This window comes from Mastacembelus armatus, chromosome 19 (assembly GCF_900324485.2).
Source record: "Mastacembelus armatus chromosome 19, fMasArm1.2, whole genome shotgun sequence".
NCBI classification, from domain to species: Eukaryota; Metazoa; Chordata; class Actinopteri; order Synbranchiformes; family Mastacembelidae; genus Mastacembelus; species Mastacembelus armatus.
The window spans coordinates 855,363-999,541 of NC_046651.1; the positions used below are offsets into that span (position 1 = coordinate 855,363).

At 40.9% G+C, this 144,179-nt stretch overlaps 6 protein-coding genes, 1 non-coding gene and 1 pseudogene across 10 annotated transcripts; 2 read left to right on the forward strand and 6 right to left on the reverse strand.

Moving 5' to 3' along the window:
- The first annotated feature begins 8,343 nt into the window (after window positions 1–8,343).
- Window positions 8,344–20,213, forward strand: foxk2a (forkhead box K2a). The gene is made up of 9 exons (XM_026314796.2): window positions 8,344–8,847; window positions 10,155–10,349; window positions 10,467–10,608; window positions 10,933–11,079; window positions 11,508–11,701; window positions 11,808–12,010; window positions 12,223–12,480; window positions 12,580–12,777; window positions 19,637–20,213. Exons 1-9 carry the CDS (start codon window positions 8,552–8,554, stop codon window positions 19,852–19,854), a joined length of 1,851 nt encoding a protein of 616 aa, XP_026170581.1. The 5' UTR covers window positions 8,344–8,551; the 3' UTR covers window positions 19,855–20,213.
- A 1,421-nt stretch (window positions 20,214–21,634) lies between these two features.
- wdr45b (WD repeat domain 45B) lies at window positions 21,635–36,121 on the reverse strand. The gene is made up of 10 exons (XM_026314797.2): window positions 35,781–36,121; window positions 33,835–33,909; window positions 28,655–28,756; window positions 28,087–28,174; window positions 26,567–26,661; window positions 26,118–26,308; window positions 25,883–25,968; window positions 25,119–25,220; window positions 24,490–24,611; window positions 21,635–23,441 (listed from the first exon to the last, which is right to left on the reverse strand). The coding sequence occupies exons 1-10, from the start codon at window positions 35,845–35,847 to the stop codon at window positions 23,335–23,337; spliced, it is 1,035 nt and encodes a 344-aa protein (XP_026170582.1). The 5' UTR covers window positions 35,848–36,121; the 3' UTR covers window positions 21,635–23,334.
- Window positions 36,122–36,475: 354 nt separating this feature from the next.
- trnar-ccu (transfer RNA arginine (anticodon CCU)) lies at window positions 36,476–36,548 on the forward strand. Its single transcript has one exon. It is a non-coding gene; the product is annotated as a tRNA-Arg (tRNA).
- A 1,184-nt stretch (window positions 36,549–37,732) lies between these two features.
- LOC113135888 (zinc finger protein 345-like) lies at window positions 37,733–42,769 on the reverse strand. 3 transcript variants are annotated; one of them, XM_026316217.1, is made up of 7 exons: window positions 42,609–42,769; window positions 41,495–41,697; window positions 41,187–41,288; window positions 40,922–41,017; window positions 40,617–40,727; window positions 40,395–40,518; window positions 37,733–40,168 (listed from the first exon to the last, which is right to left on the reverse strand). In XM_026316217.1, exons 1-7 carry the CDS (start codon window positions 42,634–42,636, stop codon window positions 38,100–38,102), a joined length of 2,733 nt encoding a protein of 910 aa, XP_026172002.1. In that variant the 5' UTR covers window positions 42,637–42,769; the 3' UTR covers window positions 37,733–38,099. The 3 variants fall into 3 exon arrangements, with proteins under 3 accessions (XP_026172002.1, XP_026172001.1, XP_026172003.1); XM_026316216.1 differs by having other exon boundaries at window positions 42,603–42,769; XM_026316218.1 differs by lacking the exons at window positions 41,495–41,697; window positions 42,609–42,769 and having other exon boundaries at window positions 40,922–41,042.
- Window positions 42,770–43,414: 645 nt separating this feature from the next.
- LOC113135721 (zinc finger protein 16-like) lies at window positions 43,415–46,008 on the reverse strand (annotated as a pseudogene).
- Window positions 46,009–47,831: 1,823 nt separating this feature from the next.
- Window positions 47,832–52,528, reverse strand: LOC113135992 (ER lumen protein-retaining receptor 2). The gene is made up of 5 exons (XM_026316408.2): window positions 52,271–52,528; window positions 50,762–50,862; window positions 50,365–50,523; window positions 49,227–49,479; window positions 47,832–48,869 (listed from the first exon to the last, which is right to left on the reverse strand). Exons 1-5 carry the CDS (start codon window positions 52,359–52,361, stop codon window positions 48,835–48,837), a joined length of 639 nt encoding a protein of 212 aa, XP_026172193.1. The 5' UTR covers window positions 52,362–52,528; the 3' UTR covers window positions 47,832–48,834.
- A 603-nt stretch (window positions 52,529–53,131) lies between these two features.
- mettl9 (methyltransferase 9, His-X-His N1-histidine) lies at window positions 53,132–57,040 on the reverse strand. 2 transcript variants are annotated; one of them, XM_026316419.1, is made up of 6 exons: window positions 56,870–57,040; window positions 56,547–56,708; window positions 55,232–55,422; window positions 54,946–55,155; window positions 54,541–54,725; window positions 53,132–54,443 (listed from the first exon to the last, which is right to left on the reverse strand). In XM_026316419.1, the coding sequence occupies exons 2-6, from the start codon at window positions 56,640–56,642 to the stop codon at window positions 54,214–54,216; spliced, it is 912 nt and encodes a 303-aa protein (XP_026172204.1). In that variant the 5' UTR covers window positions 56,643–56,708; window positions 56,870–57,040; the 3' UTR covers window positions 53,132–54,213. The 2 variants fall into 2 exon arrangements, with proteins under 2 accessions (XP_026172204.1, XP_026172203.1); XM_026316418.1 differs by lacking the exon at window positions 56,870–57,040 and having other exon boundaries at window positions 56,547–56,738.
- A 3,654-nt stretch (window positions 57,041–60,694) lies between these two features.
- nme2a (NME/NM23 nucleoside diphosphate kinase 2a) lies at window positions 60,695–64,296 on the reverse strand. The gene is made up of 5 exons (XM_026316215.1): window positions 64,226–64,296; window positions 62,409–62,541; window positions 61,605–61,706; window positions 61,284–61,396; window positions 60,695–61,180 (listed from the first exon to the last, which is right to left on the reverse strand). The coding sequence occupies exons 2-5, from the start codon at window positions 62,535–62,537 to the stop codon at window positions 61,066–61,068; spliced, it is 459 nt and encodes a 152-aa protein (XP_026172000.1). The 5' UTR covers window positions 62,538–62,541; window positions 64,226–64,296; the 3' UTR covers window positions 60,695–61,065.
- Window positions 64,297–144,179: the final 79,883 nt, after the last annotated feature.

A 144,179-nucleotide genomic window follows, 5' to 3' on the forward strand; every position in this document is an offset into this window, starting at 1 on the left:
GCTGTTATTTTCAACATCTACATGAATGTTAAAATCTCCCACTATAATGACTTTATCTGATCTAAGCACTAGATCAGACAGGAAGTCAGGGAATTCAGTTAAAAACTCTGAGTAAGGGACAGGTGGACGGTACAAAATGACAAGTAGAACTGGTTTTTGTGTTTTCCAGTTTGTATGTGAGAGACTAAGAGTGAGGCTCTCAAATGAGTTATAACTGTTCTGAGGATGAAAGTTTAATAATAAGTTTGACTGGAAGATTGCAGCTACTCCTCCACCTCGACCTGTGCTTCGAGGAACATGATAATTTTTATGACTGAGGGGGGTTGATTCATTCAGACTGACATATTCATCCTGCTGTAACCAGGTTTCAGTAAGATAAATTAGGTCAATTTGGTGATCAGTTATCAAATCATTTACTAACAGAGATTTAGAAGAAAGGGACCTAATATTTAATAATCCACATTTGACAGTTCTGTTTTTCTGTTCAATAAGAGGAGTGGTCTTAATTTATATTAAGTTTTTATGAATAACTCCTCTTCTGTTAACTTCTGATTTATTTGATTTATATTTTCATGCATTCACATAATCCACATGGGGTAATATATACCCTTCCTGAATAGCACAGAGCATAGGAACAGCAGCCAGCAGCAGCACCTTGCAAATGATATCTTCAAATCTCAGCCTTTAAGTTTGACAGAAATAGTGATTTTATATATATCTTGATATATTTATATCAACTGATATAAAAAAAAATTATTGTGATGACATTTTTTTTTTGCCTGGTGCCTGCATGCCCACCTAATATCACTGAGTGTCTGGAGCACTCTGGGTATTCTGCAGTGTTCTTCACACCATGACATAAAACAGCAGCACAGGCTGCAACTCTACAGCAGGCCAAAAAATACCACTTTTTAAGCCATACTGTGAGGACACTGCTTTCATTATATGATCCAAACAGCCATGATGACTTTAGAAAGTGACTATTAAGTCGTTTCCTACTGTTACAGTTTGAGAAGTTTTAATCTTAGATACAAGATGGCATCCAGATGTTTCATGTGTGAGCTAATGCTGCCATCTGCTGGAATTCAAAATAGCCATGTTCTTGGATACAAGAAGCTGTGAATGTGTGGCACACATTTATGAATACTGCTTGATGATATTAAAACAGATGTTAAGCAGAACAGTGTGACAAGGAGACAAATTATGACTTTTGCTAAAGAACCAGATATGGACACATACCATTTCTGAAACAGTGAAAAGAAACACTGACCCTCAAAGTTGCTTTCACTATAACTATAACAAACTTTTTAATGAACTCTATTAAGATAAAGTTAGGGGTCAAATACTGTGTGGTGCAGACAGGGATGGGATGAATGTGGAGTCTCCTGTGTCGCTGTCACTGTATCTTCAGCTGCAACATCGAAACTCTTGTTGGTCCAAATGTTTGGGGTGTGTCAGGTCCCCACAGTGGAATATTCCAGTAGTGCATCACCCAGTTATTGATTACTGTTTGCTTTGTTCTTTATGTTTAGGCAACAAAATAAAGTCAGCAGAACTGGGCACAACTAGCTTTGCTTGTTGGATCTTGAGCTGCGCATGACGGAGGTTCATCATTATCATCTCCAGGTTCATCACTAGTAAAGGTTCTATAGTTCAGGTTCTATAGGTTCTATAGACATAAATTTTATAGACATATCTGAGGACAAATGAATGCGATAGAAGAACTGCTTCAATAACGTCCTGGGATTGGATTGAAGCTGCTGGCTAAGGATGATCGTAAATATGGTAAGATTGTTATTCACATCGGCAGCAATGACACCCGATTACACCAATCAGAGGTCACTAAAGTTGAGTTGGTGTCTAACTTTGTCAAAACAATGGCATAATTTTCTCTGGGCCTCTCCCCAATCTGACCAGTGATGACATGCATGTCGTCGTTCCATCACTGGCTGTCCAGGTGGTGTCCAGCAAACGATGTGGGCTTCATAGACAATTGGGCCACTTTCTGGGGAAAACCCGGTCTGATAGCGAGAGACGGCATCCATCCCACTTTGAATGGTGCAGCTCTCATCTCTAGAAATTTGGCCAAGTTTATTAGCCGACCTAAAGCCTGACAATCCAGGGTGGGGACCGGGACGCAGAGACTCAGTCTAAAACGCTTCTCTGCAGTTTCCTTAGAGCCGCCGCCCCCCTCAAACCACATAGAGACTGTGTCTGCCCCTCGAACATATAAATCAAATAAATCAGAAGTTAACAGAAGAGGAGTTATTCATAAAAACCTAATAAAAATTAAGACCACTCCTCTTACTGAACAGAAAAACAGAACAGTCAGATGTGGATTATTAAATATTAGGTCTCTTTCATCTAAATCTTTGTTAGTAAATGATTTGATAACTGATCACCAAATTGACCTACTTTATCTTACTGAAACCTGGTTACAGCAGGATGAATATGTCAGTCTGAATGAATCAACCCCCCTCAGTCATAAAAATAAAGCCAGTTCTACTTGTCATTGTGTACCGTCCACCTGTCCCTTACTCAGAGTTTTTAACTGAATTCCCTGACTTCCTGTCTGATTTAGTGCTTAGATCAGATAAAGTCATTATAGTGGGAGATTTTAACATTCATGTAGATGTTGAAAATAATAATCACAGCATTGCATTTAATTCAATATTAGATTCAATTGGTTTCATTCAAAATGTTAATAAACCCACCCACTGTTTCAATCACACCCTTGATCTTGTTCTGACCTATGGCATCGAAATTGAACATCTAATAGTTTTTCCCCCAAATCCTATTTTGTCAGATCATTCTTTAATAACTTTTGAATTTAAGATGATGGATCATGCAGCGTTTGGAAGAAAATTCCACTACAGCAGATGTTTATCCGACAACGCTGTTAATAAATTTAAGAAAATGATTCCATCTTTATTTACGTCTATGCCAAGTATAAACACGGTGGAGGGCAGCTGCCTTAATCCCACTCCCTACCAAATTGATCACTCTCTGTACTTTTAAGGCTAGACTTAAAACCTTCCTCTTTGACAAAGCATATAGTTAGGGCTGGCTTCAGGCAACCCTGAACCATCCCTTAGTTAGTTATGCTGCTATAGGCCTAGACTGCCCGAGGACCATCGGTGCACTGAGCTCCCCTACCCTAACCCCCCCTCCCCCTCTTCTCTCCCACCTCATGTATATTCCACCATTGAATGTTACTAACCTTGTGCTCTCTCTCTCCCCTAGTTTGTGCTCTCTCCCTCCCTCTCTCTCTCTCTGTTCTCTCTGTACCTTCTGCAGGTGTCCCTGGTCCTGGAGCTGTTTATCGCTGATGTGCAGTTACTGGCCCCACCAACTTGCAGTGTCTATTTGTTGTTTATTGTTGCTGTTCTTTTCTCTCTGCTCTATCCACTCACCCCAACCGGTCGAGGCAGATGGCCGCCCAAACTGAGCCCGGTTCTGCTGGAGGTTTTTTCTTCCATTAAAGGGAGTTTTTCCTCTCCACTGTCACCAAGTGCTGCTCATAAGGGAATTGTTGGGTTTTTAGTTTTAGTTTTTGTAAAGTGCCTTGAGATGATTTGTATTGTGATTTGGCGCTATACAAATAAAATTGAATTGAATTGAGTATGTAAAAAAAAAGGATCTATAACTAACATGCATAATAAAAATATTGTTGAAAAAAAAAGTCATAGATGTTAATCCTCAAAAGTAAATTCAAGTAAACATTTCAAAACTCAGAACTCAAAACTATTTTCAGTATTTAGACAACTTTCATGAATAATGCAATTTATGCTTATATTCTGGAAATGTGGCAATATATTCTGGTCAAAATCTTAGGAGATCTGCAGAACATTCAGCGGACACTGAGGACTGCTGTTCTTTCTGCTGGGAAGAAGTTCTCAGCATTTTTAGACCTTTTCATTGATCCTATTGATGTTCTCTGTTGTGAAGTATTCATGGAAAATAAAAACATTTCAGTCCAAGCAGGTTTACAACCATTTCTAAGTTACAATTTTGACTGGCAGTGTGCAATATATGCAAGTTAATGTCGTCAAAATCAGTAACTGGAAACATCTATTTGGAGAAAAAAAATTCATTTTATGTGGTTAATCTTATGAATGTTTGGCTAGTTTTATAATGTCTACCTTTCACTTTACTGTTCCCAGGCAGTTGGTGGTGGTAGTGCACTAAATCATTGTTTGCCAACTGCCAATAAACACCAAGAAGAAGAACCACCTCACATTCACAAATATCCATCCATCCACCCATCCATCCATTATCTATACCCACTTATTCCTTATTAGGGTCCCAGGGATCTGCTGGAGCCTATCCCAGCTCTCTTTGGGTGAAAGGCAGGGGTCCACCCTGGACAGGTCCCCAGTCCATCACAGGGCCACATAGAGACAAACAACCTCACACACTCACACTCACTCCTATGGGCAATTTAGAGTCACCAATCAACCTGACATACATGTTTTTGGACTGTGGGAGGAAACCAGAGTACCTGGAGAAAACCCACACAAGCACAGGGAGAACATGCAGACTCCACACAGAAAAGGCCCTTGACGGTTTGCCCTTCTTGCTGTGAGGCAACACTGCTACACACTCACAGAGTGAAATGCACTGTCACTCACATCTACTTTCATATCAAGTATAGGTGTGTATGAATGTGCATATGTGCAATTGAAGTATTCCCTTTTTGCCTTAACACCTTCTCATACATAAGAGTCCATATATTGGGCTGCATCAAGCAAACAAGATAACAAATGAGAATCCTGAGACTGCTGGAACTGTCCGATGCATCATTAAAACGTGCAAGGACGGTGGTGAACTGTTAACTTAGTGGCAAAATGTCTTGAAAAATCTTGAGCTGTAGAAAAAGTTCATGTGGTCTAATGATTCCAGATTGAACCTATTCAAGCGTAATGGGCATATGTGGACAAGAAGGGAAGCGAATGACCCAATGCACCAACCGTGCCTAGTGCCCACTGTACAAGCTTCTGAAGGTAGTGTTGCAGGTATAGATAATGGATGGATGGATAGATTCTGTGTGCATAGAGACTAGAAGGTTATACACTGACTGGTAGTACAAAGCACATTACAAGCTCTTGTCAAAGCAAGAGGGAAAATTCACACATCCTTGCATGGCAAGACAAAACCAACAGGTGGCAGCACTGGACTGGTGTACTGCAGATCAATATGATTATTCATGTCAGCAATATCCAACAATAAAAAAAATTTAAAAATACCTTTGAAATTTATAAACCAAATATTATATTAATTAAACCACAACCAATGTTTTAAAGGCCTACTAAATGTTTTTAATCTGGTTTTACTTATTGTACCTGATGCAGCAGAAATACAGTGTATTCAGTGTTGAGACCTTCTCACTTTTTTCATTTTTTTTATGTTGCAGCCTGATACTACAATTGTTTAAAATTAAATTCATTTGTTTTTCTCATTACTCTACATTCTGTGTCACATAATGACAAAGTGAAAACAGAATGTGAGGAATGTTTGTTAATGTATTAAAAAAGAAAAACTGAAATATCACATTTTTTAATAAGTATTCAGACCCTTTGCAACAACACGTGATGATGAACTCAGGTACCTCCCATTTCCCTGAGATGTTTCTACACCTTGATTGGAGTTCACATGGATGTGACTTGTGTAGCATTACATCGACATAAGAGTTTGTTCCAATGTAAGCTGGAACTGTGTGTCGCTTATGATCACTTAAGTAGAACATGTGTGGAAGTGATGGGGCATTGCCCTCTAGGCTGATGAAAAGATAATGAAAATGGCGTTAAAGGAAATCTCATTCTGTAGGTCATTAAGTCACAATGTCATCTATAACTTAAAACAGTGACTTCACCAATAATGTAACCAATCAAGTGTTTGTGTCGTGAAAGATGGGGCAAATAGCGACTTACCAAAGTATTAATATCTTCTCTTAATAGCTCAGCTTTTTCTGTGACCAGGATGCTTAGTGAATAAGCAGCCAATCACGTTTCTTGGCCCACCCCGTCTGCTTGACTGACATTGCGTCATTCTGCTAAAAAACATTTTGAAATAAATTGCGCACTAGAAAAAACAACAAAAAAGACATTTTGAAATGAAAACAGGTGGAATTAAATAAATAAGCAGCATAAAATAATAATCATTATGAATAATTCGTTTTTACAGCAGAATTAAAACATTTGGACTTGGATTTTATGGTCTATTATTATCATTTTGTTTGTATTTATTTGAAGAACTATGTATTATAAGTTATTATAAGTGTTGTAATCAAATACATTTTTAAAATTCAGTTCATTATTTTGATTTTTTTTTAAATTTTATTCTGCTTTAAAAATCTGCTTTATTGCAGCATTTTATTTGCTATAGCTCCTTTATATAGGTTACTTTTATTTTACACACTGCTGGGTAGCTTGAATTGATTTTACCAGCAGAGATCAATTAAATATTGGGATTATACTATATGTTGTATTATTAATCTAGAAAATGGAAAATACTCAAATACAACACAATTGTACGTAAGTAAAGTACTTGAGTCACCAAAACCTTCACATATTTTGGTCCTAACATGCAGTGTGAATGGTGGGACCTAAAGTGAAGGGGTTTGAACACACACACAGACTCAATAAATAGTAGGCTTTGTGGTCTTTGACTTAAGATTTACTTAGTTTCATCCAAGTTCTCCCTCAGTCCATAATAAGCAAAATCACTATTTGTTTCCGTTTACAAGGTGTGGAGGTCTGAATTCATAACCTTCATGTACACTCATGGATGGTGTAGAGCCATTAGACACAGCCATTAGACTTTTTAATAGTAATTGTTGATATGCTATTTATGTTATATGTTATTGACTGGGTGCCTTTATCTATTTATTATATTTTATAGTGACATTTCTATGTTAAAGTTAATATAAGAGCTGCAGGACAATCTGAATTTCCCCCATGGGGGGATGAATAAAGTATCTACCTATCTATCTATCTATCTATCTATCTACCTATCTATCTATCTATCTGTCTATCTACCTATCTATCTACAGTAGATATTCTACAGTCATTGTGTACACTGCCTTACTCCTGAATGGTGCTCATGCTGATCTGATTACGTCATTGTGTGAGAACACGTGTGGCATGGCGCATGGTTTTCCTCGGTGCAGCACTTCTTGTTCCCTGTTGATGCAGTGCTGCAAACGTGCAGCTATGGCACCGGGAGTCCGCCTGTATGGCGATGTCAGACCAGTCTGCCTGATTTTCAGCGCATTACTTAACACGACCTCCACGCACAGACACTGCGCTCACAGCGTGCTGGCTACTGTACTATAGTTAGTAAACTAATCCGCTGCATGGAAGCCCTGGCTGGATGGAGCTCTGCACCGGACCGGATTCAGGTCCAATCTGTGGCTCCTACATGCAGAATTCATTTTTCGATTATTTTAAATTTTAAAATCTATTGCCATCTAAACCTTAAAAATATTTGTTAAACGGCCTATTTGGGCATATTTTGATATAGATTATTAGGTTCGTGTGAGCCTTGATACAGCCCACAAACTCTAAAATCCTCTGACAAAAACAGTCAGTCTCATGGTCCTCATTAGCAAATAAGGTTTGCTCAGTTATCACCAGCTGTGGGACTTTGGTCATGTGATAATATGATAATAAAAAAGTGAGAAAGGCAATGAGATGTTGCTGAATTTGAAAAACATATTAATGTGCTCCAAAACGTTATATGTTTGAGGGCTTTGGCTTTGGCTTCCTTTCAGGAATTATTAGTAGCCTAATAGTTTTAGTGTCGACCTTATTCTTTAAAAATAAATAATAAAATACAATAAGAAAGGGACACCGACTATTCACAAATTAAAATAGTACTTTGTTAAGGTAATAATGTGTTTACAAGTGGCCAAAAATAGGTCCCTGCTGGTTTAAGGAACTGAGTATTGTAAATTAATTATTCCTAATATATGTAGAGCTTTCTGACAAGACAGGTCAGCTGGATGGATGCCGTATTACACAATAATTATTATTATAATACAAAACAAGTCTGTCTATCGGGTTAGTGAGGGATGAGTGAAGACATGTCTTTGGTTGGAGGTGTGGACACTCCAGGATGTGTACCTTTATCACTGCACCGCTTTTTGCATCTCTCCATCCATCTGCGTGTCAGCCTGCAGTGCAACCGACCTCCCTTTCCTACGGTTATTTTTATTATTGTTGTCATTGGTAAACACCGCATGTTTGCCTACCCAAGCCGATTTCCCATTGGTTAAACAGACTGTCTGTCTCAGTACTTCCGCCCGTTTGGCCGCTTTTGATTGGCTGACGCTTCTCTTTTTTTTTCCCCTCTTCTTCGCGGCGGTGGGTCGGAGCCGCTGTGTCCCCGGTCTGGCACGTTCCTAGCCAAATTCTCCACGGTGTAAAATTGGATCCCCCACCACCCCCTTTTTTCCACAAAACCCCAAAATACCCTCTCTTCGATTCCCTTTCCCCGCTTACACGTTTACGCTTCAGACACCTTTTCAGATCCCCAGCAGATACCTCAGAAGATGGCGGTGGTAAGCGGGATGTCGGGGTTGGCGGTAGCCCGGCTGGAGGGCCGAGAATTCGAGTATCTGATGAAGAAAAGGTCGGTGACCATCGGCCGGAACTCCTCGCAGGGCTCGGTGGACGTTAGTATGGGACACTCCAGCTTCATCTCTCGGCGGCACCTCGAAATATTCACCGCGGGAGAGGACGGCACTGGCACGGGGGAATTCTATCTCCGATGCCTGGGAAAAAACGGGGTGTTTGTTGATGGTGTGTTCCAGAGAAGAGGGGCTCCACCTCTCCAGCTTCCACGAATGTAAGATTGATCTGACCCGTTTGTTGGAGCCAAAGCCAAAAATCTGAGTCTCTATGGGCTCGTGTGTTATTGTTTTGTTATCCCGCAGAGGTGCTGCACGTGTTGTGTCAAGCAGCATGTAGCTGATACGTGCTAACGCTGCTCGTTTGTATGGCGATAACGTCACATGAACTCTCATTGCCAGACACCTAAATGTAATCATGCTCATGGCCAGTGCCAACGATGGAGCACGTCCATGCGTTGACTGACGACATGGTAATGGTTCGGGTGTTGCGGTTCATTCGGCGTACATATAGTGTACCAAGCAGACGTCATTGAGGTGTCACACAGTTATAGCTAGGGCTACAGAGTGCACTGTGGCCTAGTATTCAGCACTGTGTTATGTAGTAGCGAGGGTTTTACTTTTAAGCCTTTTACTGTTTTCTTGCTTGATATATACCGAATTGCAGAGTGGCCCCAGCAACTGAAAACTGTCTTAGGGCCAGTTCTCTAGTATATGTCTTCACCAACAACCAAGTAAGAAACATTCAAATATCCGAGTTGTAGTAGAGTTTCCCTTTAAGTTCTCAAAACGAGAACTTGTGTTTTGTGCTGACACTCGACGGCTGCAGTTCCACCTGACATGTTAGCACCTCGGGCTAAGTTGAACCTAAGCTTGCGTCGTTAGTGTGACCTGCTGCAGGATGAGGCTGCTGATGTTCTGTGATGCACCTGGTACAACAGAATATTTCCAGGTGGCATAGTGTTACAGAGGTGTTACAAAGGCAGCTGTCTAGCTGAGCTCAGTGTCAGTGGCTAACTTGATCTGGCTCAGTGTCAACCTGGTCTCATGTTCCCTGTTGCAGTGTTTACACTACTCATTTTGTTTCTCAGTCGTTTTCTCCAAAATCTCATATTCAGCAGTTTTCTTACGACTCATTTTACATGTAAACATCTGAAATGTTTGGGTGTGATAACGTTGTCAACATGCCCCAGTAGACAGTAAATTTTAAGGTGGAAGCAGCTGGTCCAAATATACCGTATTAATAATAAATTGGACATGATGGATGGATGATCTGTTACATAACAGTCATGTTGGATGTCCATATTTAAACTGTGTAAGGGTGAACGTCAGGGCTCCTCTCTGGGCTTCAGTTGGACCTTGGCCTGCTTGTTGCCAGGCAGAAGGGATCTATCTGTATCATTACTAATGTGAAAAGTATTGCACAGATAAATATACACTGTACACAATCATTTAAACAGGTATGTGTCAACACTGAAGAGCTGTACTGATGTTGTTTTTGTCTGTGCTCATCTTTTGTTGTCAGGTGTTGTTTCCGGTTCCCCAGCACAAGTATAAAAATCACATTTACAGCCCTGTCCAATGACAAGAAGGAGCCAAGGAACGTGCCGGAATCACCGGTCAAACCCGTCCAGCCCCAAATTTCCCCACTGACCATAAACATTCCTGACAACATTGCCCACCTCATGAGCCCACTGCCTTCACCCACTGGCACCATTAGGTGAGCATCACCTGTAAAATAGCATTTACTAGTACAGTGGTAGTGTTGTTTCAGTAGTTGTTTTATCCCCGATCTAGAAATTTAGAATGCAATCCTGTTTTCTTACTTGTTTCACAGTGCAGCAAACTCCTGTCCATCAAGTCCACGGGGGGCGGGACTCTCTAGCTACAGGGCAGGCCGTGTCTTGGCCTCTGACCTTATAGGAGACAATTCCCAATCAGAAAACGACAAGGAGGCCTCAGGTGAAGACAGCCCAAAGGTGAGTCCAGGGCAGGCAGAGAAGTGGGTAAAATTATGAACAAACACTCAGACCAGGAGTTACAGGATGAAGGCAGCAGGCATCAGACATTTCAGTGGATTCAAGTACTGTGATCATATTTAGTTACTCATTGCAATCTAAAAATTGCCCAACGCTTGCAACAACATAGACTTTGGAGTACAGATCCTGGTTGAACCTTGCTAAGTCTAAATCTGTGTGTTCATGCCCATGAAAACACTAGAAAGAGAAAACATGAGCTTTTCACTACCAAAAAAAAATTACTCCCAGTATCAATTGAATTCAACTTACTTTCATCTTCCACAGGATGACTCCAAACCTCCATATTCATATGCACAGCTAATAGTCCAAGCTATCACCATGGCCCCGGATAAACAGCTGACACTGAATGGAATATACACCCACATCACCAAGAACTATCCCTACTACAGAACAGCTGATAAAGGCTGGCAGGTCAGTGCTTTATGTGACGTACTTCTGGTTGAATGGTAATGCAGACACAGTTCAGTGAGTCTCTGTCAGGATAGCAGGCTCATTTGTCACTCCAGTCATATGTCACTGGAAATGTTTTAATTGCAGAATGCTGAGACAGGTCATCTGACATAAAATAATTGACATATTTGAGTTATTTCTCAAGCAAAAACATGCTAAACATTTGCCAGTTCCAGCTCCTCAATGAACAAAACACTGGAAAACAGTACACTAGTGCCTGCAGAATGTATTATCAAAACATGCATTTATCTGAAGTAATGAAACATGCAAAGGCCCCTTAACAGTACTTAGAAATCTAACTGCACCATATACGTAACCAAAAAACACTGGGCAGCAACAGGGGACTATTGAACACTCTATAATGTGTCTTGTATTTAATGGGGTGTTAGAACTCGATCCGCCACAACCTGTCCCTGAACCGGTACTTCATCAAAGTAGCCCGCTCTCAGGAGGAGCCAGGCAAAGGCTCATTCTGGAGGATTGACCCCGCCTCTGAAGGCAAGCTGATAGAACAAGCCTTCAGGAAGCGCAGGCCCAGGGGGGTGCCTTGCTTCAGGACCCCTGTGGGACCCCTCTCTTCCAGGTAAAGCCCTTAATCCAGGCATAACTTCTACATTAATGACAAGTTTTCAGTTTGTTACTTGCGAAGTATGGCAGTGACCAACCCCATGTCTCCTTTTCTTGCCCAGGAGTGCTCCAGCTTCTCCTAACCACACTGGGGCACTGTCTGCCCATTCCAGTGGGGTCCAGACCCCAGACAGCCTGTCGAGAGAGGGGTCCCCGGTCCCCATGGAGCCAGAGGCAACCCCTCCACCAGCCCCCAGCCAAACCACTACAGTCCAGCCCAAACTCGCTGTCATCCAAGAGGCTCGCTTTGCACAGAACTCCCCTGGTAAAACATTCTGCAAGTTTTTGGTCCATGTTGATTAACAAATTAAATTGCCCCTAAGGGACAAATAAAGTTCTTGATTGATTGATTGATTGATTGAGATTTCATGGGCAAGGTGATGACTGGTGCACATATGATAGCATGGTGTTTTTGTATGTGTTTATGTGCAGCGTGACCATTCTAACAGTATAACTTTTACCCCTATTTTCTGATAGGCTCCCCTCTCAACAACCAGCCAGTATTGATTGCTGTGCAGCATCAGATGCCTCAAACGACCATGAAGCCTGTGACCTACACCATGGCAACACCAGCCATTGTAACAACAACAGTTAGCTCCACCCCTGTCATGCAGACAGTGCATGTTGTCCATCAGATCCCAGCAGTCACCATGGCAACTGTTGGTGGACAGTCTGCTGCTACAGTGAGCCCAGATCGTCAGGAGAACGGAGGTGGAGAGCATAAAGAGATTAAAGGTGACACCCGATTCATGTTGTTATTTACATCAATTTAAGTATAATGTTGCACATTTACGAGAATATTGAGTTTGACAAAAGTGTCTCTCCCTTTTATAGTGAAAGTGGAGCCAGTGCCATCCATCACAGCCTCATCCATAGGTGGAGTCAGTCGTATCATCCAGAGCTCTCAGGCTGCTCCACTGACAACGGTTACTATCGTGCAACAAGCACCGCTGGGTCAGCACCAGCTTCCAATAAAGGCAATCACACAGAACGGAACCCATCTGGTTCCTGTCAGTACTGCTGCTAGCACAGGTAACACACTCACACTGTCTCACACACACACACTCACACATACAAAATAACAGCTGAAAATTAAGGTATTGTATTTTCTGAACTATAAGCATCACATTATTTGGTGCTCTGCCTTGTCCTGCGACTTATATGTGTATATTTACAGTAATGTTGTCGAGTAGTTACTAATATTATATGGCACTCTTGATACTGTTAAGTGCGCTCGAAAAACGCTTATGTTCACGTTGAACTCTTTAACTCCCAGTGTAACACAAGTGAAAATGCTGCCCAAAAGAAAGAGCTGTACTACAGACTTCAAAGTGCAGATAATAGTCTGCAGCTGAAACACAGTTTGGAGTGAGTGTCGGCATTCAGACAACCTGAGAGAGGACGAGGACATGCGGCTTCACCTTCTCCCTGAAATTGGCGCAGTTGCTTAATGTTACTTGACACGGATGAATTAATCCAGTGATACACTTCTCGTTGTTGTTATGCCAAGGCTACGTTCTTCATAGGCTAATTTAGACTATAATTAGAAATGCAACTTACCTATGTTTTTAATTTAATTAATTTATTTATTTTTTTACGGTGGCCGGAAAACGCAAACGCTGCAAATACAGAAATTGATGCAAAACCAAAAACATAAAAACACATTAAATAAATGCAGAAGAAAAACACTGCAATCACATAAACAAACAAATGCAAAAGAAAAATGCTGCCCCCTACCTCAGTTCGGGGTCCCCCTTAGAAGCCTGGTGCTCTTTTGTTCCATGAATATGCAGCATTTGTCTCTTGCATATGTTTTCGGTATTTGCAGTGTTTCTGTATTTGTGGTGTCCGGGTGCTTGGCCGTTGCAGCGCATTTGCCCTTGTTGGCTACCAAAATTTTTGCTAAAAGTGACTAACTTCCGGTGCGACTCATAGTCTGGATAATATGGTACTTGTAAATGTAAAACGTACAATTCCATTTTGAGGCATTCTCCCAGAAGCCACATGTCTTAGGCAGACCTAATTAGTGTGAGTGCTGAAAGCAATCACACTCTTTTCTTACATCTTTATTATTATTTTTCTATTTTCTTCTTTGATGTGCTTCTCCTCCTACATGGTTCCAACTGTTAAGTATGTTTTACATATGCTGGTATTACTCTATGCGTTTGTATCTCATTTCTGTGATTTTATATGAATTTTTAAAAATTAAAAAATTCCTATTCAAATGAATGGGAGAAATGATTTGACTTTACTGAAACAGGTCGATTTTCATGAGCCTATATCTTTGGCATACATGCAGCTAGAGACTCCATTTAAAATTTTAAAATGCTTCAATATTTTTAATCTGTTAGGGTTGTGCTCCGTATTGTTATATCCTCTATAGTTTTTTTTATTCATTTAAGTCTAAAGTGAGGGATGTTACAGCCTTTTGCTGAGTTTAATAGCATGTGACGTCAACAGATAGAGTGGAGAACAGCAGAAAAAATTCTCTCAACTGCTCTCTCGGCGTCAGTATTAACTGTACAAACACAAAACTCACCTCAGAAGTAGCCACATGCCTTGTTTCGCCTCTTCAAGACATATAATTCACAAGAGTTGTAGTTTTTGCCATCGGACCCTTAATTGACAGGCAAGTCGCGTTTCTGTCTCATTGACTCCAATAGAAATTAGGTGCCAGCAGCTCATCTCTGAGGCTATCAATCTAACCTGTTCTCACGCTGTCATTTTAACTCCAATCTGGACAAACTGCACATGGTCTTGTTGTAGAAGATGTTAGGAATCTAGCCAGTCAAAAATTTCTCCTGGAGAATGAGTATTTTATGAGAAAATTGCGAGTTTGTGGTGCGTTAGCGTCTCACTGTGTTCATGCTTGATAGAATATGGATCCTTCTTATGGGCTAAAGGCAGCTGAGCTCACCTGTCATGATATAGCTCACTGGATAGGGTGCGTGTCTGTCACGCAGGACACGCAGGTTCAATTTTGAGATGAGATTCAATCTCCCAACTTCTGAAGTGATCAACATGTATTGCAACCGCCAATAAAGGCGTGCTTTCAGCAATCACACGCATTTTCCTCAGGAAATGCATTCTAGTATAGTTTTGTTGTACACAACAAAATCTGAGTCACCTGTCTTAGACTTTGTAGTAATTGTCTATAAAATGAATGAAATTGACTTGTTTGTCTAAAGTTACTCATTCAATATATTGACATTTGAGAACCTGCCATTTTGGCTTAAAAAGTAGCAGAAATTATAGTAGTTCCTGATTCATTTTTTTTGTTGGAATAATTTAACTTAATTAAGCTTTATTGATGTGTCTGTATATCTATTACTTTGGACTTTACTATTTCATTGTAGTGAACATTTGTGTTTAAAGAAACTTTAGATGTGCACCACCTTTAAATGTGACATCCAGCCCAGAGAACAGCAAAACAAGCTGTTATTGGCTAGCTGTCATGTCTGGTGTCAAGCCAGTCAGAAGTCCATAAATCTCCAGGGGAACACAATGAATTAGATTAATCACAATTTTTGTTTTTGAGTGATCCAAAGAGATTAGAGGTGGACTCCCAGATCAAGGTACATCAGTGTCAGAAGATGACACCACCCATCACTGTTGGAGCCAAAGTGGACCTGAAAACAATACAATCATGCTGTAATATGAAAGGCTTTAGTACAGTCAACCTCACTGAGAATCGAGCCCCACTGAGAATTATCCATCCATACATCCATTTTCTCTACCTGCTTATTCCTTAACCAGAGTCACAGGATCTGGAAAACGACCGAGGAAGACTCTACTGTTGAAAGCAAATCATAAAAAAGCGAGACTGGAATTTGCTAAAATGCATAGTAACAAGCCACAAAGCTTCTGGGAGAATGTCCTTTGGACAATTCAGTTCAATTCTGTTTTATTTGCATAGCGTCAAATCACAATTCAATCATCTCAAGGCACTTTACAAAAAAGAAGAAAACCAACAAATTCCTTATGAGCAAGCACTTGGTGACAGTGGAAAGGAAAAACTCCCTTTAACGGAAGAAAAAACCTCCAGCAGAACCGGGGTCAGTTTGGGCGGCCATCTGCCTCAGCTGGTTGGGGTGAGTGGATAGAGCAGAGAGAAAAGAACAGCAACAATAAACAACAAATAGACACTGCAAGTTGGTGGGGCCAGTAACTGCACATCAGCAATACATAGCTCCAGGACCAGGAACACCTGCAGAAGGTACAGAGAGAGGGAGAGAGCACAAACTAGGGGAGAGAGAGAGAGAGCACAAAGTTAGTGACATTCAATGGTGGAATATACATGTGAGGGGGAGGGGAAGGGCAGGGCAGGGTTTGGGTTGGGTAGCTCAGTGCACCGATTGAGAGTCCTCAGGCAGTCTAGGCCTATAGCAGAATAACTAAGGGGTGGTTTAGGCTTACCTAAACCAGACCTAGCTATAAGCTTTGTCAAAAAGGAAGGTTTTAAGTCTAGCCTTAAAAGTACAGAGTGTCTGCCTCCTGAACCCAGACTGAGAGCTGGTTCCACAGGAGAGGAGCTTGATAGCTGAAGGCTCTTCCTCCCATTCTGCTTTTGGAAACTCTGGGAACCACAAGTAGACCTGCACTCTGAGAGCGAAGTGGTCTATTGGGATAATATGGTACTATGAGGTCTTTAAGGTATGAAGGAGCTTGATCATGAAGGGATTTGTAGGTGAGGAGAAGGATTTTAAATTCTATTCTGGATTTTACAGGGAGCCAGTGAAGAGAAGCTAGTACAGGAGAACTATAATTTCTCTTGCTAGTTCCTGTCAGGAATCTGGCTGCAGCATTTTGGATTAACTGGATGCTTTTTATGGAGATACTGGGACATCCAGATAGTAATGAGTTACAGTAATCTAGCCTTGAGATAACAAATGCATGGACTAGTTTTTCTGCATCATTTTGAGACAGGATGCTCCCACTTTTGGCAATATTGCAAAAGTGGGAATTAAAGGACATGTCCTGGTCAAAAATAACTCCAAGGTTTTTCACAGTAGTTCTGGAGGCCAGGGCTATGCCATCTGAAGTAGCTATATTTTTAGAAAAACTGTTTCTGAGGTTTTGCCCAAACACAGTAACTTTTGTTTTCAGTTTAAAAGTGAAAAGTTACTGGTCATCCAGGCCTTTATGTCCTTTAGACACGCCTGAAGTCTGGCTAACTGGTTTGTGTTATCAGGTTTCATAGATAGATAAAATTGAGTGTCATCTGCATAGCAGTAGTAATTAATAGAGTGCTTCTGTTACGACCTCCACTAAACAAAAAAAGAGGCCATCATTAAGCACATCACAAATAACTCAAAACCACAATTTATTGATTAAATAAATGAATAAACAGAAAAACACATAAATGTAGATCCACCTAGCTATTAAGTTACAAAAACAGAAAACAAAAAGGCGGTGATGGGTCGGCCAAACCAAACAAAAGAAGGAAACAAGCCAAGCCAGCCCGCCTTAGGACCGTTGCACCAGACTTGTCTCCTCTGTCCCTACCTAACATAATCTGACCCCTAACAGAAATTAATAAACGTAGAAAAACAAGCCACCGCGCCCAACGCCTAACAGATCTAACTAAACAAATACAGAAAGGAGCCAAAACACAGGACTGCTACATCGTAACAGGAATCTAGACAAACAGGAGGCGGAGCCAAGTTCTTCCTTGGATCCCGTGCGGACTGCCGTCTAAGACGACCCCGAGCTAAGGTCCCACTCTCCTTTTTAAAGGCACCAATCCACCAAGGGTTGACCAGCAGACACACCACCTCTTCCTGCAAATAAAGTCACACACAATCAATACATGGCACATGTAACAGCTTCCTAATAACATTGCCTAAAGGAAGCATGTATAAGGTGAACAGAATCGGTCCTAGCATAGAACCTTGTGGAACTCCATAACTAACTTTTGTGCCTGTGGAAGGTTCATTATGGACATGAACAATTTGGAATCTGTCTGATAAATAAGACTGGAACCATTTTAATATTATTCCTTTAATTCCAGTCACATACTCCAGTCTCTGTAATAAAATGTTGTGGTCGATGGTGTCAAATGCAGCACTGAGGTCTAGGAGGACAAGTATAGAAACAAGTCCATTATCTGAGGCTAAGAGAAGATCGTTGGTAACTTTCAACAGTGCTGTTTCTGTACTATGATGTGCTCTAAATCCTGATTGGAAATCTTCAAATAGTTCATTCCTGTGTAAGTGGTCTGATAGCTGCTTAGCAACAGCTTTTTCTAGGATTTTAGAAATAAATGGCAGGTTTCTCTCTGCTCTATCCACTCACCCCAACCGGTCGAGGCAGATGGCCGCCCAAACTGAGCCCGGTTCTGCTGGAGGTTTTTTTCTTCCGTTAAAGGGAGTTTTTTCCTCTCCACTGTCGCCAAGTGCTGCTCATAAGGGAATTGTTGGGTTTTTATTTTTAGTTTTCGTAAAGTGCCTTGAGATGATTTGTATTGTGATTTGGCGCTATACAAATAAAATTGAATTGAATTGAATTGAATCAAGACTAGGCTTTTTGAGTAGGGGTTTGATTACTGAAGTCTTAAAGGTACGTAGCCTGATACTAGAGATAAATTTACCTAATAAGTCTAATAAAGATGAGCCAACTAAAGAGCTACTGTAAAGTTTCATTTTTGGTAGCTATAGGACGCATGTGATGAATTTTATCTCTAATAGTTGTGATTTTATTTGTAAAGAAACTCATAAATTCATCACTGCTGAGAGCTAAGGGAACACTGGGCTCAACGGAGCTGTGACTTTTTGTCAGCCTGGCTACAGTGCTGAAAAGAAACCTGGGATTGTTCTTATTTTCCTCTAATAGTGATGAATAGTATGCAGTTCTGGCATTGCGGAGAGCAGAGATGCATTTTAGACTGAGTCTCTGTGTTCCAGTTCCCACTCTGGACAGATGAGACAAAACTGGAGCTTTTTGGCAAGTCACATCAGCTCTATTTTCACAGATGCAACAATGAAGCATACAAAGATAAGAACACTGTACCTACCATGAAACATGGAGGAGGCTCGGTTATGTTCTGGGGCTGCTTTGCTGCATCTGGCACAGGGTGTTGTCAATCTGTGCAGGGTACAATGATATCTCAAGACTATAAAGGCATTCTGGAGCGAAATGTGCTGCCCAGTGTCAGAAAGCTTGACCTCAGTCGCAGGTCATGGGTCCTCCAACATGATAATAACCTGAAACACACAGCTACACCCAAGAATGGCTAAGAACAAAACACTGGACTATTCTGAAGTGGCCTTCTATGATCCCTGATCTAAATCCTATTGAACATCTGTGGAAAGAGCTGAAACATGCAGTCTGGAGAAGGCACCCCTCAAACCTGAGACAGCCGGAGCTGTTTGCTCACGAGGAGAGGGCCAAAATACCTGTCGACAGGTGCAGAGGTCTCATTGAGAGTTACAGAAATCACTTGATTGCAGTAATTGCCTCAAAAGGTTGTGTAACAAACATATTCAGTTAATTGTCCAGGGCAGTTTGATTAGTTCGTTTTTTAAAATTCTTCTGTTGAACCACAATTCAAAAGCAATGTCTGATTTTCATTAGTTCATTTTCAGTCAGTTTTTTATTTATTACTTTTGTCAGTTTCAAGTTATTTTAGTGACCATTGTGAGCTTTTGGTTCTGTAATGGAAGGGTACCAACAATTTTGTCCGTGTGTATCTTGCACGTGGAGCTCTAAAAAGAAAAAGTTTACTGCAAATCAATAATCCACCGTAAGCCCAGAAAAAAAGAGCCTTAAATCTGCTAATGTATTAATTGATCACTGTGACATAATTCAGACTTATACACCAGTGCTTCCCTGTGCCAGAGTGGGCAGAACACTTGATTTTCAACAAATCCTGTCTTTTTTTTCTTTAATCCAGCTGTTGCAAACCCTCTCCATCTGCTGGCAACTCACGCCTCAGCTTCTGCATCACTCCCGACCAAGAGGCAGAACGGAGAAGTGCAGGACCTGCCTGAATCAAAGAGAGTGAAAACAGAGGATGAGGAGGAGAGTGAAGCAGCAGCAGCCCCCAACAGCAATGGTACCACGGACAGAGCTGGAGAAGAAGGGGTCAGTGAACAGGTTGGTGACAAGTAGCCCCCACCCCCAAAAAATCTGGATCCTGACCCCTGTTCTCCTGTACGCATTGAGCCTCACACTTTCCACACTCTCTGCCCTTCATCCTACCTGGTTATCATCTCACTTTAAGGTGCCAAAAAACAGAAGAGACATGGAAACACAAACAGGATTACAGAATGTGCAAAACCTCTTCTATCCCCGCCACACTCCTCCTCCTTATGAAATGCGATGCAAAAACTTAAAGAGACCAAATTGAAAAAGGAATTAAAGACAAGCTGCTGACGACTGTGAAACCCTAATGTTTGAGAATCAGATGGTAAGAAAAAGCACATGAAGCGTGATTTTAAAAAAACAAACAAAAAAAAAGACTTACTGGACAAGCGAATGAACTTAACTTCCCCAAAGACAGAAAGGAGCCTAATCCTGGTAGCATTACAGACAAGCACTTAACCATGTGTCAGATAGAAAAAGCAACCAAGTGAAATCACCAGTTGTGTATTCCACAAAGGGAAGCGAGTGTATGCGCGTCTGGACATTCCCATCTTCGGCAGCTAGCCTCCATGTCGACCTACCTAACCCAGTTGTGAGTAGATATGCAGTATTCAGTTGTATAAGTGTATCTGTGGATCTTTTTTGAGTGTTTCTCTGTTTCCCAAGGCACAGATACTATCTAGTAATAATTAAGATAACTAAAAGCTGTAAGTGGGGTCTTTGAGAACATGTAAACATCACATGATATTTTGGGAATCCTCTTTTTTTGTTTGTTTTTGTATGTGGACTCTGTTCAGTGAAATGAATGTAGTCTCCTTTTTTCCTTTCACAAAAACACTATGGAGTGGATGTTCTTTTTTCTGCTCATTCATTCAAATGAAATTTCATTATCACTGTATCAGAGTTATTTCATATTTTACAAATAACCTATGAGATAAAAAGTATATTCCCATGCGTATTTGACCATATGCTTCATCAAGCTTGCATGTTGTGTACGGATCTAGAGACAATGAACTTGAGCAGATTTATCTGAATATGGAACTGAAGAAAATTTAGACTGAATCTACACTATATGATTCTGACCAGTGCTGCACTTAACCCTCTTAGTTCTTTTCCTCCCTTTTTGTATTTTTATTTGCTGTTTTTTTTTTTTTCCGTCATCATTGGCTGTGTCTGTTACTTTTACTTCCTTGATTATTTGAGGCTACTAAAAGTCTATTCAGATTGTATTCTATGTTACACAAGGAAAAACAAGTGATAGGTGTTTGTTCTGCTTCAGTGGGTAAATGCTTTTTTATAAATTTATTTAAAACACATAACCTCTTAGTTTGTATTTCTTTGAGTAAAGCCTTCTCTGCTGATGAAATGCCAATTCAAAAATATGAGTGTGAAGAATTATTTCTTTCTGTTAAGTCGGGGGGGGGGATTGTGCTTCTTGTGTTACTATAATCATCTAATTGTTGATCCTCTGGAATCAAGGGGAACTTTGCTGTAAAGTTTTGTTTAGGAGTGGTTCAATGGCTGTGCTTTCTTCTGTGTTCGATCAGGCTTTCCTAGGAAGTCTATGCACCACAGTGGTGGAAGTGATTCCTTGAACATAAGCTTTCTTAAGGGACACTCATTTCCTGTATCGATCCTGACCAGAAAAGTGTTGGGGTAAAGGCCTAATGAACTACTGTCATCTAGTCTGCAGGGACACATTTGTACAACAGAAAATCCAATTCATCACATTCAGTTGAATGGGAGAGAGGCTTGCTGCTTGCTTTCCGCAATAGAAAGGCATGAAGTAGCCCCTGAAGTTTAACTGTAAAAGCAAATGTTAAATTTTATTCACAAATTTAAATGCAGATTTGACAATCATTCTGGCTGTGAGAAACAGGTTGGCTTTTCAGTTTATGCAGCATCCCCACTGTGGTCAGTGACTGCCAAATGCTGCGTGTGTTCAACAGGGCCACCCCAGCAGAGGTACAATCTGATGTAGAAACCAATGCAAAGGAAATTGGTTTATGCACAGGATCTACAAAAATGCAGTGACATGTCATGTAACATGTCAAAACAATTATACAGTAACACAGTTTTACTTAAACACATAAGTTGCGGTGGTTGATTGACACTGCACAGAGCTCCTGCTCATGGCCACAGGGTTTAACAAAGCATTTCAGACTCCCTGATTTGCATTAGCAGACTGAATCAATGCCGTGAGGGGCAGGACAAAGCAGTTTACAGAGATATACTGGAACAAGACAAACATTACACTCTTAGTGTTATGTCAGTGAAGTAAAAAGATGCCATATAATCGTGACTGGAGCGTCACACCTGTGAAAAATGCATGGTGCAAACTATTAATCATCCATCAGAGGCTACTGATTCAGTCGACTTAAGATACGAATGTATAACATTAAAAATAAAATGCAGCCTGGAACCAAGCTCAGAATATTCCTATGGTTGATTAGAGGTGTTGAATAGAAAATGATACTAACTGTATCATCCTAAATTGATTGATTTTTGTCATTTAAGATAAAAACCAGGTGTGTTTGGTTCTCAGGGAAGGGACAGCAAACTCAACTTGCACAACCTCTTAAGAGAAATAATTCAACATTTTGAGAAAGTTGCTGTCTTGGTGAGGGTTAAATAAGAAGTGCAGGGACAGAAATAGCTTTCCCAAGTTTTTAACAAAAACTATTTGGGAAAACATATATTGCACAATGTATGAAAAAAGACAGAATGAAACCAAAGTATGTGTTTGTATTTTTTCTTTCTGCTATTATTCTGTATAATTCTGTTATTAGAAGTTCAGTCAGCTCTATTGTGTTTATACAGTGAATATTAGAAAATCTAGTAATACTAAGCTGATGTTTCACAATGCAGGACCAGAGCTTGTGCTAATGTTACTTTGTCCAGGTGTTACTATGAACCTTGAAGGCAGAAGAAGTGAAGAGTCACTAATTCTGCTTTCTGAACACCTAATATGGTACACACTGGTATATACACAAACATACATATGTATCTATGACAGCAATAACGTGCACACATACAGCTTCTCATCAGTTTCAGAGGCACTCCCTATAATTAGATTAGGTGGTGTTAGTTGACAAAAATCACGGTTTTCAATCTGTCTCACTACCCAAATCATCTATGTGATTAAAAATAGCCATCCTTTGTAAATAACTCGGAAGACATCTTAAAAAGCGGCACACTGTCATTTAAAAAAAAAAAAAAACTCCCTCTTTTCTCTTGGGCTTGGTTTGGGAGTAAGGTCAGCGTCTGTGTACCTCTGTCCAAAGACAATCCTTAGACCTCTGAGAGAGACAAGTGTCTGCATCTCTCTTGGTGCTGCTCTTTGTCCATTTTTGCTATGAGGGTTTCCCCAAAGTCTGTGCTTCTCTTTCTGTATCCTCCCTTCATTTGATGCTCTTTTACAGAGTCTGTCAAGATGAGGAGAAGTGCAACAAGGGATGAAAAAAGAAAACAAGCTGCACAATAGCAAGTTTGCAGAGGGAACAAAGGTCATATTTTCTCATCAGTCATCTCCAGGAACTGGGCATAGACATCTCTGGAACACTCCCCTTTCTGGTTGAACAGGAACTTGTAGTAGCTGCCGTCAGCACAAATGGCTGCAAAGTGGAGGGGGAAAAGCAGAGCAGAACACAGTCAGAAAGGCAGGACACAGAAACCCGACAAGAATGTTACTGTAATAGAAATCAGGTGTACCCCACACTCATTTCATCCCTTTACCCCCGTAAAAAACATTACACCTATGCCCTTAGACCGTGGACCCCATCCTGAACAAATATATAGTAAAACCCAATTTCTGAATTTTCAGCTTGCTATTTGACAATGTCATAGAATGACTCTGAAGGGTGCATTTGTTGTAAGTCCCACACGGCAGTGTGGAGAGGTGGACTAATATAGTGGTAGTAAAGGGGAGATGCAATGTTCCAATAACAAGCTGTGCTAGAATTTTTGCAGAATCTGAGAGGGGCAGCTCAGTTTTGGTGCATTACGGGGCATAAAGTTTGCTTACAACCTTTTTCAGAACTTAAAAGACGAGTAAACACTGTTTACATGTGTTTAGATTACACTACAGCCCAGATGTGGAGAAGGTGCAAGTTGCTTGCTAGGTTATCTTTCATTGTGAAAACTAGGGCTGCAACAAATCCTCGAGGAAATCGAAGACCTGCTCTGCCTAAGGATCATTGTTCCACACAAAACATAATCACTGTTGCACAACGCATTTCAGTTGGCACTATGGCAAAGAGTGAAACTGTCCATAAAAGACAGAAAATGTCCAAAGTTTGGGATCATTTCAAGCTTAAAAAAGATGACAACATGGTGCAATGCTTGTATTGTACAGTAGAACTGGTGAACCACAACAGCACTTCGTCAATGCTTCAACATCTGCACAGAAAGCTCCCAGTTGTGAACCAGAACGGCTCACCCAGCGGAGCCAACATAAGGTAACGTCATTTCAAGCTAACCTGTCGTTTCTGTCATGCATTATACAACAGTATTATTGTTTCAAAATGAAAAAGTCTAGTTTATCAGATTACTCGAATAGTCGCTGAAATATTCGGTAGAAGACTCGACTCCAAAAATAGCTGCAGCCCTAGTGAAAACACTCAACACAAAGCAAGAAAGGAACACATCACACACTAGACTCACCTATGACAGCATTGGGCTCTGTTCCAAAGGCGCACACACAGGGAGAGCCTGAGGGGACCTGGAACTTGGAGAAACTCCACTTAGAGCTGAAGTATTTGGGAAGAAAGCTGGCTGATGCCAAGCTGCAGAGAGAAACCCACAACCAGGACATAGTTACACTTAACATTTCCAAAATCATTCAGACCGTCACTTTTTCCAACCTTTATATTTAATTTGAAATTGCCAAAAGTGAAACATATTTTTTACCTGCAACAAACTGAACAGACTGGACACAGCTTAGAAAGAAACACTCCTGCCCCACTACTCACATTGTACACCAGGACAAAAAACAAGACATGACGTCTGAGGAACTCTCTGTAGACCTCCACAGTAAAACTTGTGAGACATAGATCAGGTCAAAGGTATATAATCATTCCTACAACTTTGAGTGTTCCCAGAAGCACAGTGGGCTTAATTATTGTAAAACAGAAAACATTTGGAACAACCAGGACCAATCAACAGGGCGTAAACTGCACAAATCCAGGAGTCCAAAGCTTGTAGTGACTTATCCAAGAAGACTGGAAGCTAGGAACTGCTGCCAAAGAGGCTTCTACACATGATATGACAGAAACCTTTCTACAGAGACACACCTTGACTGTTTGTTCCTTTTGGGATCCTCTGCAGCAAAGATGTGCACTGTGCCATGGTCACTGGACACACAGATGAGGGATGCATCCTGGTTGAAATTAATGCTAAAGAGGACACAATGGGAACAAAAAACATACTCATTGAGATCAGCAGACGAACACAAACCAAACCACAGCCTGCAGCTTTATGTAGGTGCAGCCTCTCGATAGTTGCTCTGTTAGTTTTGTGATAATTCCTTTGCATATCTGAATCCTGTTTGTGGCAGAGACTGAGGAAGAGCTTGCTCACTTTACATGACAACTCAATGAGGACACAAATTGCATTGCATTTTTTTTTACTTAGTTACTTCATACACTGAGGTACTGCACTGGGTTTAAAAAGAACATCTATTCCCTTCATCATTCTTAGCAAAGCAGCTGTTGTACTGTTGTACATTTGGGGCAAAAACAATTGTGTTTCTCAGCCTCAAGGGCATTGCTGTAGTGCTTCTTATTTCATTGCATTTTGTCTTAGTTGTACTGAAACATTTGTTTTCAATGTGAGAATTAGTTGATAGTTTGGCTCATAAAAACTAGAACAGTTGTGCACTATAGTGTATCCTGGCAGTATATATATATCCATATTCAGGCACTTCCATACGAAGGTAGTCTAACTTAAAGTGTCCTGGAATGTAAACAGAAAGCAGCACTTAGGCTGTGGCTTTACTGTACATAGTTCTAATCTAAACTTGCACCAAATGCTGCAATGCTATTAGCACAATGCTCACCAGTAAATGTTGGCTGCCTGAGACCCTCGTCTCAGCTCCTGTATGAGCTGACCTGCAGATGTGTCGAAAATTCTTATAAGCGTCCCCTGTGGACACACACACACACACCCACACACACACACACACACACACAGATTAGTCATAAGTCAGCAATGAGAAAAACAACAGACAAAACTGAAGATTCCAACATGCAATATTATTTTTCCCATTTCATGTCACACGCAGCATTACATACTTTCTCTGATGCAGTAGCTATCCTTGTGCCTTGCAGATTGAGAGCAATGCAGCACAGTGCCCCCTCATGGGCAGGAATGTCAACTGGAGGCTTCTCTGTGCTGGCCAGGTCCACAATCTGCACGTGGCCTGAATGAGTCCCAGGAAAGGCTAGCAGAGAGTTGTTGCTGTTGGGACACAACACACATAGACCTGAAGAGAAAGGGAGGAAGATGAGAAAGGCTGGTTATAATAAACGCATCTACAGTTTATATTTCACTATTTCTGTGCTTTGCTAAGTTTGTGGCACATTTATAAAGTCTCACAACATTCAAACTGTTGATGTGTGCTGTTGTTATGGCTGTAGCATTAACTAGTTTTAAAAAAATGAATCAGCCAAAGGGGCTGTGTGGTTATAGAGGTCAGTGTCTAGAGTACAACAGACTAGGAGTTTAAAAAGAGTGTATTGACCTTTGGGGTTGTAGCAGGTCTCAAACACATGCAGCTGATGGGGGTTGTGGGTAAAGGTGAACACTTTGATCATTGAGTCAAGAACCACCACAATCCTAAAAACAAAGCAGAACCACCACTGAACGTAAAACCTAAAATAAATGTCAAGAAAATCTACTCAAACAGCATTCTGAGGACAGTTTGACTAATCCTACATACACTGCATTTAGAAAGTAGTCAGACCCCTTTCACTTTCTTCAGTTTTATTATGTTGCAGCCTTGTTTAAATATTTTTTTTTACTCAATCTACACTCAGTGCCACATAATGACAAAGTGAAAACAGAATTTTAGGAATGCCTGTAAATTTATTAAAAAGGAAAAACTGAAATATCACACATAAGTACTCAGACCCTTTATAACACCTGAAGATTAGCTCAGGTGCCTCCGAGGTACCTTCTCTTGATCGTTGCTGAGATTGGAGTCTACCTGTGGTAAATTAAATTGATTGGACATGATTTGAAAAGGCACACACCTCTCTATAGAAGGCCTCACAGCTGGCAATGCATATCAGAACAAAAACCAAACCATGAAGTCAAAGGAACTGCCTGCAGAGCTGAGAGACAGGATTGTTGATAGGCACAGAGCTGGGGAAGGATACAGAAACATTTCTGACTGCACTAGAGGTTCCCAGGAGCACAGTGGCTTCCATAATACTCAAATGGAAGAAGTTTGGCACCACCAGGACTCTTCCAAGAGCTGGTCACCCAACCAAACAAGAGCAATCTTGAGAGAACCCAATGGTTACTCTGACTGAGCTCCAGAGATCCTATGTGGATATGGGACAAGTTTCCAGAAGAACAACCATCACTGCAGCCCTTCACTGATCTGGACTATATGGCAGAGTGGCAGGACGGAAGCCTCTCCTCAGTACGAAACACATGAAAGCTGTTTGGAGTTTGCAAAAAAGGACCTGAAGGACTCTCAGACTGTGAGGGACAAGATCCTCTGGTCTGATGAAACAAAGATTGAACTGTCTGGACTCTGTTCTAAATGTTATGTCTGGAGGAAACCAAGTACTTCTCATTAGTTGACCAATACCATATACCAATACCACACAACCACCAATGGTGGTCGCAGCATCATGCTGTGAGGGTGTTTTTCAGCAGCAGGAAAAGCTTTTTGTGTCATACCCAAAAAGACTTGATGACTGCTGCCAAAGGTGCTTTAACTGAGCAAACGGTATGAATACTTATGTAAATGTGATACTTCAGTTTTTCCTTTTTAATAAATTTACAGACATTTCTAAAATTCTATTTTTACTTTGTCATTATGTGGTAATGAGTGTAGATTAATGAGAAAAAATGAATTTTAACAATTGTAGTGATTGTTAGAAATAAATCTGAATTCTATTTCACTTAGAAATAAATTCATTTTTGTTTATCTTGTGACAAAGTGTGTTGTGATGTAAACCATTAGAATGTGAAGACAGACATGCAAACAACTTTTAATAGCCTTCAGCCTTTAACACAAATCTTTTTTACCTGTCACGACGAAGCTTCACTGCTTTGACTTCTGTTGAGAACTCAATCTCAATAACAGTCTTCTTCTTCAAGTCATCCCAGATCATCACTGCAGAAAAAAGAGAGAAAATGGAATAAATATTTACCAGAATAATATTAGTAAAATATGCTGTCCTGTGAAATACTTAAAAATGACTGTAATAATTAACATCTCTTTCATGGTTAAACTGGACAAAGACACGAAACCATGACCAGTAAGGGTAATATGAATGACTTTCACTATTTTCCAGCAGTGTATAACATTACTTCTTAGTGACATAAGTCAATATGGCCTGGACCCCACAAATGATTTTTTTGTTAAAGTGTACATCTCCTGGCAATTCCTAAAGTCTTAGGAAACATTATCTAGGATGCCTATGACAGGCAAGAAAAAGCATTTAAGAGTTTACACTTTTTACATTCCCCCTTCAGGAAACTAAACCTTTCAAGACATTCTGATACCCAGGAAAATCAAACTGCACATGAATATCAACCACCTTGATAATGCCATGTCAGACCTGTAAACCTCTTGTAAGTTGAAGAAATATACCTTTGTTAGTTGGATACTTGGGTTTCTTTCCTCCTCCCACTAGTGCTAGATAGTTACACCTAAAAAGCATCTCCACATGGCCAACCCCCCCTTCCAGGAACTCTGAAAGTAAAGATCACAGGCTGTTACAATCAGTAAAAAGAAGTACTACTGTTATGTAGAGTAAGAAAAAAAAATAGCTCTTATCATAGCAAGTTACTGTAAACTGTGCTTGTGATTAAGATACACACTTGTTTGCTGCTTCTAATTACTATTGCTACCAGTCCTACTACATCTCATGTGACTCAGCTCCCCTAAACAGACAGCAGACCACACTGACATTCCATAAAGTGAGACTGTCTTGACTTGTGAGACTTGTCTTCAGACTGTGTAACACTTGGTGTAAAGACTTCCATCAACAAATTGCAGATGAAACCGCTAAAGAAGAAAGAGTAGTGTGCAGTTAAAGCCTATGAGTAAGAGAAGTAACTCTTGAGCAAGTAGCACTGAGTCACATTTTTAGTCATCTTTGAGTGAAACTTCCCATTATATACTTCTAAATTTAAGGCGTTGCGACTCTGTCACAATACTGTGTTTTTGTGTGAAGCAGAGCTGCCTGGTTTGAACTATTTTCTGCAGTCATAAGCTGAAAAGCTGTGGATGGGGACTTCAAATTAGATGTCAATCACTGAGCATTACTATTACCACAGTTTATGCTAATTTCAAAATGTTTACAAAATCAGCTGTTGGCATGTAATTAATTTATAACAAATTCATAATAAAAAGCTTGGGGGAGAAAAGAATCTGTATATTTCCAATATGATACGTTTATCCATAGACTGGGATATTTTTACTCGTTACTTGACTAAGGCTCTACCGCTGTATGGCAGTGGCACAATGTCAAGTGGTGGGATTAGTTAAATGATTTATGACTCATCGTTTATATGTATGGCTAATGTTCTTTGTAGAAAATGCATTCATTTAGTCATGTCTGTTTTCAAGAGGGGATAGACAGCTAAGTTAATTCAGCTTCTAGGTCGCAACATCATGATGATGGGGATGTCAAACCAAATCTAGACAAGGGCTAATTTACACAGTACTGTCACAACAGAGCTTGAAGAAGCTGGAACAACAACCAAATGGGCTGTAGGTATAATGAGAGAGTACCTGAGAGAAACCACATCCTGTCCAATTATCACTTAATGTATCAGACAGTGTAATATCTTATGAATCATATTGAAACCAAAATGTGCCATCATTCAAAATTCCAGCTCCTATCATTGTTCAGTATAAGTAAAATGACACTAAACCTGCAGAGTACCCAAAAAGCAGGCCAAAACCATGCTTATATCACCAGAAAGAGCTGTATTAAACAGATAATAACATCTAGTACAAAAATGAAAAGACAATCACAATCTCCTGGAATTGGACTTTCAGTTTTTAGGTCAAAACTTTTCACCACCCATTCAAGTGGCTTCATCAGTCTGAGAAAATGCTGGTATGGAACCTCCAATTTATCTTCCAGGTTGATTTCAGTCTACCCCTAGTCCCATAGGCTTACTACGTGAGATATGTAAGTCAGGTGAGAGTTGTTAGACCCACACTCCTGGGTTAGTTTCACTTCACACCTGGTCTGAATAGGCTCTTAAGGTGAACAAAAGAAGTGAGCTCAGGTGAGGGTCGTTAAGATCTAATGGTGGACTCATGTGACCCCTGTGATTCACCAACAATGTGTCCTCCCTGGAAAACATTTGATTTGTTCCTTAACTTCCTGGGAACAGATGGAAGGTCAGCCTGGTAAATTGAAGACAGGTTATGTCTGAGCCCTCCACCCCTGTTAAGGGAGGGTTTTTCCACTTGGACATAGATAGAGATTCCCTGACTCCTCTCTCAAACCATCTATCTTCTCTGTCCAAAATGTGTACATCACTGTCTTCAAATGAGTGACCGGTCTCTTTTAAATGGAGGTGCACAACTGACTGTGGTCCTGAGGAGATGCTCCTCCTGTGCTGGGCCATCCTCCTGTCAAGTGGTTGTATGGTTTCTGTAATGTAGAGTTCTGAGCATCCTTCTTTACACTGGACAGCATATACTACATTGCTCCTCTTTTGTTTTGGTGTCCCATCTTTAGGCTGAACCAGTCTCTGTCTCAGTGTGTTGGTGGGTTTGAAGTGAACTGGTATGTCTCCCAAAAATCTGTTTAAGCCTCTCAGAAACACCTGCTACATAGGGAATGATCAGGTTTTTCCTGGCTCAGGCTCAGCTGTGTGTCTTGTTTTTCTGCCTGATGTCATGAAAGTGTTTGAGAGACTGGTCCTGCAACACATAAGGTCTCAAGTGTCTGAATTTCTGGACCCCCTGCAGTTTGCATATCAGGAACACATCGGAGTGGAAGATGCCATCATTTTCTTAATGCACAGAGCATACTCCCATCTGGAGAGGCAGGACAACACTGTGAGAGTCATGTTCTTTGACTTTTCAAGTGCTTTCAACACTATTCAGCCCCACCTGCTAAGTGCAAAGATGCAGGATATGGACATTCTTGCAGACATGGTGGAGTGAATCACAGAGTACCTCACTGGGCTCTGAGGATGTTAGACAAAATCAACTCCATACTGCACAATTCTGCCCACCCACTTCATGAGGAACTGTGGCAAATGGGAAGTTCATTCAGCCACATACTAATTCCTCCTAAAGCCAAGATAGAGATTCAGGAAGTCTTTTGGGTCCACGGCCATAAGACTCTAATTCCACAATATAAACAATAACGCCCACACACAAACAACCCCCCCAAAGAAAAAGTGCTATAATAATTGAATTTCCCCTTGGGAATCAATAAAGTACGCTTCTTCTTCTTCTCTCCTTCTAGATGTGTGTCCTCCTTTCTCTTGGCCTCCATAGAGGTAGGGATGTTGTTTGCTCTGTGAAAGTAAAGTCCTAATGATTCCTAGTTTGTGCTGCAGCGGGTGACGGGAGTCAAAAAGAAGGTATTGGTCTTTGTTTGGGTTTCCTGTAGATTTCTATCTCTAGGTTACCATCAGACCTGATGACAACCTCACAGTCCAAAAAGGCTAGCCTGTTCTTTTTAGTGTCCTCTCTGGTGAATTTGATGTTTGCATCTACTGCATTGATGTGATCTGTGAAGGCTTAAACTTCGTCTTAATTTTCACCCAGGTGTCATCCAAATGGGTCATCCACATGAACCAATGGGTCGGTGACATCCCTGTGAAGGAGCTGAGAGCTTCCTTTTCCACTTCTTCCATGTACAGATTGGCAACGATGGGTGACACAGGGGCGCCAATGGCACATCCATGTTTCTGCCTGAGCAGTCGCTGATCAAATAATTCCAAAAGAATCCTCAAAACCGCAGTTTGAAGTTCACGCATGCTGTGATTGACAAGTTTTTTCATAACTGAAATTAAAATTAAACCATATATCAATCTCTCTTTTAATAAATGTAATTTATGTCACTGTCAATATATTTTATGTATATACAATTTTTTTTGAGTACTCCACACTTCCCACTCCTCCCCCAACAGTGCCTTTGATTGGCATACCAACAAACCAACGAATGGCCAGAGAGCTGCCCAGCGGCTACAGCCAGAGGCGCATTCACCAAACGTAAACGAACACAATAGCAGGAGGCGGCCATTAAAGTGATACAAAGACTAGGGTAATAAATTATAAATATAACTGCAGGCAAAACACACAGACGTTTGTAAATTTTTAACATTAGCCAAATAATGTGCACAATATAAACAAGAACAGCAGTCTGTCATTCCACATTTTTAGGAAGGAATTTTTGGGAAGTCTTAGCCTTCCCAAGACTATGCCACCCGCCGCCCCTGGTGAAGAGGGATGTAACATCAAAGGATACCATAGTTTAATCTCTATCCCGGTTTAGATGTCTGACTCTGGAGGCAAATTCCTCTGAATTCCGAATGTGGTGGTCTGTGTGACATTGGCATTGTCCTTTTCCAGGTGTTTTAAATATTCAATCACCTTTTTTTTGTAGGTGCTGGTGGGGTCCCTTCTTAACTTTTCACAGGTCTGTTGGTCTTCCAAGAGACAAGTTACTTTTCCATGATAGTCTGCTGCATTTAGGACCACTGTGCATCTCCCTTTGTCTGCAGGCAGAATGGTAAGTTTAGTACTTATACAGGGATGACAGGGCCCTGCTCTCCTGGGTGGTGAGGTTGGGTAGTGGTGGCTTAGAACTGAGAGTGCTGCCGTGACTTTTAGCCAGAGTTCCTCTGCTTTTGTATTGGATAAGCCATTGTTGCGAATAGCAGATTCTGTGGCTATAATAAAATCCACAACAGGAATATGTTTGGGCGTGACCGCAAAGTTAAGTCCCTTGGCTAGGACATCTCTCTGTGCTTGGGAGAGTTCCCTGTTTGAAAGGTTCTTAACCCCTTTGTCCTTTGTGACATTTCCATTTTTCCTCTTTCCAGTGGCTTCTTTTCCTGTCTCCCTGCGAAAGAGGAAGATGTCAAACTTCTTGCTCTGTCTTTCTTTGCCTTTCTGATGTTGAGCCAACTGTGCCTGCTGGACAAATTGCATGACTGCATCCCAGGCAGGTCGTCAATTATGAAGTGGATTTGCAGTATCCTTTCATTCAGAAGCTGTTTGTACCGTCTGGAGGATCTTGTTGGCTCTGTGACTCTTGACTGTGGACTGCAGGTACAGGCTAGTTGGGAAGATGCTCTGTTATCTGCATCTTGTTCACCTAACGAGCCTATTCAGGCCAGGTGTGAAGTGCAACCAACTCAGGAGTGTGGGTCTAACGACTCTCACCTGATTTACATAGCTCACCTAGTGAGTCTATGGGACTAGAGGTGGAGTGAAACCAACCTTGAAGATAAATTGGAGGTTCCATATCAGCTTTTTCTCAGACTGATGAAGCCATTTGGATGGGTGGCGAAACGTTTCGACCTAAAAACTGAAAGTCCAGTTGCCATGACTCAACCTCTAGATAACTTCCACTGGACGACTGAGAATCTTCACAGACAATCTCCTGGAATTTTCATCTGCCAAAATCTCAATTTGAAACAAGTATATTTCCTTATTTCCTTCCTGGCTTTTGTCACTGAACAGTGCTAAGGTTGAGCTTTTACATTAATGAGTAAATATCCTACTAACAAACTGACAAATATTCTAGTCTACTGATTAGAAATGCTCATGTCTGTAGAGCCTGTTACCTTGTTTCTCTTTCTCTTTGAGAGGGTCTGTGTTGTACACACGAAATCCATTTTCCATTCCACAGGCAAAGCACCCTGAAGAGAGAGACAAAGAACTGCAGTCACAAATGAATTAACAACCTAAGATAACATTACTCATATTAGGTGTTTTACACAAATCGTACTAAACAGTAAGAAATCACCCCAGTATGCTCAAACTTCACAGCAATGACCACACACACACACACACACACACACAGCAGTGGGGAGCTCACTTTAGCTGAACAAAAGCAGCCCACAACAGTGGTAATAGAGCAGCAGTTTTAAAAGTGTTACAGCAAAATATCCCTTAATGGTAAGGATGCTCAGCTAAGTAGTGAGATGAGAGCCCATCATTTACAACAATGAAAGTGCAATTTTCCTTTATCTAAGGTGCTGTAGCCTTCACCAGATAATCTGAAGTGCTACCAAATAAACATGAAACATTCTCCAGTCCAATTTGACTGTTTTTATGTATGATAAAATGCACACCATATCTACATAAGCACAATGGCTTCTGTGTTGTTCACTGTAGATAACATTAGGGAACAGAAATCAGCCGGTACAAACACCCCGGGTTGCCCAAGTACTGTCATGACAACTTTAAATTTCAAAATTTTCTGTAATAAAACCTCTCTTTACTCAAAGTAGGATGGTGTCATTCACACAGCTTATCATTTCTGTGTGTGGCTCACTCGGTGAAACTAAGATGAGGAGGTGTGAAAATGTTTTGCTGGTGACACACTGACAATTTAATTCAGAATCATGTTTTTCACCCAGACAAGGAGCCAAAACACTTCAATGTTATGGAAAGGGTATTTGACCAAAGAAAGTGAAGGACTGCTCAATCAGATGTCCTGACCTCTACAATTAGCCGACTAGATGTGATTGTTTGGGATGAGACGGACGATGAAATGAACATAAAGCAGCTAACAGACAGATCAGCATATATGCATCCTGTTTCTATACTGCTGGAAAAGCATTCAACTGGCCTAGCTGAGAGAGCAGCAAGAGTGCCTCAAGGCAAAGCAAAAGGTGGCTACTTTGAAGAACCTAAAATTTACATGGCTTTAATTTATATGGCTTTTAGATCTTTTGCCTAGTACAGGATTCCAGTATATGCCATTTTCATGTTTTCAGTATTAATCTACAATAAAAGAATAAAAATTACAATGAAAAACAATGAATAGATAATCAAATGTTTGAGTGGTAGGCTACTGAAAGTTAGGTCAAATTGGCATACATGACAAATGACATAAGTACCACAGTTTCAGGGTCACAACAGGTCTTTGGGCACTTTACTAACATTAGCTACGTTACTGTCTTTCTGAAAGCTTTCAAGCGCCACCAATTTTATCAAGCTATCGTTCAATTTGCCAATTAGTCAAACATAAAACTAACCCAATAACACGGTGATAACGGTAAAACTTGGCGTAACTAGCTAGCCGTTACCTTGCTAGCTAACAGTAATGCTAACCAGCTAACAATTTCGACGAAGAAAATTCAGCAAACATTAGCGTAGTTTCTCTGACTTCCACCAATGGGTACCTAACACCTGGTTGTTATTTGGGAATGTGCGTTTATCCACGTTTTTTTTTGTCTAATTTAGCAACCCCTGTCATGTTGACCCAATATTAGCTGGTTAGCCGATTTATGTGTTGACTACTTCAATATAAAAAGCTAGCTAGTTAGCTACGTTAGCCGAGATCCAAAGGGCTAACTAAATCTATCTTGAACTTTACGTTAAATACTCCAGCAGTAACGCAGGCACTATGTATTGTCGTTGTTTCCAAGTACAGAAACGTTATTGTCACATCCTAAGGCTAAAGTGTTTTCTATGAAGACTTCGGGTAGCACCATTAGCTTAGCATCCACGACGCTGCCAATTTTAATTTGTAGAAAAATCCCATTACAGTGCCGCTTCTTACCATGATCCTGGTTAAATCCAGCATAAAGGAGCCCATTCCCGTGAGGATTAGATGGTAGTAAATTCATTCTCCTGATACAATGATCAAGTACCGAATAACGTTAACAAGTAAATCTAACAGCTGCTACCCGATGAGCTAACCGGCTACCATCTCCGGAGTACTGTCCAGAAAGAAGGAAAACAACTGGTTCCTACTTGGAGAGAGCTGTCTCCACTCAACACCAAAGGAAGTTTTCGGTAGACTTCGTTAAAGTAATTGCACATTATTTAATAAAAAAAAATCCATTAGATAATTCATAAAGTGGCTTAACTAAAAGTAACGTTAAACACAATGGTTATGAGTCTAGTAACCAGCTATAAAAGATTGCCTGTAGTCCAGTTTCCCGTCATACGAGTAATACAGACGTTCTGGAAGCGTAATTAACTGCTAGTGTTACTGAGTTAGTTAACTAAGAAGTCTGTCTGGTTAGCGTTTTAAAGACAAAAAACTGTGAAGTGTAAAGTACCGATAGAGCTGAATATAATGAGCCACATACAAAACTATTATCCATGTAAACAAACACTGGGTGTTGAATCAACTAATTTAAAACAAACATTGGGTGTTGAATCAACTAATTTAATAAATAGCTCGCAATTAAAGATGACATAAAAAAGGTTTCTTTTACTTAATAACAGCTTTGTTTTTTCTTTAAGGGAGCCCCAGTGGCCTAATGGATAAGGCACTGGCCTCCTAAGCCAGGGATTGTGGGTTCGAGTCCCATCTGGGGTGTGTTATTTTCATGTAAACTGTATATAAGATATATTCTCTACACAGTATTCTTATATGATATTCGCACCAAAGAATTCTCTCAATCTACAAGTGCCTCTTTGCCTGTAGACCAGTTTCCAGTTCTTTTAAAACTCCCCCAATTAGTCTTTAAATGCCACAGAATGAAGTAATTTATAAGTGGTTGGAATATTTTGCCTACACAGCACATTCAGCTGATAAAACCGACTATAGTACTATAGCTTGTCAGGGAAAACGGTTTGAATAGAGCGTTAGATGGGTTTTAATGGCATGTTTAGCATATTACATTGTTAAATAGTTCAGGAAAACCACAAGTATAATGTCAGGATTAACATCTGTTTCATATTATGTTTAAATGTTCCAGAAAGCAATACCTGTCAGGCACCTGAACCTTAAACAATCAAATGTACTGTAAGCAATTTTTAATGTAATTACATGTATTACTTTTCCAGTTATGACCAAGTTAATAAAGTATTATCTGCAGTTCCTGGATTAAACTCTTGAGAGCACTCTGAACTGCAATATGCAGGTTTTTATTGGTCTTAATGTAATATTCTGAGACACTGAGTTTTGGGTTTCCATTAGCTGTTCTAATAGTTCTAATATATAATAAAATTGAAAGAAATACACACTTGAAATATATCAGTCTGTAATTAACCTATACATGAGTTTCACTTTTTAACTGAATTACTGAAATAACGTTTTGATGATATTCTAATTTATTGAAATGCACCTGGTATATACTGTGTATTGGAAACTGTAGGAAAGAAATGTTTTACTAGCAACATTTTCAATGACTCAGGTCCAATAATAACCCACAGTAGTCTTGACAGAGATGCACACCAAGATCCAGAAATGGTATCAAACTGTATCTGCTAAAATGATCATTTTTACCATTAAAATCTTTGCCTTTTCCTGTCCAGGGTGTACCCCTGCCTTTCACCCAAAAGAGAGCTGGCATAGGCTCTAGCAGATCCCTGTGACCTTGGTTAAGGAATAAGCAGGTATAGATGGATGGATGGATTGCTCTTGATATCTGACATGACTATACTAATCACTGCACCCCCATGCTATTCTGAATGGCTTCTCTGAAGTAACTGAAATGACACTTCAATCAAATGTTCAATTTATTCAAAAAAAAAAAAAAAAAAAATCAATTCCCTAAGGAATTAAGGTTTATATCATTTTTACATACAAATCTTATGTAGAACTCCAGCAAACATTTTTGTAAAAATACAGTTACATTTTTATTATGCACTATACAATTACACAGTTCCTAACAATCCATGCAATGGTAGAGACAGCTGAAAGGCTGACAGGTTAAGGAAACTGTCATTCAACTAAAAAAAAAAAAAAAAAATCTTGCTTTAATTCCCTGTGAGTCAGCAGCCACACAGCTGAGGTGTTCTGGAGCAACAGGTCAAATCCTCTACAGTTCCTCAAGTTCTGGTCCACGACTGATGCCAACCTCCATCCAATATGAAAAGATTACACAATACATCGCTATGGAAATTAGGACCATGTTAATATTACCTAGGCATGAACCAGCCTCCTGTGTCTTTTTAAACCATGCAGGCTTGAAAAGCCCTTGTTACACACTGTGCAAACATATGGCCTCTCTCCTGTATGGGTCCGCATGTGTAAGGTAAGAAAGCAGGACTGGACAAAACCCTTTTCACAGATGTTGCACTTAAATGGTCTTTCCCCAGTATGGTATCTCCTGTGTATCTTTAATTCTGCTGCAGACCTGAAGGACTTTTCACAATCATCACACTTGAAAGGCCTTTCACCAGTGTGAATTAAAGTATGCCTCACTAGTGCATCCTTCCCAAAAAAACCCTTCCCGCAGTGCTCACATGGGAAACGCAGTCCTTTATGATGGAAATTGTCATGTTTCAGAAGGCATCTTCTGGAAGTGAAGGTCTTTCCACACTGAGCGCAGGTGAAGGTTGGTGTGGGTTTTTCGGTTATGGGTTCACCAGCATGATGCACACGCTCCACATGCCTTGTCAGCGTTACACCGTGCCTGAATTTTTTGCCACACTCCCAGCACAAGAATGGATATGCCTTAGTGTGTTTCTTCTGGTGCTCCACAAGGTCAGAGTATGATCTGAATCTTTTACTACAATGAGGGCACTGAAATGGTTGGTAACCAGTGTGTTTCCACTCATGTCTGATGAAACGCTTTAAACTTGCAAAAGTTGTCTGACAATGGGTGCAAGTAAAAGGTTCAGTGGGATTATGGACATCAATGTAATGCTTATGAAGGGCCTTGAACACAGGGAAGTTTTCCTCACACTGGTTACACTGAAATGGTGTGTGGGATTCTTTGTGCATTGCCAGTGCCTCAGGATCACGTACCAGTTTCATACATACCTCACAGTAGAGTGGGTTGTGAGTCTGTTTGTGGGAATCCAAGGTTGATTTGTATTTGAATGCCTTGTCACATTCATCACATCTGAAACAATGCTTAATGTCCTCAGGTTTCTCAGGATCCACCTGTTGCTCATTGTAGCAAATGTTTCTTAAATGGAACCTAAAGGTTTGTTTGCACTTGAATTCAACACTGCAGTGGGGACAGTAGAATGGACCTTCTATGATAGTTTTGTTTCCTTCTGGGCTCTTCTGTCCCGACTCTTTGGAAGACCTCCTCTCTGCAGAGGGGGAATAATCAGGGTCCTGGGCAGTATTATCTGATGGTTGCTCCTCATTTGTTGCCTCACAAGGAACCCCACTTGATGACTGTTCACCCTCATCTGCTGCAGTCTCTTGGTCCTTTGCTTTCCTGCCAGTCTTTACTTTTGCTGGATTCATGCATTTGTGTTGCTGCAAGTAACGCAAGCTCTTATAAAACCTTTTACACACAGTACAAGAGTACGGAAGCTCCTCCGAGTGTTGACTCATATGTCGCTGTAAGAACTTAACGTGACTCACCACCTTGCCACATACTTTACACGTTCTGTCATCCAAGTCCTTACTTTTGGCTGAAACTTGGGATCTGGCAAACCTTTTAGAGTTACTGTTAGAAGTACAGCCTTGTGTCTTTCCTGATTTTCTCCACTGTGACAGATACCGTTTCATTTTGAGTCCACGGTTCTTTCGCACTGGTCTTTCCCACAAAATATCAAATTTAGGGTCATCTTGTTTGCTTCTTGTTCTGCCTTGCACTTCAAAGTCTTCATTTGGGGGACGTTTCTTTTTTCTCCCACGTCTGTTTGACTTCTTCTCCACACCATCCAGCACAGTCACCTGGCCATCCTCTCCAATTATTAGTGTTTCTGATCTGTCATCTCGGTGGTCATCTGCCATTTCACTCTCACTGGCCTCTGTGACTTCCATGGGATCTGTAACCACCACGCTGTCCATTTCTGGTTTCACCCCACTGCTCAGACCAAACCATTGGGACTGCGTACACTCCTCTGAGTTCCCAGCTGCCTCCACATACACATCTTTGTTCTCAGATTCCACCTCCATCTCAGTGCATACTGTATACACCAGTCCGCTCTCTGCATCGGCTTCTGTTTGGTCATTGACTATCACAACTCTTTCCACGGGAGGGAGAGACAGGGCTGACAAGATGCCAGTATCAACAACATAAGACTCTGAAAATAAAGGAGATTACACTAATTGATAAACTGACAAAAAATTCAGACAGGCATGTAACAGAATAATTTTACGTTTGATGAATGACAATGAATTGGTGGAGGTGTGCGACTGTTCAATAGCAACAGGCAAGTTACACACGTCACAGATCAACAGTATATCATACTGCTGATTTAACATCTATGATATTCTGTAAATAGGTCACTGCAATTCTGAGATGCTCACCAATATCCTCTAATTGACTAAGGTCTTTCTGAGTGTCCAGTAAGGTTTTGAGCTCCTGAGACTGAGCAAAAGTCCCCATGCATTCACTCAAGACGGATGAGGCGTTGTTGAGCAAAGACGCAATCTGACAAAGACAAAATAGAAAATGGAAAACCTCTAAAGCAAAACATCACATCTGTTTTTCAGTGTCAATTTAGTTCTGAAGTGATATATTAGGTGTACCTGTTGGAGAGTCTGAGTGGGAAGGAGCTTTTCAAGTCGGGACAGAAAAAGCCACATTAATGTCTGGATTGCTTTGTCATATGTGGGGCCAAAATCATTTGGGAAAACATCCTGAAATGCGAAGAAATCCATAAAATAAATTTGGAATATCTGAGCTGTCTGCACAAATCACACATTTCACATAATAATAGGAACATAAAAGAATGTCATAAAATAAACTATTCTCAGTAAAACAAACTAAAGCTTTCAGCTTTAACTTAAAAAATTCAAACCTGTTAGTACAAAAACATACAATCAAAACTTACTTGGAAAAAAATCCTTCTCTCTTCTGGATCTCTCAGCAGATTTTGGACAAGACCCATGAAATGTGAGTCAGATGCTTCTTGTTCTGCATTATCAGTCTGCATTAAATGATGGTTAATGTCACTTCAGAGCATAATAATTCCAAAATCTGTTCAATACATAGCAGCTGACTGTAATACACCACTCTAAAAGCAAATACTTGGATTAATGCTAGTCAAACAACAGAAATACAAAATCAGTGTAAGAACCCAACCACTAAAAACCCACCTCCACATTCCACAGAGATCTGAGGTTCTGCAGGCGGTCAAGATGTGGCTGAATAAACTCGAGGTCAGCAGTGTCTTCAGAGCGACACAACTCCAGGATCAGCTACAATCAAAAGACAGCAAAAACAATGAACAAGTGATTCTGAGGAAAAACAGTTTAGAGTTGATCACCTGTCTATTCTGTTACTGATCAATCTCAAAAGTGTCCACTCTGGAGTGTTAATGATTTGCCTAATTTCTCAGCAAGCCTGTCACATGACCCATTGAACTACACAAAAAATCAACTTAATCTTTGCAATTCTTCCTCACCCGTGCTCTTAGACCCAAAATGAGTTCAGCCCGCTGCCTTGTCGAGAGAAGTTGCGGAACAATTTCCGTGACCATAAATACAAACTCTTCAAGCAGCCCATAATCTGATACAATTTTCTGCTCCACTGTCTGCCAGATCGCTGCAGAGACCAGTCGAATGGGTGGGACCAGGAGGCGCAGAGCAGAGAGAGGTAGTGAGGCACCTAAAAATCAGGGTATACATAAAGTTTAAAGGACAACATATTAATACAATCAATATTAGACCAAACTGACAACAGAACAGTTCAGAACAATTTTTACATTTGCTGAATGACAATTAATTGGTGTAGGTGTGTGACTTCAATTACAACAGGCAGGTCACACGCTTCACAGATGAACAGAAGTGCACTTGCACTAACGTTAACTACCTTTAATGCTCAGGGGCATAATCGGTTTATGCCAGACAAGGACGATACAACCAATATCGGGGGAAAATGTAAAGCCAGAGTCAAACATTAGCGTAGCGTCTTGGTTGACTACTGGAGCCAACCCGGTACGCAAACATATCCTCATAAACCAATATATGACCTCACGTAATAACGAAACAAAAGTTTTCGCTGTCTTTTCTAATTGCCGACTTCGTAAAAACGGATGTCTAAACTAACGTTAACTTACTCGCATTTCCGTGATCTCCGACTGCTGCAGTGTTACTACATCTAAAAGTGGCACTCGCACAGCGTCAATGTTTACAGGCACCACGCCAATGTATGTTCAGACTATCGTTTAGAGACTGTCGTGGTTAATATTGCAGCCACACAAACTCGCCAGCGCTTACACCGAGTAGCCTGCTGCTAGCTATGCTAGCGTTAGCTGTGATAGCGAACCTGATGCTTAGCGTTAGCACGAATACCCAAACAGCCAGTCAGCGAACATAATACTGTCAACACAGCTAATCGTTTCTGTTGTAGTGAGAACGACGCGATGCCAATACCAGCCGAAATTAGATTATTTTTCGCTCAGCAGTATTTTATCACAACATTTAAAAAAAAAAAAAAAAAAAGATAGCTATGCTATTCCCGCGCGCGGGCTGCGTCGCGGCCTAACCAAATAAACCTGTGTCATTACTTACACTCACCAGGTAACTCGGAAATAGCTCCGTCCATTCTAGATATTCACTGAAGTTACATTACAGTGAGGAAACTCGCCCAAAGTCAAAGATTTGTTTCTCTGTTACGACGCCCCTATTCAACAGACCGAGCTAACACAAGCGATCTTTGTGCGTCAACGGTTCCCCTACGTTCCGACCGGAATAATAATCCGACGATAAACAGCTGTGTTTGTAAACGTTCCGCATCTTCATCGTGTGGTTTCCCTCTTTCTATGTCCATTTGTCACATTATGTATATCTGCAATAAAAAAATATATATTTTTATATGAACCCATACTTACTCAGCTTTGCATTGAATTCATTCATTCAATGCAACTATATTTCATACATTGTTTATTTGTTGATTCATCAAAAGAGGTCCAGCTTTATTTCAGTAATAACATGTTTTGTCTTTCCACTTTTCTCTAAACCATTGACCCATGAAACTGTAGGAGCAGATACAACCTACACTAAAATGTAATCTCTACATACTGGTAATGAATTTATTTTAGCCCACAGGTCATTGATCATCATCACTGATAATTTTATTATTATTGCTTATTTTTACAGCAGATGTAAGCAACTGTCAATATCCAACATTATAGGCATGCACAGCTAAATCAGTGGAGTACTCTTTTGTTGTAGTTCTATATAAAGTCAAGGCAGTCTTTGATCATGACCATGAATGATTAGTAACATTACAATTGATATCCCTGCTAAGTCGTTTAGCGAACAATACTTCTAACGTAAAAGGGCATCTTATTTACTTAATTAATCATACCTACCATGTGAGGTTATTGTGTTACAAATGTATGTACAAAGTTTATGTGCCTCTGCATGCTGTACAGCTTGGAGAAAGCCTTGCCACATATGTGGCAAACAAATGGCTTCTCTCCTGAGTGTATTCCAGCATGTGCGTTGGTAAAACACATTTTTATAAATGTGTGTCACTTTCCACAGACATCACATGTGTATGGTCTCTCTGTAATATGGTGTAAAAGGGCATGTCATTTGACTTCAGAAGTGGACCTGAAGTTCTTGTCACATTCAGGTACGATGCATTTGTATGATCTCTCTCCAGTATGGATTAATTTTAATTTATGTCTTCCCACAGTATGGGAACGGTTGACAGAACAGTTGAGTTAAGTGTTTGCTTCTGTGGTGTTTTTTCAGGGATCCTTTCTCCATAAATGATTTCTCACACTGGGAGCAAGAATGCTTCTTCTCATTTCAAAACTCAAAATTCAAGTGCCGCAGCAGGTTGGATTTTAGGGAGAAAGTCTTGCCACACCCTGAGTACAGGTAGGGTTTCTCTTTCGTGTGGACTCGTTCATGATTAATGAGATCAGTATCGGACCTGAATCTACAGTTTCACTGAGCACACTGAACAGCAGGTGACCTGTATGTCTCCACTCATGCATGATTAAAAGACGCAGCTTGGATGAAGCTTTTGGGCAATAATGGCACTTAAATGGACTGCTGATTTTATGAATGTTTTCGCAATGCCTGAGCAAGGGCAAGAATAAAGGGAAGGTCTCTTCACACCAGATACAATGAAACAGGGTGTGTGAAACCTTGTGCCTTTCCAGAGTTGCTGCATTTCGTAACAGCCTCCTGCACACACTGCAGTACAATTCGTTGTGGGTTAGTTTGTGCTTGTCCAGTGAAACTTTGTACCTGAACCCCTCTTGGCATTTGTCACATCTGTACAGATTCTTGGTTTCCTTTGGCTTCTCTGGGTCTACCAGCTGCTGACTGTACTCATAACACGTTCTGTGCAAGTGCATCTTGAATGATGTGAAGAGTTTAAATCTGCTGTTGCATCGAGGGCAGACATAATCACCAGTGGGAAAGTGGGCTTTCATGTGAGGTCTTAGGCTTGCATTCACATGCTCCTTGCAGATAAAATACTGGACTTTACAAGTCTTTTTTGGAGTGCAGGCATTGATGTTGGAGATTCCCGGCTTCGTGCTGGTAGCTGGTACAGTTTTAGGACAAATGAAGGAAGTTCCTTGATCCAAGCTGCTAGACAATAAAATGTCTTCAGAGGAACTGCTGGAGACATCTGAGGCATCACCTGAGTAGTTAGTCTACAAATCAGCTATAGTAGCAGTCTCATGGGAAGCACCCTGATCTGAGTAGTAAGACCATGAGTCATTGTCACTGCAGTTACTGATCGGTGCCACATATGAGTCTTTGCTGAGTCTGCTTGCATCCTCATTTTCTCAGACTTCTGTGGAAGCCCATTTGGACAGTTTGGTTTTCTTTGATGGAGGGGGGACTCTTCCAGAAATCCTCTTTTCACTTTTAGCAAAATCTTTTTCAACATCTGTTTCGTCTCACAGGACGAGTCTGCGAACATAGTGGCATTTCAAGTTTTTCTACAGCTTTGAAGAAGGCCAACAGTTTCTTCATGCTTTGTAACATCTCCGAAAAGCTTTTCAGGCCCATTTGTTGTGGGAGTGCGGTCAGCCTTTTTCCTCACTTGTCTGATGGTCTGTGTCAGTTTTTGTTGTATGAGACAATGTTAAAAATTATTTTTCCAAATCAGATTTACATAATAGCACATCCTCCAAGATGTTTTGTACTTGTGTTTTCTGTGTGTCAGTTCTTTCTGTAGAAGGAAGTTTGAGAGCTGACACGATGCAGACACAATCCAAGGACCCATCTGAAATGAGAAAACAATGCTCTAATAAAACAAATGAAACAAATAAACCTTATAACATTATATTTTATCATTTTTAGTTGATGTCAATATTTTTAACATGTATAACATTAATTCAAATTCAGTAAGCTGTTGCTATTACAAATTCTTCCCACAAAAACTGTAGCCATATTGACCTACTTTGTATTTTTTAGTGTCTAATAAAAAGAAAAACAAATCATACCATCATAATCAATTTTAATAGAATCAGGTCTGAAATAAAGAGTATGTGAAAAGTGTCAGGTGTAATCACCAGTAGGAAAGGTGTATCTTACAGAGAGTTATGAGTTATTGCAAGAAATTAATAGTAAAAAAAGTAACTATATGCTATGCCATTTAAATCCAGATGTCTCAGGTCTTTTCTGTACTGCAGCAGGGTGTTGAGCTCTTCGCACTGAGACACAGACTTCATAGAGTCCTGAAATACAGAGGACACCTCACAAAGCACAGTGGCAACCTGAAGGCAATGAAAAGGAAAGGAAGGGAAGAGAACTGTACTTCTATGGAACAATGACATTGTAAAGTAGTTTCTCAAAATGATGAATGTGTTATGTACCTGTAGGAAAATCTTGAGAGGAAGAAACTTTTGAGGAAGCAGCAATATCAAGCTGTAAAGTGCTTCATCAAACATCAAGGGAGCAGTCATGGCCTAATGGATAGGACTTGGAGTGCACTCACCTCCATTACCCATGCCTCTGTGAGGGTGTGCATCCTCTCCAGGTGTGGCTGAACAACCTCATAGCAGTAGCTTCAAAGTAACATAATTCTAGGATAAGCTAAATCAATCAAATGAAAAAAACACACTAAACACTCACAAGTACCAGTCATTTCAATAAAGCCATGAGATTAAAAAAAAAAAAATCTAAAAAATTCCCCCATATTAAAAAAAAAAACAGTGTTGCAGTGAACCCCACACTCATTGTTACAGCTGTTAGAGGAGGTTCTTGGATGTAGTGAAGGAGGACATGAGGATAGTTGGTGTGGGTGAGGAGGATACAGAGGATAGGGTTAAATGGAGGCAGAGGATTGGCTGTGGAGACCCCTGAAGGGAGCAGCCCAAAGGAGAAGAAGAAGGTCTGATTGGTGGGTCCAGGAGGTACAGGGCAGAGAGAGGGAGGGTCCTACAAGACCTACAAGCAAACATAACCAGAGCATCTTAACAGCAAGCATTCATTAGGCCTGAGTACCCACCGAAGGTGATGGAGCTATTATAATTGCTCAATGGGCAAAGGACGAATAAGCATGTGGCGGCTTGAGGCATCGTCTAGCATTGACCCACACCCCACCATGACGTGGCGATGCGCGATACCTTTCAGAAAATGTATATGATGTGGTTGCCAGGTGGGCATGGGCCTGGAAATCGTTAGGATTATTCTTTTCCCCTATTATTATTATTTTTCACCGAAACGACCTCAAATTTGACCCCTGAACATGTGTGAAAACTCACCAAAAGTTTACAGGAGCTTTGAAATTGCCAGATTTTAAAACAAACAAAAAAAAAAACAGAAAGACTTTCCGAACATACAGACCTGTATGCATGCTGTGTTTTACTTTTGGACCGTCCGCAACAATCCTGCTTAGTGTGGCATCGTGTTGTGATTTTAATACAATGACATGCATTTATATATAGAGGCCACAAACCACCAGGACCACACATAGCACGGCACGGACCTCAAATCCTTGAGTGAGACCAGACACCTGGCAGGCACGGACCAGACGGACACACTGCTGCGCTGCCACTCAGACCACAGAACAGCGCCCCCTAGAGCTGGTCTCTGTAATGGTCCGTGCCACCGACAGGACAGGCCCCACTTTAGGCTACAACCCCTGCTGTCTGAAACAGCTTCCACCGTGTTTATCTGCTGCACTCAGCTGTGACGGTGTCTGAAATGTCAGATGAAAGAATAAGAGCCAGTGAAGCTTCTCCTAACAAACAATTTATTTATATAACTAACAACTGTCTGTTATAATGTTAGAGAGCCGCTTGCTGTGCGGAACCTTCCACGAGCAAGTGTGAGTGTTTATGGCCGATCATGTATGAGCTGTGCACCTGCTTACGTTGGCCTAATATCGGCATTTTAAAAGTTTTTACTTCATAGGGGGCATTTTTACATGAACATTTGTATTTCCTGGCACTTCTCCATTTCACGACGTGACTGTATTACGTCAATTTTTATGGCGGTAGCTCCTGTTAGCTAGGGAACAACTACGTCATAATTAGGCTGTCAGGTGTTTCCTGTGTGTTGCATTTATTTACAGCATCCTGGGTGTGGGGGCACAGATCACCTGTAAAAGAAGTTGTGACCAGGTAAATAGTGCATGGGACAAATCTTTCCCATTAGGTCTTTATTTCTGGTGGGAACATCATGCAACGGCTGTGGTAATAAAAAAGAAGCGCAAATGATCTGTGCGGAAACTAAAACGTATTCAGGTGACCCGTGTGCTTCTCCTCAGCCCAACAGAAATTTCCATGTTTGAGGTTACAATTATGCACAACAGGTGGACAATTCTGCGGACTCTGTTTATTGGAAACCAGGAAGAAGATAAAAAATAAATACATCTACACTAAAAGATAAACTCAATTTCTGTAGGACCAGTCTACTCATCTCAGACATTTAAAGAAGCCATCTGAAACAAATGGGCTGGACAAAGAAGTATAATTACAGGTAAAGCATCCTTGTTGGGGAATCAAAGGGCCATTCAAATGAAGAAAGCCATTTACAGTTTGTATTGTTTACTGGAAAGTGTTGTGTAAATGTGGTAATAGAAAAGCAAGCCATGCCAGTGGGTTTTCATGGCATCTGAACAAAAATATGAGTACAGTCTGTGTTCCTTTGGTGTAATGAAAACAGACTATTATGGGGATTATATCAGGTTTATATTCTAACAGGGGCACAGGAAAAGAAATGATCATAATACGTTGGAATGCATACTGGTCAAAAAACTAGATACCCAGAACATGAATGACTTGACCACCAAAGTTGTGAGGATTCAACAAATTCCTCGCCAAATTGATTCAGAAAAACAATGCACATTTATTTCTATTTCAAATACTATTACAAACGCTTGAGTCAATAGTATCCCACCACAAAAAGTCCGCTTCGGTATCGTACAGTGCCAAATCATAGGCAATTTTACATCTTCAGCTCTTATTCACCAATGTGTCAAATCTTCAGAGTACACATTTTTTTTGTAGAAAACTTTTCTCACTTTTTTCCCTTCCTTTATACAGAGTAATAAAAAAGTTAAGGCAAGATGCATCAAACAGAAATCCGAAGGCTGTGGAGCAGCCTCTGCAGGTGTTCTGATTCCACTGATTGTGCAGCAGAAGAAGGCGCAGCCAGCAGCTCCCGCTTGCTCTCTGTCTCAGGCATCTTACATTTGCAGGAGGGAAAAGAGGAGGAAGCAGTGGTGTGGGGTGGTGTGGCAGGGTGTCAGAGGTGTCCACTACCACTCCTCCTCCCCTCCAATCCCCTGCTTGGAGTCTGCCTAAACACTTCTTTTTGGCACTTAGGCTGGCAGACTCAGCTTCTTTCCTTTCAGTACTGAAATGGGACAGGACAGGTTTATGTGAAACAACAGACCATAAAACAGATGCACACCAATTATAACACCAAGATAACAAGCCTGCTGGTTTCATCAGCCTTGTTTCTGGGTGGTTTCCCCAAAATACACATACGACAGGTATTCCTAATTAGTCCATATGGTATCTAGTCACCATAGTCTAGATTAGCAATCCTTTATAACAACACAATGCCGACAGGTATAAGTGGATTTATGACCAAGTATCTAATACTATTTTTACTAGTGAATGTGTAGAGCCTAAAGTCTAAAGCAACGAAACTAGAAACCTAACCAACTAAGAGAATAAAGCTAAACTAAAAAAATGAAGCAGAACTCACCTTTTGTTACATACAGATAGAAGAAGTCGCAGTAGAGGATGGTCTGCACCACTCCTGCGACAATGGCTATCATGTCAAAGAATCCCTCAAAATAGAACCTCCATATCCAGTTGATGAGGTAGAGAGCTCTGTAGAGTCCCAAGAAGAACAGGTAATGTGTGGTGATGGTCTCAGCCTCGCCTGTCTTGCTGATCATGAAAAGCTGGGGCAGGATGGCCACAGACTCCAAGTAGATGGAGAATGTCCACAGGATCTAGGAAAAACAACGTGCAGTGTGGTTTGTGTGAGAGATCAGCAGAGTATTGACTTGTATTCTGCCTAAATTATCAGTGATGAGACTGAACTCACATATTTGCATACAGTACTGTGCAGAAATTTTAGATTCTTATCACACAACACCGTCACATGTCTGACTGATCCCAGGTTCATTGTGCAGCCCAATATGCAGGACAAGCACATAAAGACCCAGAGTTCATGAAGAACTATTTTCAAAGGCACAAAGAACCAGGGGTCCTGCAGCAGATGGTCTGACCCCACAGAACCCTGATCCCAGCAGTGTGGAGTCAGTTTGGGATCACATGAAGAGGCAGCAGACACTGGGACAGCCTAAATCTACAGAACTACAGCAGCTTCTACAAAGTGCTGCAAAGGACCAGGAGGAACTGTGTTCTTTCTCTCTAATTCTACCACATCCCAAAGATGTCCTATTGAATTTACATGGGTGACATGAATCAAGGTCACTGTCATGACCCTGAAACCATTTTCAAGCAGCGGTGGTGTGCTGGAAGCAGCCATTAGAAGATGGCAGAATTGTGGCCATAAAATGATGTATGTGCTCAGTGACAGTAGTGAGACAGGCTGTGGCATTCACATGAGGACTGATTAGTTTTAAAGAACACACTGCTGTTGGATCCATGGTTTTATGTTGCTGCTGCCAAATTCTGTCCTATTAAAATGCTCGGCAAAGGTTATTTAGTAAGCAAAAATAAAGAAGAAGTGTAAAGAAGAGCAAAATATGTAAAACTCAAACTTATCAGATATTTGATGTTATATAAATGTGTGTGTGGCAGTTCAAAACACATTCAGAACCATCTGTCTATATGACACAGTTAGAGTGTGTATGTGCTCAATTCCTGACCTCCAAGGGAGAGAAGTCGTGGTTAACCAGAAAAGCCAGACCACCGACAGGAACAACCAGAAACTCCACTCTGAATGTGTCATGGTTCCCGTCGTATGTTGCCTTGAACTTAATGTAGATCAGGTACACTGTGGCATATGCACATCCGATGTAGATGACCTGAAACACAGGGACCAAAAGAAGACTGATGAACATCTGCTCAATGCAGTACCTAGCAGTCTGATATGAATAAATTCAAGCAGCAGTGATGACATGCAGCCTGATGCAGTTTGGTAGAGAGGTTTAACCTTTAGCAAACACAGATGTGTTGGCTTTGTGTACTGCTGCTTCTGTTGACATTGTGTATTCAGTATGAAGAAAAAGGCAGGACAAGAGAGGAGCGACGTGGGTTTTTTACCTTCATGGTAGTGTTGTAGAGAGAGATGAAGGAGGTGAGCAGATCCAGGTAGCGAGTGGTGAACACCAAAGCAAACAGGACCTGACTCTTCCCAGAAATGCCTGTGAAGAAACAGCAGAGGGCAATCAAACATTTTATCATCCCAGAAACACATAAATTCTATTAATTATATTAATCATAATATTAAGTTAATATAAGAGCTGCAGGACATTTTACAAGGAAACAATAACATCTTATTCAAATACTATACTCTGTGGTTAACCACATATCTCACACACTGGTTCACACCTTTCTACTATTGCACAGCAACATATACCTGCCCACTTTATCTCCAGCAGGGAACAACGCTTTATATTCATTCACTCACCGGTGTTCACTCCTTACAGCCAGCCTGCACACAGACAACACATCTGTAGCCAGAGCTGAGACAATAATGGCTAAAATAAGAAGTACAACACACTGTAAGCTCATTGTTTAAATATCTGTCTACTTATCTGGCAGAATCATGTGATATTTCAGAGTTTCACAGGAGCTCTCTGAGTATGTCTGCTCAGTGCAGTTCCACAGTCTCATTCTCACCTGGGCTTGTACCAAGCTACTCTTTTTATCTTGTGCGTCGGTAACACACTTTCCCTCAGTTGCATCCGCTGTCAGGCTGTGATCAGTCATCACTACACTATATCACTTAATCGTTGCAGAGTGCGGGTGGTTATAATATACTGCCATCTGGTGCTGACTACACTCAGAGAGACGAACAATGAAGCTTGAATAAGATCGACGTGCGTGTAGCATCCGTGTGCTTTACATCAAACTGCAGTACTAGTGTAATACCCCAATAACTAGTGCAGTGACACAGCCCTTGCTTACCTTTGACCAAAGAGAGAACAAGAAAGCACTGCATGGGTCCACATAAATACAGCAAAGTCCCGTTTGGCTCATATAGCATGCAACACTACTGGGCAAATGAAAAACATGTATTCGGACACTGCTCTTTGCTGCCACGTCACAGAGATCACGCTGGGCTAACGTAACGTTAACATATAAGTGGAGCCAGTGTGGCAGTAGCTCAGCTTCCTCTCAACGACTGAAAACGACCAGGCCCGACACACCGTAGACTAGCTTAACAAATGCGGTGGCCCCCTGGTCCCCAACCAACGCTGGTGCCGGGCCCGCTGCACTGTCAAGGCTAGCTAGCCATACAGCAAGCAGAACTTACAGTTACTTCCTCCCAACAAAAGCCTGCTCATATTTATACTATACGTAGCCGTGTCCGTAACAAGGAGAGTGTCAGAAACGAAACGTCTTTAACGTTATCTGGTGACAATGTACACCTGTGGTTAGCCAGCAAGTTAACGTTAGCCGACAGCTGGCTAATAAGTGAAGTACACAGGCGAGACATTTTACTCCAGTTAAACTGTTAACGTTAGCTATATTAACATACAGGACACGCTTTGCGTAAGACAAGAGGTAATAAAAAGTGCAAGTAACGCTTTATGACTAATTACTCACCGGCACAAGATCTGGTCTTCCATATTTTTAGCAGCAGGATGATAATGGCTGCTAGGTGGGAGAGATCGCCGGTTAGCCTGAAAATGTTCATGTTTATGGTTAGCCCAGCAGAAGCAACCCGATATAAAACTGTTTAAAGAGCTCCGTTTGTCTCTGACAGCAAGTGGGTTATGACCTGACAGCACTGAATGACAGTGGGACACCAGAACCGAGTGATTCTGACTTCAGGAGATGGGAAAATGGCGAGTAAAGCGCGACGTGGCTTGGGGACGTGGCCAAGACAACAGTATCCAATGCAAGACGGGAAAAGGTCCCGCGCTCAGCCAATGGGAGTCAACGGAGGCCTTATTTGCCTAATTTATTCAACACAATGCTGCCTTCAGGTTCCGCGGAAAAGATAGGAAATCTGTAGTTTTTCAGCCTGGTTACCATATACACGGAAATTCATTCTCGAAAATAAATATTTAATGAACACACAAATGTTATAATTTAAAGAACAACATAACTAAAGTCACATTACTTTCAGAAATATTATATCAATCAGTGACCCTCCTTCCAACATTTGTAGAGACTGAATTTAGTGCAAAAGCTGAATACACATAAGGTATGACACATCTGGTACTAGCATGAAATATTGTGTGAATCAATGTGTTTGGATAGTTCCAAGTTGGTTTCAGCTCTATGTTAAAACAATAAACCACTGAGGCCAGTGAAGCTTTATCTTCCTATGAAAAAGTCAAGTGAATGAAAGTGAAATTAAGTTCACATCTGTGCAGGCAGGAGCATCCTACAGTACAGTATCTAAGATCATGCAATCTAACTATACATCATATTTGACATTTTGAAATAAGACTTGAGAAATGTCATTTATAGTTTTTATTCTGGAACCAATATCATACTCTTTCAGTACAAACACTGCATTAATTTTGGCACATGTCAAACATTTCTGTGCAGTAAATTTTCAGATGCACATTTGCATAAAACTTCTGCGTAACTTCTGCTAATGTTATAAACAGATATTGCTGTGACACTGAGTCAGCTCAGTGACTTTATGGCTTTTTTACTCCTTGTGCTACAATGCGATATGTTTTAGCATTAAGGTAACACTAATCAGTAATTATCATATTAACAATAGGTATTGTCTGTTTTCGTGTCCTTAATTTCATTCACATAAAGCTGATCTCCAGCTGCAGCAATGACCCCTTTTCAGCCAAAAAGGGCAGTGTAAAAAACAGGTGGTAAGAAACAGAACTCCAAAAGTTTCCTAAGTTTGAGTCAATTTGTTCTATAAGAGGTTGCCTTATTGATCCTATTGTGTTTAAAAAAGTGTGTCAAGCTGCACTTCACTGCCCAACAATCAATTTATGCATCTTGAAACATTATTCTGAAATGTCATCTGTGGCCATTCTAATAACTGGTTTCTTTAAGAAGGCCTCGTATTACTTTTGTTATCAATAAGCTAAAAATATTGCATTAAAACACAAGGTGCCAAATTCAGACCAATTAAATCAAGTGTTTACATATGCCTGTCCTTTGCATTTGACACAAAAATAAAAGTACAAAGTCAACCACAATTCAGTCACGATTCTTCCAAACAATACTACAGAATGATGAGTGAGGGGAGGTGAACAGTAAACACTTGCCACAAAAAACCAAACTCTACACATCTAACACCTATTTGGTCTGATATGGTTTTTAGTGGCATTAGAATAGAGGCAAAGTGTTATTTTTTGCTTAAAATGTAAAGGTATCACTGTCACACAAGATGGCTGGTAAATGGAGGAACAACAGTACCTGAGCTTCATGCCTGACTCACTATTTCTAAACAAGTCAGAAATACTGTTTTATGAATGAAGCATATGAAAATGTACACTACAAACTCTTCTAGGATCAACCCACAAAGATAAAGTTAAGTTAGCAAAATAAGTGTCTTGGTCCCACAGTCAATGAACTGACTTTTCACTATTGTCTGAGGCCTTCAGAACAAAAACTGCATCATCAAGGACATAGTAATCATTATACATGTCCCCTTCACAGAGGTATGGCAACCGTGTCACAGCCTCCACCTCAAACCCCACGCTTTGAAAAACTTCATTAGACAGGTTGGTTACTTGCTCCTCCCACGTTTTCCCTTGTAGTTTTAGGTGTTCCTTGGGACGTTGCCATTGTCCTCCTGAGACAAAAATACACAGTGGTTTAATTTGGATCCTGCACCAATTATATTTATATCAATATTCCATTTGAAAGTGAGGCATTGAATTCCAACTGACCAATTTCTACATAGGGCTGGAAGGGAAGCACTGCAGCAAGGATGAGTCTCCCTGTTTTGGGAACCAGGGATCGCTTGATGTCCTGTAGGAGATGTAGAGGGTCATCGCAACGATCCAGTAGGTTGAGGCAGCTAATGACATCATACTGGAAACCAGTGTGTTGCCACTCGTCTATACCCAGCACTCTGAGCATGACAGAACAAGAGACAGAGAAACAAATGCTTATATGGTCAGAGGTGTACTCTGTCAGATTTCATAAAACTCTTAGAGGGAAATAAAAATAACTTTTGTGTTGCCTTCACAGAAACACTCCAAAGGAAAGGAGAGAAACAGAAAGAGGGAAGAGAGAGACCCCCTAGGTTAAGAACCGTGACAGAAAAACTGAAGAAGGATCTTGTTACTTACTTGAAATTCCTCCTTTGAAGATGCCATTTCATAGGTAATGAAACCTCGGTTGCATAGATCTCTCTGAAATGGGCCCTCATCATCTCTGTGACACCTCCATCCCCAGCTCCGAGGTCCAGGAGTCTCTCAGCCCTCCACTCCGAGCCAATCTGCAGCAGACGCTGGAACTGCTCCGCAGAAAACACAAACATAGAGCCGCGGCCCAAAAACCTGGCGCACAGGGAACACGTCATATGAAGACACACTGCTGATAAAACGGGGACAGGGATGTGCCATAACTACTCACCCATTGATGGAGGTACGAGAGACCACTGGGCTCAGGACTGTAGATAAAAAAGAATGGTAGAGCTGAGTGAACATCCACCCAGACTTCTCCACACTCTGCTTGAGAAAAGCCTTGGTGCCTGAGTCCAAGTGGCTCTGGATAAACATGGGCCGCACCGATTCTCCAAGCAGGTCAGGGGAGCACCGGTACCACTTGAAAGAAAGAAGACAAAAAAAAGTGATGAATTGAATATTTTTATTTTTAGAGGCTTTTGTTGCCCCTTAGTGTCTAGATAAGGTCTGTCACCCACCGTTTATTTATAGATTGAATGACTGTGTAAGATTTCTTCAACTTCAATTTTTATGTATTACACACAAGAATTATTTAAAGCTTAATGACAGTGTGCAGGTGCTTTTCTATTGCATTGTTGCATGTTTTGTTTTTGTGGATGAACACAGCTTAAAACTGTTTAAAATCTTTCATGCAGATTGTCAAGAAGTTATCACAGTTATCGATTACAGTGATCCAGCAGCAATGAGACCCTTTATGTAAGTAAAAGTATAAAAATCAAAATGTAATCACACCCTGTTACAACTTTACGTTCAAAAGTTTACTTAGGTAAAAGTACAAAAGTATTAGCAACCAAATACACATGAATTACTAAAAGTAAAATAATTCAATATGATATCTCACATTAATGTATTTTATAATACTGGATTACATTGATATATTATTGTGTTCAAGTGGCAGTTGGTAAAAGTGGAGCTAATGTTAACCAAAATATATGCTTATAATGTTAGTCACATGGACTGTTGACCTGTCCAGGGTGGACCCCTGCCTTCCACCCGCAAGAGAGCTGGGATAGGCTCCAACAGATCCCTGGGACCCTGGTTAAGGAATAAGCAGGTATAGATGATGGATGCATGGATGGATGTTAGTCACTTTTAGTTTTATGATTATAACGTATTTTGTTTTCTATACTTGAGTTGAAAAATTAACTAGTAACTAAAATAAATATAGTGGAGTAAAAGTACAATATTTTCCTTTGAAATGCAGTGACATCACAGTATGAAGTGGCAGAAAATGTAATTGAACTGTACTTAAGTACAATAACTTGAGTGAATGTACCTTGCACCAACTACATATCCCAGTAAAGCCAGCCTGATGACATCTGAAAGCAACAGTAACCATGTATTTATCCATCGTGCAGGCTCACCCTTACTACCGGCAGCTGATCTAACCTATAAACCCTGCTTACTGGAAAAAGTGCACACAGCTGGGTCTAGTCCTGACAGCCGGCAGGGAACAATCCTGATTCACTGTAAAGAATTCATACCTCAAGTGTTTCAATCGCGGCCACTTCTCTGTCGCTCAACATGTCCACGAAGAGTGAACGGACGAGGGGGCTGCGGACATACCTCCCCGTCCACATTCTTCTGATGGAGAGCAGAAAGGCCACGTATCCCACCACCCACGCTACAAAAATCAGCGTCCTCAGCTGTGGATGACACATAACGAACAGCTCAGTGTGAGCGGGGCGGCTGGCAGTCAGCAGTCCCAGGGCTTAGGGTGAGATGTGGTTAAATAACCGCAGCCAATTGTAAACCAACACGCCAGGGCATGTCTCCAGTTTCAAGAAAACAATGTCGGTAAACAAACCTGAGGGAGCAGTGGGTTTAAGAAGACCAGCTCCTATTTACTCGCGATCTTAACCTCATGAGTCTAGAGTCCAGTAACTCGATCTAATAACCGAGACAGTTTCCCAGCTATGTCGTCTTCACCGGTCTCAACCCATTATGACAACAAAACTCATCCGCATTTTCTGCACTTCCTGAGTCACCGCTAACGGTGTCCTCAGGATTACGTAAACGCCTCCCCACTGATTGGTTCCGAGTGCAGCTTCACCCTTCATTGTTCGAAAAGATAATATGCGTCTTATTTCTGAAAAGAAAGGTAGCTGGCTTTGCGAAATAATAATACGTTTATGAATGAATTATTTCGCAATTCATTCCTAAACTTTATGACATCATCGCGTGGACTCGTCCCATTTCATCTGAAGTATCTCAGTGAATTTACGTTGAAAACTGTGGATGTAAAGATAATTTTTACATAATATCTCCTCCAGATTGTAAAGGTGGTAATTTGAGATATTATTATTATTATTTATTATTTTATTTACGCATCTCTAACTTTTTTAATGACTCTGGTCCTTAATTTAATCTTTCCATATCCAGATGCCCCTATGCCCCTGTCCTGTCAGCGCCTCATGAGTATGTTGAAGTGCCATGTGTTGATGTGTTGGACCTTCATGTGGGCTGAAATTTTACAATAATTAGAATTAAAATTTTAGCTGACCAGGCAATAGCCCCTGAGGCCATTCAGCCACACCTGGATATGATCACTTCACTATGGAACACAGGTACATTTAGCTTTTTCCCTGCTACAGTCATTACCAGAAGTAATTAGCATTATGTTACTTGGCAGATGAGTGATAAAGGGGATGATCTTTGTATCAAACCTCCTCAGTTTTATTCACATCCTGATTGAGATATGGACCTTACTGTAATGCACAATATTAGCATTTTCACTTAACACATTTGTAATGTGCAATTTTACCAGTGCAAAGCAAGCACGTTTTATTTCCCCTTGGCTAAAGTTTTGACTGACACAAACCACTTCCAAACAAGGTTGAGATCGATCTACTCAAAAACATAACAAATAAGCATGTTTCCCCAGTTTTAAGAATTCCACTGATATGACTTTTTTATGAACAAGTTGTGTGTGTGCTTAGTGATGTGCCTTTGGTAGTGTCAGAAAGTATGGAGTCTTAATGTCAGTCTCAGGGACTTAAGTCTCTCAAGGAATATCAAAAAGATATCAGTCAACGAAATGAAAATGGTAAACATACAGTACATTATAAATAGAAATGACTGTTTTAAACTCATGGTACAGCTATATACTATTTATATATATTGTTTTAATTTTCAGATCATTCAACAGTGGGCATCAGTATTCAGCTGTCTGCCAACTCTGCCAACATCCTTGACAGAACAAGAAGAGTATTAAATTCCAATGTGTTAAGCGATTACATGGATGCATTCAACAGAGCCCTGGCAGTGGAGACTAGTACATTGAAAAAGTATGTTTAAAATACCAATACAGAGAAAGATAACCCAAAAAGCACTGAAACCAGCAGTGTAATGAATTAGTCTGTTAGCAGTGATATTTGACTAGAGGATGGAATTTCATATGGATCATATGCAGAGGCTGTGGATAGGATGAGTTTACATCCTTATGTTGTTGAGGTTGAAGTTGGTTATAATGTTGAAATTCTTCCTAAGGAGAATGCAATGAGAGAGAATAAGCCTCAGACTCAGTAATGGGCATTGGACAGGTTTAGGTATTATTACCCTTATTAGTCCCACAATGGGGAAATTGCATTACCCACCCAAAGTGCACACACAGCAGTGAACACACACACCGTGAACACACACCCGCAGCAATGGCCCGGGGAGCAGATGGGGGTTTGGTGCCTTGCTCAAGGGTCTCACCTCAGTCGTGGTATTGAAGGTGGAGAGAGCGCTGGCTATTCTCTCCGCCCCACCGACAATTCCTGCTGGTCCTAAAACTTGAACCCGCAACTTTCGGGTTACAAGTCCGACTCTCTATCCATCCATCTCACACAGAACCACATATGACAGTAATAAAGTCATGAACCTTTGTGATACCAAAAACTACTCAAAAGAATGCAAGGATGCCAGTAGTGACAATAATTGGCAAACAAATGAAAAAGAACAATACATCTATCTAATTCTGTCTCCTGTACTGTACTCACTTGGTGTGATTGCACCCCAAAGACCAATCAGAGAGTTTTTGGCATGAAGTCACAAAATGAAGAGAAAGGTCCCCAAATTCATCACTCAGCAAGACTTGTCCCACGTATGGTAAGACAGTCACTTGTGTATCAGATATGAGATGGCATCCAAGGTCTCATTCATGTAAGCAACCTATCCAGTGTAAGAAACCTTTTCAGTTTCAGTATAATCTAAAGCAGGGGTCTCCAACCTTGGTACTCCAGTGCTACTGTCCTGCTTGTTTTCCAGATATACTGTACCTGCCCTACCCACTGCTGATTACCTGGATCAGGTGTGTTCAGCCAAACAAACTGGAAAGGCAGGAATAGTTGGAAAACCTATAGGACAGTAGCTCTCAAGGAGCAGGGTTGGAGACAACTGATCTAAAGAAACATAAATTAAATGTGTCCAGTCACTGTGCCAAAGCTTCAGAACATGTCCTTTGACAACCAAGACCCAAAACAGAGGGAACTCAGAACACACTGTGTAGTAATGCTACCAATCATTCAAAGGCACAGCAAGACATCAAAATGTATAATCTGGGACCTCATCTATGCAGGTGGACCAGCATGTTTAAAAACTTGTTTTAAAAATAGTATTTTATTTTTAGCTTAATAAGGGCCATACATTTATTTATCACTGGATGATTAAGATATGTTTCTTGTATATTTTCTGCCTAGTTGTTGGCCAGGTTATTAAGGAGAAACACACCTTGACTAATGAACAGAATTTGGCACGCAAACCTCTACACGTGCAACAACTCTTTCTGATGTAATTATAATCACAGAAGCTAACACAACAATCCTTTAAATATATAATTTCACAAACTTCAAAAACTTACTGTCATATGACAAACTTAATTTGAAATAGGGGCATCATCAGCAGAAAGCCCCCCTCCTCTTGGGAAATAAAAATAGTCTGAAATATCAAAAAATTAAATCAAATATAAATGTATACAGGGCATCAAGGCTCTGTAGTCAACTTGAAATTGACTTCTGAATTTTACCATATAAAACTCAGGTTAATACCTGCAGTGTCTCAGCTAAATTAGAGTTACTAGTACTACGTGAAAAATATTAGTGGGCCAGATTTCAAAATCCTATTAAAAAATAAAGTCAGCTAAATTGTGTCAAAAGGTAAAGCTCTCCTGCAGCAAGATGATTAAAGATTTGTATGTGGGATGCTAGTCTGCTGAGCCATTAATTTGTAGACACTTTACTGTAGCTGAGAGATGAATCACATGTGGACTAGTTCAATAATAGCTATCTACTTAGTTCAACCAGAGCACCACCGAAACATCTTTTCACAAGCAATTCAATTTACAATCTATACACATAAGTGCTCATGCAATTAGGGACATGTGCTATACGTCCAGTAGGCCATTTATTTGGTCCACCAGACTAAAACTAATATGGTATAATATTGATCAACAGCTCTCTGAAATGGTTTTAAGAAAACTGAACACGACCTTCATGAAGGGAGATGTATGAAACTGACTTAGCTAGGTATACTGAATAAACTGACAAGTGAATACTTCTGAAAGGAAGTCATCCAATTTCAGATTATAGATCCCTCCTGATCCTGCATAGGATCAGATCCAAACCTACTTAAATGCATCAAGCTTTAAGAGTTCAGGACACCAAACAATCACATGTTTATTGGTGCTGTGTAAAATGACCAATGAGCGTTTGCGTGCATTTTATTGCAAATCAGAGCACCATTAAAACTGGCAGACAAGTTTCAGGTCAACTGTATGAAGAAGGAATGTAATGACAGGAAGAGGATATGGAATTGAGCTCAGGAATGAAACTGACAAGACACGGAATTCAGCAAATACAGTATGAGAGTCAAGGGATGGGAAGGACTACAGGACAGATCTGTCAAGTTGTTCTTCCCTCCAGACTATAGGTAAAGTAAAAAAAAAAATAATAAAAAAAAAATCTGAGGCAAAAGTTTAACTGGTCTCTAACCAGTGACAGACTGCTGCAGGACCCAGGCAGCTCAATAGAGCCAGCTGAAGGCACAGCTAGTGTAGCTGACCAGCTCTTCTTGCTTGAACCACAATGAAATCTCCTTGTTGGCACTGTCCACTGAGTCACTGCCATGGATGATGTTCCTGTGAAAAGGAAAGAGCAAAAAGATTAATATGAAGTCAATGCCAAACACTCCATCCAGAGTCTTTCACTGCTGTAGTTCAAGGAGGTGCAAACTGTACTCACTTGCCAACATCTATACAGAAGTCTCCTCTGATGGTTCCAGGCTTGGAATCGGCAGGGTTGGTCTCACCCAGCATGACTCTGCCTGTCTTTACCACGCCTTTGCCTTCCCATACCTGAGTACAAGAATCACAGGGCTAAAGCGAAATAAAGCCAGCTGAGCATGTTCCAGGTCTTTTAAAAGGAGGTTTCTAACAGATAATGAAATGTGGGTGTTCATTGAGACAGCAGCAGGGCAGGTTTTAATACTACCCAAAGCATCACCAGAGTTTAAGGCCTTTCTGGTTTAACAGGTCACACCACCTGCTATATGTGGTCACTTACCATGGTAACCACTGGACCAGAGCTCATGTAGCTGATCAGAGCAGGAAAGAATGGTCTATCCTTCAGGTCAATGTAGTGCTGCCTCAGAAGGTCATCAGAGGGCTATAGGAGACATGGTAGACATGTTAGTTTTCATACATAGTCACTTCAAACTCTAATGCATCAGATGTCTGGTATCAGACCAGACTCTGCTGGCAGCTGCCCTCTTAGGCCTCAACCTAGAGAGAAAAGTGATTGATCCCTTAAGCAATAAAGGGTCATTGCAACCCAAACAACTGAATCCAAAACCACAATGGCTGAGTCATGACAGCTTTCAGGCCTATTTACTGTCAGCAGTGGCAGACATTTTCCCTACATCAGCAAATGATGCAGTAAAATTAGGCTCTACAGTCTAATCTGTTCCACTTCCTCAGGACACTTATGCACCACTGGCACACTGTACTTGGTTCTCCTCTTGATTTCATTTCCTGCTGCATTACTACCCATGCCAACGGCAGGATTTAATTTGGCCAATTAGGGTAAATCTACTTCACCTCAGTAGATTAGAATGGGACATTGTGCACTCAGGAAGTTATTTTATATACTTTAATGTAGGCTTTATGAAATGAGCCACACTCCTTGATAAAACCAGTCAGCATCACTGATCAGATTATCAAGAACAGCAGTGTTCAGTGAAAATTATGTTATAAAGAGCAAAAGACAAGCAGCTGACCGGATGTCTTAACTGTCACTCAGGATGGTGTGTAGCATTTCTTGCATTGAAATAAAGATACATGCATTGCATATAATCAACTCTCTACTTACATGGAGCATCTTCATGCCCACAAGTTTGAAGCCTTTCATCTCAAACCGCTTGATGATCTCTCCAATAAGGCCCCTCTGCACACCATCAGGCTTGATGGCAATGAAGGTGCGTTCCTTCTGCTCAGCCATGATTCTGAAAATGCAGAAAGAAAAGAAGATAACAAACAGGTGCAAATCTGCAGGGGGAGCCGCAGCCACTCAACGTGCTTTGTTGGGGTTGGAAGAGCCAGCTGCCAAGGTCAGCCCACTGCACAATGAACAGATGACAGCCTGGGTTAGTGCAGGTCACAATGTGATCACCTGCACTGAACTACTGCCTATGACAGCCAACCCTGCATTCCTCTATGCTTTCTCCATTTCTAGAGAGCAGAGACTCACATCTTCCCCACCTTATGGATCAAATGAGTCACAGGGACAACAACTTTAGACCAAACTGGAACACAAATTATTTTAAGTCTTTGATTGCACAGTGACTTTCAGATTACCTTCCAGAAATGTCCCACTAAGTTACCATAGGATTTTTCTTACATATAAATAATAGTGGTCAGCTGGTACTATACAGTAGAAATAATGCCATTTTTCCTTGTCAGGCAGGGTTTAAACAAGCACATTAAGGACATCTACTTCAGGTCTCAGAACTTAGGTTTTTCAGAGATTAACTAACAGGCCATTATCAAATCTATTGATTTTTTTTTTTATTTTTATTTTTTTTAAATGATTCATTTGTAGGTGTAAAAGTTTTGACTTCTGGAAATTACTACACTATTAACTGTGGGCCAAATACTGGTTACATTTAAGATATATTTCCATCTTGAAGTATTTAAGGTTTCGCTTTGAGACCAAGAGCTCAAGTATAATCTGACTCCCTTGACTGACTCCTGAGCAGCATTATCTAATGTGATTCCCCACACAGGAACAAAAAAGGCCTTTCTGGATCAAGCCAAAATTAGTACACCAGACTTGCAGTTTGAAGCGATTCTGAGAGAGCAACATGCGGAAGAAACCACCTACTAAGAGCAGCACTACCAAGCTAAAGTGGGGCATGAAGAGTGACCCCATACAAAGATACACAAATAAGACTTTGGTTTCATGCAAAACTTGTTTTCTATTAAACATAAACCCAGATTGCAGCTGTTGCAGACGGAGTGCTGATAACTGCTGTGGCTGTCTCTGCAGGCGGACGAAACACTAAGACTAAGACGAGTTCAAACCTCAGACTGTCAAAGATTTGTATCCGACCTATCTTGTATCCTTGCTTAGAAGAAATACAATCATTTTAACACATTTCGCCTTCTCTACCATCATCATCATCATCATCATCATCATCAGCATCAGCCCTTTGAGCAGAACAGGTCACAACACTGAGGCAAACGCAGTTCGCTGTTAATCAGAGCTATGGCAGAAACAGTCATGCTGCTGCAGGAACCGGACTTCGCCTGATGACGTTTCATCTGCCGGCTGCGCTTGACAGTCGGTTTAATGCCCATCTACAGTCTGCGCCAACCCAGAAAACCCTCCTCCTGAAGAGAACAACTCCGTACGGAACACTGCCGTCAATAAACTGGCTAACTGGGGTTATCTCACAGCGCCTAGGTCATCCAGTGGTCCCGGAGCTGAAAGGACAGGCCCAGGCCTTCGCTGACGGCCACATGGTCTTTTGTCGGCTACGGCAAAACCAGCGAAATATGTCAAACTAAATCGCCTCAGTGCGCCAAAAGTACGCCGGAGCTCTATAAGACCAGAGGCTTACGGGAACACATAACGTCACTTTCCTCTAAACGCTGTTAATACGCCTTAACAACGGAAGTTCATATTACCTTGTCAGTAAAAGTCCAAGTACAAGGTGCTCCGCTACGCAGGAGAAGACCTGAGAAGGGTCCGCAGCCGCCTTTTATATGTGAAGGCGGAGACTGTGGACGGCAAGCCTCCAGGACCAAAAGTGAAGAGAAACTCGCAGTAGTCATTTGGCGCCGTAAACCTTTTTATTTCCATGACATTACTCTTATAAAAAAATAAAGCACACATTGGAAATTATAACTACTAAGCAAAAAGAATCTAAAGATAAATAAATATTGAGGGTTCTGTTAACATTACCCTTGTTACGGTAATAAAATGAATAAAATGTTGTTTTTTTATTGCATTTTCATTAATTTCAGGGATTTGACATTTAGTTCAAACTCCTTTATAAATGCTCCAAAACTTGGAGAGACCTTCAAGATGCAAGCTTTGTGTTTAGGTTATACAGCTTAACTAAACATACAATTGCATCAACAAAGTTCTTTGTTTGTTTGGGACCCCGAGCCTTTAGTTATCAAGCTCCTCTCCTGTGGAACCAGCTCTCAGCCTGGGTTCAGGAGGCAGACACTCTCTGTACTTTTAAGGCTAGACTGGAAACCTTTCTTTTTCACACAGCGTATAATTAGGGCTGGCTTCAGGCAACCCTGAACCATCCCTTAGTTATGCTGCTTAGTTATGCTGACCATTGATGCACTGAGCTCCCCCCCCCCCCCCTCATGTATATTCCACCATTGAATCTTACTAACCTTGTGCTCTCTCTCCCCTAGTTTGTGCTCTCTCCCTCTCTCTCTGTTCTCTCTGTACCTTCTGCAGGTGTCCCTGGTCCTGGAGCTGTATATCGCTGATGTGCAGTTACTGGTCCCACCAACTTGCAGTGTCTATTTGTTGTTTATTGTTGCTGTTCTTTTCTCTCTGCTCTATCCACTCACCCCAACCGGTCGAGGCAGATGGCCGCCCAAACTGAGCCCGGTTCTGCTGGAGGTTTTTTTCTTCCGTTAAAGGGAGTTTTTTCCTCTCCACTGTCTCCAAGTGCTGCTCATAAGGGAATTGTTGGGTTTTTAGTTTTAGTTTTTGTAAAGTGCCTTGAGATGATTTGTATTGTGATTTGGCGCTATACAAATAAAATTGAATTGAATTGAATTGAATTAAAAAATTAATCCAAAATACAACATAATTTCTTGATAAAAGTTTAGAGAGATGGTGTTGGAGACCAGTAGCTGGTGAACTTCTATCCTAAATGTAGTTACTACTCTCCCCCTCTCTTTGAATCTGTCTCCCCCTCTCTCCCCAGCAGTAACACACTGTAAAGTTAGCTGAGAGAAACTGTCCAATCTTCAGTTTTTTTCTTGAAGTCATGAAATATGAAATTTCATGAAATCGTGTGATTTGGTAAGGTTAGACTTTACTGATAATTTGTCCAAAAATATTTATGTTTAATTTAAATAAGTTTCTTATTAAGTAATGTCATCGATGTTAGCCACAGTTCAAACAGTGCTTTCTGAAAAAAATGGCTTTAATTTTTTAGGAAGAATTTCATGATGTGCTTTCTGCCCAAGTCTGGCAAACAACTTTAGGAAGTATGGTTGCACTGGTCAGCTGGCTACTTCCTGCAACTGACCAAAGTGGGTTACTTAAGTTGTTGCTGTTTTTGCTGGGGGGAGTGAAGCTATTATAAATGAATCTGGGCTGTTTTTATGAAGCGTGTGGTGTACACTATATTCTCTGCCCTGCAGAGCTCTGCACCAATATAAACCAGTCACCCTGTCCTATCACGATCAGCCTTACTTTATTTTAAATTACATTTTAAGCTATCAATGTTCAGCAATTTCATTTAAAACACATCATGTGCTCACTTGTAAAATTACATTTCTACAGTCTATAGAGACATTCTGCCAATATTAAGTCCTTTCTTTCTTGTCTATCACCATGTTAAGATATTATGACAACACCAGACATGTTCTCAACTTCCAAATTAAGGTTTTATCTGGCTTCTGACAAACACATTTGTTTGGTGGAGGAAGCATTGCCAAAATGGTCAAGAAAAAAATGCTTATGCCCAAAGAAAATTACATAACAGCTAATTTTGCTCTGAAGTCTGCATTGCTGCTGCAGGAAACCAGAGCTCAGTATATAGTCCTTAAGTGAGATGCACCACACCATACAAATGCACATGCGCACATATGCACACAATCACAGCCAGCCACTTTCTTCTCACATTCTTTCACACACAATCAGTGTAGAAAATTTAAATTCAGTTTCCGTGTTTCCTTCCTTGCTGTTTTCCTCCTTTTCTTCTCTCCCCCCTTTTTCCTTTCGTTGCTCATTTATTTCCTTCTCCTCTCCAGTCAACCACTTCCTTCTTGCTGCACCTACAGCAGCGGATGCGCTTAGAAAACAAATGGAAAGTTAATCCCTCAGCCTAATCTCCTGTGTTATACTCCCAGTTCTATTTTTACCAGGGCTTAAGGCCAGGATTAAAATGTATTTTTTTCTCTCTCTCTTTCTCATTGCTGTTAGGGAGGATGAAAGTACTGACAGTTAAGTGCTGTTCACATCAATTCAGAAAGCTTGTTAGGCTTATGTGTGTGTTGTTGTGGAGTGCTACTGTAGCTGTCTTCCTGAGGCATGGAGGCACAGCACAGTGAGAACGTGGCATAATTGGCATCTCCTCAGTGTTTTGTGATGTGCTTTTTCTTCTGAGGGCAGGGCACATTACAGTAAATGTGAAGCAAGAAGCTGTTTGTGCTGTAATGGCTTGTAATACAGAGTCATAATTTGCAGAATTACTTCAGATGTAAAATGATGTTGACAAAAATTTCTTGCAGGCAAAGAGATTATGTTTTTCCTCAAATAGCATCCCCAAAGAGGAAAAATATAAATTTTAGGGGTGATATAGTTTTCTTTTTCTCCTCCTTGAACTGCCACCTTATTGTGGTGGAGGGGTTTGAGTGTCCGAATGATCTTAGGAGCTCTGTTGTCGGGGTTTTCAACTCCCAACCAGATCCCGAGGGAGGTTTTGGACATTGAGTCTGAATGGACCATGTTCTCCATGGCTGTTGCCTCCGTGAGCTGGTCCCGAATAAGTGGAAGACGATGGATATTGTTTTTTTGTGGTATGTGTAGCTAGTGTTCCACTAAATCCTCCAAACTTGCAATTGGGTGTGTGGGATGCACACATGCATCTGCTAGCACCTAAACACACATCCTCGCACCTACTAGCCTTACCTCTGACTATGAGTGCAAAGTTCCACTAGAGTTCACTGGCACAAACAAAAAAATGTTAGTGATTTTATTTTATTTTTTTCCGGATGCAGTATGATGAAGCATCTAGATCTCTGCAGCCTCTGCCTGCCCTGCAGGGATTATTACACACAGATTCATTATGTAATATAACATGTAATGCTTGGGGTTGAGGTTGTTATGAACCGATGCTGTCAACGTCCATTGCCTCTGACTGTGTTGTTGCATAAACAGTGCTGTCTGGATCATAGGCATATTATTAGAGCCTGATACACTGGTACCATTCAGCCCTTCAGCCAATTTTCTCCCAGTGGGTATGTGTTTAAAAGGTTCTCACACCAGGTGAGCACTTTTCATTCAACTTACTAGATGCCGTCTTAAAGTATGGGACCCAGTACCTGTAATACATCCATGGTATGGATGCAAAAGGACAAGAGCCACTACGTTATGATTAATTAAGGAATGCTTGTCCTGTAAAATGGTATTTGCTGTGTTTTGAGCTTTAACTATTTCTCAGGCTGCTACACTTAACCTTGCAGAAGCACAGAGGCATACCACCACACACAAAACAGTAATCGTCGCTCCCAGCATATCCAAAAACAGAAGCCGTTGAGCTGCGGTCCCAAAATCAAGAATTCTGTTACAGTTTCACACACCAGCAACGGCTGCTCTTGAAACAGACTCGTGGACATTTGTGAAAGCAGGTAAAGAACTGATGCAGTCTGTGTGTGTAATGTGTGTAATGTAGAACCATGACAAAACGATGTGTAATTCTCAGAGCCCATATTGAGGATGAAGAGCTTCCAACTTAAATGTGGTCCAGTGGCTACGCAGTATAATCATGGACGAGGTGAGCCTGTGCTGTTTTTGATGACTTACAGCATATTAACAGCTCTCACGTGTTAGCCATGCCAGTGACTTGACTCTAGGGATAGTAATGCTGGTCACTGAGTAATGCACTGCAACAGATTTGAATCCAGGTGATGTTGTGCAATTACCTGATGGTGCTGCATTATTGCAGATAACCAGGATTACAACCTGGAAAACAACACTGTCAGGGCATGCATTTGGACAAAAACAACAAATGTCAGCCTGTATAACATTATTTTTTATAGGTTTATATTAAAATGCATGCACTCATAAAAATATGTGGAAAAACAGGAACTGAACTGCAACATTGGGATGATTCTAGACAAAATTGGGATAGGTAAATATACCCGACTGGTAGACAAAAAGGATAATAAAACTCAACTGGTGTGTGATGTTTAATGTTGAGATATTTGGGATTCCCTCTACACTTGAGGATGTCAGTAAAATTTAATCAGGGTACATGCGAATGCACAATTCCATCCCCTTTACACATGAGCATGTATAAATATCAGATTTATACCAGTGCCTGCCTGTGGTCATATTAAGAAATCTACAAAAAAATGTATTCAGTAAGAATAGTATCTGAATGCAATTTATTTCTTTTTCATAATTTTTTAATGCTGTCAAAATCCAACTGCCTCTATATCTCATCCCTAGTCATGCATGTATTTTCAAAAAGGGTTACACTGTAAAGTTTGGATTAAAAAGGATTTTCTTACAGCTATCTATCACAATGCACAGCCAAAATACATTCACCAAAGCACATGAACATGAGGAACCATCAACTATACTATAATTCAAGTCATGTACCACGAGGGGGCAGTCTGGCAGCATGCCAGAGAGCTCTGGAGCCTGCCCTCCCTGTGAGGGAGAAAAGCAAAAGCAGCTTTCAGCACATGCAATGCCTTGTTTTCTGCTAACAATTGTTACAGTGACAGATCCACCCTGAAATGAATTTTTGTTACACTTCATTTTGAACGGGAATATACATCCAGAGAGGCTGCAGCCTGAGCTTCACAAGTCTGGGTTGATAGCTTCCTTCTCCCCGCTTGTGTTGCATGGTTGTAGGTGGATTTCTGGCAACAACTACTGACTGATAGCTCTCAATAAATAAAATGTCCTTTTATTGCCTACACACTCACATGACACCCTGAACAATTTCCAATAATGTACCAAACACATCTGTGTGTGAAATCCAGGAGAAAAAGATGACAGGTGCATTGTGAGATGGTTGGATTTAGTGTTGTAGGTAGCCACTGTCAGCTCGGCCTTGTCCCTTCAGCATAACAGCAGTATTTATTGCCTCAATTCGGCCCTTGACTCCACTAATCTCCTATAGGGTGAAGGCTGTAAATAATGTGTGAGCATCTTTGTCTGCTTGTTTTAGGAATGGGAGGACTTCTGCGTTGTTTGACATAATTTTGTCTCGTCCAGTCTCGCTCCTATGCAGAAGGGGTGAGAGCTGTACCCATGGGCCCATTATCTCCTAATGGGTCCATGGTTTTAGGTGGTGTCAGGTGGGCTCTTTGGCTACCACTTCATTGCTCTAGCAGTGACTGAGCAGCTGGGGCTATTAACTCTAATGCTCAAGTGGGTGGGTGAATGGGCGTGATGCTGGTCTGTCAGCTCTCTGCCTCATGCTCCCTGGCAACATCTTTATAATATTGTGACACTTAGCTTGTATCGCCAGCAACCCCACTATTACTCTCCTTCCTACCCCTTGGCAGGTATCATTGAAACTAATGGTCTGGAGTCTTTTATAGCCACCCCTCAATCACTTCATTATACTGCACTCTAGGCCTAGGTTCCTCCTGCCATGTGAAGTGTGTGTTACAATCGCTTCAGAAGAATTTAGGACCTTCACCTTTTGCATGCTTTAAGATGTTGTAGATTTATTTGTAATTGCATAAATGGCCATGATGACAAAGTGAAAACTTGATTTTTTCTGTTTCAAATCGAATAAAAATCAGAAATCAAAACAGTCTTAACTGTGGTCAGATGCTTCCTGTTTGATTGAATTATTCTTAATTCGCCTGACAGTGAGAAGGTTCCTGGTTTGAAACCCATCAGGGGCCTTTCTGTGTGGAGTCTGCATGTTCTCCCTGTGCTTGTGTGGGTTTTCTCCAGGTACTCTGGTTTCCTCCCACAGTCCAAAAACATGTATGTCAGGTTGATTGGTGACTCTAAATTGCCCATAGGAGTGAGTGTGAGTGTGTGAGGTTGTTTGTCTCTATGTGGCCCTGTGATGGACTGGGGACCTGTCCAGGGTGGACCCCTGCCTTCCACCCAGAGAGAGCTGGGATAGACTCCAGCAGATCCCTGTGACCCTGGTTAGGAATAAGGGGGTATACTGTAGATGATAAATTAATGAATGACATATTTTGCATAACATCTTTGAACTCAGTGTTTCAGTATATTGTGAACATTGATTAGTGCAGCTGTAAAAAATATTTAAAATAATCTAATGAAAGGATCTTTACATAATCTACACCTTTATGGTCCTCACATTTGTATTAACAGATTTTTTCCTAAAAAAATGATTCATTCTTATGTGCAGACCTGATAAACTGCTCAACATGTCCAGGACCCTTAGGAGCAATTTGTTGGCAACTAGAGCTTCCAGTCCATTACAGGACAGCTGATGTTTCATGACTGTAACCTATGTGAGTAGGGAAAATGGCATGAGCTACAGATCTTCCATTTGCGTGTCCCTTGATATCAATTTTCCTGGTGCAATTCTCTGTTCATAAAGTAACCAAGTGCCAGCCTGTGAATGACAAAACCCAGGATCCAGAGGGCTGTTCCAGACGGTTATAAACTATTAACATCCTCTTCCTGTTTTTTAACTTTGTATCTAATTACAAAGTGAATTATGCACAGTTTTATTAATAAAACCTTGATGACACACACACACATATAGAGCACATATACATGTTGTAATGTTAAGCAGGGCTGTGTGCCACATTCACACCTACAAGCATAAAAGCTAAAACATGTTGTAATGAAGCCTTATGTACATTATACAGTTTGTGCATATGCATCCATGCACTAACATGCCCTAATACGTGAGCAGCAGCTCCATCCGTGTGGCTTGTCAAGGACAGCAGAGGTTTCCATTAACAGAGAATTAGCCCCTTTTACCCATGCCTCACAGCTCCACAAACGGTGCCTTTGTCTTCATTAGGTACCACTGACAAGCTCCCACCATGCCTCATAGTAGGCCATTACTGGCCCCATCTACCATGGGGCTCAGTTCTGGCCACTAATAGCTAACTCCAGTGTAGTGGTTTCTCTGGACTCCACTGGAGGCCAGAAGTCAGATGGAGGGTTTAGAACAGTAGATTGTCGGCTGAGGCCTCATATCATACTTTTCATACACACCTATCCATAACCACTTAAGATGTTATTTGGCACCTTCAGTGTGTGAAGGCTGGTCAGTTTGAAAATTGTCTTGTCAGAGAGAAGACAAGAAGGAAGAGGAGATAAAGCTGCAGGACATAAATCATTTTCAACAAGTCAGTGATGTATAGTATTATTTTATTACATCATCACCTTAGCATTTTTCTCTGTTGACTGCCAGGTGTCCTTGGTAAAATACATTTGATTTTGCCTTTGATATATCTCATAATGTGCCGTGTCAATGGAGCTTCTGATGGCGATAACCCTGGTTCTGCTGAGGTGGTGAGAGCAGGTATGTTTGCCAGATGAAAAACTGCATTTTAGTTGCCTGCTGGTGTTGGAAAAGTGTTTGATGTGCTGTGTTTGATAGGTCCCTAAGTATGGGGCAAGAAAACCGATGAGCTGAAAGACACTAAAAGACAAAAGTACTATTCATTCTATAAAAGACCCAGCAGGGAAAATAATGTATGCTCCTGAAGAAATAAACAACATTTTTTGAAATTTCTACAAAACTTTGTATACTTCAGAATCTGATCCATGTATTTTTGAAATAGATTAATTCCATGACACAACAGACTTGCCAAAGTTAAGAAATAAAGACATCATGGCCATGGAAGCACCATTGTCACTAGGTGAGCTTCATGATGCAAGACTAACAGGAAAGGCCCATTTCCCTTTTATTTTATAGAACACTTTTGGAGATGAATGAAGGTGGAACAGAATCCAATCCAAAATATAAATTATGCTAACATCATTCTTCTTCTTAAACCAGTGTATGGTTTATGAGAGGAAGGACCCAAGTGCGGATTGCAGTTCAGACGAAGGTTTATTTCAATAACAAAAAAATCACTGGAGGCAGGTGAACAGAAAACTCCAGGCAAAATCCAAGCAGCATACACACACTGAGTAACACCAGGTGACACATGCCGAGGAGCAGAAGGCTGCTGAGCACTGCTGTTACAGGCGACACACACTGGATGAACTGGCGAGGATGGAGTGAGCAACCAGAGCTTTTATTTCAGGTGGATGATTGACAGCAGGTGCAGCTCATCACTGGCTCCGCTCTCACGGTGGCACACCTGCAGGGAATCACAGACAAGGAGACAGCCCAACACACACAAGGAAAAGGGAGAGAGAAACACAAGGAGCTGGGGGGCCTTAACTGCTGATTCATGACAACCAGACAGGGATCCCACGCTACCTACCAGCTACCAGCCATTTTCACTCATGAATACTGATATTAAAATAATTTGCAAAGCATTAGCTGTTAAACTGGAAATAATTGCTCATCAAAGAATAAATTTTGATTTGGAACTTCATAAATTTGGATTTGGGAATTTATTCATAAAATTGGTTCAGAGTCTGAATCCATCCATGCTGCTCTTTAACTTTTAATCTACCGTGTCTTTAATTGGTCAATGTGTGTGGATTATTTTCCTTTAGAAGGGTGATTGTTACAGTGTGTGACACCATAGGTTAGGGATGCCCTCAAGCTGAAGAAGGAGGCCTACTGAGTCTGGCTGACTTGTGGGACTCCTGAGGCAGGCCAAGCATGCCATGGCCCAGATGGTGGTGGAGACAAAAACTCGGGTACGGGAGGAGTGCTCTGCCAACATTTTTTACAGTGGAGGCGGGGAGCTGATGGCCTCGTCTGGGGATATTGTTGGATGGTGGAAGGGATAATCCGAGGATCTTCTCAACCCCACCCTCATCCCAGGAGTCTCCGACCTCCGATCTCCCAGCCTCTGCTTCCTCAAGTCTCTGGATGTTGTTGGGCTGTCATGGTTGACACACCTCTGCAACATCGTGTGGTGACTGGGGACAGTACCCCTGGATTGCCAGGCTGGGGTGGTGGTCCCACTTTTTAATAAGGGGGACAGGAGGGTGTGTTCCAACGATAGAGGGATCACACTACTCATCCTCCCTGGGAAGGTCTATGCTAGGGTGCTGGAGAGGAGGATCTGGCCGATGGTAGAACCTCGGATCCAGGAGCAACAATGCAGTTTACATCCTGGTCGTAGAACACTGGACCAACTCTATACCCTCTTCAGGGTGCTCGAGGGTTCATGGGAGTTTGCCCAACCAGTTCACATGTGTTTTTTCGACTTGGAGAAGGCAGTTGATGGTGTGCCTCGCGAAATTCTATGGGAGGTGCTCTGGGAGTATGGGGTCCGGGGCTCTTTGTTAAGGGCTATCCGGTCTCTGTACAACTGGAGCAGGAGCTTGTCAGACCTGTTCGCAGTGCATGTCGGACTCTGGCAGGGCTGCCCTTTGTCACCGCTTTTGTTCACTATATTATGGACAGAATTTCTAGGCGCAGCGGCCGGACGGAGTCCAGTTCAGGGACCACAGGATTTCATCTCTATTTTTTGCAGATGATGTTGTCCTGTTGGCTCCATTGAGCTGGGACCTTCAGTATGCACTGGGGTGGTTTGCAACCGAGGGCGAAGCGGCTGGGATGAGAATCAGCACCTCCAAGGCCGAGGCCATGGTTCTCAACCGGAAAAAGGTGGCTTGCCATCTCCAGGTCAGGGGAGAGATCCTGCCTCAGGTGGAGGAGTTTAAGTATCTTGGAGCCGAAAGGCGAAGCTCTCTATTTGCCAGTCAATCTACGTTCCAACTCTCATGAGTCATGAGCTCTGGGTCATGACCGAAAGGACAAGATCTCAGATACAAGTGGCTGAAATGCGCTTCCGTTGCAGGGTGGCCAGGCATTCCCTTAGCATGTATGACCACCTGGCATGTATTTTTACATCTGGAGTTTGGCTGTGGGGTTGGATGGGCAATTATTGGGGTTCCGTTCTGTTCTGTCCTAGGTCTTTGCTCTATTTGTTTGTCTGATCACCCTCCTATTTTAATTGCACAGGGCACAGGGCACAGGGCTGTGGGTGTGGCTGGGGCAGACCATGGTACCCACTGTTTATCAGCAGCGAGGTGCCTGTGCCCCAACTTCACTTCCTAATTTTAACTGCAATACATTATACATACGGTCACCATACAGTTGCTGTATGGCGACCTCAGCCACTGCCCTCTGTGTGTTGGGTCTGGGTTGGGTTTTGAAGTGCTCACGTAGGCTCCGATGGCTGGAGGTGCGCCTGTCATGGTCCTGGTTCTTGACGGGCCTCAGGAGCATTTGATGGTGGTGGATGCCCTTTGCCCCTTTGGGCACTACTTCGACACCCAGACCACTGTTGGGGTCTGGGCAGTCCTGGATGTGCTGGCCTTCTCGGCCTGGAACACATAGGCATGCACTTGCAGGTGTTTGCATGCACACACACACACATACAGACAGAGTTATTAAGCACACATATACAATGTGACAGGGTTATATTATGACAGGTATGTCGTTAGGTTTCTGTATAACATGTTTGTTATCATTTTTTGTTTTGTATTGTGTATTATATTGTGTCTGTATTATTCTGTATTGTCCCCCTTTCCCCTCTCCCTATTCTCTGCTTCTCCCCTTCTCTCTATCCTCTCTTTTTGTTTTTTGTAAAGCTGTACCCTGCTTCTAGGATAAGCGCTATACAAATAAAACAGAATTGAATTGAACTCTCCTTCCTAAACCACCAGGCCTGTGTGTTTCAATTATTACCTAAAAAACAAAACAAAACAAAACATTTAAATAGGAGGAGTATATAAGACTCTTCCTCTTGCAGAGCAACTCTGTCTGGCACCACAAGGTATTCAGACTTACCATTCTGTGCTCTCAACTGTCAAACAGGACAGGTTAAATAAAAAAGAAACACTAAAAGGCAGAGCAGAGAGCAAAGGCCTAAGCAGAACTGCAGTGTTGGGGCATAAATCTCTGTCATTGGGCAGTTTAACAGTGAAGACCGTAATGAAAAATATTCATTGACATTTTTCATGATGAAAACAAGATTAAATCCTAATAAAAAGCAACATTTCATAAGAACTATGACTAAAAGTTATATACATGAAAATTATATCTATCTAAAGATTTTTATGGTGACCTGATCTGATTTCCATACAAAGAAGAGACATAATCTTACTGTCATTTTGACAATATATAAAATATAATTCTAGGCTTCCCAGGATGATTTATAGAAATATTCTTTTAAAGTATTTAAAATGCTAGTCCTTCTTCAATTCCTGACAGAAAACCAAAGAATGTAGTTAAGTCACAGCAGGCACAATTTGACAAGTCTATTTCTAGAAAAAATAATTACCCGTTTTACTACCTGAATATTTTATAGACTCACTGTACACTGACATTATTGGTGAATTTAATCATGGACCAGCCCTAGATAGTAAGTCCCCATTATTGTTTTTGTTGTCCTTTTCGATTTACTATATGGTGGTGCTCTATTTAGTGTGGAAAACTTATTTTTGCAGTGCTTCTACAAGTATTGATAGTGTGTAGGTGAGATTCAGTGTTTAACTCTGACAGATTATTTGGTGACAAAGCACATTAGGTAAAACCTACCTTTTATAGAATCTTTCTTTAAGGCAAATAATGACAAACTGTAATGTTTCTCCAGCCCTGTGATGGACTGGTGACCTGTCCAGGGTGGACCCCTGCCTTCCACCTGAAGGAGAGCTGGGATAGGCTCCAGCAGATCCCTGTGACCCTGGTTAGGAATAAGTGGGTATAGATAATGGATGAATGAATGTTTCTCCAATAACCCATTGCAGAGTCAAATTTATACATACATTTAAACAGAAACACTTTCTTTTGGTTAGTTATCAGACAGTTTCATTTTGTCGCCTCTTGCTTGTCTCTGTCTTTGCTTGTCATGTCTTTGTAATAGTATTGAATTTTTGTGACGGTGCTGAACACAATCAGTGGCTCATCATTGACTTGAACAAAAATATCATCTGCTTGTTCAACTGTGCTAATGCGGTTTCCACAGGCCTGTAATGCACTGGCTTGTCAGCCTCTGTTGTCTTGGTGTTGCTTACCAAAGTTGAGTCCATTTGCATAATAACTCAATACAGAGTTGGTATTAACATATGATCACAAAGCTTAGAAAAAATATCACAACATAGTGGTCATGATTACAAAATAGTTACTTTGGTTGTGTTTCAACTCCACCTGGGAAAAATGTAACTAATATTCAAAATATTATTCACAAAATTAATACTATCTTGCTCATATATCTAATTTGCATAAACATGACAAACAAAATATGAACTAGCAATGCAACCAGAGGAAAGAGGGGGAAATACAAACAGATCAACCCTGCTTTGTCAGTGTGTGAGTAGTAATAGTGGTGGCAGTTGGGGTCATGCAGCAGGAGCATTAACACTGGCATTATTGGCTGTGAAGCTCCCACACAGCATGATGACAAGTTGCTGTCAAAACATTGTCATATAAAGAGAGATGAAGTGGAGGAATGGTGGTTGAACCACACAAACTCAACACACATTCATTATTCCAGTGTGAGTGACAGTCATTCATTGAACAAATGGTAAATTACAGAAAACAAATCATAAATATCAGATTTGGGGGGAAAGTTGCCCTGGTGATATGAAAAGTTCCTAACAGGCTAGAATCACCACATCACTGGACAGAATCTCTCTTCATGAAGGATCACATGCTTTCTCTGCAAATGATTAAAGTAGAGGTGTGTTATTAATGAGGGCATGTAAGAACAATATGGTGTGTATGAGAATAGAAAGCTATAGAGAAAGTGTGTTTTTTATGTGACTGTAAGTATAACATATATACAGTAACAATAATATTCACCCACTATATACATATAGTGAGTTGTATCACTGCTTGCCGTGTGAGAGACATGTGAGGAGCACACTGGTGTACCCATCTTTACATTTTCACTGTGAGTATTATAATGCATGAGTATTGTGGGTTCATGTCCAAAACACTGTACAGTGTACAGTTCCACAGGACTTTTGCAGTTATTTCAGTTAGTTCACCCCTTCAACTGCCTTTTTACACCCTTGTAAAGAAAGAGATACATTTAGAAAGGAGCGGCAGTAGATACACTATGGAAATGCTGTGTGCACTGGACCTGTGCAACTTTGCCACAGGAGAAGCAAGGCAGTATCTAGGTTGCAAAAACTTCACTTGATAACAATGGAAAATAACTTTGGAATTACATTAGACAAAATTATTCAAAGATTCTGTTCAATACTATTCTTCTACCAAAACACTAAGGTACAGCTTGAGAAGAAACACTTGCAAATGCAAATAAATACGCAATTTGCTTTTTTTTGTTTGAGAATTTTCAAAAAGAGTTAAAGATTTCCAAGAAGGCCACCCTCAAAGCCCTCTTTAGTGGGTGGTGATTTATTTGAACTCTGGATTATTTTGGTATTCTCTATTTCACTGGCTAGGCTGGAAACAATGTTATTTGAACTAAGGTGTTGCCACATGAGTACACCTAAAATACCTAAATGTGCACTCTGCTTTCTCAGAGCTCTGCTCTTTAAGGAATGTGTAAAGGTCTAAAAACCATTACCTCTACTGAGATCCCCATTCCATGAACTGAAGCCTGGTATTTGGGATGATTTGCAGCCTCCCAGGAGTCTCAGTCTTGGTTCCACTCCCAGACCAACGGCCAGACAAAGCAGCTGAATCAGGACCTGGATACAGCACTGTGCTGCCTCCTTTCCCAGTCCAAACATCTGTCACAAATAAAGGTGTTTTAACCTCTATTGGTGCTGCTGTAGTTGTCCAGGATTCCTACCTGGAAGCTTCTTGCTGTGAGGCAACAGTGGTTAGCATTACTGCTGCTCATAAGCTTTGCCTTTTTCTGTTCGTATATAAACAAATGCTAAATTACAGAAAAAACAAATCATAAATGTCACATTTGGGAAAAGTTGCCCTGGTGAGCTGACAGGCCAGAATCACCACAATTCTCGACAGAATTTTTATACCTGAATGATCACATACTTTCTCTGCAAATGATTAAAGCAGAGGCAAGTTATTAGGAAGGGAATGTAAGAACAATATGGTGTGTATGAGAATAGAAAGCTATAGAGAAAGAGTGTGTTTTTCTTATGTGACAGCAGCTCATTAGCGTGCAGGAGCTCCCCTACATCAGGCAGGCGATGATACACCAACTCCACAGCACTGCGAAAGCAAGGAGGGCCCTGCATGATCACACAGTAAACGAAATGAAAGTGCACAAGAGTAGTTAGTATTCACAGCAGTCTATGTCCTTGTTACGGCATGGAATTTTGGTTTTATCTCATCGGAGGATCTCATCCATTATTTAGGATGCAGGAGCCAACTGACAGACGCTCCTCAATAATTCCACGGGAGCCTGACTGCCTCTGCTGCTGCTGCTGCTGCTCATTTTCTCTCGCACTTTCCATCTTCCTCTTCCCTCTTTTCGTCTTTATGACTATTTTCTATTTCCCCAGCTGCTTGCTTTCTAATATTCCTCAGTAAGAGTGGGTTTGGTTGACCTGGAGAAGCTTAGGCAGACACAGCAGAGGATGTTCAGTGCACACAGATAGTTAAAACCCAAGGGATCCTAGAAGAAAGTGAGTGATAGAAAGTGACAGAAGTGAGAAATTGCCTGATATGTTAAGCTTGAGTGGATTCCCATTGTTTGTTAATTTCCTGTCAGACTGCTCTATTATTTATCTACATAGTCGAAATGTGTGATGTTTGCGTGCAACACCGGAGGGGCTGGCGGTACATTCAGACTGACCCCTATTGACTTGAACACTTGCAGCCTTCAAAACTCCTACATGGCTGAATGCAGCCCACTGCACATTGAGATTCTGTTGAGTTTCCGGAGCTTTTCTTGGTGACACCCAGATAAAGATTATCCGTGATCAAAATAATAATCAGGGGATTTATGAGGGATAAGATTGTCATTATGAAATGTGCAACCTGGCCATCATTTACACTTTGTGACAAAATGTGTTATAGTGCTGTATTATTTAAATTTAATGCATGACCATCCTTACTCTAGGTACTTCCAAGAATTGACCAACAGGTGGCAGTGCTGGCTTGGCTAGAGCTCCCTGGTGCATAGAAGACTCTTTCACATTATATGTGACATGATGTGATGTATGTTATGGCTCCAACAAATAATATATGATTAATGAGTAATGGTGAAGGGTGTTTGATTATGTCACTCAAGTCTAGTTTGAATGTCCATAAGGAGAGTTTAGGGTTTGTATGTTTGGAAGAAAAGCCTGAAAAAACTTGTTCTTTAAGGTCATTGACTGGAGCCCTTATGCACTTGACAACAATTAGTGAGGCAGCTAAGTGGAAGAGCTTCAGGCAACCAGAACAAAGCCAAGCACAATGTCTACCAGCCCCTCTGCCTTCTTTTTTTTAAAAGGGAGTGTGGAATATGTGCTATCTTGTTGTCAAAGCGTCAGACTTCAAGGAAACGGCAAGAGAGGAGATTTAGAGTGTTGTTTATTTAACGAGTGTTGTCTGCCCTTGAATGAGATCAGGGGTGCTTTGAGATTTCATTGTAATGCAGAAAAGAGGAAGAAGAGAAGGTGGGTCAAATCAAAATAACGTCTTTATTTTAAATTGATTTAAAGCCTTTCTTTTCTGTCCATGGTAATGATTCTTATTCTAAGTTCAGCATTCATCTCCAGACCCTCTTTCTGTGTGATGAGTACACAGGTTGATGTGACGTGACATTTTCATACAATCAATAATTTAGTGTGAAGTAGCTTTTGTCTCTCTGGTTAAAGATGCATTAAACAAGGATGCACTCAGCTGAATGTAAATATACTCAAAAGTCAAAATATGGCACATTAAGGCTGTTTGTCCTGGCTCAGTACTTCTGTGGTACATGCAAAAATCATTATGACAGAGTACTGAAAATGGGAGCTGTGATGAGTGGTCACATAAAATGGTAATAAAAAAATATGAAAAAAACTTTACTCTAAGAAAAAGGAGCTAAAAGGCAGGGCTTTGAATAAGATCCCTAACATGTACAGAATTACAATGAAATAGATTATTGCAAAAAGGCCAAGCTATTGAAATGAGCATTCCAAAGAGGCTAAAAATATTGTTATAGCAAAAATATCAAGTCCTGTTCCATAGTTTAGGGGCCATCATAGCAAGAGCTCAGTCCTTTTTAGATCTGGATTTGGTTTGAGGTATTGTAAAAAGATGCAGTAAAAAGATGCACAGTGGAGATTGTGTAAACCTATCCATTAAAGGAAACTCAAGCGTTTACAATACTTTACTTTTATTCCTGCATGTTTGCAAGGGGTTATGATAACCACCAGAGTTAGCACTGCCATAATGTCACTAATAATGCCTCATTTAAAATGAAAACTGTCAGCATGCACAGCTTAACCAAACAAATTGGCCCAAAATGAATCAGGAAGCGGGATGGTGACCGTTTGTAAACCACCTTTCACCTCTGGGTTTTTGTTACTAACCTCAATAATTACCAGGCAGGTATAATTGTTTCCATGGTGATTTTCCCTTGTTCCAATATTTCAACAATTATGTCCATGAGTGCAAGTAGTTATTAGCTGCAGCAATGTGCAGCATATACATAGTACTGTCTGCATATATATATATATATATACCTACCAGCCTGGCATCGGTGTGGATGATGATGTCATCTACCTCCTACACAGAGCTCACTCTCACCTGGAAGCTCTTTGATTTCTACAGTGCCTTCAACACCATACAGCCGAGGCTACTGCGGGACAAGCTGGACTCAAGCTCATGGGGGTGGACTTCCATCTGTCATACTGGATTTTGGATTACCTCACCAACCATCCACACCAACCATCCACAGTACATGAGGGCATGGGATGGTGTTTTCTGACATGGTAGCTTGCAGCACAGGGGCCCTACAGGGAACAGTCCTGGCACTGTTTCTTTTACCCTAAAGGGCAGTACAGAGGAATGATCCAGCACCTTTTGTAGACTGGTGCCTGCAGAACTATCTCCAGATCAATGCAGGGAGACTTAGGTCTTTTGGAATGCAGGGGAAATCCCTGAAGACCTTCGCATTTTGTTCATTTATTGAAAATAATGGTCAGCTTCTTCCAGTGCAACTTGTTTCTGTACAGATTGTCACCATATCTCATGGTGGAAGCCACAGGTCCACCTTAGATGCCAGGTCACAGTGTTTATCCCAGTCATGATATTACAGCATCTACAAAGTAAGACCAACGGTGTCACCATTACTGTGCCCTAATTAACACTGTAAAATATCCCAGCAGTTGGAAAGCCTGATGAGAAAACCCATCTTCATGTTCAAACACTAAAAGTTTAGCGAAAAAGCCTAGAATTGGTCCTCTTAAACAATTCCCACACTAATATCCACTCTAAAATTATAGCACCATGCACGCTGACGCTTCTGTAAATAGATTTCATAACAATCCCTGCTCGTTGTTGACTGGCTTTCAAGTCCTGCTGTTGTTGTGAAATAATCATAGCAGTCATAACTTGTTTAGGAGTGGGAAGTGAACTTAAACTATTATTAGTATTGTAAGTGAGAAGAAGAAGTGGGATTAAAGAGAAATCCCCCAGGGAAAGCAAACAAAGAAAAACAGGGAGCATATGCACAGTTTATGAGTGTAAATATAACAAGGGATTCAAGTAGTCCTGTTTTATTAGCTATACTGCAAAAGTCATTGACCCATTTTATTACCACACAGTTGGATTCCTCTATAAGTTATGAGGCACAAGGTTATCTAAGGTGCTCTTTAAGTATTTTTCAATAACTTATGATATCCAGTAACTTATCATGCAGATATATAGCATGTATTTATGATTTTCTGTTGTCCCAGTCATCATCAATGTTACTCTTATTACTGTTACCAATACTTTATCACACTCTCAATCTGATTTAGTTGTCACTTCTCATTATTGTCATCATCTCATTTACATGATCATCATCATTATCATCAGCACCACTACCATCTTTATCATCAACATTGCCACTTTTATCATCACCATCATAATTTGTCTTACCACTGTCAGTCACCCATCTTCATCATGTTCCTCATCACTGAATTAATCTCTGTTATTATCATCATTCAACTTCATGACTCGCCATACCTATTGTTTAACTTTATCATCTGTTTATTCAGTTTCTGTTATGTTTTGGAACCTGGCCTTGGGTGGTGTGCTGGAGAGATGAGTGAAGGAGAGGTATAGGACCCAAGTGCAGGACAAAAAGTCTTTTATTTAACCTGGAATAGTCTATATAGGGAGCAAAACAAAAGGAAAGAACAGGTGAAACTGATTAAGGTTAATCAGTGCAAAGCTGTTGTGGACCAGTGCTGGGAAAAGAGGAACTTAATACAAAATAAAGGTCCCAAAGGTCCCTTGGGCAAGAAGTCCTAAAAGGAAACCATAACAGTACCTTTCCTGAAAGGCCAGGTTCCAAATCCTGAGTGGGAGGAGGAGGGGGGGAGTGAGGAGATGGGCGCCAAAGGGCGGGTGGGGGGGAGCAGTCCAAAGTCCGGGGGTCTTTCCCCATACTGGCACGGAAGGTGGCGCGGACCGAGAGGGCAACCCCTTGGGCAGTAGAGTATCTGGGGTTGCTCTGGAGGTCGACCCCTCAGGCACCAAAAGTTCTGGGACTGCTCAGGAGGACGGCCTCTCAGCAGAGTCTGAGATCCAGGGCACTTGAGAAGAAGGCCTCTGCGGGGGCCTGGAGTCCAGGACCACTCTGGAGAATGACCCTTCGAGGAGGCAGGGGTCTGGGACCGTGTGGGAGGGCATCCCCTGAGGAAAGCTGGAGACTGAAGCAAAGGTCTGGCCGTGAACTCAGGCAAAAGGCAGGCCGGAGACTGAGGTGAAAGGCTGGCTGGAGACTTGGGTGAGAGGCCTGCTGAAAATTCAGGTGAAGGGATGGCCGGAGACCGAGGCGAGGAGCTAGCCAGAAACTCAGGTGTGAGGCCTGCCGGAAACTCAGGCGAAAGGCTGGCTGGAGACTCAGGTGAGAGGCCTCCCGAAAACTCAGGTGAAGGGATGGCCAGAGACTGAGGTGAAAGGCTGGCTGGATACTTGGGTGAAAGGCCCGGCAGGAAGTCCCAAAAGGGAACCATAACAGTTTCATTATTTATTTTCCTTCCTTACCATGATTATTGTTCATTGTCATCATCATCATCATCATAACTGATAACCACTCATTTTTATCAGTCATTTTATCTTCATTTCATCAGCCCTCAATGTTATTCATTATTATCATATCACCATTGTTGTCATTATCAGTCATCTTCATCAATCCTTATCTTTAGCTTTGTTATTAGTTTTGTCACCATTCACCATATCATCATGTCATTGTCCAAATCTGAATTCAAAGTGAAAATGGCAATCTGAACCCACTCTTACCACTGTCATATCACCACGCCACGTACCACATCACCAGCTTCTTTCACCCACCTACATTTGCACTCCATCTGCTTCTTTGGCTTACTTTGGAGTTCTAGGGCCAGCCAGTGAGAATTTCACTGTCTCTAAAGCAGCCCTGAGTCCAACAGCTGTATGTGAAACCAAAAGTGTTCTGTTCTGTCTCCAGCTGATGGTGTGTGTTTGTGTACTGTATAATAAGCATGGCTCACCTGTTGTGTCATGAACCTGAACCCCTCCAGGCTACCAGTATCTGTATTTGTTATGAGTGTGCGTGAGAGAGTTTTGGGGAACTGTGTTTGGAGGCTGTCATGAATAAGTGATGACATGGTAATACAGAAGACTGCTCTCTGGGACTTGGTGGTATTACAATGCAATAAAAGAAAATCAGGTCAGGCCCCTCTTGCCTCTGTTATGCTACACTCCGGGTCAGAACGAGGGAGAGGGTGATGCAAATGGGAAAAAGAAATGATGGGAGAGAGGGGAAGCAGGCACATGCCTGATTACAAAAAAAAAAAAGGATAGCTGACTGTCCCTGTTTTAAAGAAAAAATGTATATTGTGATGGCTGTATATGAATCTTCTCCAGGAATAATTCCAAGCCATAGGGTATACACCCACTACTTATAATCAAAATTTTTGCTTATTATTCAAAAGCAGCTTCACATTTCCTGTGATTCAAAATAACTGTCAGTGATTTGGTTGGGCTACACATTAATTTCCATGTCTATGCAAGCATGATACACAAAAGACATCTTAAATAAAACCCTTCAGTTCAGCAGAGAGGGATGTGACGCAGAAAACTTAAGAGAATAGGAGATGACGTTCAAAAATGCCTTAAGCATAACTAGCAAAAGGCTGGTCATGAAAGAAAGCGAGCCCAATTAGATTAGGAAGAGAACATATGGATGCGTGAGTAAAGGCTGAGAGGAAAGAGGTGGAGGGTGGCAAAGCTGCTGGTGGTGGTGAGAGGCTGTTTGCTGCAGTGTTTGCTGAAAAAGAGGACAAGCAGTAAGAGCAGCAGTTGTGCCCAGAGTGAATGGAAAGCCCCTGAGAAGTGAGAAGAGAGAGACAAAAAGGTAAGTTACAGTAGTGTGGGCGAAGGAACTGTAGGGAAGAGTAAAAAGACAGGGAGGCCAGGGGACGTTGGTAGAAGTTAAAGGAAGAGCTAGTGAGTGGTGTAGCAGGAAGAGAGGCAACAGGGACACAATAACCCAAAGTAAATTAAAGATCTTTGATAACTCCTCAGAAAACCAACTTAGTAGTGAAACTGATGTGAGCAGACTTATGCTTGAACCAACACATGCTGTGCCTGGAATGCACAAGGACATGTCTGTGTTTATAATTAATAATATTTCAGAGGATGGGAGACTTCAATCAAAGCTTACACCACTACTCTACCTCCAGGACCCATGTGGCAAGGAGAGGAAATTCAATTTTGAGGCCTTTGAGGTACATGAATCAATTATTTCTATGAACTATGGATCACAGGATTATGTGTGATATGAAAGGGGTCACTAGTAGTGAACCTACAAAGAAACAGCATCCAAATGCAGCTGTCCTTAGCATTTTCACCCTCACACTGCTCATTGTTTTGCTTTAATCAACACTATTCTCATCCTTACCTGCAAGTTTCAGTGAGAAAAACCCATAGTACACTGTGCTGTTTTCCACCTTCCTGCGGGTATGTAAGAGGCATATGTTTATGTTTATGTATCCTTGTTGATTTTTTGTTCTTATTTTTGCTGCATCTGTACATCTTCCTGTACAGTTTTAGTGGTACGTTGTATGTGTAAGTACACTGAGAGCCACTATAAACAGGAGCCTATTTCCTTGTACGCACAACATAAACAGAACGCAAATAATAAAACTGATTGTTTTTCTGCATTCAGGGCTGCAAAATCTACACACTTTTCTGCGCACATCTGTGATGGTGTGAGGTGGACACAGAGACACCGGTGTGCAAGTGTTCCATAGCATTATCCCTGATGACAACACTTAATAATATTGTGTCTGCCAACTATGTTGTGTTCTCTGTTCAGAATCTTCATAATTTGACATCTTTTTTTTTAGATTTCAAAACATGTCAGGATTTTAAAAATCCTCACTTAGCCTTGAGATCCTTTTCCTGTTTGACTTGATGTTGCCTAGCAACAGGAATATAATTCTCAGGAGTGATATTTCGTTAAAACTGAATACTCTGATAAAGTAAATTAAATGAGTGATTGAACAAATTAAATTTGATGATTTGATAACAATAAATTTTCGCATGTTAAAAATCCTAATCCCGTCACTAGTTCTGACAGTGTTGCTATAGGATGGATGCACAGCTTTGGCTTACCACATGTGGGTTTACTCACTGCATTGCAGCCTTACTCCAACGGTGCTTCAAAATGTCCCATGTACTGCAGTAAAAACACTGTTCTAGATTCAACCCCCAGCAACAGCAACTGTAGTTGTGAAGAAACAAACCATGATACTTTAGCATTAATTAATGTTCTCTGCGCCTTCCTATGGGAAAGAATGTAAGAATGGTGATACATAATGTATGCTAGCTAGAATAGTAAATTCTTCTAATAAAAAAGTCATAATATGTTCTTGTAGATAAAAAATTAATAGCCATGCTTAAACCCACATACCTATGTAATATTTGTGAAGAAACTAAACATTTACAGGGTGGCCTTGCATCATTGAGTTGTGCATGTGCATACATCATGAATAAAGACATTAAAAAGCCCCACACTGACAAACACTCTTAGCTGTGTTGTAGGTAGTGTTGCATAAACCAAGACATATGCCTAAACAAGCTTCTCTAATGAAAATGAGAATTAACACTGACTTAAAACTTATTTTGCTTTAAGTCAATATAATAGGGGGAAGATGCTGTTAATGTTCACATGGGTCAAGTGATGAGGGGAAGAAAAAATAAGGTGAGTAGTAAAGTAAAGAAATCAACGTGAGAAAGATAGCAACAAGTTTTTTTTAGATGAGTTAATGGTACAATATGAGAGAAAAGACTGTAATTGCTTTCAAATGACCCATCCTATAGCTTCACAGTGTGTTTCCATTTAGTGTTCTTTTATTAGGCAGCTTATCAGAGGAGAGCCTGTCTGTGGACCAAATCTGCAACAGTGCCAGAGATTTTACAGGTCATCCCCAGCCCTTTTCTCCTCCTCCCTCATTTCTTTGTCCATTCATCCATCCTTTCCTTCTCGCCTTTGTGCTGTCAAATATCCGATTTCATGCCATAACAGCCTGACAGGCAATTTGGAGAGGATTTGACCAATTAAGAGGATTAAGATGGAGTTTGAATCTTTGTGATCCCAGGGTAGGCTGAAATGTCAGTGCTGTAAACTTTGCCTGGGGATGATAAAACTGACACTTCACAGGGGTGCATCAATTATGAAAACATTTGCACGGGCATGCAATGTGTTTTCCCAGCAATGCTAGGTAACAGATGCTTGTTGGGGTAAAAATACACCAGTGTTGACCATTGAAACATCACACCGACCCATCCTTGTTGATTCCTCCTCTGCAACATCAGGGGGATTTTCCCCTTCCTCAGTAAGGAGACAGTCAAGGTGCAAATCCAGTCTGAGGTCCAAAATGAATGGTAAATGGTCTTATCCTTGTTTAGCGTTTTTCAACATTCAAGTGTACTCAAAGTGCTTTTACCCTATTTGTCAATTTACCCATTCTCTCACTGACATACACCAGTGGAACAGCCACCCGGGGGTTCAATGTCTTGCCCAAGGACACTTCAGCCAGTGGACGATAGAAGCCAAAGATCGAACCACCAACCCTCTGCTTCATGGTTAACCTGCTCCACCTCCTGAGCCACAGCCGCCTGAATGAAAAACTTACCCAAATGCCACATATACTCAATTGAGCCTCCACTCTAGCGCAACTTTGTCTGTTGCCAGACATCTGCAGCTAATCTAGAATGCTGCTTGAAAAACTGGCTTCCTGGTGCCCTCAAATTTTTCTGATGCCATTTTTAGTACTAGTTCTCCTATAAAAAATCCTATACATATCACTCCCCTAGAATTTCAGCTATGTATGAATAGGATTTAAGATATACCCAACATGGTTTTCAAATTCTATGGATTGACAAAGTTCTAACCATATGGAGTCCGTGTATATTCAAGGTGTTTCATCCTGCTTTTATAATATAATTGTCATTTAGTCCCTTCAAATGTTCAAATGATTCCTGTGTAGTTCTGCTCTTCTGTAGTAACCCATTCCTCTGTCATATATCACCTATTAATGCACTCATTCCTCAGAGTAAGAGTTATCTGGACACGGTTTCTCCATCTCTTTAAACACCGCGCTCCTTCATGGTAATCTGTGACACTTGTGTTTGAGCACAGAGACAGTTATTCCTCCTAAATACACACACACTCAGACTTGACAGCAGCATTTGTTACACTGACAACACACACACACACACACACACACACACACAGGCATGCTTGCTGGAAGCTTCACAGAGCCTCCCTGCAGGGCCCCTCAGCAGTGGAGTGACAGGCCAGCCCGCCTGGATGCTAATGCAGCAGCTGGGAATGGAAAGGCAATGATGTAAATGTAAATGTCAGTGGATCACACCACAGACATAGAAGTATCAGGCTTTGTTGTCCAGTGTTGCCCACTTTACTGTGATAAAAACAAGTTTCTTCCAAAGCTGTTTTCACCATGTGTGCCTTTTAATGTAAGTGTGATTGTTTTTCTCTTAACGTACTGCAACACTCAGAGCAACAGTGTCCTCATACATAATAAATACTATAGACCAAGGTATGTGCAGCAACTGCATAAATAGTTGATATGCATATTTGAGGTTGTACAGACTACAGTTTGCTCTGAGCCATGTTAATGAATGTGTTGCGTGGGCTGCGCTGATATTGATAGAAGCGAGGAAATGTAAAATAATATCTTGTAGATCCGGGTACACTTTGTAGTATATGCATATATAATGTTTTCCTTGATCTAACAAAGAGGAAGGCAAATCTCTCAGCAGCAGGTAGAGAGAAAAACACTCGGAAAAACAACAAAGTGTTGATGAATGCAAAGCAGTTTCATTTTACTCTTAGTTACTTGGCTCTGCGACTCCATTAAAGCTACCTGCAGAGGTGTGGGGAGTAGTCAGGAAGACATATCGACACTTTCCCCAAGCAAACATATTCTAGTGACTGCAGTTTAAATTGGATTTTACCTGATGCTGCCTCCCACTGCAGAAGCTGTCATGACCAATAGGCTACTTGACATTGCTAACTTTGACAGGTGATTTTGCATTTTAATAATTTAACTAAAAGACTAAAACTGCAAATCTGTACTACATACTAATTCTATTTAGTGTATTCGCAAATCATTTTAGTATAATGTTTAAGCGCTTACTAGCAACACACTTCAATGACTGTGACTTTGAATGTGAAAATGCAGCAATGTCACTTCAAATGTACAAAACACAGATAAACATCAACATATTTTTGCCTTACATTTTTAGAGGATCATAAAGATTTCTTGGATGTGGTTAACCACTAGCAGTAATTCATCCTAATGCTTACCAGCTCTTAGCATGCTGACATTTGCTCATGACCACTAACTACAAAGTACAGCTGAGGTTGAAGGGAATGTCATCAGTTTTGCAGGTATTTGGTCATAAAGCCGGATCATAACTTTTGACATTTCATTCCGGACTAAAACTGATGACCTTGTTGTGTTGGTAAAAGTCAGGGCTTTGCCATTACCCTTAATATACAGCCTTAGGAACCATGAATGTCTGTACAACATTTCATAGCAATCCATTCAGTAGTAGTTGAGATTTTTAGTACATCTTTTATTTTGCTGTGAAGTGTTTATCCACTGATGTAACATACAATACAGTAGTTATGATTTTCAAAGCTTACATTTTTAATTAATCCTTTTAGTCATGAAAAACTCTCTGCTGATGACATTACTAATTAAAGCTCAATTGTGTTTGTGTAGATGCCATCTGATCAATTTACTCTATTTTACAGAAAAAGATTAGACAGTGATCTAAACGTGACCTATGGTCATGAGCTTTGGATCATGAGCGAAAGAACAAGATCTCGGATACAAGCGGGTGAATGAGCAGGTGAAACCTCCGCAAGGTGGCTGGGCGCTCCCTTAGAGATAGGGTGAGGAGCTCGGTCACCTGGGAGGAGCTCGGAATAGAGCCGCTGCTCCTCCACATCAAGAGGAGTCAGCTGAGGTCATCTGTTCCGGATGCCTCCTGGGCGCCTCCCTGGGGAGGTGTTCTGAGCATGTCCCACTGGGAGGAGGCCCCGGGGGAAGACCCAGGAACCGCTGGAGGGACTATGTCTCCCAGCTGGCCTGGGAACGTCTCGATGTCCCCCCGGAAGAGCTGGAGGAAGTGTCCAGGGAAAAGGAAGTTTGGGTATCCCTGCTTAGGCTACTGCCCCCGTGACCCGGCCCCGGATAAGTGGAAGAAGATGGATGGATGGATGGATGGATGGATGGATGGATGGATGGATGGATGGATGGAGAGTCTTGGAAATGCATAGAATAGAGAGGAGCAAAAATCAACATATCTCAGTAGGAATTAAAAGTATAAGGTCTTTTCTCAATGCATTATTGAAAAGGCTGTGTGGGGCTGGAGAAGATTTTTTGGTTCATGAGCTCATTCTTGCAGTGCAGCGCATTCTTGCAGTATTACACATCACACTTTCTAATAGCAAATTCTAATGAGGTGCAGGTATTTAGAATACATCAACCCCAGAATGCAGAGCCACCACTCATTAGATTGGGCACAGTGATGGAAAAAAAAAAAAAAGAAAATAAATGATTTTAAAACAGCTAACATTAAATCATGGGAATCAGCCCTCAAACAACTTTTTAATAGCAACCTCTTTTTCTATGAATATTAATTATTCACAGCTATCTATGCATAGCAGAGTGAATATTTTTCAGCAACATCTGATGCACTTTCAAGGAGCTCATTTAAATAAGTATCAGCATTTTTTTCTTGCAGTGGTTTGTTATACATTTACATTTTGGTGTTTCTCAGTAAAATCTCAAGCTGAGCTCTCCTGCCTCTTCTCTGAAGGAGCATTTGAGCATTAAGTGTCTCATTTTACAACACATCTGCATATTTAAAGAGATATCCATTTTCATACTCCTTTGGTTCCCTTCTGCTGGTCTGATGATGTCGTCTGGTGACTCAGATTATGTTCATCACACCAACCTTTAGCAAACACTACTTAAGTGTTAATTAATGTAACATTTGCAATACTGCCAGACTATGTATGTGCACTCAAAATACTACTGAAAGGTGTTTTCAATCATTTATAACTATCCGAGGCAGCTGATCATAGCATATAGCATGCTGTGAGGAATATAATTCATCTTACGTTTCACTGCTCACAGACTACTGCTCAGTCACCACCTCTATCAAAATACCATCAAATATCTCACTGACAAATGTTCTTGTCAATCTGAAGCCATAATCCATCACCGCAGTCAGGGGTGTTATTTTTCCTAAAAGAAATTGCTTTTTTGTTACTTTCTGAGAAATATCTGATAGGCACACCGAGGGACAAACTCAGGAAAAAAAAAAAAATTACATACTAATTGAATGCTGTTAACTTTATGTTTTTGTTATTTTTGAGTGGCAGTCTAATTTATATAAATAACCTGTTGCTAAAACCTGGTAATGAGACAAATTGAAGAAAATATTAAGTAATTATTAAATATGTATCTGTCACAGCAGAGTAATATCTGTAACGCACGTGCAGCTTATTTTCCTTGAGATATTACCTTCAAATACTGTGAACACACAGACTTATGAGATGGGATCAAGGCTTGACTAGAATAGATGCTGTTTGTTGAACTGCAAAAACACATGGACGATGGTTTTTCTTTAACACCCATTTATTAGCATCCAGCAGCATGCTAGATCACTGTCATAGCGTTATGTAGGGCTGATAATGTTAGGACTCTTCTGGGACTTCGGCTGAGGACCTTTATTTTGATGTGGGGAGTGTAGAAGAAAAGAAATTTTGAAAGAAAAAAAAAAGCAGATAAAGTATGTGTAATCAGGTAAAATTGAAGCCATCTTTGTAAATAACAAAATAGAAAACACAACACCACACTGGGATTTCATCCAGAGAATTTTACAAGTGTGTATAAAAAGACAACACAGAAGAATGAGACAATATGATAAAATGGTAAATTTATTGACTAACTTGCAATTAATAACTTTAAAAGTTCAAAAACAAATATCAAAAATAGCCAATAGTAAGTTTTATTAACCACAAGAATCTAATATTGGTTCACCATCCAGGATGCTGGAGGATCAATAGAAATTAAAAAAAAAAGTATCTTAAAATGCGGGGCTGAGGCTTATCAGTGGGGAGCTGTGAGAAGGAGGAGAGCGGTATCCAGTGAGAAAAAGGGGACACCCTGTACACACACACACACCAAACGAAAGAACACAAACACAAAAAAAAGTGAGCACACCAGCAACACAGGTCAGGACACCAACCCCACAACACATAACCTAAACCCACAGATAAGTCAAAACATAAATGTCGCACCCCCAACTTTCTGAATTAAAATTTTTGTGTCATGAGGTGGATTTTTCTGTTGGACTTTTATTTTGGTTTGTTTCCTGTTCTTGCCTAGGTTGATAGGTAGGTTTGTGTTCGTTAGTTTGTTAATTAGTTGCTTGTTTGGAAGGTATTCATGCCCCTTGAGTTCCTTTGTTCTTGTCAGAGTATTGTTTGTTTGTGTGTTGTATGTATGTACGTGCATTTGCATTGTAGGAGAGAGTTTAGTTTTTGTTTTATGTAAGGCCCACCGAGTGGCAGAGATGTATGCTGCCTGTGCCTGGTAAGTCCAGGCAAAATAAAGAACTTGTCCTGCACTTGGGTCCTATGCTTCCTCTCCTTCATCACCACACCACCAAAACATAACATTTCGGTAAAAAACAGCACCAGGTTCATAAACTAAATGCCTTGTGTTGTGGGATTCAGGTCTGAACCTTTGAACCTGGTGAGCCCAGGTTCAAAGATTAAATAAAGATTCTGCGTCCTGCATTTGGGTCCTGTGCCACCTCCTTCTCTTACCACGGCAACACATAACAGAATACTTCGACCAGAAATGGACCTGGTGGGGGAAACGCTCGGGGAGCGTTCCTTCTCAGAGTCCCTCGCCACTTTTCAACTCAGCCTCCAATTCGCCGATGAGTAACTGGTTGCACTTGAGTTGTGCGACCTGACATGGTGGGGGCTTCAGCACCCCCCCATGCTACATGCACAGATTTGAGCCCTCTTCTCCTCCCTACACAACCTGCTGGCAGTGTAGTGCTAATCCCCTTCCATGAGGCAAGACAGCTGTGCCTTGACTGGCTCCAGTCTCAGCAACTGCCACCAGCTATCAAGTCAAGGGCGATGTTGGCTCTTCAGCCCCTGCCACCGGCTCTTAAGTCAGCGACGCTGGCTCTGCAGTCCCAGCCGTTGTCTCTTCTGCCCCCACTGCTGGCGCTCAAGTCAGCACCGTCGGCTCTTCAGCCCCTTCTGCCAGCGCCATCTAGCGTGAGCTTAAGGCTCAGTCCCTGGTGGCCCTAGCTCCAAGGGACCTCACCCCTGTTCCCGCTAGCTGCACGCGTGCAACACGACGATGGTGGCAGTGTGGGTGGGGTACAACTCCATTTCCAGCTGTGTGCCAGTCTCCAACCTGCCTGTTAGAGCCAGCTTCTCAGCCTGAGTCCCCAGTCCCTCAGCCTCATTTTCCAGCTGGCCCCTCACATCGGACTGCAGCTCATCCAAGGGGCATCCCTATAGATCAGTCCAGGACCCGAAGCTCTTCCGAGGGGCCGTCCACCTTCCAGGTGGCCCCAGGTCTCAACACTCTTGAGGGGCCATCCTTCTCCCAAGTGGCCCCGGACTCTAAGCCTTCCCAGAGGCCTTCCCCCCAAGCAGCCTTGGATCCCAGCTCTCCTGAGTGGCCATCCTCCGAAACCACCTTAGATTCAGGTTCACCAGTTCACCTGGCATTGTGGATGACCACCACTGGTGCTTCACCCATGTAGACTGGTAGAATTAGTGAAGAATCAGTATCCTCACAATGTATGAAATGAAAAGATTGTAGCAATGTGTACACTCTAAATCTAGGGCAGTTAAAAAGGTATTGTCAGTACGGTACTTGTGGCCAAAAACAATACATAGATATACCTAAAAACAAAGCTGCCTGCTCACTGACAAAACAAAAAAGATGTCCTTGAGATGCCAAAAATATATATAGATGTGCAAAAATTGTGACAGCAAATAGACAGGCTGCCAGTAAAAGCCAAACAGGACAAAAGAAGCTAGGATCACATTTGGCATTCTACATGAGCTATCAACCACTTGTTTCTGATCATCTAACATGCATACAGGTAACAAGCTGTAAATCACCAGTGCTCCTACACACATATAATCTTTACATACACATACACTGACTAGAATTACAAATGCAACACTTTTGTTTTTGCCCGCATTTTTCATGAGCTGAACTCAAAGAGCTAAGACTTTTTCTATGTACGCAAAAGACCTATTTCTCTCAAATATTGTTCAAAAATCTGTCTAAACCTGTGTTAGTGAGCACTTCTTTGCCGAGATAATCCATCCAGCTCACAGGTGTGGCATATCAAGATGCTGATTAGACAGCATGATTATTGCTCAGGTGTGCCTTAGGCTGGCCACAATAAAATGCCACTCTAAAATGTGCAGTTTTATCACACAGCACAATGCCACAGATGTCGCAGGTTTTGAGGGAGCGTGCAATTGGCATGCTGACTGCAGGAATGTCCACTAGAGCTGTTGCCCATGAATTGAATGTTCATTTCTCTACCATAAGCCGTCTCCAAAGGCGTTTCAGAGAATTTGGCAGTACATCCAACCGGCCTCACAACCGCAGACCACGTGTAACCACACCAGCCCAGGACCTCAACATCCAGCATCTTCACCTCCAAGATTGTCTGACACCAGCCACCCGGACAGCTGCTGCAACAATTGGTTTGCATAACCAAAGAATTTCTGCACAAACTGTCAGAAACCGTCTCAGGGAAGCTCATCTGCATGCTCATCTTCCTCACTGGGGTCTCGACCTAACTGCAGTTCGTCGTCGCAACCAACTTGAGTGGGCAAATGCTCACATTCGATGGCATCTGGCACTTTGAAGAGGTGTTCTCTTCACAGATAAATCCCGGTTTTCACTGTACAGGGCAGATGGCAGACAGCGTGTATGGCATCATGTGGGTGAGCGGTTTGCTGATGTCAATGTTGTGGATCGAGGCCTGTCTGCATTGTTGTGCCATTCATCCATGACCATCACCTCATGTTGCAGAATGATAATGCATGGCCCCATGTTGCAAGGATCTGTGCACAATTCCTGGAAGCTGAAAACATCCCAGTTCTTGCATGGCCAGCATACTCACCGGACATGTCACCCATTGAGCATGTTTGGGATGCTCTGGATCGGCATAGGGATCGGCATGGGTTATCACTGTTGCCTCTCAGCAAGAAGGTCCTGGGTTCTAAACCCAATACTGGCCTTTCTGTGTGGAGTTTGCATGTTCTCCCTGTGCTTGTGTGGGTTTTCTCCAGGTACTCTGGTTTCCTCCCACAGTCCAAAAACATGTATGTCAGGTTGATTGGTGACTCTAAATTGCCCATAGGAGTGAGTGTGAGTGTGTGAGTTTGTTTGTCTCTATGTGGCCCTGTGATGGACTGGGGACCTGTCCAGGGTGGACCCCTGCCTTTCACCCAAAGAGAGCTGGGATAGGCTCCAGCAGGTCCCTGGGACCCTGGTTAGGACTAAGCAGGTATAGATGATGGATGGATGGATGGATTTGTATAAAGTAATAGACAGTGTGTACCATTCCTTTGAAATACTGTCCATATATCTGCTATACCTTAGGATGTGATCAAAGAAAGGATTGTAGAACAAACTCAGGACTCTTATGTACAAGTTTAAAAGGTGTCACATATTGTTTCTATTTTTTTACCAGTTAGTGGCATGACACTGAGAAGTGACATAATGACACCATTAATACTCTGTAATACTTTGACATACCCCACTGCCTGTGGACAGTGGCATTTGCCAGTGATACTGAGTGATAATCCGTTTGTTTCTCACAGCATCTGCACATCATTTTAGTGTCGATCGATATATAGATGGTGGTGCTGAATGACAGCTGAGATCAGTAAAATGTTATTTATAAGGCAGGAGATTGTGGCAACCCAAAAACCACTGCCTACAATACCCAACAACCTGCCTGCCTTGGTTTGAGCAAAATAATAAAACATGATTTTAACTCTGTAACTAATTCACATTGGTTTGCCTACTAGCCCTCAGCTTTACCTAACAGTTTGCTGCATCTCCATTTCTATTGCCACTCATGAGCGAGCTGTTTCTTGGCCAATTGTGGCTCTGTTTGATCCTCAAATGTCTGAATGATTGTCAGTAGGTGTCAGAGGCATAGTGGATTGTTAGAAATGCCCTCAGTGATACAGATACCACTGGTGAGATGTTATCCAAATGAATAATATATAAAAATAATCCATCCATCCATTTTCTACCGCTTATCCGGAGCCGGGTCGCGGGGGCAGTAGCCGAATCAGGGATACCCAGACTTCCTTCTCCCTGGACACTTCCTCCAGCTCTTCCGGGGGGACACCGAGGCGTTCCCAGGCCAGCCGGGAGACATAGTCCCTCCAGCGTGTCCTGGGTCTTCCCCGGGGCCTCCTCCCGGTGGGACATGCCCGGAACACCTCCCCAGGAAGGCGCCCAGGAGGCATCCGAAACAGATGCCCGAGCCACCTCAACTGACTCCTCTCGATGTGGAGGAGCATTATAAAAATAATGAATTAATAAAATTGGTGAAGTGTTCTTGTAATTAAAGCAAAGGCCCCCAACTTGTTGTCTCTAATGACACAGATAGCTGCTATTTATGTTTGAATGTGTGGGGGTAACAGTGAAAAAAGCAGAGAAAAGCCCATAAATTGTATTTTCTCATTGAAGCTTTATGTTGTTAACTCTCAGGGACTCTGCTTTTCACAGATGATTACTTACCTAAATGCCTCTGCTTGATTTCTAAATTAATTTGTAGAACAGAGGTGCAGATTCGACTTTTCTCTGCACAGTTTTTAGATAAATACTAGAAGCACTGTCAAAGCCTAACAAGCATACAAACTTCTGTCTCCACCCCCCTGACAGCTGTGGTGAGTATACATTTCAATTTGTTTATTCACTCACATTGGCAATATTTATTTTATATACAACTGGCTGTGCTTCATCTAAGAGGCCATTGTGACAGAGAGAGAACAGAGATGTGTTGACCTGACTGACTTTTGGGTATTTATTACTATTTTGGAGAAAGTGTTGAATGCTCTTGTGGAATTCAACTACATTCTGGCAATAAGATGACAGACAAAACAGACTCTTAGACCATGTGTTTATTCAAAAAACCACCAGTCATGTTCTGTTTGTATTTTGCAAGTATTACACTGGACAAACACAAGTTGTAATAAAAAAAAAAAAAACAGCCAAATGGAAAATACAACAGAAGGCACATCAGACTGTAAAATATGCCAGAAATAAAAAAAAGTGATCAAGCACTGTGGGACCATTTCTTTCTATCCATCCATCCATTATCTATACCTGCTATTCCTAACCAGGGTCCCTGCTGTGATCTGCTGGAGCCTATCCCAGCTCTCTTTGGGTGAAAGGCAGGGGTCCACCCTGGACAGGTCCCCAGTCCATCACAGGGCCACATAGAGACAAACAACCTCACACACTCACACTCACTCCTATGGGCAATTTAGAGTCACCAATCAACCTGACATACATGTTTTTGGACTGTGGGAGGAAACCAGAGTACCTGGAGAAAACCCACACAAGCACAGGGAGAACATGCAAACTCCACACAGAAAGGCCAGTATTGGGTTTAGAACCAGGAACCTTCTTGCTGAGAGGCAACAGTGATAACCCAGTTCTTTCTATTTTTAAATTTTATATTTCAGGTTTTCATTTATTTAATCTTATTGTAGTTATGTGTTACCATTTTGCTGCAAATCTTATCATAGGCTTATATTATATTTTAACTACACAAAGTGGATTAATGACACTAAATCAGACATAAAGTCTCACAGCTGTATGTTTTTGCTTACATAAATTAGCTACTGTATGTTATAGTACTTACACAAATATATGTATTTATGTATTTCCTTAAATATTATTATATAGACAAATGACAAATAATCTACTAATGGTTGCACAAGTGCAGAGATTTGTGGTTATTTATTTGATAGTCTCCTAGAGTGTGCATTATGCAACTTTGTTTTCTTTCTTCTTGCCTGTTCTTGTATGTATAAATGGGGAATCTTAACTACCATTGTCTCTGTGTGAACTAATTCCTTTGTAGAAACCTCTTGACACCTGCACAGTTCACCAGTCTACCAAAAGGCTGACCCACAGAGACAATCACACCTACAGGCAGTTTAGAGTCAGCAGCTAGTGCATGCTTTTGGACTATGGGAGGAAACTGGAACACCTGGGGAAAACCCAGGCAGACACAGGAAGACATTTGCTTATTTGTAAATCGTAAATGCTGGTTAAACAAACTCTTAACCTAAACCTAGACTCTGAATTGACCGGAAAAACGCAGTGTTTTGTTAAGCTGTGTGTGCGTTTGAAGGAGGAGGACCCACATGCAGATACAGAGACAAGAAAAAGTTTATTAGGAGTTCGGGGTGGGTGAGACAAATGGCGTCCAAATCCCGGTAATGACTGATGAACTGGTGGTCTGACTGAACAATTTTTTTATAGTTTCTTTTATATGTACAAATCCTGCTCAGTAACATTTATTAACTGACAAGGTTACAGTGGTTTTAATATCCAGAGTCACAGGGTTATAAAGATGGACAGAGAGTAGATTTTATTCTGAGCTAAGGATAAATTCACCACATGGAGTGTGGATATGAAGACAGCGACACCTGTCTCTGTTACAAAACTCATATCCAACGAGGGTTTTGATCTTTTTTCTTAATGTAAACTTCTTCAGTCTTGGCAGGAGGGAAGGAATTAACTTAGGCTTTGTTGTAAGAAAAGAAATACATCACAGAGAACACTTGAATACTTGCAGATACTATAAGTGTGGTACTGGTCTTGGGTGAACGCAAACAGAAGGCTGGTAAGAGTTGTCAGACATTTCTCCACCTCTTGGTGGTGGCATCTTGTCTGCAGGTCAGCTAATAGGTGTGGCACTATTTCACACTCTGTTTAATTGGCAAATGGGTCAAATCCAATAATATTGAGATGAGATGAGATGAAATAAACTCATCCTCAAAGGCAAATTAAAGTAGTCTTGTAGTGACCAGAGGTGGGAAGTAATGAAGTACAAATACTTTGTTACTATACTTAAGTAGATTTTTCAGGTATCTGTACTTTACTTGAGTATTTATTTTTCTGAGGACTTTTTACTTTTACTCCCTACATTTAAAGCCAAATATCTGTACTTTCTACTCCTTACATTATCAAAACAGGCTTGTTACTTTTTCAACCTCTGAGGATGACGACACGACGTAAAAGACGTAACTAACTAGAGAGTGAAATCGAGTGAGTGTACAGGTTATGATGGAGAGAAAACTTGTAGTGCGACATGGAGGAAGAAAGGGATCCAGGGACTGTTGCTGAGTCCGACGACGATTAGGAAAAGCCAGACATTCCCCATCCTTGGCTGTATTTAAAAGAACTGTTCGATGTTTGTCGGCTCCAAGGATGATTCATGGTGAATGTGTTGTGTTTTGTTCCCTGTACCAGCACTGTGCAGACTGTTAATAACAAGAAGAATTTCCGTTTTTTGTTTGGAACCTTTTAGTTTTGTGGAGTTTTCAAAATGATGTATTATGTACCACTGATGCCAAAAAAACATTTTTACTTTTTTACTTAAGTACATTTCAGACCCTGTACTTTCTTACTTTTACTTGAGTAAAGGAGTTGAGTCAGTACTTCTACTTCTACTTTTAATAGAGTCTTTTTTCACACAAGTATCTGTACTTCTACTTAAGTATAATATTGCTATTATACTTAAGTATAATAATATACTTTGCCACCTCTGGTAGTGACAGTAATAAGTACTAAGTACTAAGTAGTAAAAGTAGTCAGTAACAGTGCAGTTCATGTTGGTTAGTCATCTGTCATTGGCTAAAGTGTTGTAGAGCCTGATGGCAGTGGGGGTGAAGGATCTCCTGTATTGTTCCGTCCTGCAGTGCAGTGATGTGAGTCGTCCAATGCAGCTGCTTCTCTGGGCTTAGACCTTTGAAAATCCACTACCATCTCCCTGGTCTTAGAGGTGATCAATAGGAGGAGGCACATTTTGTGGCCCCCAAACACTTATCAGGACCCTGTATCTCTCTTCCTGTCCTTTCCTGGTACATGCAATAATAGCAATATCATCAGAATATTTGTGAATGTGGGAACAATCAGAATTGTACGTGAAGTCTGCTGTGTAGAGTGTGTACAGGAATGGAGCCAAAGCAGTCCCCTGTGGAGCCCCTTTGCTGCTCAAAAATGCAGTTCTCCAGCCTGACGAACTGTGGCCTTTCTGTCAGGTGATCTGTGATCCAGGAAACACAGGAGAGGTCCACCCCCATCCCTTTGAGCTTGTCTGTGAGGATGATTGGTTGGATGGTTTTGAATGCACTTGAAAAACCAATGAATATAATTCTCACATAACTGGCATGTTCTTCCAGATAAGACAAGGCATGTAGAGGACAGCAACATCCACACTATTGTGTTTTCTGTAAACAAACTGCTCTACTGCATAGAAATATTTGGATTACTTCAGATTTAAATTGCAACCTTTAAGCACTAACTGCCACTGTATCTCCATTTACTTGGATTACAGCATGTAGCTAAGTGGCTAGCGAGCTGGCATAACATTGACCCTTGTTATTCTAATCTGCTCTGCCATTTCTCTGTGTATATTTGTTTTAGTTTAACCAGGATGCGCTCCACAAACTCCCAGTGCTCCCTGAGTCAACATGGGTGATTGTTGAGGGATTTAAACAACCCTCTAAGCAATTTGTTGCCTGGGATGAATTAATTTAATGAATTGGCTTGAGTCAATTAGATCAAAAGCTGCAGTTCTTTGTCTTTGGCATGGTGTACTAAGTGCATACCTTGTCAGATGATAACATTAAACCCCAGTCATCAGGGGAGAAGCTGGGAACAAATAAAACCTAGAGCTCCTCTTAGCCACTGCCTACCTTTTGTCTCAAGTTCTGCAGCATGTATAATACTGTACTACACTATTATATGAGTGAGGCATATGAGTGAGGAGCTGGTGCACTGATTTTATGGTAATGCTGGTAATATTATGATGCATCACAGTGAGGACCAAGGGATGATACCAATGTTGCTGCAGTCAAATAAGCAGTGCTGGCCATTAGCAGACAGAAACACACATTATTCTGCACATGCACATGCACATACACACAAGCACTGGAACTGAGTCCACTTATTCCTATTTAGGGTCAGAGGGATCTACTGGAGCCTATCTTAGCTCTTTTTGCGTAAAAAGCAGGAGTACACCAGGTCACTGGAGCTGAGTCTTTTAATCCAAAGAACATGTGCATGATGTATATTGGGTACATAGTTCTATCCATGATGACAGGTCTATCTGTCTCAATCTCAGTTCATACCGTTCAATTTCCTGACCTTTAAAGCTTTGTTCAGACTTGAATCACAGAGATGAAGGAGAATGTACCTTTGAAGCACAATTACCAGCCTTAACACACAGGTCAGCTGGTAAGTGAGCTGATAGCAGCAGATTAACTGTGTCGACCACTACCTTTACCCCAGAACAAGAAAGCTTAGCCTAATCATGACAGAGGGAGGAAATAGCTGGTCCAGGTTCCTGGAGAAAACAAGAACCGACTAAATGCAGTCCACTGAATGCTCTGTCCTCTACAAAACATTCATTAATGTAAGTGTCATAGTTTCTTTGGATTCAGTTCATTCAGTTTATTTTGCTATTGACAGTGACTCCCAGAAACATAAAATGTATCATAGTGAATGCATCACAGTTATAGCTACATTATGGCACACAGCAAATGCACCTTTTGTTTACATTTAACTTGTGCACTCTCATTGGACAATCAGAGCTGGAAAGATTATATACTAGTTAAAAAACAAACAGTATCAACTCTGCTTTTCAAAAGAAAAGTGTCAGGCAGCGATAGTGAGGAGCAACTAGAGGAAGATTACAGTTTCTACACAATGACTGTTGTACCATATCATTTTGAGCCAGAGCATATAAGGAAGAAATGGCACTGAGAGGGAACAAAGTGAGATGGGAAAAGGGCAAGAAGGGCAGATCAGCCTGAATCCTGGACTCTTGAATGAACAGACAGCAGCTGCTTCACTGTTTGTACGACTGAAACTAGGAGTAGGATGGATGAAAATGCATTTTTAAATTGTAGATTGTGCTTTGAAAACTGAAAAATACAAAGCATTTGAAAATAGGTTTTGCTCTCTATGGGTTTTTTCCAGGTACTCCAGCATCCTCCCACAATCTAAACACATGCTCTAAATGGCCTATAGGTCTGAATGTGATTGTGAATGTTTGTCTCTTTGTGTTAGGTGTGAATATCTCCCCCTCTCACACAATTATGTATTTGGTAAATGGTCTTATACTTGTATAGCACTTTTCTACACTCACATGCACTTAAAGCACTGTTACACTATTTATCCATTCAACCATTTGTTCAGTGTCTTGTCCAAGGACACTTCAACATGTGGACCAGTGAAGCCAAGGATCAAACCACCAACCCTCAGGTTCATGGTTGACCTGCTCTACTTCATGAGCCACATCCGCCCAATCATTTCCATCCATGGTCATGTTACTGTAGAGCCATCATGCTACTAATTTACCAAAATGACAAAGTCTACAAGTATGAATTATTTCAAATTATGTATTTTAGAAATGATGATGTGATTGTGTGCGTGTGAGAGGCAGCGTGTGCACTGAAACAGAGGAAAGCTTTTGTGAATGTGGTGTGTGTAGTGTGATCAATATTCACTCTAGAGAGCTCAAGGGTCATGATACAGAGAAATAACCGACTTTGATATGGACTTTTGGAGCTCGGCCCAGCAACAGAGCTGCATTGATTAGAGAAACAATTTCACAGTGAAACATTGTCACATACATACAGGTCATTGTACAGAATCATCAATTATAAAGCTTTTGTTTTTTTGTTTTTTTAAATAATTTTTACAATCCTTTCATTTCACCTGTCTAATTTTCTGAGGACATATTCAAATCAAAATAAAAAGGTAAATGTTAATGGATGATATAGCTGTAGTTTGTCTGCTGGAAACACATTTCATCTGTTTCCCTGCAGTAAGGACACCTATTAAGCTCGTTGATTCTATACACATAGAAATATAAAGAACATAATTTGTGGTTGTGTTTAGAGTTACATGTTTGGAAAATCTGTCTGTTTGCTGGGTTAATCTAATCACAGTCCAGCTGTGTCAGTGTTTTCATGTTACTCTTTCTGAACTGTGTTCAGTCAAACCTTATTCACTCATTCATTTATATTTAAGAGATTCTCTAGTAATTTGAGGTTTTGGACACTTCTGAATAATTGGCATTTGTGTCATGACTGACAGAAGTGTATTGTCCCACAACTGTAAAATGCATTGCATTGTGGGAATGCTAGCAGAATCCTATTGTAAACGTGCTGTACTATTGAACCCCGCTCCAGCCCAGTGATTGTAAAAATCATCATGCTGTACTCTTTTTCACCACCAAGTGTCACAAAAGTGCTCTCTCATCAGCTTCTGGATGTCTCACCTTAGCTTGTGAACTGTCTTACAAGTATTTCCTGTGACATAGTGACTGAACTAGTTAAATAAACCTGTTACACAGTATTGCAGATTTTTAGTTAAATATCTATTAAACAGTAACACAAATGATCTGGGCATATAAGAACTGAGTTATGTATCATGACCCATGAGACCCTTATATATTTCTGCATTCAGTGATTGGCTCCTGTCAGTGTTTTCAGTCTTTCTCACAATTTCTTCCTATCTGCATTAAAACTGAGTATTTTCCATGTCTATCAGCACGCAGGGAAAATGTAAATGGCCTTCCCAATGACACAGGCGGTTATGAAACAGCTTTCACCTCAATGCCAGCCACAAAAACAAGATTGGCCTCATAATGAGCTGCATGGCATAGTGTGAAATCAAGAATAGACACATATAATAATGGAAACATTCCAATAAACATCTACACACCAGTAAGGTTTAAGAGATGGTAGAAAAGGAAATAGTACAGTGTTATTTAGGCTATGCTGGTAGAAAGGCATGTAATGTAAACCTTCTGAGAAACACATTTTAAGGCATAAAATGCTACATGTAGCATCTTTAACCACGATCCTTCAGGATCTGGCTGATCGCACAAATTGAACCGTCGATGTGTCATGGGGAGTTGATGCAGACTCGTTGAACTGCAGCTCACCACCTGTTTGATGTGTAAATCCAGTGTTTAACTGGTGTTGTCAGGCCACTCCTCAGCTGCTTTAAACACATTCCCTGGACGGTGTCTGAAGGATTGTGCCTTCCTCTATTATGAACACACAAACCAAACCTGCTGCTTTTGATTCCAGTGATGTACTGACTAGAAATCTGTTGGGTTGTGCAGAATCACCTTGAAGTGTTCAACCCTGACCAATCCCATCCAATCTTTTAACCCTGGTTTAAGTTGAGCCCTGGGCTTATCGGCAATAATAACATGCTTGCCTCTTGGTGGTGCTTTGTTAAGATTTTACTCTCTCTCTCTCTTGCACTTTATGATCTAAAATTGATGCTGAAGCCCCAGTGGCCACTCTGGTGGATGCTGCAAGACTTTGAAGTGGGAGAAGTTTGACAAAATGCCCTGAGGCCAGTGTTCCATGGGGCTACAGGGAGGCGGATTCTCCCCGAGTTACACCAACACAGTGGGGGTAATACAGTTTTCACACGGGAAGGGCACAAACAAAACTTTATGGAGGATAATATCACTGGATGTCTTGTACAGTATGTCTTATTAAAACTACTGTCAAAAAAACAGCACATATTTTCTTCATATGGCCTCTATTTTCTTCATAAACCCTAAATAAACCCCTTGTGGTTATCCGTGCAGAGGGAAACACCTTACACTGTGCCTGAATATCTGCTAGAGTTCCTCTGCACCTTTTCTTGTTTTTATCTAACACCTCATTGTTTCCAGCAGTCATAGTTCTACAGACATACTGGAGCATTATTGCTGGAACTTTAACTGCTAATAAAAACTAAGGAATGGATATGTTTGTAGGTCTAACAGTGATGACTGGGAGGAATGAAACAGGCAGTGAGGTTGTTTATGTCTTATGTGTCTTATGTGAAACTAGCTGCACTGTGTGCACAGTAGGAGGTCATATTTTGATCAGTGCAGGTGTTCCAGCCATTGGAAAAGCCAAGAGCTATATTTGTGCCTTGCATGCCGAAACCCCTAAAATAGATCCATTTATGAAACAGTTAAAACTACTGTCAATAAAAACATCTTTCTGGCTATTAGACATCAAGGAGTGACTTTAGCTTTATTTGGTAAACAGAAAGCATCGTAAGGTGGCCCCTGCATTTTTAACTAGGCTTGAGGCTCTGTTTTGTAGTATGACAATCTAGCTTTAATTCCTTAGATAACAGATGTAGAGTAAATCCAGCATTCCAGTACACAATGTTGCTGTTGGGAATATTCTTTAAAAACATTATAACTTCCTCAATACAAGCATCAATACAGATTTTAAAATGATGGCTGCCCGGGTGGAACTATTCTGAAAGATTCTGGATTTTTTTTTTTTCAAAGAAAAACAAACTTTTCAATGTCCAAATGAATAATTGCTACCAACAAATTGCTAAGGATAGTGTTTCTTTTACATTCCATCTGCAGAGGTTAGTCATTTAGAAATAATTGCTTGTTTGTGCATTTGGTCTTTTTAGAAATGTGCACGCCTCAAGGCAGTGACCCGCTGTGATCATGTCTTTAACAAATTGTGTTTTCTGCCCTAGGTTTAGCAGCAGCTAGTCACCCTGCAGGCTTGAGTGGAGAAACTATGCTGAATAAAAACAGCATATTGTTCTATTAATTACGTATTGTAGGCCTTGATGCTTGGAATTAAATTTCTGCCTGTGGCTATACACCAAAATATCCTCCCGTCGTTCTTTGCAGGCTCCCCGCAGCTTGTATATATCATTAGTTACATTTTTTTCCCTCTCTGTGGAGCTATAGGAACCCTGTGCTGCAAAGGCAATCAACCTGTTGATGCTGTTGGTGGATGACAAACAACTGCTGTAAGACAGGAGCACTCTTTAATTTAATTCACTATTATAAACAAAATCTTTGAGTCGACCTCATGATTTTGAAAAGCACGTGGCTCATGTATGAACAAGTCATTTGTGTGATGACAAACTTTAAAAGCACCTATGTGATTTATTCAACACGCAAGATGTTCAAAACAGCATTAAAAAGCAATGTCCATATACACATTGGTATTCAGCACACATTATACCTCTCTGCAGTGTCCATGGAGATCCTTTAATGGTGGTGAGGAATTCTACATGACAGGTAAACAACCTATTTGCCTAAGTATCTTAGAACATTGCCTTCCGTCTGTGTGCCTCTGAAAATAGCTGTGACAATGTGACATGAACATGCACTTAAAAGAATCCCCAGATCATCCACCATATTATGAAAAGCTCCTTGTTCGTCAAAGGTTTCCCAAGTTTTAATGGCAAACTATTGCTGCCGTTTCAAAGTTAGCTGAGACGTAAGGTGTCAAAAAAAGCTCTCCTTTTGTAAAAGATTCAATAAATCACATTTTACTGCAACTAAATAATTCATCACCTTATTAGAGAAATTAATCTATTAAACATCAATTACCACTTTAAACAAAATGCAAATATTCTCATGGGCTTTATCTAGTCTATATCATTGAAAGATGGTGGACTGGTTTATGAAGAGCCCTGCTAAATCATGGATTATTAAAGGTTCATCATGGTGCATTGCTTTACATCATGTCTTTTGGAAAGCAGTATAATCTCCAGTGAATATTAGTCACATTGATAGAACAAAATCTCTGCCACAAACTAGGGAAAATTGCTTAAAGAAAACTGTCACATTTTGCATAAATCATTTTATTTGGATCCAAGGATGCAGACAGAAACTTCAACAAATAAATCAAAACTCAACTCAGTTATATACAAAAGATAATTCTAGGAACACAGGACGCAGGAATCAGACTAGGAATCATGGGACCAGACGAGGGCAGAGGAAACACATGAAAAGACAGCAGGAACCAGGACACTCACAGGGGCTAGGAGAGGCAGGAGAAGAGGGACAAGGAGGAACAGAGCAAAAGAGTACAGAGAGCCAGGGAACCAAAAGGCAGTGTGGTCACTTACAGGGACACTAAAACAGAATACACCAAACACAGGAACCAGGATGAAGCTGAGGAGGTTGAACAGAGTAACATCACACACTGGGTAATAGTACACACTGGGTAATAGTACACACTGGGTAATAGTACACACTGGGTAATAGTACAAACAAAATGATTCCACAATACAAACCAGCAACTAGGTGGGCTACAGAGCTGGTATTTCCACTCCCTACGCCTGATGCCTAATCAGCATCAAGTGTGGCTGATTGCATAGTTGCCTACTGGAACACATACACACAAATAGGAGGAGAACACAGGAGACAGAGAAAACCAGGTAACACAAGAAGAAACCGGTGGAAGTAATTAAACCAATCAAAACTAAAGTTACTGAAGACTAACTAGGGAACCACAGGAAATAACTACAAATCTCCTCCCCCCCTCACATGTATATTCCACCATTGAATGTTACTAACCTTGTGCTCTCTCTCTCCCCTAGTTTGTGCTCTCTCCCTCCCTCTCCCTCTCTCTCTGTTCTCTCTGTACCTTCTGCAGGTGTCCCTGGTCCTGGAGCTGTTTATCGCTGATGTGCAGTTACTGGCCCCACCACCTTACAGTGTCTATTTGTTGTTTATTGTTGCTGTTCTTTTCTCTCTGCTCTATCCACTCACCCCAACCGGTCGAGGCAGATGGCCGCCCAAACTGAGCCCGGTTCTGCTGGAGGTTTTTTCTTCTGTTAAAGGGAGTTTTTTCCTCTCCACTGTCGCCAAGTGCTGCTCATAAGGGAATTGTTGGGTTTTTTTTGTTTATTTTGTAAAGTGCCTTGAGATGATTTGTATTGTGATTTGGCTCTATACAAATAAATTGAATTGAACTGAATTGAAACATAAAAATCCAAAGCAGGAAGCTAGAGCTGAATCATGACAAAATGTGAATTTCTGCTTGGATTAGGGTCACTAAGAACACAAAGTGTGACAAGTCATGGTATGTTGGGCTACAAGTGAAAGACTGCAGTTTGAAAGATATTGAGAGAAAACATGGTTTCTGCTTCAAGTCAGTCTTCAGTATTGAATGCTGAACTTTCACTAACCTTAAACAAATTCTTTAAGTTGCATAAAGCCTAAAAACAGATTATGGTAATTTTGTATTGAAACAAACCTAACCTACACCTATAATTGTAGATTCATCACTTTAAGTGGTGAAGCTCATATTACATACTGTTATTTGATACACTGTTATGAAAATACTGATTATAGATGTGTTATCCTAAAGTATAAGGCCACTGATTTTGTTTTCTTTCTTCTTTTTGTTTGGTTACAGTACACATTTTGTGTTACATTTCACCCAGTGAAGTGGCGTGGGTGATTGCAAATGTTTTTGGGCGAGTGAAGTTGCCTTCACTTAATTTTGAAATCACAGACTGACCCTCTGCACACAGCAAAAAAGTTGTTTTCCTGGAGATCTGCTCAGTTAATATGTGTGTTTTATGCCATTTGTAGCTTGATAGATGAGGTCAGCTTTGGGTTGTGATGTAAAAAGAGTTGACACTCAGTATGTTGAAGGTTACAGAGGAGACAGGTGGGGGAAAGGAGATGTTAGTTCTGCATGGCTGGCTCTTTTGGCAGCTCCTTTTCCTTTTGGTGAAGGCACCTCTTCACCCTGCCCCAAAAACACTGCCACCCCTCTCTCTGCCACACCACAGCCATGTTATGATGATATGTGAGACAGAAAGGGCGTGCAACACTTATTAAAGAGGAGATAAGATATAGGCAAATTGCAGTGACACAAAAAATTGAAGGTATTAGTTTTTTAGATATGGGGAAAGAAGGTGTGAAGAAGTTATTCTTTTTAATCCATGTAGAATTTAGAGAAACAAAAGCTAGAAAGTATTTTGGAGCAGTGGATGGACAATGGAGTGTGTCTCTTCTACAACCATGAATAAAAAACATTATCTTCAAAACTAGTATTGTGTATAGTCCTATATGTTGAATTCCAGTGCAAATAACATAGAAATAAACAATAATGTGAAAATATATAATACTCCATGTTACCCCAAGTAACAGTCCCAGTAAATCACAGGGTTGATGATTAAAGGGAGAGGACAGAAGAAATAAAACAGTCTGCTAAATTGTGATTCTTTTGTCAGACTTTTGTCACCTCTTGGATCTCATGAAATTATTTAGATGCTGTTTGGATGTGAGATGTTTAGAGAGGAAATGTCTCTTTGATAGAGCTGCTCATAACACAACATGGGGAACATGTTGTCAGATTTATCTTGTGACATCTTGCTTCGCTGGAAAACACTGCACTAAATTACCTTACTATATACACAGTAATTACAACAGTGAAATACTGATTACTCACTATTGCGTAATATTAGCATATCATATACTGATTAATTGTATGTTAGTGACAGGCTCCATTTTACAGCAGAACCAGTTCTTGTTTTTCAGTCTGTGATCTGTGGATGACGCTGTGAATATGGCCCTCCACTTCATCCTCTAGCACCTGGACTCCCCAGGATCCTACACCAGGATAATGTTTGTGGACTTGCCTGCCTTCAACATGATCGTCCCAGCTCTGCTCAGAGACAAGCTCTCACAGCTGAATGTGCCTGACTCCATGTGCAGTTGGATCACAGACTTCTGGACAGACAGACGGCAGTTCGTGAGGCTGGAAAGCATGTCTCTGACAGCATCAGTACTGGACCCCCCCAAGGCTGTGTCCTTTCTCCTCTGCTATTCTCCCTGTACACCAATGGCTGCACATCTGGTCACCAGTCTATCAAACTCCTGAAGTTTGCAGACCATACCACCCTCATCTGCCTCACCTTAACTCTCTCAAGACAGTGGAGATGATAGTGGATTTCAGGAAGGACCCAGCTCCCCCTCACCCCCTCATCCTCTGTGATACTCCAGTGACCTCTGTCGAGTCCTTCCGCTTCCTGGGCACCACTATCACCCAGGAGCTCAAGTGGGAGCAGAACATCAGCTCCCTCACCAAGAAGGCTCAGTAGAGGATGCACTTCCTGCGCAGCTGAAGAAGATTCACTTCCCTTCAAAGATGTTGGTGAACTTCTACACTGCCATTATCGAATCTATTCTCACAATCTACATCACGGTCTGGTTTGGTTTCCAATAAGATAATACATTCTTAGAGAGATAATGGTTTAATACAGTAAGCCATGGCTTTCTGGTGCAGTGATAGAAGATGCAGTGGTATTCATTCTCAGCCATGGCTCCTAGTTGATAAAACTTGATTTGACACATCTTGGGCGGGCTTGGTGTGTTTCGATTACCACCCCTATTGTGTGCTTCTTTTAGCAGCAGCTAAACATGTGCTGCATCTTCTCATCATGACTGTAATGTGTTATCAAATACCCCCCCCCCCCCCCCACACACACACACCCAAAAAAAACAATAACAAAAACAAAACAAAACAAACAACAACTTCTTAGCAATTTCAAGTGAGAACACTTGAACAGCAGAGCAAACATCCACTGCGTGCTTTGCACTCTCCAAGACGTGATAGGTGAAATATTAGCAGACACACCCAACCCTCCACCTCTGTCCCCTCTCCTGCTGGGCTGGTATTCACCCCCTACCCTCAGCCTGTGGAGTGTCTGAGCAAAGAAAATGGTGGGTTCACTGCCCTCCCTCCAGGAGCAACTACACTCAGCTCTGAGCAGCCAGTGATGACTGCTCCTGGATTTGAAGCTGCACAAGCTGCTCCCACCATCTACCAAGACCCACTGTGTGATCCAGCTGTCACTCAGTTAGAGCACATGGACAGTCAGACAGTTGTCAGCGAGGAACTAAATGCAGTTTAAGACTATTCTGTAAGAATTTTTATCAATGTGATTATTTAGCATGCATCACAACCTGGCCCTTGGTGAAGTGCTGTAACACACTTACAATATAGATGTTTGTTTGGGACTGATTTTGATCTATGACAATGGTCACCAGTTGGCAGACCATGAATAAGACTCAAAATCTTTTTTTGGTTTATTTAACTTCTTGCATCTTCAAGTTATTTGTCTAGCAGAATGAATGAATGCCATTGTATGAGTCATGTTAAATGAGTTTTCATGCACAGCACAGCACAGCACAGCACAGCACAGCACAGCACAGACATAGATGAATATCTTGTATTTTTCTGGATATTGTTTCATTCATACATCTTTTCTCAGTGTTTTACCAAGTGGTATTTGTCTGTATTCCTTTACATAAAGAAAGCAGGAGAAGCAAGATGAAGCTCAGCCATACATTAAGAAGCTGCTGAACGCCCATATGCTTTTCAGGAAAGAGCACATTTCAAATGTTTTGGCCAAACAGGGGATCAATGACACTGCAGCAGCAAATACTATCTTGTGACAGAGGGTAAGTGTGTGTGTCTGTATGTGTGAGACACTCCCACAAATGTCTTCATGGTTTGGAGAATCGTTGAATGCTTGTTTTTAATTAAAAAGGGGACAGAAAACCTTTGCAAAAATTTTAATCTAACTCCAAATCTTCTTATCATGACAGTACATTTTCTCTATTTCATGAAAATAAATTTACATTTAAATTGAGGATTTTTACCATTTCATGACTTAATGTGGATCCATAGGTATCTGCGAGTGCCAACTATGTACTCTACCCCCCATTTATAGATGTCAACATCCCTACTCTAGATGTTGACACACAGTCCCTGCTAAGGCTCTTGTATTTATTAACTGATTTCAGAAAGTTTGTGTTTGTTTTGTTGTAGGGCAAAAAGATAAAGAAGAGAAAGGCTCCCACCAGGCCTAAAAGTAAGAGAATATTTCTGTGAATTGCAGCCTGTTTTCATTTCATGTGAAATGTGACAAAAACTTGATGACATGTGACCACATGGGAAATAGTAAGTATGAACTACACAAAACTATGAACTTAGAGTATAAAATTTGCTTTTAATTTTAACTAAAGCCTGATTTCTGTATTTGCAAGTTTTGAATGTGATTTTGTAAATGTATTATTTTTTTAAATATTGCTCTAGTTTAAGATACAGTATCTTGTTTTAAAAGTATTTTATAAGGTCAATGACAGTCCTGGTGATGGAGTTTTGTCGCACATAAACAGAAGAGATGGGACCTTCTACCTCTGGGGTGGAGGTGCCTCAAATGGAGACTACAATGACCGTACTTTTGTGTGGCATCTGTCACCTGCCACATGTGTATGAGGTGGACCCATGGACACTGCAGGAGAGAGCACTGGGCTTCACCACAGCACCACCTGAAGGCCATGCATTAAGACATTTTGATTAAATGAAGTTTATTACTTGTTTTGTGATTAAGAGCAGCATGACCATTAGCACTCTCACAGAAGGAAGGATCTTGGAAGGAGTGTGAATCCTATTTAAACCTGGGTTTTCTCTGGGTGTTCCTGTTTCCTCCCACAGCCCAAACACATGCAGTTTGAGGTTAGCTTAACTGGTAACTCTAAATTTCCCATAAGTCAGTGTGAGTGTTTCTCTGTTTCTATGTGCCAACCTTGTGATAGATTGGTGATCTGTCCAGGATGGACCCCACATTTTGGCCCATGTCATCTGGGATTTGTTCCAGCCCCTCGTGACCCTGAATTGGACTAAGTGGTATAGATAATGGGTGGATGGATGGATGGATGGATGGATGGATGGATGTTTTTTTGATTCTACCAATGTGGAATATACAAATACAAATTTGTAGGGATTTTAAGGATTTCATAACTAAGTGCATGATTTTATTGATTTTATTGTCCATTTGTATATATCAACAATTGCTCTTAATCTCATGATTATTGAATACAACCTTGATAAGCAGTTAAAAGACATTCATCCATGTCTTTTAACTGCTTATCAAGGTTGTATTGATGAAATGAATGGATGGATTTACAACTAAAAAAATGAATGAATTAAGGGTCAGTCTGCTGTAGACTGCATTACATTGTTTTCAGTGGCATCTGAATTGCTCAAACCAAAGTCCTGGGTGCAGCCATCTTAGATCTGTCTGCAGTCATTTTGCTGTCCTTCCCACAATATACTGAACGAATGAAGTTCTAGGCAGCCTTTGACTTATTCTTCCATTTGAATAGTACCATCATATTGAAATCCAATATGAACACAGCTAGAGGCTGTTACTACTCCTGGTAATGTTTTAACTTGGTAAGGAAATCTATCAAAATCAATTCTACATTGATTTAAAGTAACATTTAACCTAAAAATGTCACAATAGTGGCGCCACTGGCCAGGCCGAATCACCTGACTGTTCCCATGCAGAGACAGCACAACTGAGGGTCTTCCATTTAATGGTGAGCCAGAGTTAGTCTTATTGCTGGAGCATTCCAAGGTGTTTTGTGTTTTCCTGTTCATGTTGCATTTTGGATTGTATTGTGTGGATATAAGACTCACTTCTGAAAAATGGACACTGACCTGTAATATGTATTTTGAACATTTGCACTGGGTGTGTGGGTTTCTTTGAACTCACACTCACTATTTCAGTACAGCGTCAGCTGCCACTTAGATATGGATAGATAGATATATAGATGAAATGAATATTCTTCCAACATCGTACGACATCGTTCTGTTGGGTCCAAACTGGGTTTTTAAGTTTTGGTTCCACCACCGCGTGTACATTTTGGTAACCCAGGGTCCAATTGAGTCAAAAATGTTTATGGAAAGCCTGGTGAGGTGGACATCAGAGGGACAAGAAGAAGGCTTCATTTTGTCAAATGGTGTAGGAAGGAGGCTCAACACTAGCAGAGCTACAGCAAGAACGTGGTTGAATTTTTTCCTTAATATCATGATTCTTGTCAGTAAAGAAATTAAGAAAGTCATCGCTGTCACCTTTACAAAACACAGGAGTAAGCGGAAGAGCAGGAGACCCAATGAGGTTAATTGCAATGAACAGGACTTTAGGGTTTTTCTTATTGGATATTATCAGCCGATGGAAATAGTCAGATCTGGCATTTTTTTATCATTTCGCTTAGAGAAGTCATTAGTTCTCTAAGGTGTAGTCTGTGAACCTCAAGTTTGGAGGATTTCCATAGGCACTCAGATTTCCAACCCTTTAAGTGGGTGGGTCCAGATACATGCCGGTTGAAGCAAAAGGTTTCAGTCATTTTTAAAATCTCTACTATTGGGCTAGATGAGTCATCATCAATATGAAAATTAAAATCCCCAATGATTAAGACCTTTTCCAGTTTTATTATGGAAGATAAAACGTCATTAAAATCATTTAAAAAGACACTGGCAGGCTCAGGAGGATGGTAGATCAACACACAATAAAATGTATTAGAGGAACCAACCTTGATCATCTGACACCTGTCCAGAGTGTACCCCTGCCTTTCACCTAAAGAGAGCTGGTGTTGCGCGTGTTGGACACAAAGGTAAACTGAACCCAAGGTTGCAAACTAAAGGCTTTATTAAACTCAAAGCAGACGGCGGAGAAACTTAATTGAAGGTGTATGGAAGGGAACAGGAACTGGAGACAGGAGGACTAGGAGAACGCCAGGAGCGAGGTGGGAGGCCAGGAGATGGACAGGTGAACATACAGAGTCTCTGAGGAAACATGCAGGAGCACGGAACGCAGGACCCATGGAATCAGACACGCAACACTTTGGACTCCCAGGACATCAGACTCTCAGCACAACAGAACACAAGAACACCAGACGAACCTACAAAAAACAAAGGAACTGGACTGGTATATATAGACCCCCGTGAAGTTGGCCCCCACCCAATGTAAAACGTCACAAAAATAGGTTCAATCATTTGTGCTGGTTTGTGCTGTATAAATTTTCATTTGTGCTGCTTTGGTTTGTTAGATATACACACTCGCCAGGGTTTCAGGCACTCTCGCTGGGGGTTAGGGCACTCTAGCTCGGGGTTCAGGCACTCTAGCCGGGAAAACAGGCATACTGGCTGGCTAGCCAGGGACAGAGATGGGGAAGCCAGCGTAGTGAGCTGGAGCTGGGCTAGGCCCCCTGCCTAGCCTTATGGAAGGGGAATTGCCCTGCTGGAGACATGTAGGGAGGAGAAGAGGTGGATGAAAGGTACTGACCTTTCCTTGGGAGCGTAGTGTGGGGGGGGTGCCGAACCACCCGCACCAGCTGGGCGCCCGAAGCGAGTACTTCTGTGTAATTATCGGAGGCTCGAGGACGACTTGAAAGGTGCAGAGGGACCCCGAGATGAAGTCCTCCTCTAGCGTCTGTGTAGGCTGGGTCCATTCTGGCTGGAGGATTCTGTTACGGTGAGGTGGTGAAGGATGAAGGGCAGGACACAATCTTTATTTCCTGAATCAACCAGGCTCCAGCACAACATTGAACACACTCTGGACACAAATACTAAAACTGCTGTCAGAGCAACTCTGCCACTCGGCGTCTAAACAGGCGAACTCCGGAACATGGTATAGCAGACTGTATATAAAGCTGGATAATGCATCAATACTTCCTGTCTCTATGCAAAATTGAACCCATGTGTCATCTTCTCTCTGCGTGCGCTCAACTGCCTGTACGCTTGCTCAACTCACATGCGTGTCCAAAAAAGAGCCAATCAGAGTTAGCTCCCATAGAAAATTAACTGAATTGATTGCATTAGTGATTTGTTGACGTCTGTAGTATGTGTTGTGAAGTGCAAGATACCATCTGTGCTTTTGCTGACGTTTTTGCTCGTATAAAGTGTAAACAAAAATTAGGCGCAGTTCTAACAACCCACTGAAATCAAGTATGACCTGCTCAAAAAAACAACTGTCCAACTTCCCCACATCTAAAATGACACAGAGTCTCCTTTTGGCTGAAAAAGTGAGCCATGTTTAACTTCTCACTTCCTGTTTTTCCTGTGGTCTCTCTACCTGTGTTTTATTTATGCTGAATGTGTGTGTATGCTTACTCTTACATATTTTATGTTTACTTGCAGATGTGTTTTTTCATTGCACATTCTCTCTGTCAGAGAGTGTATATGTATTACTTTTTTATTGCTGCATCTTGTCCTTTTCATTCATCTCTTGCATCTCATATGTATTGTATATGTTATTCTGTTTTAAAGCTAGGGGTCATTTTATGCAGGTAAAATAGATGTTAGGAAACCTGTACACTTCAACTTCAGCACTTTTTTTTGTCTACAGTGACTAAGTGGCATGAGTTCATTTTCTACAGAGCTTCTTTTTGTCCTCAGGCTGTCAGTGGTGTTGAAGCAGGGCTGCTGCTGCACACAGACTTCCAAGGAGTGCTGGAGCTGCATTCTAAGCAGCCTTTAAATGCCTCTTCAATTGAAAATAAATTTTTTTTAAATATCCTTGCAGTCTGATACAGTTATCTCTTATACCACTTATAATAAACATGCACAAATCAGCCCATCAAAAATACTCCATGCATTCGTTCTTATGCTCCCTTTGCTTCCTTTACGCATAGAAAGCTTTTGCTGCTTGCTGTTGCATCAGCAACAGCCTGATGTCAAAGGAATAGAGAAAATATAAAATGCTGCTAGCTCCAAGCCCATCAAACACACACTATGTATCAATATGCACCCTGTGGCAGCATTGTATTATCTATGAAGAAAACTTGAGGAAGAGTATATTTTGTCTCATACCTGACACTGAATATACAGAGCTGCTATTCCTGAAAGTCAGTTTCTTTCTATCTATCTATCTAGACCAAAGCTGAAACATACTGCAAATACAAGCCTGCATATTACTGTCATACAAATTTGATAATTATTAATGTCTTGCTCTGTGATGGATTGGTGACCTGTCCAGGATGTACCTGCCTTTCACTCAAAGAGAGCTGGGATAGGCTCCAGCAGATGCCCATGATCCTACATGATCCTAATTAGGAATAAGCGGGTAGGATGAGGTAATATGTGATTTTTGCGGCTGATGTTATACAGTTTCAGAGAGCATTTATACAAGAGCAGCCTTGTAAATATTACTCCATAACTACAAGCATGTATGGTTATGAATGGATTGCAAGGAAATATTTTCACTTATTTATTTATGCGCTTTGTATTTAATTGATTCTTTTTTGTAATTCTGGTATATAAATTAAATTGCTTTTTCCATATAGGGCTTCTCCTGGGAGATGGAGAGAACATTTATACAAGAATGTTGACTTTTTCCACATCAATAGTTCCAGTTGCTGATTGTTGGCAATGAACTGCATAAAGCCCTGGGAGAAGTGGCAGCACATTAAACAGCATGTTTCTGATGTTGTCACTTTCAGAATTTACTTCATTTCAATAAAAGCAATTACCAAAACAACCAGTACAATTCTGATGTTGACATTATTGACCGTGTTTGAATGTCTCAGTTTCAACATATGTATAGAGAATGAGGTGATTACAAAAGATGTCTACATGCAGTGGCCTTTACAGCCCTAGTTAATCAGAACCTAATTAAACTGAACTCTGAAGGACATCAGTGTCTATATGAATGGATCAGTTTAACCAATATTACTGTAAATATCCATTGTTTAACCAGAATATCAGATCAACATCAGAGCCAGTGGACAGCCACACATTTCTAGTTTTGCTCACCTCTGCTTGATTGATGGTGTCTGACTGAATGGTGCTCTATTACTATTCTCTGCTCCTCCATACACATCAATCAAAATACAGTATTATGTACTGAAACAGAGCAGAGTGGGTGGTGAGCGGTGACTGTCAGTCATCTTAAGGTAGAGAAAGAAATTGTAGCTAAGACCATAGCTTTTTACTTTAGTGAATTACTTGCAAGTAATACTTTTAACACTGACAATGACGTATTACTAAGAAATTATGTTTGGTATAAAATGAAGTGTTCTCTGTGCATAGTAGGAAGCCATTTCAGATTACAAACATGCAGTTCTCCACTCTGATATTGGACTGCTATTGTATGGCAGTGAGGCAGAGATGACAAAACAGAATTTATTTCAGCCAGACTGCTGGTAGTCAGAATATGTCAAAGATGGGCATGCATACATTGACAAATACAAGAAAAACAGAAGTAAATAAGGTTGAAAATCAGCATAGCATTATCTATTGACACCTAGAGCATGGAGTGAATCCTAATTTAAGCATGGACAAAAGGCAGTGTGTTCCTTGTCTACAAACAGACTCTGCATTTCTCTGGAGTATAAATCAAATAAGTTTATTTAAAACCCATAGGACACCTTAAATTTCCTTGTTATGAAAAATAATGAAATGAAAATGAGCAAGTAAGACCCAACAAAAAGGCAGTTTTGGCTTGAAAGTCAAAGAAGTTTTTGTCACCTGGCCAACAACAATTAGAGCTAATTCACGTTCATTTAGACATACTCTCAGTGGTCTGTTTATTAGGTACCCCTGGCTAAAACCAACTCAGTCTAATCCACCAGCCCAGCAGTAAATCCTTATGTTAAACAGTTTCAGAGCTATTGATTCAGTTTATGCATCACGTTGGAGGCAGCAGTGTGTGTTGCTGAGAGAGAGAAAGCTCAAATTGAGAGCTTGGCCACAACATTAAACTCCCTAGGGCTGATCCTAAGCCAGCAGGCCAGGAACCTCTGGGATTTGGTTTGTCATGAAATGTATGGTTTCATATCCCACCCATTGTACTGTAATTTTGTCCTTTCTGGTGCCCTGGCGGTGAACAAAGGAAAGGGGCTGGTATAAATAGTCTCAGGAAAAGAGTCCAATCAGCAACAAGTGAAACTAATGAACCCCAAGCTATCTAGCAGTACGCCGGGCTGAACAGGAAATTAGAAATCTAAATAAAGGTCCAGGGGAGGCAGTCTGACTCAGGAGGGGGATGCCACAGGGCGGGTCGGGGGAAGACACTCCAAAGTCTGGAGGTCTGCCCCAATAGTGTCCTGGGAGGTGGGAAGGAGAGAGGGAAGGAATGTTGGCGTCAGCACACTGAGGACCAGTGAGATGGACCAGAGCCTTGGTGGGGATGCTGCCATTGGCACACCAAGGCTCAGGAGTCTGGAGCAGAACCACACTGGGGATGTCGTGTCGGTGCACTGAGGACCAGGATTCGGGAGAAGAGGCTTAGCAGGGACATCTGCGTTGGCACACTGAGGTCCCGGGACCTGTGACTTGGATGGTGACACCGGAGACTCGGGCTGCGAGGCCCGGGCAGGAAGTCCGTAGGCTCAAGGTGAGACGCTGAAGCCTTGGGCAGTAAGGCTGAAAGGCTTGGTCATGGAGACCTCAGCTGAGAGGCTGGCTGTAGACTGAGGTGAAAAGCTGGCCAGAGACCTCAGCTGAGAGGCTGGCTGCAGACTCAGGTGAGAGGCCGGCCAGAGACTGAGATGAGACTCTGATTGTGAGACCGGAGACTCTGGCTGTGAGACCGGAGACTCTGGCTGTGAGACAGGAGACTCTGGCTGTGAGACAGGAGACTCTGGCTGTGAGACTGGAGACTCTGGCTGTGAGACAGGAGACTCTGGCTGTGAGACTGGAGACTCTGGCTGTGAGACAGGAGACTCTGGCTGTGAGACAGGAGACTCTGGCTGGTGTGTGCGTGAGATTCAATGTAGTCTTTCTCTTTGCTATGTCATTCTGCAGTAGTATGAACGTGTAGCTTGGCCACTTGCACACATGAAATTTCTTAATAACCATCCAACCTTTTCAAACCAACAATTGCATTTACCTAACTTTTTCAGCAGCAGCACTATTGGGCATGCTGGACCCATAATTACACATGTTGGTGGTGGAATGGTTTAAAATAACATTAGAATGATACTAGAAGGGCTCCAGAGGGCTCTGAAGGCCCTGTAGCAATAAATGCCAAATAATAAAATGACTCAACACAGGAACAGGGTTTTGACGCGGGGCACTGCCCAACACAATGTGGTTGTGATCCCTCAGTACCCTAGTTTACATTCATGCAGTAGGCCTCCTCTACAAGCCAATCATAAATGTAGTGACACCATAAATACTTGTGATTTGTTAATTTGGTGCATTCACCTGGGACATATTTCTCTCCCTCTAGCTAAACAACAATAGTCAGAGACAGCTGCTGTGCTGGCTTCTCCTCATCCTGAGTAAACACTTTGGAATAAATGAACCCTTAGGAAGTGAGTTAGTTATTAATGACTGTAAGGTACAGTACTTCAATGATGGCTTCATTTCCTCTAGTTTTGATAGATCCAGTGCTTTGGTATTGGTCCACTATCACACCAGCATAAACTAGCCAGAGTTTATATAGTAATATTACACAAAAAATCTGTAAAAGGAATAGTGAATATATATATATATATATATACACATCCAGTTGTGTTGTGTGAATACTGGATGAACAGTGGGTACATTGATGTAAAGATGGTAAAGTTGGTGGCACATTTCTCCAGCCAGGTGCCATTAAGCCATTGCAGTACAACATGGCACAATGAAATTATGTAAAATATTCTATAAATTAAGATTAGCCTAAGTATTAGGCTCGGACTACAGTCTGAGTCAGTCAGTATAACCACTAGTATGTACACTCTTGTTGCTTATTTTTATATTTTTGCTATTTTATAGTTTTAGATGTTTATGTGAACTGTACACTGACGTTATTGATGAATTGAATCATGGTCCAGCCCTAGATAGTAAGTCCCCATTATTGTTTTTGTTGTCCTTTTCGATTTACTATATGGTGGTTATTTTTGCAGTGCTTCTACAAGTATTGATAGTGTGTAGGTGAGATTCAGTGTTTAACTCTGACAGATTATTTGGTGACAAAGCACATTAGGTAAAACCTACCTTTTATAGAATCTTTCTTTAAGGCAAATAATGACAAACTGTAATGTTTCTCCAGCCCTGTGATGGACTGGTGACCTGTCCAGGGTGGACCCCTGCCTTCCACCTGAAGGAGAGCTGGGATAGGCTCCAGCAGATCCCTGTGACCCTGGTTAGGAATAAGTGGGTATAGATAATGGATGAATGAATGTTTCTCCAATAACCCATTGCAGAGTCAGATTTATACATACATTTAAACATAAACACTTTCTTTTGGTTAGTTATCAGACAGTTTCATTTTGTCGCCTCTTGCTTGTCTCTGTCTTTGCTTGTCATGTCTTTGTAATAGTATTGAATTTTTGTGACGGTGCTGAACACAATCAGTGGCTCATCATTGACTTGAACAAAAATATCTAATAGGCAGCAGTGGCTTTGGCTATCCTTACACACTGACTTTGAGGTCTAGCATTAGGATGGATTAACAGAGGAAATCTGATGACAGTCATTTTGTTTAGAGGACAAATATGACCACAGAAAAACCATCAGTGCTTTTTGGAAGGAGCCTGGCTCACCTGTCTCACAGTATCAGGAGCAGAGTGGCACACAGAGAACTGAGAAGCAAGCCAGCAAAAAGAATAGCCAGCAGTTCTCGCCTTTTATGCCAAAGTAACCACTGTGTATGGGAGTACACTTTGAAAAATGACAAAAGATATGCAACATACCTCTAGGACATCCAGTTTGACGATGACAACATTGACAACATTTTGGATTGCTGTAGCAAGAAAAGCACAGGTGTAACTAAAAACATAAACAATGATGCAGTTCCATTTAAGTGTACTGAAAAGCCATGACAGTAAAACCATCCAGTAGTTTTCATGCTCAGTTTCAAATCACACACTAAACAAAGCAGTGGAAAGTCAAAATATTCCAAAAATGTCTATGCTTGACTGACAAACAGTACATGAAAGCTGCACAAGCCTATGCACCAAATTTATTAACCATCATCGAAACCTGGTCCGCTGTTTCTTTATTGGATTACTTATATCTGTAAAGGCTTTTAAAGACATTTTACTTGTTGGTGTTTTTATTATTCCAAAGCAGCTCTGCTGCCTAAATCACAGATTGTGTCATTTTCTGCCTTCAATGTAGAATATAAACCTCAATGGATGATTTCAAATGAAATATAAAGACATCATTCCCAGTGTTGTACACACACAGCATGCATACAGTACACAGATTTTATTAAATGAATGCACTGAAGGTGACTTCCCCACAAGCAACAATTTGGAGCCATTTAATTGCTTCTGCATTATCAAATGGAGCAAGATGAAAGTGAAATTCAAATACAAAATGTGGGTGGACTACAAGTGAGCTGATAATCCCAGTCTATTTATTTATCACACAGAGAAAGGGAAGAGTGGGAGAAGATAAGAAGGAACCTGTGTTTGGGCTGATAATATATAATAATTCATTACAATGCAAAGGCCTAAAGCTTCTTTAAAGATGACAGAACTTTGTTCCTAAAGAGCAGTGAACTTTGTCTACTCATTATATACAGCCCTCTAATATGAAGTTTCACTGATTCCATTATGCTGCTGAATCGCTCAGTGATGGCCAGATTTTCAGGTTATGTATGATTTAATAAAGTGGGTGTAAGAGCTGCGCTAGTTCTGTGATCATCATAATATTACTTTTATTATTATCTTTGAATGTGATGTAGAATTTAGTGTAAATGTTGTTTTGAGCAACCACTGTGACAAGGATACAACATTAAGGGACATAATGAATACCGGCAATCTTAAGTTTAAAGTTTGTTCAGAACTTCCGCTAGTGGCTAGGGCTGTCCCGAACCTCCATGGGGCTCCCAGCAGCTCTGTCTTTGGCAACATGAGAAAATTCTCTTACAGTTGCTGGGCAGAGAAAACACAATTGCTGTGTATGAAAGGTGCTACATAAATGAAGCTTATTTTGACTTTAATTTATTTAACACTTTCTTTGCACCATCAAAGGGTAGGTAAAAGAATTTTAACAGATCCTATTAAAACATGAATAAACACTTCGTTTTAATACCAATGTTTTCCCGTATTGATCTATAATTTAATGCATTATCTCTGAAATGAAATGATAACTATGTTTAATTGCTGACTTGTACATTCTTTTGATAGAGATTAGGCTTTTTTTGATATTTAATTTGAACAGAAATTACAGCAACTGTGCAGCAACAGTTTAAACAAAAAACTTGTTTTCAAGCAGCCTGGTAATGGTCTCTAGTGGAGCAAAATGGACATTCACTGTCCTAGGAGCTGTGCGTGTGAGAAGTGTATTTTGTGCAGACAGCAGATTTGACAAAATGTCAGTATTTTATTACCAGGGTTGGTAAAACATGCTTCAGCAATGCCTAAACAACAACAAAAATAGAACATAATCTGTTGCCTTTAAGATTTAATGCACAGGAAGGACGGCCTTGAGCATGCAATCAATATACTGTGTGTATATCTGTATATTTCTTAAAGAGCCACTAAAAATAGGGGACAAAACACTGATTTAGATGAAAATATCACTGGCTGTCTGTAGGAATGAGATCAAATATGATTGTACTCCATTATCCTTTTAGTAGACGTTACATATTTTTATGCAAATGCAAGATGGAGGGTGATGGTTGTGAGAGCCTCACCTCTGGTAAACTGCTTCAGCGAGCTATCACAGCGAGGAGATGGGTAAAAAAGTGGAGTGGAGTGCAGTTTGCGTTTGTGTGTGCCTTGTGTTGTTTGGTCTGTGTTCCCACAGTCAGCTAGTATTAGCTGGTGCTGAGGACCTGCTGATCTCCATCGCCGCTCCCAATTCAGATGGCATCATTTGGAGGAGCTATTCACTAGTGCTTGCTCATATTGACTTTTGCCTTGGCGGGTTTTAAGTTCCTGCTGAATACAGCACAGTCTCTGATGACAGTACCCCTGCCCAACCTCATCCCTTTGTTTTCAGTGCAAATAAAATATTGATGAGTAGCCCTGCCCCCCGCCCCCATTTCTTCCTTTACTCACTCCTGCTAGGGCTTTTGCACTCTCTTCTTTGCTGTTTTTCTTTGTGTCTTGAAAAGTAGGCTAGCCAAAGATGCTGAAGATAGGGTTTATGAGAACCTTTTTTATTTCAGGAGTCTAATTTTGTCATCACAGTCTGCTGTATCTGCATAGTTTGGTTTACTATCATTACTAGCATTCAGTTTTGGCATTTAAAAAGATGCTCTTGCTTAATTTAGGTACATTTTCTAACTCATTTTCTGAGGAATTTGTTTTAAGAAGCAAAAGAAATGAGATGAATAGTATTTATTGATGATGATAGCGTTCATCCATGCTATAGATAAAATAAAAGATGTTACTAGTAAAGAGTAGTAAAGAGTTGTGATGGGGGATGCAGGATGAGGGACCATACAATAAGACCTAACACATAATTAAATATTTAGATGAAAAATGGATCCCAAAGTTCTTATTTCTTGTTTGAGGAGCGATGATGTAGGAGCCATCTCTGATGGAAGCAAGACACACAAGATCATCCTTCACAAGAGATATTCAACTGAAGATCATGGGCAAATCATAATTCCAAGAATTGCATCTACATTTCCCTAAGTCTTTTACTAGAGTTTTAGCCCCGCCCATGTAAGAGGGAAGAAGAAATTGCAAGGAGTGAGGACTCTAAGAAACATTGTTTTAACTAAGATGAGAAGTCTCCGATCCTTACAGTAAAGTAAACTGATTCATGAAAGATGGGTGTGTCAATCTTTAACAGACTCCTGTGAAAAATACACTTGTGTATCCTCAGTTAGACGCCTTCAGGTAGACTCCTCAGAGCACAAATAAATGCAAAGCTAAAAACTTTTCTTTTTAGCTTTGCATATGACAACCCAAAGTGTTTTATCAGCAATTTTATTTCAAGATCATTTTCTATTAGCTTTTAATTTTTTCATATGTACTTTTTACTTGTCTTTTATTTCTGTGAAGCACTTTGAATTACTTTGTGTATCAATTGTGCTATACAAATAAACTTGCCCTGCCTTGCCAAGGCAGGATTAATATCAAATGGTCTCCTTAGGTGTATTTTTAGAATCCAAGACTGATTAGAAGCTAACCCTTAAGGGATTTATTGTTATGAAACTGATAACCCAGGGACTAGTGACCTGCAGCAAAGAGCAGGAGGTGACCACCTCAACCAGACATTGAATTTCCACTCTCTTCCAGGCAGCCTCTGCAGAGTTAACACATCTGCTCTAACCAAGATAGGCCCTTGTAACGGACACACTGCCCACACAGCAATAAATACCTTTAAACCATATGATCTCCTGTGACCTGAAAACCTGTGATGACACATTGATTGTCCCTGTTATTCTTTTTTCCCTTTCGGCTTACTCCAATTCTGGGTCACCACAGCAGATCAATTGATCTGCATTGTGGATTTATCACAGATATTATTCCAGATGGATTGTCCCTGTTATTCCTCTGGCTAAATATGTAACATATGTAACCTGACCTGATTCTAATTTATTTACCGTGTGTTATGGAAACACTACCAAGTGATCTAAAAACTTGTGTTTGAAACTTGCCTGGTGGAAAAACAGGAAATATTTTTATATAAATATTATGAAACTGATTAGTTTTAAGTGCCACCTTGACTCCACTCCAGGCATAAACGACTCTCTGCATCACACAGTGTTCAGGGCAGTAAAACTGCACCATTACAGTCAGGTGATTGTGAACTAATCACCAGCAAGGATTGAGCACCTTCCCAGACCAACAGATTGCGCCAACCGCTCAGATGAATTCTCTGCCCAGCACGGCAGAAAAGAAACAGCTGTGCAAGACAGAGAATCTAACACACGGAAGAAGACAGAAGACAAATACAGACAGACAAGAAGACTGGAGAAGTAGAGGAGAGACCTGCTCTGCTTCCCACATGGAGGGGAGAATCCAGTAATCAAAGGAGAGCTGACCACTTAGTTCATGCCCTTCTCCACGTGTGGGGTTGTAGTAAATAGCTTGGCAGAGCTTTACAGAATAACTTGGCAGAGCCAACAGTCAGTGACTAGACAAACTCCAGACTCCAGTCAGACCAGCCCACAGCAGGAAGGACCGAACCTAGTGGTCAGATAAGTAACCATGGCTGTTCTGAATGTACCTACCTCAGTGGTCTCCCCTAGCTTAGCTTTAGTCTAAACTGCCATTTTGACTTCAGACTCAAATCTGAACATAAAATTGACTCAAAAATTTCTGTGTTGATAGTTGAATAAATCTTTAAAATACATATATGACTGGAATCACAGATGTTTATTTCACACAATAAACCTTTACTATTATGATTTATGTACTAACTGACTGGTTGATCTGCCCTAAAAGCATCTGGTGCCTCAAAATTATGATAATAATTATGATAATAATAATTAAATATTTCATAAGCTAGACATTATGAACATTTTTATGTTTGCTACATGCCCTTCAGAAAATCCCTATAATGGGAAGCTGCCTTTGTCCACACCTGTCCAACTTTTCAATATAGCTAAATTGTGCTTAGCAAAGGGTCAATTGAAAAGCTAATTGGATGATCATTTTTTACTAGTCAATAATTTAAAGTTGTCCTGAAAATGTTGTGCATGAGAAGTTTTCTATTTATTTTTACATTTTCCTTTAAAATCCATTTGTAAACGTCTCCATTAATGAAACAGGCAAACAAGAGCATTATCAGCATTTGCTACTTGTTTATAATCTAGTAGGTGTCTCAGGTGGTAATGAATTGTTCTCCAGCAGTGCCCCATGTACGCCATTACTCTTATTCCCTAGACCATGGCATAGTAATTAACATTTATAAAATACCATTTGTTTTCAAAGAGTAAGAGAAGAGAAAATGACAGGGAGGATTTTTGATTCGATGGAACAAGTTGACAGGATCAACAAGACAGGAATGTGGGCCGAATTAGAAAAGGCAACACATTGCAGAATATAAACAATTAACCAGAATTCACAAATAAGATGAAGGGAGAGGCAAATGATGCGGGCAAGCATGAAAATAAGCTGGCAGCTACTTCACAGAGGGAAGGGGCCCAAGCCAGAACCCTGAAAAGACACTGTAAACAGCTTTTCAAAGTATAATGAAATAACATGCTAGTAGTTTGTATGGTAATGACTATCCTTATCAATTTCTAGTGGACCAGTATAGGCCATGTCTAATGTGACAGATATCATGCCGTTTATTTGATATATCTCTTTTGCTCTTGTCTTTTGTTTTGATGGTGATTATGTTTGATTGTCCAAATTCATTTCAGCAGGATTTTACACAATGGCAGGACTTTCCATGCTAAATTCTGTAGGCAACAGCAAACATCATCAAATGGTACAAAATGGATATGTAGAAAACCTGCACAATATATTGACTACAGTGTAATATAACAAGGTTGTGAGGAAAATGTTTGATCTAATTTTATTATGTTGTATTACTTACATTGTATTTACCTTTGTTATACTGTGGCAAGTGTATTTTTCTGTTATTTGTCTTTTCACCTTGCTGATACAGAGCTTTCCACAGTCTGATGTGCTTAGTTGTACATGGTTTGCCCCTAATTATCCCACTGGTAGTCACATCCCCTAAATGCACCAATGATGCAGCTCCTGTTTCCCAGGTCAGCTTGTGGTGTGACATAAGCTTACTGCTTACTCTGTTCCATAAAATCCTTATACATCCTTGGTATGTGGTTCACTCTGATCACTACTTGTAACATGATAATAGTGACTCACTGGCCAGTTGCATTCACTTGCATTCAGATAATAACACATATTTGGAAAGACAACTGGATTGTAATTGTTTATTTCTCACTGCTTAATAAAAAGTACTACAAAGGTTATACCCAGAAAACAATCCTTTGAATATTGACCATTGTTTTAATTGTGAGCCTCTATGATGCAGCACTTTTCCTATTATTATTATTTAAAGTGCCCTTTGGACTATCTCTAAAAAATGTAATTAAATTAAAAACTAATATTTTAATTAAAATACATTTAAAAGTGCTTATCTGTTTATATAAGTGGATTTGCAACACACTCTTTATGGAACTACATCAAACCTGGTTGTGTGTGTGATGGTACACCAGCACAGCAGGTAATTCCAGTAAATAATCCATTGCTGTGTTTTGTTAAACCTTTCCTGACCTGAATAAAAACTTGCAATTACATTTGAAAAGAACCCTTTCTGCCTTCTTCCAAATGGGTTCAAGTGAGTTTGTACCAACCACAGGATACTCTGATAGTAGATATGTGATTCCTGCATGAGTTCAAAAGCTTAGTATTAAAACTAGTATTAAGTCTGGTGATTGTGAAATATTCAGGACATGATCTCACCTGTAGTCAAGTCAAGTCAAATTTATTTATAAAGCACTTTTAACACAACCAGAGTTGACCAAACTGTTGTACAGACAGAAAAGACATAAAATGACTCAGAAAATATACCAAATATAAAATTACAACTATATAAAATACAACCTAAAAATAAAAAGTCCTAAGTAAATAAAGGAAAAATAAAATAACACAAATAGATTATGTAGACACAAACTAGTAAAAGTAGGATAAAAGCCAAGATATGTCTCTCTAACCACTTCCAGGTGTAAAGGACTATTCCAAACAGATAGTCAAGTGGAAGTTGAACCTTCAAGTATTAGTTCAACCCCATCATTAATTATCAAGAGCACAGTAAGTACAGCTAACATCAGGTTAAACATCTGGCTAATACAGTTGCTGTTATTAGCCAGATGTTCTGACAGAAACAGCTGAGTCTGCAGATGTTTTCTACAAGGACAGTTTGGCGCTGAACATTTGGAGGTCAACACAAGCACTGTATGAGCGTTATGGCCAATCATATAGTCTGTGTGGGGGGTGGGGTGTCCTTGGAGATTATCTTGTCTCGGGCATGAGCAAAACACACAGCAGGCCTGCTCATCTCCTGCACCTAACCAGAACACTGCCACCGCTCACTCTTCAGGCCCTTTGGAATACCTGGTCCACATTCAGAGGTGGTCTGCAAGTACCCCGGAATAAACATCAGCTTGCAGTTATAGCTCATTTGGAGGGATGTGTTACCTACAGTCTAGCTTGCACCATTTTAATCTTGCTGTGAACCATGAAGGACAGAGAGAAAAAACAGGAAAGCAAGACACTGGCCCACTCATTCTGTGATGTTTTGGTGGCGTGCTGAAGAAATGAGTGAAGGAGAGGCATAGGACCCAAATGCAGGACAAGAAAACTATATTTTATTCCTCCTGGGATTCTCAGGGCACTGGAAAATTACAAACAATATACTCTTGCATCCACAAACAAATTGCTAACATCAAGTAACCAGTGTCAATGCTCCCGCAAACATAAAAGAAAGAGGGAAGTCTTTATAGGGAGCAAACAGAAGGCAAAGTAAGAACAGGTGAAAATAATTCAGGTAAATTAATGTAAAGCTGCCGAGGACCAGTGCAGGGAAAACAAGAACTTATCACAAAATAAAGTCCCCAGCAGGAAGTCCCAAAAGGGAATCATGACACATTCATTACCTTCCAGTTTCATTTTACAGCATTCTAACCAGTCCATCAGCACAGCACAATTCATCAGGACTTTGTTTATTTGGGCCCAACTCTGCAACATAATAAGAAGACTCTCCAGGGTGCAAATATTCCACAGAACCCTTCAGTCAACTAGCTTATACTCTGGTGCTTTCATAATTGATAACTTTAATCAGCAATTCAAAAATAAACTGTTGTGCCACTGAGTTATTTCATCTGTCTTTAGGTCTTTTATACCGTCTCCAAAATAAATAGTACTATACTCATTTATTCACTCATCACAAGCTCTTTTTTTAATTCCCCATTCCCCTTTGTGTCGTTGTTTTGGGTTAGTTTTAGTAATTACTGTGTGTACTGTATGCCACTCTAGTGTTAGTCAGATATGTTTGCGCTTCAAGTTGAATTATTTGTGCTTTTACTTTAGTCGTTCAACCTGAAAAGATGCACCTGACAAACAATAATTAGAATTATTAAATAGACTTGCATCTGAGCATGTGGATCACACTAAAACAATGTAGAAAATGTAGGAAAGTGTTTAATTATCAAATTACTTGTTTACCCCTATGTGTATATATCCATCTTTGCACTTAATTCTATTGAAATGCCTAAAAACCAAACAAACATGAATGCCTCAAATTAGCCAACAGTTATTAAAATAATCTTACAGAAAATTTGGATTTTTATAGCCTTGTATTATATTGTCAGTGCACAGTATTTTTACACTTGCACAACCAGCTCTGCAAGCCCACAATTTGCAAGTTGTAAACATGTGAATCCCTTCTCTAATTTTGTAAGTCTACAATCCATTTCATTTGAAGTAAACAAGGTATCAGTCAAAGACTTGAGGCCTGTACATTCATTATCTAAAATAACTGAGCAATGTAACAGCAACCTGTGGTATTTATGAGCTATTGTTGAAAATGAAAATATACCCGTTTTGTTTTTGAGTAACTCTGTTCCTTTATATGTTTGAGATAGATTCAATATTAAATTAGTAATTCTAATCTAAATATTGTAAATATTCATATTCTAGAATGGCGCCTGTTAGGTGGAGGCCAGTTGCAGCAGCTCTGTTTGTTTATCGTTTTTGGCAAGTTTTGACAATTTTATTACTGAATTATCATCTGTTAATCCAAGTCAAGTCAAGATCTATGCTTTCTCTCTGATAATGGATGAAAGTGGATGAGTTGGGATCTTCTAATTCCTGTGGAGAGACATATGGAGATCATGGAAACTGCATCAGAAGATATACATCTCTGTGGCAATGGCATCTATACAAGGGAGCAACCGTTAACTCTCAAGGGAACAAATCTGCTTCTTGGTCTAAAACCTGAAATCCCCCAAGACCTATGGAGGCATAGGAGGGGCTGCAGAAGCATAGAGAAGTGAAGCATAGAGCATAGAGAAAAACGTAGGAGATTTAAACCATTTCTCCCAACAATTATTACGGGGAATGCGAGGTCACTCTGCAACAAAGTGGATGAACTTTCTGCTTTAGCTAGCAGCCAGCGAGAGTACAGAGAGTGTAGCTTACTTTGCTTCACCAAGACCTGGCTGAATGAAAATATGCCAGACAGCTCAGTTGAACTGCCTGGGTTCTCACTAGTGTGAGTGGACAGAGTGGCAAGAAAAGAGGAGGTGGTCTTGCTGTTTTTGTTAACTCCAAATGGTGCAACCCTGGACATGTAACAGTGAAGGACTGCATCTGCACTCCAGACTTTGAGCTGTTGGTGGTTGGACTGAGGCCATACTACCTGCCCCGTGAGTTTTCACATGCCATTGTTGAGACTGTTTACATTCCTCCATCAGCTGCAGCACAGAGTGCATGTGACATCATCCACACAGTTGTCCCTGGTCTCCAGACAAAACACTCTAGAGCCCTTATACTAATTAATGGGGATTTTAACCATGTCAGTATTTTGGGGACTCTGACCAACTTCAAACAGTATGTGGACTGGGCAACTCGAGAAAATAAGATTCTTGATCTCCTTTATGCCAATGTGAAGGAGGCATACAGCTCTTCAGCCCTCCCTCCACTTGGTGGATCAGACCACAATTTAATATATCTAGTACCAACATACAAGCCCGTAGTAAGACAACAGTCTGCTACCAAGAGATATGTGAAGGTTTGGTCAAAGGATGCTGATGAGGCCCTGCAGGAGTGCTTCAGGGTTACAAACTGGGACCTTTTCATGGATGCTCATGGTGAGGACATCGAAGGCATCTCTCACTGCATCACAGACTACATACATTTCTGTGAGGACAATGTTGTTCCATCCAAACATGTTTGTTGTTTCAATATCAAGAAAACCAGAGAATTGGTGGTGGACTTTAGGAGGAGCAGGAAGACCCCAGTCCCTGTCTCCATCCTTGGAGACGAAGTAGAGATTGTGGACTCCTACAAATATCTTGGAATCCACATTAACAACAAACTGGACTGGTCAAACAATTCAGATGCACTCTTCAAGAAAGGACAGAGTAGACTGTTCTTCCTCAGGATATTCTGTTCCTTTGGTGTGTGCAACAAGCTACTGAAGATGTTCTATCAGTCTGTAGTAGTGAGTGCACTGTTCTTTGCAGTTGTGAGCTGGGGAGGTGGCATCAAGGCTGGTGAGACCAACAGACTAAACAAGTTGATCAGGAAGGCAAAATCTGTTGTTGGACTGGAACTGGACAGTCTGGAGGCTGTGGCAGAGAGGAGGATGGTGGACAAAATTCAACTCTATACTGGACAATCCTGCCCACCCACTTCATGAGGAACTGTGGCGAATGGGAAGTTCATTCAGCCACAGACTAATTCCTCCTATAGCCAAGACTGAAAGATTCAGGAAGTCTTTTGTGTTCACGACCATAAGACTTTATAATTAAAAATAATAATAATAATAATAATAATATAAACAATAGCACACGCATGCACGCACAAACCCCACTGCTGTAACAATTGAATTTCCCCTTGGTGATTAATAAAGTACTCTTCTTCCTCTAATAATCACAACTTTGTAATTGATGGAATTTAATTCTGTGCTGCAGATATATTTCCTCATCCCGTTGCTAATCATTGACTAAAGTATATGATGTTATATGCATTACTGTATAAAGTTTTCAGGCACTAAAAATGCACAGGGGATGCTGTAAACTCCATATAATATAAATTACATAAATAGTTTGAAGTACAGAAAACTAAAATCTGAGCAGTTTCCCCATTTGTCCCTAAACCAGCAACAGTTCTCTTTGGTTGAACCTGAACACAGTTTCTCCTGGTATTTTGCAGCACCTTGGAGAGGCTGCTGCAGTTCTATGGATTTAGGCTGCCCCAGTGTCTGCTGTCTCTTCATGTGATCCCAGACTCCACACTGCTGGGATCTGGGCTCTGTGGGGGTCAGACCATCTGTTGCAGGACCTTTGTCTCTTGCCTCTGAAAATTGTTTTTCACGAATTCTAGAGGGTTCCTATTGGGCTTTCTGTCCTGCACACTGGGCTGCACAGTAAATCTGGAATCAATCAGACACATGATGGTGTTGTGTGATAAGAATTTAAAACGTCTAAAGTGGCTAAAACTTATGCACCTATGTGTATATATTTAAGGCCATCTTTTAATTTATCACATAACTGACCAGAGTAGCTTAAGCACCCACATAAATCATACTAACAACTTAGTGACATTGTTTTAAGCAAAACCACCCTTCAAGGTTTTACAAGCTAAGAAGGTCTTATGGCGAACAATAAGCCAGCATTTCACTACAAAGCAGTACTGCTGGCTGCACTTCACCAAGAAAGCAGAGATGAGACTACTACAGAACAAAGCTATAAGAAATGACCAAGACCAAGAGCAATGTCACTGAGAAGGAGCCAGCCTGATTGTAATGTTTGCACCTGAGTGGAAGAGTCATCAGATGACAAAAAGCTTTTACTGCCACTTACTTAGGAACACTCACCCACTCAGGAGTAATTAGTGCTTTATGAAGCGCACTTGATCTGACTACTTATTGATTCTATGAAACTTGGTAACTCTTCACAAATGCTGTTGCATATGTGTGTGTCAAGTTCCAGGATGCTTGGTCTAGCAACCCAGAAACAATCTTCTCTACTGATGTATGTCGACTGCCTGCAGTAATTACTGTGTACATGCTCACCCAAGCCACACTCTCATCCGTGCTTGAGTCATGATTGCTCTCAGACACTGTAGTGGACACTGCTGACAACTGTACAGCAAGCACACAAGAAGGCTGCTCTAGAAGATGAAAGCAAAAGTCGAATATAATAATTCCTGATTCCAATTTTTACAGTCAGTGTATATCAAGAAGCTCATACTGGGTCTGTGCTTATCTAATTGTGGAGGTCAGCTGATTTTTCAAACTGCAGCTTTCCATTCGGTTGCACAAGTTAAACAGGCTAGTTATGTGCCACATTTTTCACTGGTTTTATTGCCAAGACAGCTCTATGATTTCCATCTGTGATCAGTTCATTTTAACAAGTAAAATTTAACTGTAAAAAAAAAAAGGAAAAAGAAAGTGACTGGATCCCCTTCTAGCAGAGAAATACTTGGCCTCCATTGCTTTATAAATTTTGGACCTGACCCAGCTGACAAGATGGGTGAACACACAGTCCTTGACTGATAGCGGGCCACATACATCCACACACTCTTGTTTAGAGTGAGTTGACATATTGACAGACTGATTTGCTTATGGGGCTTTTCTAATAGCACTACTTGGCTCGAATTGGCTTGACTCAACTCGACTCGACTGTACTCACCTGGTTTTGAAGTTTTCCATTAGGCGATAGTACCTGTTAGTGGGTATTTTTTTAGCACCTCCTCGGTCAAGGTTCCAATCAAGCTGAGCTAATACTAAAATGTGACGTGAACAGACTGCGGGCCACTGATTGGCCAGTGTCAGACATCACTGAAAGAGTCATGAGCGCAACGTGATCGACACAAGAATCAAACCCGCCATTTTTAAAAACTGGCAACAGCGACCATGTGTTTTTCCATTTTTATCATCTTTAGTGAGGCAAATGGCTAACGCTACTCGCAAAACAACACCGTAGTCCTGCAAGAAGGTGTGTACGTTTCTTTGTGTGGTGGCGTCACAGCATTTCCTGCCGCTGTGCTATGACGACCGCGCTCATGTTGTGATGGTAGTCAATTATAATGCAAAATGACCAAAACCGAGTTGAGTCGAGCAGAGCTAAGCTGGAGCTTTACCTCCAGATCCACTGTTGACTTTTATAGCAAGACACAATGGTGCCCAACCCCCCGGCTTCCCGCCTCTCCACTGAGTTATGAGTCAGTCAGTTTGAATACTCCTCTGCTTAGAGACTTATATATGCCTATAGGCCATCAAGCCTGCATTATTACTGGGTAATCAATGAACTCCATGGTAATGGTGCTGCTCTTATGGCTCTGAGCGTGGCCTGTAGCTTACCTCTATGAGGCAGTGTTCACAAATTATGGATGGGTATTAGAGCTTCCTTGATTCCAAAGCAGCTCTTGGATTCTTACAGTGCTAACAGAGTTAAAACAAGTGATAAAGGAACAGTTCACTACAAAATGAGTTCAGTTCATTGCAGTATACTGATCTCTGAAGGACCATTATTCATTGAATTTACATCTTTTCAGTAAACAGTATGCATCACTTTAATCAGTGGTTTCCCCCACCTACACCTGCACCTACACTTACACACACACACACACACACACACACGTAGACCCCATTGGAATTGATTTTAAACATTGTAGTAAATACAAAAGTTCAACTTCTTATTAAACAAAATTTAAAAAAATCATGGTGACTGACTTTTCACGGTCAAACTGTCAGAAGCTGTTAGTATTTTCAAACACACAACACACTACAGTTGCTCCTTGTTACCCACCATGAAGCTGGGGGTCATATTTTCTTGTCTTTGCTTTTGAAGCTGTGCTTTGAATTGGTAAACATTCATCTTCTGCTGTAGCATTATGTTTAGCAAACTTGTCCTTGTTATGCTATCAGTACTCAAGTATGCTTCGTGACTGTTTTGCAATAGCTCCGCACCCCTCTAGGGGTTGTGCCCCCCACTTTGGGAGCCACCAGTTTAACTGATATTTACTTTCCGCCTCTTTTCAGATCACGAGTTTCATCCACAAATAGAGTGTACACACTTATTACAGAGATGGATCTTTTGATAGTTGAGCTCATTAGCTTTATTTTTTCATCCATGTCACCTTTAGTACAGTGCTCAGCATAAATGAGTACACCCCAACAGATTTGTCAGAAAACTTTCCTTTCAGAATCAACATTTCTATGCGACATTATACTGCAAAATACTTCCACAAATGTGGGCCATTGATTGCAAATAAGATTTAATTTGCACACACAAAAAAAGTATTTTTTCATTCATGCAAAAATGAATACAACCCAATGAAAATCTTAAGAGCAAGGATAAATTTTAGACAACAAAATCCTCATTAACAAGAATCTAACCACAGGTGAGTCTAATTATTCATTAAGCAGGTCTCTAGCAGACAGTTCATTGTAAAACAGTGCTACTTAAAAAGAAAAACCTTTCTCATTTCATGTTGTCAACAATGGCACCACAAGGAAGAGAAATGTCACAAGGCCCGAGAAAGAAAATAATTTCTTTACACAAGAAACGTGAAGGCTACAGGAAGATTAGCAAAGCTTTACTGATCAGTCAGAACACTGATAAAGTGATACAAATATTTAACAAATATGGAACTGCAACCATATCACAGAGACATCCAGGCTGTCCCCCACTGTCATCCCCCATGGGGGAAATTCAGATTGTCCTGAAGCTCTTATATTAACTTTAACGTAGAAATTTTACTAGAAATAAAATATTAAATAAACTATGAAATATAATTAACAGATAAAGGCACACAGGCAATAACATATAACATAAATAGCATAAATAACATATCAACAATTACTAATCATCATCATAATCATGATGGAGAGCATCACTCTCCATCCAGCATTAAGGCTCTAAAAGAGGTTGTTCTTGAAGAATGGAAAAAGATAGAAGTTGCAATATGTTGCCTAAAAGTCTTAGTACTGTCCTTAAAAATTATGGAGGTCATACAAAATACTAGCTGTAGTAACTTTTGTTGTGGGGTGTATTCATTTTTGCATCCACTGAGTAAAACTGAAGATTTTGTCATCTAAGTTGTATTATTAGCCTTACTTTCATGTAATGAGCTAAACAGATTTTCTATAAATCTTAGTTTTGTCAAATTGGAGTTTTGGAAATTGTTCTTGTGTTCACTGAGATATTGATTAAAATCTTACTTTTCAAAGGGCGCGTACTCATTTATGCTGAACACTGTACTTCCATACCATGTTGTTGTAAAGGTTAATCTTTTGAAGAGTTAACTCTTCTCAGTGGAAATGGTATTTTCACGATTGATCATTTTGCCCCTGCACTGCCTGTGCTCCCTCAGTTGGAGTGAGATTGAAAAAGCAACCTCACACAGACCATAACACTGGTCTTTGGTATTTGTCACACATAGTAGATATAAACATTCTCTGGTCAGCTGTAATTTAGAGATGTGCATGAAGCTGCAGCTGCAGCCTTGAAATATATAGTATGTGCCAACCAGGAATTGCCAACACAATTTGAACATCTTATAATTATTCAGTGGGGGCAGCCCGTAGGCTTAGTGGTTTGCACTGAGGTCTTGAGTTCAAAACTTAGAAGGGGCCTTTCTGTGTGGAGTTTGCATGTTCTCCCTGTGCTGTCAGTGTCAGGTGACTATACTGGCTGGAAACAGGGGTTACTACATGACAGAAAGATACTGGACCATGAATGTGCAGCAGAGCCACACCCAGCAGAAACCCCACCACTAGTATATTTGTTTCAGTTATTTGAAGACCAGACTAAGAAAAGACTAAGAAAGAAGTGTAAACCCAGAGAACAGGAAATACATGATAGTTGTGATTTTAGATGCACATTTTTATGTTCTACCTCTTTCTCACAGCTTGGAATGGCAATGTTTTGGTTACAGTTTTTGAGGGGTGGTTTGTGATCCCTCGCTCCTGTGTATTTTTGTCCTTGTCCCATTTCCATCTCTTTTTTTACCTCAACTGTAGCTTACCAAGTATTAGCCCATATCTCTCTTGTGAGAGGATGTGCCCTCATTTCTGATTTTCTTTCTTCTTCCTCCCTCACTCCATGCCTCACTTACTTTATCTGGGTGTCACTATGTCAGAATGTATTTGGAGCTAAATTATTTATTAGGGAACTGGAGGGCAATCAAAGAGACTGGTACCAAGTCAGCACCACAGTGTGAATATGTTCACATGCTTCACAGAATGTGTAGATGTGAGAGAGTTGGTACAAGGTGGAGTGTAGCAGGCTGGAAGAAAGAGCTTACGTAAAGCTGCAGTTCCCTTACCAACCAGATAATGCCAATTTAATAGTAGTGTGTGGAGTGTGTCACTGTTTGTATTGGAGTACAGAGCAGGGTGTATAGTTATCAGCTAATGATTTCCCTCCTGTTGAATAATGACTCTTCAGCTGTTAACTCACTTTGCCCAAAGTGCACTGGTTTGCTGTGTACTATTATTTCCATTAATAATGGAAATACTGGTTTCATACTTTCACTACAGACTGTTTCCCTGATGACAGCAAGATTCTTAACATTTCATACTGTCTTTCCCAGCTTACCACGGTCCACTGGCGATTATGATCTTAACTCCTGCAGTGATTCTCCTCATGTTGGTTTTGAGTTGAGCAGATCATGCTACTCTGTGGGCAGAGGAAGTATGTTAACACTCTCAGTGGGACCTTTGTATTACAGACAGCACTGAAATAGAACATCAGCCAGCATTGTAAGCCATGTACACTGATTTTAATGGAAAAACTGATCCATATGATGCTATATGTTCTGCATACATACAAAAAATGTGTGAGTCATGAAACATAACAACAGCAGATACTACAGGACAAAAAGCCTCATTGAATACGAAAAGTATGTGAAGCATACTATGGATTTCAGTCACCAGATCTCAGTTCAGTTGAACACCTTTTGGAATGACACGTTACAATGCTCTCTCTCACCACTATCAAAACAGCAAAAGAGAAAATATCTGTTGTTGTTCTGTTGGGTGGAATGATCTGGAGGCTAGTACTAAAAATTTTACAAAGCAGGCACACAGTGCCTATAAAACGTTTTCTCCCCCTCAGATGTTTTACCCTTTTATTGAGATTTTATGAATCAATCATGGTTGATAGAATTAGGCTTTTTTGACACAAAAATTACAAAAAAACAATTTGATGTCAAAGTGAAAACAGGTTCCATGTTGTCCAAGCCATCTATAGCATTTTTATATTGCTGTCGCTCATAGATGTACTTTTTAATATCACCTAATTGCTTGACCTTTTCTCACTTGAATTGCCGAAAAAATTGACATAAGTGGTCAACTATCTGGAACCAGACTAATTTTTAATTTTGACACATTTTAATATTGGCCAGACAGCTATGGGATTTACATACCTGCTCACCAGAGAATTCCTAATGGTTCCTAATGGGTGACTCTTTGTAACTGACTCTGGGTAAATCCTCCAGGATAAATGCAAATCACCTTTTCTCAGGCATCACCATGACTGCTATATGTTACTCTGAAAATGGACAGTCATAGTCTGCTTTTGCTGCCAGCACTGACCAACAGGTCATTTGTCACTATCTAAACCCTAATAAACACTTTCTGAATTGTGTCAGCCTACAGCATATAAAAAACAACTGATCTGACAACACAGGTGAAATGTCTTTAAAATTTCTTCTCCCTCAGAGAAAGACTTTCCACTTCCTCTAGAGGTCAGGTAACTGTCAGGAAGTAACATAATGTACAGCTGATGGAAACACTTGCCCTGACACACAGGGAGTGATCAAACTAGAGCTAAGAGAAAAACTGTCCTGGTCCACTGGATGATGGTCCAATTAGAAAAGTCTTTGTGCTCTTTATCTTTATATCTGACCATGGCTGGATATAAACATAAACATAACATAACTGGTTATGCAAATAATAGTTAATGATTTGTGAATTAATGAGGGACTACAAAGTAAGTACTTGGTATGACCTGTCACTGTATCTGAGTGCACAGAAAGAGTAACTAATAATTAAGTCATGAGTACTTAATGACTTGTTACTACAGTTTGTAACACATGGTAGTGGTAGATTCAGAGTTAAAAATTATTATGAAGACAGTGGTCTTTATTCCCCTTTACAAATACTTATGAACTTATTAAGTACCGTTTCATTGATATAGTCTGTTCTGTAGTAGCTCATCATTATCTACTATATAGTCTATGATTTACAGTTTTTTAGGAACTACTTATTAACAAATCATTAACCATTATTTTATTCCTCAGTAACTACGCATTTCTGTGTACAGTATTATAAAGTGTGCTCTGTAATGGACTGGTGACCTCTCCAGGGTGTACCCCTGAGAGCTGGGATAGGCTCCAACAGATCCCTGTGACCCTAAATAGGAATAAGTGGGTACAGATAATGGATGGATGGATATCATAAAGTGTTAATGATACTGATATATTGATCCTCTTATCTTAATCTTGGAAAAAAGGCAATGACCAAAACACAACCAAAACACTTGGTTATGGTTAGGGAAATTTTGCAGCCAGGTATAAACGAAACACACGTGGCAGAGAACAGCTAAAACACTTTAAAATATTATACTGTCTGGACTGGTTCAGTCTGAACCAGCCTGAGGAGATCACTTTCTATTCCTCCACTCCTATCTGCATTAACACAGCTGTTACCAGTCATGTAGATCCAAGGTTTCCTATGTAGTCCAACTATTGTGGGATAAAGTTCTTAGGTGGGCTGAGGCTTATCTGTCCAAACACCTGATTGAAGAGCTCACCTATAACACTTTTATTTGTGAACTGAGATGGGTGTTTGATCACCCAAAAAGGTCAGAAGACATTGAACAGACCCTCTTACAGTTTAGCCAGTCAGCCAGGGAATATGCAATTCAATTTAGGGTCCTCACTGCAGAGACTGACTGGACAGAGGGAAGTCTACGAGCAATTTTTTTTGCAAAACTTTAATGAGCGCGTCAAGTCCAAGTTAAGTCATTACGAATTACCAAAGACTCTGGATGCTTTGATTAACAGAGCCATCAAGGTGGACGATTGCTTTAGGGTCTCAAGTACCGTCCTCCGGAAGCTCTCCACTACCGTTACATCTCTCTTCACTCCTTTTCCCAGAGAGGCCCACAGGTCTGACACCACACAGACAGCACCAGAGGAATCCATGGTGTTGGGACAGACCAGAATTTCACCCGAAGAGAGGGAGAGAAGACTGAGGACCTGTACCTGTTTATACTGTGGACAACAAGGACACTTCTGAGCTGTCCGGTCCGACCAAAAGACATCATCAAGAAGTAATTAAATCCTAGTTTTTCCTGGTGCAACTTTCACTGTCATTCTGGGGCATCTGTGGTTAAAACAACACATCCCACATATCAACTGGGAGGAAGGTAAAATATTAAATTGGAGTACCAACTGTCATCACTGTTGCCTGACATCTGATTCCATCTCAACAGGAAAAAAAAACAGTCAAAGCGGATGCAGTGAGTCTGGACCTAGCACAGGTGCCGGAGCCCTATCACTCCCTGGGAGCAGTCTTCAATAAAGAACAGGCATTATCGTTACCTCCCTTGTGACTGTCCAATTGGCCTTGTTCCAGGGGCCACCCTTCCCTCTGCCCGTCTTTATCACCTGTCTAAACCGGAACGCGAGGCCATGAACAGCTACATCCATGATCCCTTGAAGGCAAGTATCCGTCCATCCTCATTCCCGTGAGTTTCTTCTCCTCTGCTTTTGAGATACTGCAGGGTGTCACGGTGTTCACTAAACTGGATCTGTTCAATGCTTACCACTTGGTCTGGATTCGACAAGGTGACGAGTGGAAGATGGTTTTCAATACTCACCTGGTGCCATTTTAAGTACCTGGTCATGCCGTTTGGGCTAACCAATGCTCCTGCCATTTTTCAAACATCAATTAATGACATACTACGAGATTTTATCAACCATTTTGTCTTTGTCTACCTAGATGGCAACCCAATGGATCATGTTGACCATGTTCAGCAGGTCATTCAACAGCTTTTGGAGAATTGGCTGTTAAAGCTGAAAAATGTGAAATTTCATGTTCCTACATTCTCTTTCCTTGGACACATTATAGACCGGGGCCAACTACGCATGGACCCAGTGAAGCTTCAAGCAGTGTGACTAAATAGCTGGCCAAGCAGAAACGCTTGGGATTGAGATTCACAAGTTTTCCTGGACCCCTGAAGCGGAGGGAGCGTTCCAGCATCTCAAACAGATGTTTACCTCGGGCCCAGTACTGATTCAACCTGACCCTAGCTGTCAATTCATTGTGGAGTTGGACATGTCGGTTTTATCCCTGTGCTTTTTTTCCTCATAAATTTTACGCATCGGAATGCAATGATAATATTGGAAACAGGGAATTGTTAGCGGTGAAAATGGCACTGGATGAGTGGCGACACTGGTTGGAGGGCACCGAGCAGCAGTTCATCGTATATACAGACCACAAGAATTTGGAATACATCAAGACGGCTAAACACCTCAACGCTCGTCAGGTTAGATGGGCCCTGTTTTTCTCGAGGTTTAACTTTTTGCTTTCCTATAGACTAGGGTCTAAGAACGTCAAACCAGATGCCCTTTCCTGTCTGCACTCCCCTGAGGACCCTGACCCTGATCCCGAACCGATCCTACCAGACATCCGCATTCTGGTAATGCACACCTGGCCCTCAATGTTGAAGGATGTAGGCCTTGTTTGTGCCCACAATAAGCCATCTCATCAACCCCCTGCTGGGCTGCTAACTCCACTCCCGGTGCCACATAGACCATGGTCCCACATCATCCTAGACTTCATAGTCCGACTACCTCTGGTGGTGTTTTTGTGTGGCCCTTGCCAGAGTCTTTCCTCTGGTTTCCATCCCTAGTCTAATGGCCAGACAAAGAGACTAAATCAAGAAATGGAGACCATGTTACGGTGTGTTTGGGAGAGGAACCCGGAGACCTGGAGCACGGAGCTTCCCTGGGTGGAGTATGCCCATAATTCCTTGCTTTCTTCGGCCACTGGCAGATCTCCGTTCCAGGCCTGCCTAGGATATCAACCCTCCCTGTTTCAGGCCTGTGAAAGGGAGCTGAACATGCTGGATATCCAGACCTACATCCTCAACTGTTGCAAGATCTGGAGTGACACTCGGGAGGTTCTTCTTAGCACGACCAACCGCAATGAACGCTCAGCCAATTGCAGGAGATGTCCCCTTTCCTTATGCTGAAGGAGAGAGTCTGGCTGTCTACATCTCACATTCCACTTCGCATGATTCACGTAAACTAGCCCCTAGATTTATTGATCCTTTTACCATTAATAAAATAATAAATGCCACAGCGGTGAGACTCAAACTCCCTCGGACCCTCAGGGTTCACCCTGTTTTTCACGTTTCTCACATCAAACACGTGGGTACCAGTGATTTGTGTCCTCAAACGGAGGAACAGCAAGAGATCACTTTCTATTCCTCCACTCCTATCTGCATTATGGTGGGTGCAGACAGGTGTTTGCTCTCTCTTAGGTCGCCACATGCAACAGAAGAAGTCCGTGAGGCGTGGCCCCAATTATTCAATCAGTGGGTCCAGAGAGTTCCTACTTACATTGATTTGGGAGAAGAGACCGATGCCAGTCCATTATACGAGTCAGCCCTAACAGTAGACGACAAGCCTTTTCTAGAATGCTATCACCTTGTTTTTCTGTGTGCAGTAATACAGACTATGTTTTCTACTTTCCCATTTCCTGATCTTCTCCCGGGCTCCCCCCACACCGGAAGATTTCAGCGGCAGTGGTTTGTTTGAGTTCCCTGGTCTTTCCTTTGTGTTTCCTGGTACGCTGCCAGCTGATCTCCCAAGGCCGGAATCCCTGTCAGCTGAGTCGGCCTCTGGGTTCCTGATTTCTCAGTTGCCCCGTGTTTCTGTTTCCAAACAATTTATTTAGATTACACCAAGATGTAACATATACCATGTATACTGTAGCAAACAAGCCTCATTCCCAAAATACCAGTATGAACCACACAGCTGTGGTGAAGTGAGCAGGACAGAACTAAATAAAGGAGTTGAGGTGTAGTGTTTTACAAAATGGCTGCCACAATGTTCGACAGACACAATGACAGGTCTGGGTGGTCAGTCTGTCTCTTAGCAGGCTCGGTGTGACTGTCGAATATAATAAACGCCAGCCTTGGTACAAATACAAAGTCAAAAACACACCACAACATATTCCATTTCACAGTCTGCTGGATTCTGGCAATCTCCAATCTGTGAAGGCTCATACGCTGACTCCCAGTCCCCCCATCCCCCAAACAGTTTTAGAGTGATATCTCTGAATGTATTACATAGCAGCCAAACACCCT

Bases quoted from the DNA above. Each gene is read 5' to 3' on its own strand.
- foxk2a (XM_026314796.2), top strand. From the start codon at position 8,552: ATGGCGGTGGTAAGCGGGATGTCGGGGTTGGCGGTAGCCCGGCTGGAG. The intron at 12,481-12,579 runs GTGACACCCGAT...TCCCTTTTATAG, and splicing joins AGAGCATAAAGAGATTAAAG to TGAAAGTGGAGCCAGTGCCA. The intron at 12,778-19,636 runs GTAACACACTCA...TCTTTAATCCAG, and splicing joins CAGTACTGCTGCTAGCACAG to CTGTTGCAAACCCTCTCCAT.
- wdr45b (XM_026314797.2), bottom strand. From the start codon at position 35,847: ATGAATTTACTACCATCTAATCCTCACGGGAATGGGCTCCTTTATGCT. The intron at 25,969-26,117 runs GTATGTAATGCT...GTGTGTCCACAG, and splicing joins TAGCTACTGCATCAGAGAAA to GGGACGCTTATAAGAATTTT. The intron at 24,612-25,118 runs GTGTGTCTCTGT...TTCTCTCTGCAG, and splicing joins AAAAGGAACAAACAGTCAAG to CTTGGCATCAGCCAGCTTTC.
- LOC113135888 (XM_026316216.1), bottom strand. From the start codon at position 42,636: ATGGACGGAGCTATTTCCGAGTTACCTGGTGAGT. The intron at 41,698-42,602 runs GTAAGTAATGAC...CCTGATTTTTAG, and splicing joins TTCCGAGTTACCTGGTGAGT to GTGCCTCACTACCTCTCTCT. The intron at 40,169-40,394 runs GTGAGCATCTCA...CTTTATTTTCAG, and splicing joins TAGTCAATTAGAGGATATTG to AGTCTTATGTTGTTGATACT.
- LOC113135992 (XM_026316408.2), bottom strand. From the start codon at position 52,361: ATGAACATTTTCAGGCTAACCGGCGATCTCTCCCACCTAGCAGCCATT. The intron at 50,863-52,270 runs GTGAGTAATTAG...GTTTCTTCACAG, and splicing joins GAAGACCAGATCTTGTGCCG to GCATTTCTGGGAAGAGTCAG. The intron at 50,524-50,761 runs GTAAAAAACCCA...CCTGTGTTTCAG, and splicing joins TCTACAACACTACCATGAAG to GTCATCTACATCGGATGTGC.
- mettl9 (XM_026316418.1), bottom strand. From the start codon at position 56,723: ATGTGTCATCCACAGCTGAGGACGCTGATTTTTGTAGCGTGGGTGGTG. The intron at 55,156-55,231 runs GTGAGTAGTTAT...CCTGTGCGCCAG, and splicing joins TCTCGTACCTCCATCAATGG to GTTTTTGGGCCGCGGCTCTA. The intron at 54,444-54,540 runs GTCAGTTGGAAT...TTTTTGTCTCAG, and splicing joins CCAGCCCTATGTAGAAATTG to GAGGACAATGGCAACGTCCC.
- nme2a (XM_026316215.1), bottom strand. From the start codon at position 62,537: ATGGCTGAGCAGAAGGAACGCACCTTCATTGCCATCAAGCCTGATGGT. The intron at 61,707-62,408 runs GTAAGTAGAGAG...TGTCTCCTATAG, and splicing joins TGGGCATGAAGATGCTCCAT to CCCTCTGATGACCTTCTGAG. The intron at 61,181-61,283 runs GTGAGTACAGTT...TCCTTTTCACAG, and splicing joins TTCTGTATAGATGTTGGCAA to GAACATCATCCATGGCAGTG.